The 118,085-nt window shown below is 39.2% G+C and overlaps 2 protein-coding genes and 1 long non-coding RNA gene across 5 annotated transcripts; all 3 read right to left on the minus strand.

Moving 5' to 3' along the window:
* Nucleotides 1–9,904: 9,904 nt before the first annotated feature.
* kif2c (kinesin family member 2C) lies at nt 9,905–31,945 on the minus strand. 2 transcript variants are annotated; one of them, XM_010891342.5, is made up of 22 exons: nt 31,757–31,945; nt 28,774–28,868; nt 25,870–25,956; nt 25,705–25,753; nt 25,550–25,582; nt 20,759–20,887; nt 20,385–20,498; nt 19,639–19,736; nt 18,650–18,745; nt 17,200–17,254; nt 16,946–17,108; nt 15,733–15,823; nt 15,580–15,643; nt 15,239–15,330; nt 14,455–14,597; nt 13,907–14,111; nt 13,493–13,603; nt 13,173–13,240; nt 12,506–12,599; nt 11,855–11,938; nt 10,265–10,358; nt 9,905–10,136 (listed from the first exon to the last, which is right to left on the minus strand). In XM_010891342.5, the coding sequence occupies exons 1-22, from the start codon at nt 31,815–31,817 to the stop codon at nt 10,060–10,062; spliced, it is 2,103 nt and encodes a 700-aa protein (XP_010889644.2). In that variant the 5' UTR covers nt 31,818–31,945; the 3' UTR covers nt 9,905–10,059. The 2 variants fall into 2 exon arrangements, with proteins under 2 accessions (XP_010889644.2, XP_010889645.2); XM_010891343.5 differs by lacking the exon at nt 25,550–25,582.
* An 11,495-nt stretch (nt 31,946–43,440) lies between these two features.
* Nucleotides 43,441–53,928, minus strand: LOC109615078. Its single transcript, XR_002196104.2, has 3 exons — nt 53,755–53,928; nt 44,465–44,514; nt 43,441–43,851 (listed from the first exon to the last, which is right to left on the minus strand). It is a non-coding gene; the product is annotated as an uncharacterized LOC109615078 (long non-coding RNA).
* A 47,047-nt stretch (nt 53,929–100,975) lies between these two features.
* On the minus strand, nt 100,976–109,723 carry kiss1ra (KISS1 receptor a). Of its 2 annotated transcripts, none has more exons than XM_010891344.3 (5): nt 109,241–109,723; nt 108,204–108,328; nt 103,428–103,563; nt 103,074–103,312; nt 100,976–102,831 (listed from the first exon to the last, which is right to left on the minus strand). In XM_010891344.3, exons 1-5 carry the CDS (start codon nt 109,473–109,475, stop codon nt 102,457–102,459), a joined length of 1,110 nt encoding a protein of 369 aa, XP_010889646.2. In that variant the 5' UTR covers nt 109,476–109,723; the 3' UTR covers nt 100,976–102,456. The 2 variants fall into 2 exon arrangements, with proteins under 2 accessions (XP_010889646.2, XP_019897484.1); XM_020041925.2 differs by having other exon boundaries at nt 109,159–109,269.
* Between the last annotated feature and the right edge of the window lie 8,362 nt (nt 109,724–118,085).

The following is a 118,085-nucleotide window of genomic DNA, read 5'->3' on the forward strand; positions in this document are numbered from 1 at the left end:
TGTTTTGGTGTGAAATTAGTGTATTAGGAAGTAGGAATTATGGTTCTGAAGGATCCTCCAGCTCCATACTGTAAATAGAATTAGAAACAAAATCTTGTTGGTAAGCAATTCAAAACATCTCCCATTTGATACAGCATGGAACAGGTTTTCAAAACCAGCATCTATTGATATTTTAAGTCTTATTTTCCTTAACACATAACCCTAACCAAACTCTAACCTTAACCTCAAAAACCTAACTTTTATGAATAACCCTAATCTAGCCCAAATGCCTAGCCCTAACCAGTAATGCCATAACCTATAACTAACACCAGTTCAAACACTATGTCCAATTGTATGTTTTTCATTAAACCTATCCCTTGAGCCAGCAATCTTTTTCATTCAAGTTTTACATTTATTTTATTAATTCATTTTATAAAGCCGTTTTTACATTAGCAGTTATCCAAATCTGCGTATACAGATATCCAGCCTGAAATTATCGATAATAATAAAGTGCCTTATATAGTGCAAAATAAATTATTCTCAAAATCATATGTTATGATTACTGGCAGCCCTAGAAAGGCTCATAACCCACATCTACAGAAGTATCTTCCCATTGATATAAATCAAATTTCACCTGAGTCATTATGAACTCTGTCATTGACATCCATGACCTGTCCCTGGGGTATAAATATGAGGTGACATACTTACCAAAATCCTTTATTTACATGATTTATCTATTAACAATGCAATGCCTTAAAAAATGTGCATTAACATGCCCATCTTCACTATTATAATTATGTAGTTTAGGCAGCTACAGATTATTTATAAGAGGCTAAAACCAAATGGTTCTCAATTACATAATTCGTTAGTGGTTTTGAGTTTGTTGAGCTGTTCCAGCTGGTCAGCATTCAGCATTCAAATCTCTAGCCTAAACGAATATCAGTCCAAACTAGGCAAACCCCAATTTAGCCAAAATGTGCTTGAACCCCAGTCAAAACTAGCCCCAATCCCTGTTCCAGCCCATCCAGCCCTAACCCAGATTCCATGTTTTTTTCAGTGGGCCCCATGGGCCTCACTGATTGGACCATGAGGTCTGGGCCAAAGACCTGTCTACAAAGATACACATATATTTGCTATTAACCATATTTAAGATTCATGAAGGGAATACCCTTTTAAATGGGGCAAGACACATTTTTGCTTCCCTTTTAGGCATGACAACCTAGGACCCAACCTAGAAGACTTATGTAACTCCAAATCCATGGCAGATGACTGGACTTCACATCTCACTTCATTACTGTGAACAGATCTCCAGCAGAAGTGTTTCTATCATTTGTTATGTCTAGGGAAGACATCTTGTGAATTAAGAAGTGGAAGTCAATAATGTGTAAGAGGTTACAATCAGTCCTTGCTGTAGTGACAGGTCAAGGAAATAGTATGTGTTGCACCTGTGTGTCCCAAGCTAGCCATTGACTTCACTAGAAAAGAAACCAACAAACACAGCCAGCTGGGCAAACCCACACTTACATGGGCTGATGTTAAGCAAATGTGGACAGATGTGGGTGTTAGTAATATAACCACTATGTGCTTACAGTGATTTATTTGTCAGGGTGTATACATGAAGGTATGTCTATGCGTTAAAAGATTAAAATCTTCAGGCAAAAGTATACAATTCAACCTAGCCTAAATAGTTTTAGAAGGATCACAGAGTGACTAGTATTAGAATTGAGAATATTATTTCTTAGCAGTGCCTCTATTTCTTTGCTACTTGCAGTTAGACTGACCTCTGCTGGTACAATGGTAGAATGCATTATGAAACCCAGCTCTCATTATTTTCAGAGGCAATGTACCCAGCCAAGAAATTATAATAAGAGAATGTAGCTCAGATTTGTTTTTTCTTTAACTAAAGCTATCAAAAGGACGAATCTTGTGTGCAAATTGGGCTTTGCATTTTAAACATGTAAAACACAGGAATTAAAACTATGCTTTCAGTCTCCCGGTTAGCTGGTGTAGCCATATCTGGGTCCGTTAAAGGATCAGCTTGGTGTGTTTAGCACTACAGACAGACAGGACCAATGGTGATAGACAAATACTGTCTCTCGCTCTGATAACGAACACCGTAGAGATTCACCCAGCAGTCTTGAGAAAAGATAAGGAGACAGCGGGGAGATGGGGCGGAGGGCAGGAAGAAAAGAAAAACAGTGTATTCCGGCTCTCCTTGGATGGACTGACTTGCTGTGTGGTTTCCCTTGTTTATTTAGTCTGCAGAGGTGATGGGAACAGAGCAGTGGCCACGGCCAATGTTCTTTGCTCAGGAACATTTTTAACGTCGACAGATGGAATTCAAAGGAATCCAAAGTTAAAATGCACACCCAAATGACCTCCCTACTCCCTTTGTAGTGCCCTACTTTTGACCAGGGCATAGGGCACTCAAGGGAGTGGAGTTCTACTGAGAATCGATCCAGTCTCAGGTACAACACATAGCATTAGAAACATAGCAGCGCATTAAAATCCCAGAAACCTCCAGATGCACCCCCCTGGAATATCAGGATTTGAGGAGACATAAGGGGATTAGGAAAAGCACAGGTCAATTTGGAAGTAGATATTAACGGTGTTATGAAGAATGAGATGGGGTGAATTAGTATGACCACAGTTTCTAAATGATCTGATGATGTATTATAACTGCCAGTCTCATGACTGTGTGAAGTAATTATGCAGTATGTTAAGGTTGTGAATCCATTGAGTAATACTGTACCTTTGGAAAACACAATACACTGAACATCACTACTGAGATCAAACACTGTTGGTGAGTTGTTCCTTGTATCTCTGATGTATAGCACAAAAGGGAATTGGGCAAATGGCAAGCAGCTGAAAAGCAGATGACAGTGGTCAAAGAAGGTCTTGAAACATCCCAAAATAATTATTTTAGGTACACCAAACACTACATAGATGTCAATAACAAGCCCTAGAAATGTGAACAACTTAAATGTGGTTGCATGTTCCGTGCAACAAATGGTTATCTAGCCCCTCAGAAAACCAACTTTACAAAAGCATGTGTACAAACAAGGAAAGTGTTTCTAGCCCCTCAGAAAACCAACTTTACAAAAGCATGTCTACAAACAAGGAAAGTGTTTGTGTTAAACGTCATTAACGTGTCGAGTTCAAAGAAAAGCAGAAATCTGCGGTATACGAGGCCACTGAAAAGTGTTTTGCATAGCGCCTGTCTGTGAGAATGGGCAGACTGACTCCTGGCTGGGGGAGGTCTGGTCGAGGAGAAGGGAGGAGAATACCACCCAGTGAGTTGGGGGCTGGTGCTGGGCTCATAGGAAACAGTTGTGGTGCTGCCTTCCAGCCCTCACACCACGCTATGGGGCCACCCAGTTGCCTGTAGAATTTGTTTATTTTTATCCTTTGGGGAAAATTGTTCAGTCTGAGCTGTTTATTAGGGCTTTGATTTGTCATGTGTCAGCTTTTGCTTGCAGGGTAAGTGTATACACTAGTTGGACTTGTATATAATAGAGTTTTGGAGTCAGGAAGGAGAAAGGAAGCGGGAAAAAAAAGGAGGCGGACCAGAAAAAAAGCCCCCCACACAGATCGCAAGGCAAAGGTGCATGGGTCATCCTCCAGCTGTGTCTGTTGATGTCATGGGGCTAGCATTTAGCTCTGCGGTAGGCCATGTGTTCAGTCACATTAAAACTACATTTAAACTAATTAACGTTCAAAACACTAGAATCAGGCAAATGGTTGTTTTGCTTGACAACCACAACTGAATAGCGTACAGATAAGGATGACATCATAAGTCACACGATGCATGAGCATTTATTGTATCCAGAATATGTTAAAAGGCTCAACATTAGGTACACTTCAAAAACATGAACAGTTGTTTTATGGACATTATGGTGTAGTAAGGCCTTGCATGTTAGAGGTTGACACTGTATTCACTATTCCAATTAGCAGAATTGAGCGTATGCCCGATTGAACTCTTGCGCATTAGTTACTGCATTCATATCACCCTGAATCCTACGGCTGGTTTGTCTCTAAAAAGCCAAACAAGGTAGGGGGCAATCTTCCCTTTGGTCTCAATAGAAAAATCCCAATACCTCAGGGGAATGAAGGGGATCATGCTCAGCATAGTGTGTCAGATTGCAGATGTTAAACGGGTGTTGAATCTCCGTGGTCACTGAAGAGTCTGTGGAACTGATCGTAAGAGTAGGGTTATTAACACTGGTGTCATGGCCATGAGGCTATTAAATATTATGTGTTCTCAGTCCACTTACCTGGTATAAGAATGATGTGTACATAAATAAAATAATCATAATTTAATGAAATTATTGGAGCCATATTTTCAAGGGAACATGTGATTATCAGTCACTCTTACCAAAACGCTGGTTTGGGTGACATACTTACTTGGCGCTCTCCATCAGTGGCAGATTGTGTCTGTGAAAAAGAGCAGACCAAGGCCACAAAATCAGAAAAGCTAAAGGCAGAACCTTTTAAATTTGCGATTTAAGTTTGCACAGAATTTCCCCAAAGTTATTGGGGAAATTCATGCTTCGCTGGTGGATTAGTCACTCAATCCAGACGGCTACTTTCGCAATCTTAGAATAGCTAAAGTTTAACTTGGGGACATTTCAGAAATTAAAATACGCCAAAAGTGACATCACTGCCTTTCCTCTAGTGCATGACTTGAGAAGCCTCTGACTGCAGTGTGTAATTTGGGGCAGGGCTCAATGTGGAGTCAAACATCTGACCTCGCCCACGTTTATTTATTTTTTTGATCTGAGGTTTGACAGTCACACACTGAATACAAACAATGTTTGTGCAAGGCTTCCATTAAATACAAACGTATTTCATTTTTGAAGATTGTGAAATAAAGTGGTACCAGCACATGTTTAACACTTCGCTTCATGCTATATTTGAGACAACCTACTGATATTGTTGCAGTGAACAACAGATGGTGTGTTTGACTCCACCCACATTCATCCCCACCCCGAACTGCACACTGCAGTCAGGGTGTAAAGTCTTGGATGTATTTGCACACTACTTGCTGAAGATTTTAGCACGGCCTACCCAGACTTGTGATTTGTTGTGTGAGTTGTTTGTTTGAAGAGAACACTCAAACCAAAAACCATTTCCGAATGTGCAAAAAAAGGTAGCATTGTTACCTTGTGTTCATACCCAGAGGGGAGCACTTTGTTGGGTAGTTCAGCGCTGCACTATCAGCATAGGTGTTTGCTGTTGTGTTGCCCATGTGCACAAAAACCTCCCTGATACTTCTCTACTCATTACAACAAATTAAATGTAACTCCACACTTAACTGTACAACAGTATAGGCTACTGCAAACACATTCAGATTTTCTCACAAAGAGGATGTCATTTTGACAGTATATGGAAAACATTATCATATTAGTTTTAAGGGAAATAGACATTTTAAGGGAAAAGGATACAGCCCATGATGTGGAAATATGTTTACTTGCCTATTACACTGTATAATATAATTATAGAAAAAACGAATAACACAGACACATGAGTGTAAACCATGTTAAGGCATGACAGTTCGCATTTAAAGAGACATGGTGTAATGAATGATTTAAATTTTGTATGTTTTAATTGGTTGACTGCATATATGAGTCTTTTCTAATAACATTTAGAATTATGGCTATTCATGCGTCAGCTTCGGCCTGTTGGCTGGGTCGTGTGAAAATGTGAATTCTGTTTGGACAAAAGTGCCTAAGCATTTAAGAATAACTGTAACACAAACTAAGGTGTTGCAATTGCTACATATATCCAAGAGATGGCAGCCAAACCTAAGAATACCAGAGCCATGGGAAATAAATTGTGTCATCTGTCTTAAGTAGCTAGGTGGAAAAACTGCAAAATACAGTGAAGTACATTATACTAAATTAATTAGTTGTTGGCAAAAGTCCGTGGTGGAAATAAGACAATAGAAATAATAAATATAGCAATTACTAGTTGACAAAGTAATTTTAGGGACTAACATGCATTATTTCATGACAATAATGTCTGTTTAATAAATACAACCAGTAGCATTATAAAATGTTATTTGCTAATGGGTCTTTGCAGGTGTTGAATGCTAGATGAAACACCATAGATTTAAAACAAATTCTGATACCAAAAAGGATTACTAAGAATATTGGAAACATAATTTCTGGTTATTTTTACAGGCTTGGTTCTTTTGCCTCAAAGATGTGTGTGTATCCCTCTGTATCCCTGCCTGGTGTCAGCGTGACATTAACCGGAAAACAATCTTTTGAACGTAATTTGGTTATTATCATTAGTGATCTGTTTCCATTCATTAATAACAAGTGAATAATACATGGGTTTTTGATTAATATACAGTATATATTCATGAACATTTTTTTGTTTATTTCCATAATGGTATTAAACCAGCGTGGAGGGAAGTGGTATAACCGACATTTGTCAGTCCAGGAAGTATATCAATTTTTATCACCTTTTCTGTACCCCATAATGACAAAGGTAGAACGGTCCATTTCCTAAAGCCATTTTGAATGGTTTGAGGAAGGATAGGTCCATTTATACCAAATATTTTATTAACAGGTGACTTTCTATCCCGAGGAATTTCGGGTCTGGTGGTTTCCAAATAAATGGAACCGTACCCAGTTGAATTTAAAATGGAGGTAGATTTAGATGATACTGTACTTACTCCAATTCACCTTCCAGCATTCACCATCCAAACAATTTACTGATTAGCTGTACCATACAAATTATTGAACTGCTGGGAAAACAGAAAAGCTGAAAGGGATCTGATATTATGCCCAGTTGGATTTCTGTCCATTCTCCGCAGCAATGTATTCATCTTCATGATACACACACACACGCACGCACGCACACACGAAAACAAATAGATGTATACATGGCTCTCAAAAGTAGTCACCCCCTAGGACCCATTAAAATGGATTAAGTACATAAAAGACATGCATAATATCAAAGTGAAAATATAATCTACAAATAAGAACAGAGAAAAATACTTAAAACAACAGTTATTTTTTAAAACACCATCGTTGATCATGCCAATGTGATGTTCTGTGCCTGTCTGTAGTAACTACAAGCAAACACAGAAAGGTTTTGGCATTCAGTTTTGCCTGGTGCCAGTAATGCACCAATAAGTAACTACCACAGATCTCACTGGTAACAAGCCTTAGTTTGAATATAAACTCACCTAAAGGATTATTAGGAACACCATACTAATACTGTGTTTGACCCCCTTTTGCCTTCAGAACTGCCTTAATTCTACGTGGCATTGATTCAACAAGGTGCTCAAAGCATTCTTTAGAAATGTTGGCCCATATTGATAGGATAGCATCTTGCAGTTAATGGAGATTTGTGGAATGCACATCCAGGGCATGAAGCTCCCGTTCCACCACATCCCAAAGATGCTCTATTGGGTTGAGATCTGGTGACTGTGGGGGCCATTTCAATACAGTGAAATCATTGTCATGTTCAAGAAACCAATTTGAAATGATTCGAGCTTTGTGACATGGTGCATTATCCTGCTGGAAGTAGACATCAGAGTATGGGTAAATGGTGGTCATAAAGGGATGGACATGGTCAGAAACAATGCTCAGGTAGGCCGTGGCATTTAAACGATGCCCAATTGGCACTAAGGGTCCTAAAGTGTTTTGGTAGAGTCAGCCAAATTCTGACTCTACCATCTGAATGTCTCAACAGAAATCGAGACTCATCAGACCAGGCAACATTCTTCCAGCCTTCAACTGTCCAATTTTGGTGAGCTTGTGCAAATTGTAGCCTATTTTTCCTATTTGTAGTGGAGATGAGTGGTACCCGGTGGGGTCTTCTGCTGTTGTAGCCCATCCGCCTCAAGGTTGTGCGTGTTGTGGCTTCACAAATGCTTTGCTGCATACCTCGGTTGTAACGAGTGGTTATTTCAGTCAAATTTGCTCTTCTATCAGCTTGAATCAGTCGGCCCATTCTCCTCTGACCTCTAGCATCAACAAGGCATTTTCACCCACAGGACTGCCGCATACTGGATGTTTTTCCCTTTTCACACCATTCTTTGTAAACCCTAGAAATGGTTGTGTGTGAAAATCCCAGTAACTGAGCAGATTGTGAAATACTCAGACCGGCCCATCTGGCACCAACAACCATGCCACGCTCAAAATTGCTTAAATCACCTTTCTTTCCCATTCTGATATTCAGTTTGGAGTTCAGGATATTGTCTTGACCAGGACCACACCCCTAAATGCATTGAAGCAACTGCCATGTGATTAGATAATTGCATTAATGAGAAATTGAACAGGTGTTCCTAATAATCCTTTAGGTGAGTGTACTTCACTTATACAGCCCTGGAAAAATTTAAGAGACCACTGCACCTTTTTCTTTCCTTTCCAAAGAAGAGTTCAATATGCAGTGGTCTCTTAATTTTAACCCTTATGAATAAATTAGTTGGATTCTGCTGCAGTTGGGAAAATCAGAAAATAGAACTCTTCAGTAGACAGCTAAGAATTCATTCTTTATGTTTTCACTAAATGTGGTTGTTCTATTAAGGACGCCATAATTTGTTGTATTAAATGTTCAGACAGTAGCTTGAATAAGAGCATTCGGGTTTGCTTATACATTATACAGTAGAATACTGGCCATAGCATCTCAATAGGTAATTTCCACCAGCATGGTTTTCAATAAGTGAGTAGACAAAATAACAGAAATACCTAATAATACATTAATATTAAAGACTGAATAAGTAGGGTCATCCATTGCCTTTAGAAAACCTCCAATCGTTCTTGCAAAGCTGTCATACAAGTCCTGACGTGTGCAGTGGGATATTGCGCCATGCTTTTAAGGAGGCGGATATCCACAGTGCACTCTGTACTCCAGAGCTTCCCATAAAGGTTCAATGACAGTTCAATCTGGTGATTGGGGTGGCCATGAAAGGCATTTGACGTCAACCTGGGGTTCCTAAAACCACAACGTTGAATTTGTTTGTGAGTGGGCCTGGAGGTATTATCATCCTGGGATATTGCAACATCAAGAGGGAAGTGTTAGCACCATAGCAGGGACACATGCATGCAGGTATTATCATCCTGGGATATTGGAACATCAAGAGGGAAGTATTAGCACCAAAGCAGTGACATGCATGCAGCGCAATCGTTAGACCCAATGACCCTCGCACTGAGATGGCTGTCCATACCATTAGAGACACACCACTATTTTTAAGACATTGTGGGCTGAAGGCATCGTTGGGCTTTCTTCAAACATATACCCACCTAATGTTGGAAATCTTCTGAAAGACTGACCATTTGTTCCCCGACCATATTAAATGTATGCCCGGAGGTATTCTTATGACTCCAATGATAGCTCCTTGCCTCTGCCAGTCACCTACCATTTTGAAGAACAGTTATGGCAGTGAAGACGTCAAGCAATGGAGTAAAGAATGTTCAAAAGACATTTGGAAGAAACATTTTGTGCCACGGTGCTCAATAAACCTAACAGGAAAGGTTAGGGTGACCCACTTTGACCTGGTGTTGTGTAGACGGGTTCAATGTCATTATGCGAGCAGCCAAAAAACAAATATATATACACGTTTTATTCAAATAATTGTTGCCAATAGCTCCAAAGTGTCAAGAAATTGTAACATTTGTTAAAACCACTCAATGTGTTAGGGCAGTAGAAATAGTAGAGACATTTTAATAAAAAAGTGATGGCCTGATTATATAAGCAGAAAATAAACTATTGAAAAATAGTAGTGAATGAGTCCTGTTCAAATGGTCTGTTTGGTAAGCGCAACCAAATAGCACACATGGAAGTGGCATTATTAGTCATATTTCATAAACCTTTATTATATTCAGTTATTTAATTGCTGGACTTATTTTATAGGCATACATTAAAGAATTATTAATTTCTTTTAAGGACTTGATGGCATGTAGTGTGGTTTTACATGTTGAAGGTCACATTTTATTCACAATTAAAATTAGCAGAACTGAATGCCCACTTACACAATAGTTACTGCATGATAACAAAAAATATATAATGAAATGTAAATATTAGGAAAAAAGATTCAAGTGGACATATGAGTATTGGTCATTCTTAGCGATACGCTGGATTGGGCAAAATCCTTGCTAGGCACTCTCCATCGATGGCAGATTGCAATGCCATGACCGTGTCTGTGAAAAAGAGTAGACAAAGGCCACAAAATCAGCAAAGCAAAAGGGCGCACTTTGGACAAACACCAGCTAGGTCTCAGGTTAGACAAATGTTACTAGACGACTAGTTACTGAACACATGTACATACCCAGTAAATTTCTTGCGTAATCCACAATTACAGTCACCCCTTCCTCAATGTCATATGATGGTTTCTCCATTGGCTTTAGAATTTCAACAGCTCTCTGTATGAGAAGAGCAAACAAAGCACACTGATCTTAGTCATCTGACATGCCATTGGAGAATGGCATGTTCATGTTCCTTCCCACTACCCAATACAACTCGTCCTACAGGATTCTGTGTTAGCAGAATTGGTTATCCTAGCAGGAGTCCAGGGGCAACTTGGTTTGTAGAACAGCTGTCAGAAGGTTGTTTCAGGTGACTTAACGCAGGCAAGATCGCTTAGCAATTTAGCCAAGTATTTTAAAATCTTTGCTGTACATTGTGTAATTTCATGCGAACAAAATGACATAACGGTCAATGGAAACAAAATCCCCAACCAATTGAGGGCTGGATTCAAACTCACACCGAATATCTAAGTAAACAATTGAAATCACAGGCTGTTCCAACTTTGGTGAACATCTTCACGGCAACTCATAATGTGACTCAGTAGTGTGTATCACCAAGTGCCTGTATGCCCTCCTGACAACATCTGGGCATGCTTCTGATGAGAAGGCGTATGGTGTCCTTGGGGATCTCCTCCCAGACCTGGGCATCAGTGAGCTCCTGGACAGTCTGTGGCGTTACTTGGCGGCATCGGATGCTCCGATAAATAACGTCCCATAGGTTCTAAATTGGATTCAGTTCTGGGGAACGTGAGGGCCAATCAGTGGCATCAACGCCTTCATCATCCAGGAACTGCCTACACACTCTGGCCACATGAGGCCGGGCATGGTCCTGCACCAGGAGGAACCCAGGGCCCACTGCACCAGTGAAAGGTCTGATGATGGGTCTGAGGATTGGCAGTTTGGTCAGAAACATGCACAACAGTAGCCTGCTGGAGGTCATTTTGTAGGGCTCTGGCAGTGCTCCTCCTGTTCCTCCTTGCACAAAGGAGCAGATACCGGTCCTGCTGCTGGGTTGATGCCCTTCTACAGCCCTGTCCAGCTCTCCTCGTGTAACAGCCCTTCTCCTGGTATCTCCTCATTGCTCTTGAGACTGTACTGGGAGACTCAGCAAACCTTCTTGTGACGGTATGTATGGATGTGTCATCCTAGAGGAGTTGGACTGCCTGTCCAACCTGAATGGTAGGTACCGCCTCATGCTACCAGTAGTGACAAAAACACCAGCAAAAAAAAAATAAACTAGAGAAGAACCAGTCAGGAAGGATGGGGAGAGAGCAATCGTCTGTGGCTACTACCTACAAAATAACAACCTTTTTGGGGGTTGTCTTGCTGTTGCCTCTCCAGTGCACCTGCTGTCACTTTCATTTGCACCAAAACAGGTGACACTGACTCACAATCTCTTATGCTTCCTAACTGGACAGGTTGATATCCCTGAAGTTTAATTGACTTGGTGTTATACTGTGATGATTGTGTTCCCTTAATTTATTTATTTTGGTGTAAATATATAGCTGCGCAGAAAACAATCCAGGTTATTTTGTTTCAAGTTGTACTAACTGAAGTTAAATTGCAGTTAATATGTTCAGAATGTGTAAGACAAGAAAGGAATATAGTAATACCGTCAACTCCTCATGCACTTTCTCCTCTAGCTCAGACACCTGGGATATGGCCACATACACATCAGGCATTGGCACAATGGAGTCCTGCAAATAAGAAGCAGTTAACATTCTGGAATGCAATGTCAACTGTCCACTGGCTGGATACGAGATCAAACTGACCATCAGGAGGTGTCCAACTACTAGTCTCTTGGAAACACCATTAGTACTGTCAGTCACCTAAGGACCAATCAGTGACAAAACTACATCGCATAGAGCCCCCTGCTTTCCTATACAATGCATCAATACTTTATCATAGCCAGCATCTTCAGATCTATCATAGCCAGCATCTTCAGATCTCACCTCCTATACAATGCATCAATACTTTATCATAACCAGTTTCTTTAGATCTCACCTCCTATAGAATGCATCAATACTTTATCATAGCCAGTTTCTTTAGATCTCACCTCCTATAGAATGCATCAATACTTTATCATAGCCAGTTTCTTTAGATCTCACCTCCTATAGAATGCATCAATACTTTATCATAGCCAGTTTCTTTAGATCTCACCTCCTATAGAATGCATCAATACTTTATCATAACCAGTTTCTTTAGATCTCACCTCCTATAGAATGCATCAATACTTTATCATAGCAAGTTTCTTTAGATCTCACCTCCTCTGATGAAGAGTTAGCTACTTCCATCTCATCCAGCTTCTTCGGAAGATCAACATCGTACACCTTGCCTGTCCCGTTCAGCTCCTTCACTCTATGACGAGGACCCAACACACAAATATTACACAATATCAAAATGCATATAGATTCCAAAATATTTTATCGAAGATTTCAGAACACACAGAGGATCTGATAATTGTTAGCAGACCCACAGCATGCAGGGCGAAACAGAGGTGTCACTAGCCCTACAGAATTAACACACAATGTTTGCTGTCCAAACATTTGGAAAGGGGTTGAAACTAAGCAACGAGCAGGGTCCCATTGACCTCCATAAAAAAAAAAAAAAAAAGTATCTCACTGCCATTACAGTATAAAACCATGCATTCTGTAATGTAAGCATTTCATTTACAAGAAAAGTAGTTATATTTGAACTATTTTTACTGTATTCCACCAAATTCAACCATTTTCCCACTGTAGGCCAATGGATGAAATTCTTGTGTTTTTTGGCAGTTATATTATGGAGCCATGTGACTACCAAGGGGCCCCAAGAGTTTTTGTGTGCACATGTGTGCGTGCACACAAAATTAAATGAATATGTTCAGTGACAAAACCCAGCATTGAAATCTGTTCTGAATACTTGATAGGCTAGGTATCGGTTTGACTGTACCTGTCTGCGTAGCGTAGTGTGTTTAGTGTATAATCACACGAGGCCATTCCAGGGGACACCATAGCAATCTGCAGCATCAGAAAAACATTCAACATTAAAAAGACACCCAGCATTGTGGAGTAGAAACAACCACCACTTGGCCTGTTCCCAAATGCTGTGCTTTTTCAACTCCATTTGTGTCAAAACCAAACATACAATCTGTAGCTGATATAATGGAACACAGACTGGTACTGAACACCTACAGGCTATATCAGTTTATAATAAAGCAGATTGCCTGGACAGCTGAAGGCTAAAGGTTAAAAAAAGGATTTAGTCCTTACCATGCACGTCCTGGAGTTCTCTCCAATGAAAGAGTCCCGTAGCACCTGTGTCAGCTTGCTCATCCTGAAGGGGATATGGTGGCTGTCCATTCCCAAGGAGCGAATGCATTCCTACAGGTAGAGGAGGGAGCCGACAGGGATCAGAGTGACTGAAGACCTTCCACCTTTCCATTCATTCTAATAAATTGGGTCAATTATTTTCGTATCTGGGCCTCTAACGCTTGGTACACTTATACAACAGACATTTCAAAAATGTTTCTGAAGCGTTTTGCTGCATGTTCAGTTGGTTAAAAATGGTTTATGAAATAGGTTGCAAAGCGTTTTGCTATGGTGTATGTACTAATCAACAGATCCCAGGTATAGGATGCCTAAAGAGTGAAGATGGGTTGACAGTAGGCTAACGGCTGTATCCACCTTGAGTGCCAGCAGGCTGCGGTTGATCTCGGCTGTCTCCACGAGGGTCTGGCGGTCATTGCTGCTGACGTCCGTGCCCCTCTCATTTCCTGCCAGGTCCACCAGGGAGAACTTCCCATGAAGCTTGTTCTTCCGTCGCAGGACGACCTGCAGGATGGCGTGGGAGCGAGACGAGTTGGCATTGGCTGACGTCTGGCCAGATGTCCTGAGAAAGAGGTATCAGATGGTAAACCTCCCTTAAGTTGGATACACCTTCACATGACATTATAGACCCAGTTTAATCCTTGGAGGACTCTAAAGGGCTTTAGTATGCACTATACAGTTAGTTGAGAGTGGCGCGTTTTTCAGAAATCAAAACCGTCACATAAGACAACACATGGGAGGGAAAACCAGGGTTCTGTTGGAGAAGGCGGTTTATATAGAAATGTACAGTGCAACAGATATAGTTATGATTCAAGTGGAATGGTGTCACCTCTATTCATTATACTTTAAACATCTGAATGTTTCACGTCAATGAATACAGCCCAATCGGGGTCCTAACAACGGACCTGCATGCGCTGCCCATTTCAATCATCTTGATGACGTCCTCAGCACACGACACATACATCTCTTGCAGCCCGACTACCTGGACCTGCTGTTTCTCATCCTCCAACACCCGCAACTTGGCCTTCTTGTTCAGCAGATCAAACACCTGGGGGGGGGGGGCAATCTGTTACTACCACTCTGTTTCAAACAACCAAGTCCACCTTTAAAGGAATAAGTAAAACAGTTTAATAGTATGACTCTCCGTAAGTCGGGTTAATTGTGTCAGCTATACAGTAAGTCAGTCGGGTTAATTGTGTCAGCTATACAGTAAGTCAGTCGGGTTAATTGTGTCAGCTATACAGTAAGTCAGTCGGGTTAATTGTGTCAGCTATACAGTAAGTCAGTCGGGTTAATTGTGTCAGCTATACAGTAAGTCAGTCGGGTTAATTGTGTCAGCTATACAGTAAGTCAGTCGGGTTAATTGTGTCAGCTATACAGTAAGTCAGTCGGGTTAATTGTGTCAGCTATACAGTAAGTCAGTCTGGTTAATTGTGTCAGCTATACAGTAAGTCAGTCTGGTTAATTGTGTCAGCTATACAGTAAGTCAGTCTGGTTAATTGTGTCAGCTATACAGTAAGTCAGTCTGGTTAATTGTGTCAGCTATACAGTAAGTCAGTCTGGTTAATTGTGTCAGCTATACAGTAAGTCAGTCTGGTTAATTGTGTCAGCTATACAGTAAGTCAGTCTGGATAATAGTGTGAATTAGACTAAAATGTATATGGGGTATTACTAGTTCTTCAGTCTCACCTTGCTGTTGTAGATCTCAAAGAATGTCACATAGGGGCATAGGTCCAGACTGGCATATCTCTTCTGCTTCAACAGGGTGAACACATCTTGAGCTGAACAACAGATACGAGGAACAACAAGTTAAAACAAATTCAAATACATCAGAGGTATTGCCTTCATTACACAACAACAGCTAGTTACTTGTCCCCAAGGACTCTGGATACAGTTTACCATAAATTATGGTTTAAAACAGAGGTTATATAAAACCATTTCTATGTATTGATCTCACAAACTTTATGCTCATCTTTTCTAAAAAGGATCAATAAGATAATATTGTTGACAATAATAGCAAGTGGGCTTACCTGCCAATGCATAGATCCCTTTGGAACTGTTCTGGCTCCTCCCGGTAAAGTCTCCTCCCATTGTCTGGAAAGGGTAAAAGATTAAAAAAATGACAATGTGAGATATGCAAATACAGTTAGAACTTCAATTTTAAGGTAAAGGGAAGAGCTTACATGAGTTTTGCCACTTCCTGTTTGGCCGTATGCAAAACAAGTTGCCATGCCTCCATCAAAGACTGTCTGGACAAGAGGCTTGGCAGTGAACCTACCAGACAAAATACAAATATATGACCACTTTGTGGAAAAAAGTATAGAACCTGGAGCAAATCAACTTAACAGACCAGAATATACAAATTGTTTGAAAAGTTATAAAGCTGAACAAAAATATAAAATGCAACATGCACTTACAATATTTTATCACATTGGTAAAGGGTTTCATAAGCAATAAGGAACCTCTGCATTATGTTTAAGAGTCTTAGTCATAGAAATGTATCACATATCACACCCCCTTGTACCTCATTGGTACTATTTAAATGGTAATAAGTATACTTTAGTGTGCTAAAAAAGAACCACTTATTGTCCACTTTAATATACTTATAATACATTGGAAAAGGCATTTTAATACACTTAATATATTCCTAATTTATTTCACATGTAATTGTATTAAAATGCTATTTCCAATCATGTAAAGTGTGACTTGAGTACATTAAAGTAATGAGTTTGGCAGGCATTGACTGGTTTTATAAAAAACAACCTCAAATTCTCCATCAACTTCTCCAAATTCTCCATCAACCAGCAAAAAGTCTAGCTCAAGGCGAATGTTGATAAATGTTTTTGTTTGTCTATGAGATCCTACAGAAATGTAATTGGCCCCACCAGGGTATTACAGTATAACTACCGTATAACTAACTCATTAAAACCATCTGGTTGTGTGTCTAAAGACCACTGAGATTTAAAACCCTCAAGTACTCAAATGATAATGAGGTTTGCTTAACTGTACATAATAAAGTGTTAGTAAAAACTATATTTTATTAAATTTTATTCATGTACAGATGAAGTCATTTGAAGAAAACTGACAGTTGTGTTAAAAGCCAAGGCATAACCTTCCATTGGGAATAATAGGGGGGAACCCTACACACAAACTTAGCAAAATTACACTTTAAACCACATTTTATTAAATTAAGAAGTCTGTCTATTGTAGACAGTTATTTTATAGTTTGCAACCACTACGCAGGGCCGTCTCCAAACTTGGCTTTTCTGTCAGCAATTATACATTTGGGGCATAAAAATAGCCCATAGTATATTGGCCATATACCACAGCTTTAAGCCAGGTCAGCACCCAGGACCTGAACTGACCAGTTTACAATTGACTAAGACATGGGAATACCTGTATACTAAGTCATTGGTGGATGACTCGTCAAAGGAATAGTCAAAATGAAAGACTTGGTTGTCCAGGTACTTGGTCAGGTCCACTTTCTGCTTGGGCTCATGAACCAACAGGGTTCCATTCCCAGTGACAGACACCACATCAATCTCTTTCTTATTTAACTCTGAGAAAATCAAACAGAAACCCAAATTTAAAAAGAAACAGCCATGTACTTGATAAACGTAGTAGCTAAAAATATGAACTTAGTCAAATACCTTTGCTGTTGAGCGGACGCTTGCGAACACACACACAAATTCTCTGAGCTTCAATCTGTTGACCCAAAAGAATAATTCACAATAAATCTCATATAGGGCTGCATGATTCATCAAAACCATATTGAAATAGGGATTTGAACAAAATACTGAGATTTTGGCTTTTTATTTTATTTATACACCCAATCAAAATTATTTTTACAGGAGTGCCATCTTTGTATACAACATATTAGGAGTTGATTTCAGAATCTGTTTGTCTACTTCTAATTCACATTATTAATATAAAAGGTTGGAGTCTGGCACGCGAACGTGTCAGTCAACACATACACAAGCACTCTTTCATCACATCTTCCCCTACCTTTTGCTATTTTAAGACAAATGTTTACAATTCAAATGTCCAGCTGTATGTCTCGAACCAGTCAATCAAATTATACAACACATTGTTCTGATCATGCCTCTCATTTGTCCCAATTTATTAAAAGTGAGTTGAAGTGAGTGTTCTTAAAATATTCCAATTCCGTGATGGCTTTATAACTGAAAGGTAATAGCCACAACCAAATAAAGTAACACACGTGGGTCGAGGAGACTATATTTGCTGTGCAGGCGCTCTAAACAGCAAATTCTAACCAATCAGAAACATCGAAGATGTGGCATAGAGCGTACTGCGAAAGACTAATGTAGGGCTCGCTGTTAGAGAGGAAGAGGACTGATTAAGAAAATGAACCCAGAGGAAAATGTGATGGAGACTAGGAATGATTTGGTGCTGAACAATAATTAAACTTCTGTCACAAATGAATGTGATATGCAAAACCTGCAAGATGGTAGTTAGAACAAAATGTAGCATCACAAGAAACTTATTTCAACACAAGACAGCGCCATAGGGACTTGTGTGGCAAAACACTCTTGATAAAACCAAAAATACATCACAAACCCAGCTCAGCCCAACAATCATCAATAATCAGGGGCGGTGGAAATGTTTTATGATGGAAGTGGGGGGTTCCCCATTTTATTTTAAATAAAGACGCAATTTAACTCAATATGCACAATCATGCCGATATATGATGAATTGATCAACAAAAGATAATATTTTTTAATAATAAGTTTAAAGCAAAAGTGGAAGAATAGCAATAAGAACACAGAGGAATATGGCCTATCAAAATTATTCATTATGTTTTAGAAAAACAAAAACGGATCATCCCTCTTGAAAAAGCAGGTTGGAGAGACTTGCAAATGACTATTATAATTATGAAAACATAATTATAATAGCCTTTATGCTATACTATAAAATATATAGGCCTAAGGCATATACAGTGTGGACAAAATAGCCATAGAACACTTAAGAATGTCCTAACAAATTTGTCCTAACAAAAAAAATTTTTTTTGTCCATATCGTGCAGCCCTAATCTGATGTCATTCCTTATGAATTACATTTTAATACTGTCCTCCATCTTACCGTATCAGACACCGATAATGGCAACACTTCCATGGTCTCTCTGAACTCTTCAATCATCTGGTAAAACTGCTTGTTGGGTCGGTTTGTGTCTCCAAACTACAGGACGCAGACAGACATGTAACAGACACGTGATAAATGGGTTGGTCTGTAGTGTTGAACAAACCTTTCGGTCTTAGGATCCCACGGTACCTTGACGGAGCCCAGGCAGTGCACTCCGCTACATTTTGAAAATATTTAATCATTTTACTTGCTTTTTTGTTCATTTAATCTGTGGTTTTCAATAGCTAAATTAACATAGCTCTTTCCATCCTGTGAATTCATCTCTTCTAACCACGTTAGCAAACAATGCGAGCTACTGTAGTTTGATTTGAATCAACCACCCATTTTTTTGCTGTTTTCTCGTCTTCTAACCCATTTGTGGGACTGACGACAAGTAGGTAGAAACTAATCACTCACTATAAAGACTCCTGTAAGTGTGATGTTGGCTGTGTGGGAGCTAACAACTTAATCTTGTGCAAGAACTAGTCAGCATTCCAATAAAGGCATGCCACCAGTGAGATGCAGTGAAACTAAATGTTAGCAGCCTAGACCTAAGCTACCCTTGTAGCTGCATTTTTTGCTTGTTCTTCTATTATATGCCAATGTATTTTTATTTTCAAGTGCTCTGAGATTTATTCAGTAGAGAGAAGCACTATAGAAACTGAACACATTATAATTAATGCATGGGACGGCACTACAGAATGTATAGGCCTGCGACAGGTTTGAGTAGGGTTTAATATTTGTGGTCCAAAGCACTCCAGCCTACTCATCAAAAACATGTTGAAATAATGAACCTATACATTGTAATAACCACATGTGGTGGCCTCAAAATGATTTTGACCAAGAAATCGAACAAACATGCAGTGCTCCATTGAACCTCAAAATCCCGATGTGGCTCTAGCTCAATTTAACCTGATGTAAACCATGGTAACGTGTACACACACACACACCTTTCCCTTTTTGGGCATCGTGTCAGAGCTCTTGACTGAAAGAGACGTTCTTTTGTTCACTGGTTTGGTGTCTTGTGGAAGCACCGATCTCCGTCTGCCTGGAAGAGTGAAGATGTCAAATGTGATCAATGATGCAAAGGTCTACGATCAGGTCCCCATGTCCATTTTCTCTTATTAGGGCAAAAGAAACATTGACTGGCCAGTAATGGATCCCTGTCTTTATTGAATTAATGAATACAGACACAGCTCAAACACTAACGTGAACACAGTCACTAATGTCGCTTTTCCACCGCTTGGTACCAGCTCGACTCGGCTCTACATGCCTCGCTCGGCTCTTTTCCCATAGTGACATCACAGGAAAACTGTGCGTCTTTGTCTCTCACCGGGATTACAAGTTGATTTCAACACCAAAATACGAATGCTTAAATTACGAATCTGGTCCTACGCTCTGGCACTGAAATTAACCCCTTTCAATGCAATGACTCCTGGGAGAGACCCAAAGGACTCGCTGTTCTAGTCTCATAAAACCATTATCTGACGCTGGACGGCTAATAGCAGAACAGCTTGTCAGAAGTATTCTGTGTTTTCACGTCACCTTTTGGTATCGCTTCAGCTCGCTTGGAACCTCAACGGAGCAGGTACTTATCTGAATTATCTGGTACCAGGTACTATTCCAACTTTTGCCAAATAGAAAAGCAGAAAAGGCGAGCCGGTACCATGCAATGGAAAAGCACCATAAAGCACACCTGAAGTGAACACAGAGAGGCTCTTGGCTTCATTCTCCTTCAGCGCCTCAGGGACTTGAGGCAGGGCAGTGGTGTGTCTTTGATCGTTCCTCTTCCCCTCTCGGTTGGGCACCCCTAGAAAATTGAGCATGACAAGGACAGATGATGGTCAAGAGGTCTCAGTGGATATTTCTTGGGTAGAGACATATATAAATGATATAGCCTGTGTACCAGTATATCCCATAACGCCAACTCCTTGGCACTTGTTTTCATGGCAAACCAAAGTGAGCACAAATGGAGCTGGAAGCGGGGCGGCCTTCATTCCACCAATTCAGAATGGGCAGAATTAATTCAGGCCTGTCTATAGGGGAAATACTAAGAAGTAGCCCACACACCTGAAGCCTTGAGGACAGTTGGTGGATAGTCTGGAGGAGAATCATGCTTGGACTTAGCAGCAGGTTCTGTGACAGGAGCAGGGGGCCGGAACACACAAGTCTGCCGTGTCGACTTTCGGGGAAGTGGAACTGAGAGGGAAAAGACGACATTTAGCACATACAGTTGAATAAAGCAGATTTTGATGAAATTAGTAACTATTAAATCGCCATCCCAGTGATCGCAATACAAAAAAAGAACACTGTAAATATTGCCCCATTGAACAGCGGATTTACATCACCACTAATCAATGTGCGTTCTGTTTAAGCTGGAGAATCAGGCATGCTGTAATCAATGGCTTTCGCAGCACATGCAAACTGTACAACAGAAAAGAGGAGGAAACAATCCTATTAAAAAGGAAAAGCAAACAGCATCTTTGGGAACCATTTTGATGCCTATTACAAGAGGTTGTTTCAGGTTTGTGTAAACTGCCAAAACACATGCCAGTTTTTCTGCCATGAAGCCTCTTGAAGGCAAATCACAAAAAATAATTACGGCCCACCAAATGAAGAAAATTCCATTAAAGCCTGGCTTTACAAATAAAATCAGAAATTAGGTTAAGATATTTCATAGATTTCGGTAATCTCCACATCAGAAAGCCCATGCTGAAACACCTATTAACAAGAATAAAATTAGCCAATGAGTTCTTAAAAACATTGTCCCTGGGAGTTTGGGTAGGATGGTCTAGTGATACTAGTTAGCAGTGATGGGCATCCAGCTAGCCAGAAAAAATAAGTGCACCCTGGCTACAATAGCTGGTGTTGCTCTTTCTGGCTGAACTTAATGTAGTTGTTTCTTGTAACTGTCCATCAATCTTTTACATTAACTGCGATTGATTTATGCCCAATCTTTCATACACTACACAAACCATAATGCCCCTAAATCCATGCATTTAGGTTGGCATGACATGTTTGGTTTTCCCCAAATATGGCATGTGGCATGGTGGACAAACACCTCCACTTTGACTCATCTGTCCAGAGCAAATGGTCTTGATATTCTTAGCTTTTTTCCAACCCCCATGTACACCAAGTTGGTTCAGTCGCTTTCTGACAATGGATTAATGCACTTTTTAAGAAGACCTATGTACAGTGGATATAAAAAGTCTACACACCCCTTTCAAAATGCCAGGTTTTTGTGATGTAAAAGAATGAGACAAAGATAAATCATGACTGAACTTTTTCCACTTTTAATGTGACCTATAATGTGAACAATCCAATTGAAAAACAAACTGAAATCTTCAAGCGGGAAAAATGAAAAATAAAAACCTTACAATAACCTGGTTGCAAATATATGTTTATTCCATTTCATGTCCAACGCTTAATTACCAATAAAAATGTTCTTAGCATATGCCCAAGTGTAATCTCTATAGTAGAGGAATGTTTGTCAACTCTCAAACAGGGCCAATCACAAGGAAAGCCTTCAAGTATTAGCTTTTTAGACATTTCCTAATCAACACAAAAAGCAAAATCATTTTGAAACCATAACAACAGAAACAAATGATCGATTGAAGATTGACACAGACCACAGGAGAAACAAAGCTTAAGTAGGTTACCACAAAGGGAATCCAAACGCTGTTTGCAAGAAGAGTACAGGTGCCTATTGGATTTCCTGGCAGCGCATATCATTAGAGATTTTTTTTAATTGATAAAATCTCAAATCAAGTGCAAAGGCATTTCAGAAGCATTGCTTAATACCAGATTTTTTTATTATAGTTTTGTAATGCTTTTTGTGACGTGGATCATTATTACAGTTACAATCAGGTTGTGTGACCTGTTTCTCTTTGTACCATGTAGAGTTCAGATCAACTATATTTTAACTGCACTAAGCAGCATTCTCAACAATCAACCTCCTAATGACGGCCCTCTAATACATATAACCAAGCAAGGGCTAGTCAAACAAAAACTCACCATGGCAGACATAGTATGACTGTATGTATGCATACGTCTGTATTATAATTGCACTCAGCAGCTTTCTAAACCACCAGTGTCTCATTCATGACAGCGACCAAAACATTTAAAACTATTTTTAGAGGCAGTTCAAATTAATTTCAGTTGAATGTTCTCAAACAATATTAATCCTGAAACAAAATACAAATCTTGGGGGAAAGTATTTTTAGAAAAGCATAATCCTAGCATAATCTGACTAGAGCACTTTTTCAACATGTATTCAAAGCAAATACACTTTGTTTTCTATATCTATGATCGAACCGCCTAGTGTTATATCTTCACAAAAGAAAGCAAATGAAATCACACAGACTCTGAGATAGTTTGAAACGTTACACTTCTTCCTCCATTAGCACACTCCTCAAGGTAATTATGTCATAACCATACATGACACAGAGTTGAACAGTGCATCAAACCATGGTGTCCCCAAACTGACCAAATGGCGAACATGAGTGGGCGTATCTTTATATTCAGGAAACCCCATTAAGGAATGCCCCCAACTTGCTCTCTGCAAATATACCATATTGGGCAGGTCTGCATTCACCTGCTCCGGAGGACCTCGGACTGGGACAAAATGTTCACTTTGTAACAGGACCACAACCCTAAGCAGGCAGCCTAGACAATGCATGGGTGCCCCAGCCAGAGCCTGGACTTGAACCCTATCAAACCCAATCAAACAAATCTCAGGCAAGCCCTGAAAATGGCTGCACAGCAACATTTCCCATCCAACCACACAGACCACACAATGGATCAGCAGAAAAGAATGGGAAAAAACTACCCCAAGATACGTGCGTGTCATCATACTCAAGAAGACACTAGGCTTTAATCGCTCCCAAATGTGCTTCAACAACTTCTGCATACTGATGTATAGAAATGCGACATTTCTCCGTTTCTGCTTGGTCGTTTTATGCAGTATTGTGTGTAGATTGAAAAATTTATTTAATATATCTAACAAAAAGACACACAGAAAAATCTTGAAAAAGTGAAGGGGTCTGAATACTGTTCCAATGCACTGTATGTATCAACAAGTTACACTGGATAAAGGTGTCTGATAAACAGGGTTGGGTAGGTTACTTTTTAAATGTAATCCGTTAAAGTTACAAGTTACCTGTCCATATTTGTAATCAGTAATGTAACCTTTTGATTACTCAAACTCAGTAACTTAATCTGATTACTTTTAGATTACTTTCATATTAAGAGGCATTGGAAAACAAATAGAAATAGCCTATAACCAACTGAACACCTTTTGCGGGATCAAATCAATGTTAGAGTTCACATACCTGGCCAAAGAAAATTCTAAACCATTGCTTTTTACTTCAATATGATTGGGCTACATTTCTACTTTACACGCTAAAGCTCTGTCAGATATTCAGTCATTACAATTAATCCAATAAACATCGATCTTCCAGAATCTGATATTTATCTGAACATAACCCAAAATCTAATGATGCTAAAGCCTGTTCTGTTATTTGTGTTTTATTTATGTTTTTAATTGCTTCAAAACATTGTTGAAAAATAAGTGTAAATTACTCAAAAAGGGTATTGACATCGTTGTATATAAAAATTAAGATAACCATAGCTTTTTGCGCATAAACTAAATCTGCAGTAGTCTGGTGATTTGCTCCACAACCAACACTGTAAAAATGTTGCAGTAACCCCCAGGACGCGAATGCACGTTTACAATCATGAACACCCGCATAGAAATAAGATTTACCCGCGCGAACGTAACCTGCGATTATTATGGCTACCAGTGATGGATTTTCAAATCGCAAATTAAAGAAATAAACCGTGATTATAAATCAGCACTCTTAGCTTAAAGTACATGACATCAGCACTCAATGATAACCAATGAACACAATTTTCAGAGATGCAAAGCAAGCAGAATTTCATGGCCTACCATTATGGACGGAGTTGATGTGGCCGCTTCAAATCCTTTGGCAGAGTGCTTCCCAACACACCTTTTCTCTTCAAATGTCGTGGTAAATTCCACACAATGTTTTATATTGAAGGCGTCGCCATGTTACAGCTATCTATTAAACAATTCCTGTAAAAGTTATGTCGGTGCAACTCGTCCTGACTGTGTTGTTCAGTGCATTAGACAAATAAACCTTGAAACTTGAAAAAGATATAACACCAGGTAGGCCTATTGCCTATCATTGTTCTGAGAATCATGCGTCGAGTAGATAACAAAATAACATTTTGTATGACTCTGCTAATATTATCGAAGGTATACTCTGCTTTTACCAGCCAACCAACACCGGTTAAATTTAAAATAGCGCTTCTTCCGTCACTAAACTGGTTATGTGTGCCCACCTTGGCGCGCCTGATGAGAACACACACACTGACCATGACCTCCAACAAACCCCATTTTAATTAAGAAACCCCTCAGGATATAGGAGTTAATAGGTCGCGTTGTGAATAGGCTGCTTTTTCCAAGAGTGGATCAGGCAAATGACCAATTGGCAAACATTTTCATTAAAACAAAAATATCAGATTGGGTATGGCTGTCTTAAAGGTTAAATACCATCACATATGGAGCAAATATATTCCATATACAAAGAATATGATACTCCTCTTCAAAATATGACTAGTAATAATCAGGCAAAAAGATAATCAAAATGCCTACTGTCTCATTTTCAAACCACCCCACCAGTGATTGTGTGCACTAGTGATTATAGAGTATTGGCCATTGTAATGTTAAATTCAAACCCAGCTAAGTGTGCAGGCAAACAGGCCTAAGGATGTGACTTCTTCTTAAATAGTGATTTAGCATTTGATTTGACTAAAGAAGATCATGGACAGCATGCAAACCTGTCTCCTCAGGAGGCACTTCTGGAAAAGAAGCTTATGGAAGAAACATCCATGATAAACCATTACATAGGCACACAGTCATCAACAGTCTGCTACATTAATGAAGAACAAACATCTAAAATATACAAGTAATATTTTCAGGACATTACACTTACGAGCAGAAGGAGCTGGGATCCTGGATGAACGAAGACGGCTTTCATATTTCTGCAAAAAATAAAAGCATATATCTTACAAATATTGCTTGTGATATATACACTAAATTTCAAGAATGCACTTTGATCCTTGCTATCTTAGGCCCAACTGTTAAAATGAATGCTTACCTTCTCTGATGCTGGAGCTGATGCAGATGCTAACTTCATGTGCTCAAAAAGCTCTTTGTTCAGGGACAATATCTCACTCAATTCAAGCTATAGTGAAAGGCAGAATCAGCATTAGCCATGTCATCAAGCATTAAACTGCAGCAGATGGCACAGCTAGCAATTTTATTACTTCAAAAAAGCTTGGTATTTCAGCAATTTGTCATTGTTGCTTGTGCCTAAAATATGTATCAGCACTAAATAACACAAAATTACATGCGTTTTTTACTGACCCCACTGAACTCATTCTTATTTGATCTCAAGTTGAGTTGTGATTAATGTTAGCCAATTATTAAAAAAAGATTTAATACAACCACTAACCTATTTTTAATTTTATAAATAGTCTTATTTTACACAGTACATCAAGGCCCCTTCCTTTAAAAATAAAAATAGAGCATCTGTCATTTGTTTTGAAAATTATGTTTTGGCACAGAATGCTCAGTATATCTTCCCTGACAACTATGAACGTTGAAAACTTGTTCTACAGCATCGTTTTTTTTTATATAGTTTTTGTGTTTTCTTTCAACTTAATATCTTGGTATTATTTATAGACTGTAAATTCATATTTTAGGATAAAGTTGTCTGAATGCAGGAAGCCAAGCATGGGTGCATGCTGCTCAACATTAGATTGACACTTTTGGTTAACTAGTGATGGACATCCCACATCCATCACTAGGCAATTCTTCACAGATGGAAGAAGAGATGGTTTCCAGTCAACATTTAGAAAGCTTTCACATCCTCTTACAGACAAATATGCTGTACTTTCATGGTGCCACATTTCATATGCATGAAAGTGGTTTTCAGAAAAAAGTCAGTAGAAATTCAGGAGACACATCAAACGGTACAATCTACTTACTAAATAGACATTTGTGTTCTTAAAAGTTGTTGCCTCAATATCATTATTAGAAAATGCTGAAGAACAGTTCAGGATAAAAAATAAAACACCGATCAGCTATACCATTATGACCACTGACAGGTGAAGTGAATAACACTGATCATCTCGTTATCATGGCACCTGTCAGTGGGTGGGATATATTAGGCAGAAAGTCAACATTCTGTCCCCAAAGTTTGTGTTAGAAGCAGAAAAAAAAACCCAGACAAGCTGAAGGATCTGAACGACTTTGACAAGGGCCAAATTGTGATGGCTAGATGACTGGGTCGGAGCATCTCCAAAACTGTAGCCCTTGTGGGGTATTCTGCAGTGGTCAGTATCTATCAAAAGTGATCCAAGGAACAAAAAGCGGTGAACTCGCGACAGGGTCATGGCTCATTGATGCGCGTGGGGAGCGAAGACTGGCCCGTGTGGTCCGATCCAACAGATGAGGTACTGTAACTCAAACTGATGAAAAAGTTAATGCAGGTACTGACAGAAAGGTATCAGAACAAACAGTGCTTCGCAGTTTGTTGCATATGGGGTTGCGTAGCCACAGACCAGTCAGACCTGTCCACTGCCGAAAGCACCTACAATGGGCACGTGAGCAGCAGAACTGGACCACAGATCAATGGAAGAAGGTGGCTTGGTGTGAAGAATCACGTTTTCTTTTACATCACATGGATGGCCAGGTGCGTGTGCGTCGCTTACCAGGAGAACACATGACACCAGGATGCACCATGGGAAAAAGGAAAGCCGGGAGAGGCAGTGTGATGTTTTGGGCAATGTTCTGCTAGGAAACCTGGGTCCTGCCATTCATGTGTATGTTACTTTGAAACATACCACCTACCTGAGCATTGTTAGAAACAATGTGCAATCTTACATGGCAACAGTATTTCCCTGATGGCATTGGCCTCTTTCAGCAAGAAAATACAACCTGCCACAAAGCAAAAATGGTTCTGAAAAAGGTTTGAGGAGCACAACGATTTGCCTTGGCCGCCAAATTTCCTAGATCTCAATCCACTCGAGCATCTGTGGGACGTGCTGGAAAAACAAGTCCGATCCATGGAGGCCCCACCTCGCAACTTACAGGATCTGCTGCTAACGTCTTGGTGCCAGATACCACAGCACACCTTCAGAGGTCTAGAGGACTCCATGCCTTGACGGATCAGGGCTGTTTTGGTGGTAAAAGGGGGACCTACATAATATTAGGCAGGTGGTCATAATGTTATGGCTGATCAGGGTATTTCCTTAGTTCTGAAGGTTCTGTAATTTTCCCCCAGAAACAGAGCATGGTATCACAAAAGTGAGGTTCAGGGATCATGACAAGAGAATATTGAAAATATTCAACAATATTAGTCTTCAGTAGGAACTTTTAAGTTGTGTTTCCACAATTTTGAAATAATTTACCTCTTTTCAGTTCACATTCAACACAATTATTGACCGTGCATGTAGGAAACTGATCAGAGAGACTACCTAGAAACCAATGGCAATTTTGAGAAAGTCAAATGCAGCTACATTTTTGCATTTGCATCCAATTTTGCTAAACTTATCTCCCACTGTGGCAGTGATATTTGCAAAAATATTCTAGTATCTTAGCAACATTCTGGCCCCAGTGAAACTGAATGCATTATATGTACAGCCAGGTGCCTATTTAGAGTCAAGTCATCTGGTGGGTCTGCATATATTTCAATAGGAAATAAATACATCCGTATACCAGTTGCTCCCAAACGCATGAAAACATCACTATGCTTTGAGGGTCTACGGTCTGCTGAAAAGAGAAAGCTGATCCAAGTTCAGCTGAACAATAGAACAGGGAAAATGTTGGAAGTTTTTTTAAAAAGTATAAATTTAAGAAACCTTGGTGACACAAGTGTTGTTGATTGCTAATCTAAGTACATGATCCCTACTCAACTTAAGATCAAAGAAGAACTCAGCAATAATAATTTAAATATTAAACATAACTACAGTACCAGGTATCTTGTTGGAGCACTTACCTCCTTTCCCCTGCATACAGATTTCTCAAACCATTCGACCATCACAGAAGATTTTGTGGAATCAACAGATTTGACGTTTGCGGGATGTACTCGCCCTGTAAACACAGACATCAGTCAAGTAGCACAACTGTTTAGCTAATGTTATGTCACATCAATGCCCTGGACTACAATTAGCCATTTAATATGAATTAGCTATTTCATCTACAAAAGGGCACAGCGAAAAATGTCCTCTGATGGAAAAATAATGACAATTTCCTCTATCTAGCGGTTTTCTAGCATTACGTTGGTCTGTGTTATAATAACTCAAGTTAGCAAACTTATACGGAGTGTACACAGCTAGCAAAAAACATTATTTTAAATGTTGGTTTACTTTCAATAAATTCAAATAATTTAGTTCAATAACCCCCTACGAGCAAACTTGAACTCATGATTCTACAAGCCTCCCGTTCACACCTAGTTCAACATAGGCAGCATATTGCTGTTGTTTGTGACAAAGTTATACATCTGCTATGCATTCAAGTAAAGAGTATTTCTTGGTAACTAACAATGTTCTAATAAAGTCCCATCCAGATTATGGTGAACGATTGACCCCTGCAATGGTGAGGAGCACATTGTTGAAGGATTTCCACAAACAATTCCCAAGTTTATTGAGTAGAGGCTCATTGTATTTTTTGGTTCTACAATTAACAGGTGTGTCTACGGACATTAAGGAATACATTGATTCCTGTACCACATTTGAGATTTATATCTTAATCATTATGTGATGCTTATCACTTATATACAAATTAACTGCATACAAGGAGTACTTTATAATTATTTCATTTTAGTTACAGGTAAAGGGAAGGGGATAAATGAATCACGATGATTAGGACAAGATTGGCAATGCAGCTTGACCTGGACAAAGCCTTCCAAATAATTCCAAGACATATTTGAGTCCCTGAATTATTTTGTTGTGCAAACATGCAGATATCGATAGCTTGAGACGCCACCTTCCGAGGTAGCTTCTGCCACATTTTTGAAAGAGCTCCCCAGTGTTTTGCAAGTGTGAAGTCAATTGTGTGAGAACTGTATTAATCTTCTGTTGCATGGGGCACATATTGCACAAATATTTCCACAATTGATGGCCACAATTCTGCATGGTACATCTTGAACATGTCAATGTAAATTCAAAACTAAGCCCTTTGATTCTTTGAATTATAAGCCATTTGATTCTGTTTATTACCACGTTCTAATCAATAGACTCAGCAGTCTGAGGTACTCAGAGAACTGCCTTGCCTGGTTCAAAAAACGAATCTGAGGGCCGGCTGTCTATGCCTCTGGCTGGTTCAGTGGGTGTTCCTCAGGTTTTGATGGCTAAGGCAACCATATTCTCTGCACACAAAAAATATTACACCTGCTGCTGGTGACGTCATTCACCTTTACACATCTGGCATCAGTTAAACACCATGCTGACTACCCTTCAACATACTAACCACTGTCGTTGATCTCAAACTACCCAGTAAAAATACTCAAGCTCTGAGTCAGAGTATGCCGATATATACAAGTATCTCTGTATCTGTGCAGACCGTGCCCTATTCCCAGAACTACATTAGCCACTTCTAATATAAAATCTAATCTAGAATTGGTTGCCTGTTTCACAAAAGCCTTCATCACCCATGCTGAAAAGCACTTAAAAAAACATCCAGTCAGTTTTAGACGTTGGTAATGTAATTGACAGGGTTGCTGCGGTCACCAATAAATTACATTCATTTTATCACAACTCTTGTCACCAGAGTGCCTTTTAATACCCACCACTGATCTTTACGCTTTGGTAAACTGGCCCCTTGCTGCATACACAAAACCAAACTCACTGGTACCAAATGATCTACAAGTCTCTCCTAGGCAAATGCTCACTTTGCCCCTGGCCACACATCTCGGCCTAGTCAATCAAACTATGCATGCTAGCAGGTATCTCACTCCAGTCATTTCCAAAGTAAACGCTTCCTTTGGCTTTCATTCTTTTCAATTCCCTGCTACCAATTATTGGAAGGAATTACAGCAGACCCTCAAACATGACAGTTTTTTCACCCCTTTAAAACCAAACTGTCTGAGCTCCTACCTATTCACTGCACCTGCTTGCGCCTTATCCATACATATGTATTATTTCCATTACATATGGTGAGGAACAATGCACTTTCAGTCTGTATCATTTGTATAACTCATTGGGTAAATTCATTGATCTCTTGCATACTCGATTTTACCTTGTGTTCCTGATTGCAACTAATATTTGATTCAACTTAGTCATTGAACAAGTACAGTACCACAAAATGCAGCTAGCATCTAACCAGATGTGCAAATAGAAGCACCAGACGAAGAGAAATTTTAAATCAAAATCTAGGCCATCGGGATTTTAATACCACAGAAAAGAGATGAAGAAGAAAGAAAAGGGTGGTATTATACAACACCTCTTCTATTAGCAATCCGTTATTTCCATAAATTTTTATGCTGCTCAAGCAGCTTGGTTAATTTTTCTCTGTGCAGTACGCATGTGGCCTTTCATATAACTGAGCCAGGATGGCATACAAATCCTGACAACTTCCTGGCTGTAGAACTTAATGCAGTCAGCTATCAAAAAGTACCATGACACTCGAAAGAGTGGTTCAAAAAGAATGAGTCGTTCAGAATATGTACGTCATCACTTCAATGAAGGCTAGTTACGTCCAAGGCCGTTCAAGTAAGTAATGTGGTTCAGTTGTAATATTGTAGACTGTCAAACGTTCAAGCGAATAGAACAGACCTCACGTGACATTACAGTAGCTAACTACAGCAGAAACAAAACACTAGTAAAGTTTCGACCCACCAGGACCCGAGTTAAACATTTATGTTAGGTACTACCATACAGTACTGTGATGTAGCTTTTAAAATATTTGAGAAACAATTATAGCTAGTTAGGTCATAGTTCGTTAACATTGATCAGCGTCAGCTAGCTTGATACAATGCTTACCATCGCTTCTTTGGATGTTGACAGAAAGCCCAACAAGAATGTTCGTTATAGCTGAATCCATTTTAAATTATTTAAAAGTTAACTAGTTGGCTAGCTATCGTAGCTGGTTGAAAAAAGAGACACAAAACAAATCCCAGCCAACCGCCAAATGTTTGAAAGTGTTCTCGTCAACGGAAGAATTGAAAAGGGCTATGCTGATTGGTGCGGCAAGGCTGCCAATCTACACCACGCAAGATTCTTCTTCTTGTAATTTGTTGCAGAGCGCATCAAATTGAAGGATGCATATACTGCCACCTACTGTCCCGAAATGTGAGGCCGGTCACAGCCTACCTACATCATATCCACTTGCTAAAACCTCCCTGAGAAATTGAGACAGAGCCTTTGCCACCACCCCACCCAGCCCCCAAAAACCCATCTACGTCCCTCTTCCTACACTTCTCTCTAACTTGATTAGACAGCATGATTATTGCACAGGTGTGCCTTAGGCTGGCCACAATAAAAGGCCACTGTAGAATGTGCAGTTTCACTGTATTGGGGGGGGTCCGGGGGGTCCAAAAACCTGTCAGCTTAAGGAACACCTGTGCAATAATCATGCTGTCTAATCAACATCTTGATATGCCACACCTGTGAGGTGGATGGATTATCTCTGCAAAGCAGAAGTGCTCACTAACACAGATTTAGACAGATTTGTGAAAAATAATTGATAGAAATAGGCCTTTTGTGTACTTAGATCTTTGAGTTCATCTCATGATAAATGGGGGCAAGAAAAAGTGTTGTGTTTATAATTTTGTTCAGTGTATGTATCTATAATACGCAATACTTCTACCATACTGTTCATACTCCCAATCCTACTCTTTCAAAAACTGATACTAGTTTACATTTTTGATTTATATTACTGCCATACTTGCCATATCTATAACACTCAATACTACTACCAATATTGCTGCTAGTTTACATTACTCTTGGTAGACTGCTGCTATGTACAGTGTTATACAGTATATAATATAGTTTTTTCTTCTTGATACATTTTTGCTGTGTATACATTTTTCTCCTTAAATTCTCACTATGTAGTTGTAGTGTGCCATGCCACCATTCATAAGCATATTATACTCATATGTATCTATAATATTCAATAATTGTTGCTAGTTTACACTGATATTCATATTATTGCCATACTTGCCATGTATAAATATTCAATAATACTACCCTGATTGCTGTTAGTTTACAGTACTCTTTTCTGCTGCTAGTATGCATTGTCATGTCTTTTTTTGCTTTATTTATTATTAAAAAGAAATTCTGGCTATATTTTGGCTTATATATATATATATATATATATATATATATATATATATATATATATATATATATATATGTATTATTCTCCTTAACTCTCACTATGTAGGTTTTGGGTGTCATGTCATAAGAATTTAATTCAGGATGACGCTGTGTTGTTCGGTGCATTTTACAAATAAACCTTGAAACTAAAGCCAAAAAATAATAATCAGTTGCACGCTGGACTTGTAAAGTCAGATAGTGATTTATAATTAGTCTCGGTTCACTAGAGCCGGCTCATTAGCTCCTGAACACTTTTGCTTTTTCAAAACCCTTAAAAATAATACCAGAACAATAAAGATTTACAAATCTATTATGTATAGCCAAAGTAGCAGGCTACTGTTACTTTAGACCGTTTACATTCAAATAGGCTGCATGACCTAATTATTAGATGCTTTTTCTTAACCTGACTACACTGAAATTGCAATTTTCAATGCAAAATGGAGATGAAACACAAAGTTGTGGGCTCCCCACTAGTGATTGTTTCAACAGCGTGGATGCGCAATCTTTAGTGAATAATTGTGAAACTCATCTGTAAATAATCGTTCTTTAAGCAAATAATGTAAGCAAATCGTGAAGGCAAATTAACGACTCTTTTCACCAATCTGATTCGGTCCATACGTTGGAAGGCTGATATGTATGGATAAGTTCAAGAAGAGCCGTTAGAAAAGAGACATTTGTTCTCATTACAGTCAAATGTAGTTAGGCTCAGTGTATCTTGTAGTATTCATGAGAAGAGGTATGTGGCCACTGGAGGTAGTATATTTTGTAACTTTAACTTAACTTTAACTTACGTTGTTTTTGACGTTTTGTAAGCTATTTCTTGCAAGTCACAATTTTAATGTTGCAATGCGTGTGTGATTTAATATCACCACAGCGTGGCAGTAGCCACCAATTTGAAAACTCTGGCTAGCTGCATTTGAAAACCTCTGAAATGTGATTCTCACAAAAAATCTGTTTGTTACAGTGACTCATTGTTAGTTAATATAATGTAGGCTTTTGATAATTCATTTTGTAATTCAATACAGTCTACATATAGTTGGATGATCTCAGGGGAAATAATAATAAATTGCAGAGACCCCATACAATAAGAGCACAAGATACAGAGTTAATAAGTTTAAATGAAGACATCTTTCAGGGAGACAAATCTATTGACAATACCTCAAGTGGTGTTGATATTACATTGTATTGTATTACTGCCTTTTTTCCCACAAATTTCTCTTTATCTGTTGTTATTGTTTGTCTCTAAGGTTGTATGAGCAGTACCTCTGTCCGACTCCTTCTTGAATGAGTTACATTGATAGAGTAGGAAATTACTATTTTACTGAGGTCATGAGCAGTGATGATATTGAAAAAAGACAATGAGTAAATGTGTTTAATAAAACATTGCGTGCAACCTCAAAATGTTATAATGCTTTGCCTTTATTGTCAGAAACCCCAGAAGTCCATGTATACAGCTGCACCCAGAAAGCATGCAATGCTCACATAACAATAACTTCATGCAGTGTAAGTATTTATGGCTACTGCCCAACATATTGAATACCAGCAAGAAGCTCAAACACTCAGATCATCAAAGCCTATGCTCTCTCATGAAAGCCAAATAAATAACATGAGAGTGTTTGATCTCATTATTAAAGTGAGTCATTATTTACTCCTAGCCATTCATAAAATGAAAGATAAATTCTGTAAATTATATGTACAGTATGTTAACATAAATTAGTGTTTAGATTATCTTTGAGGTGTAGTTGTGTGTTGTATCTGTAACCTAGTCACAAACATGTTTCCACACCCAGTTTTAAATTACAACCTTGTTTCCAAAAAGGTGTGTAAAATATAAATAAAAACTGAATGCAATTATGTGCAAATAATTTCAACCCTATATTCAATAGAAACTTGTAGAAACTAAGACATTTTATATACATAAAATGTCTTAGTTTCTACAAGTTGGAGGTAGTATATATATATATATATATATATACTACCTCCATTGGCTGGGGAGGGAAAATGGCTAATTGGGCCCAATTTGACTTCACTTGATTTCACTTAGGGGTGTACTCACTTTTGTTGCCAGCGGTTTAGACATTAACTGCTGTGTGTTGTGTTTTTTTGAGGGGACAGCAAATTTACGCTGTTATACAAGCTGTTCACTCACTGCTTTGCATTGTAGCAAAATGTCATTTCTTTAGTGTTTTGACATGAAAAGATATACTCAAATATTTACAAAAATGTGAGGGGTGTACTCACTGTTGTGAGATAATGTATATGTGTAGGAACTGGGTGTATTCTTAGTTATTACATACAGGAACAAGGAATATTAGTTCAATATATATGCATGATTTAACTGTCGCTATTTCTTGGGGCTTGGCATAAGCAAGATTCAGAACCGCCACTGCTTTCTCTGGGCTCGGGCCCATTAAGATGGACTGAGGCAGAGTGCATAATTTGCTTTGGTTTGACGAATCAAAATTCGAAATTATTTTTGGGAATCATGGATGGGAATCCGGACTATAGAGGAGAGGGACCAACCAGCTTGTTATCAACACACAGTTCAAAAGCCAGCATCCGTGATGGTACGGTGGTGCATGAATGCAGATGTCATGGGTGACTTGCACATCTGTGTAGGCACCATTAAAGATGAACAATATATAGGTTTTGGTCCAACATATGCTGCCATCCACAACGTCTTTTACAGCGAAGGTCTTAATTATTTCATGAAGACAGTGCCAAACCACATTCTACACATTTCAACAGCATGGCTCCGTAGCAAAAGAGTCTAAAGGTGCTAAACTGGCCTGTCTACAGTACAGACCTGTCAACCACTGAAAACATTTGGCACATTATGAAATGGAAAATATGACAATGGAGACCCCGAGCTGTTGAGCCGCTGACATCTTATATCTAGCAAGAGTAGGAAAACATTTCACTTTCTAAGCTACAGCAATTGGTCTCCTCAGTTCCCAAACACTTACAGAGTGTTGTTAGAAGATGTGATGCAACACAGTGGTAAACATGACCCTGTCCCAACTTTTTTTAAACGTGATGCTGATCTAATTCAAAATGTGCTTGAATCTTTCCAAGAACAATAACATTTTACAGTTTCAACATTTGATATATTATCTTTGTACTATTTTCTGTTAAATATATGGATACATTATTTGCACATCTTTGCATTCTGTTTTTAATTGCATTTTATGCAGCCTGTTTTGGAAACAGGGTTGTATATAATAGAAAAGGACTATGATTAGGATTGACATTGCATTTCTAAAGTAACAAACTCTACATAGAATCCCACCTTGGCCACCACTTTTGCAGTGTTTGCTCGATGATAGTGTCATTTATGACATCAGCGTTTCAATACAGTTCAGGGCTCTCAATCTCGCCTACTCTAACACACACACAGTGACATCACAGTCAGAAACAGTCAGTCTAGGTATAAAATATATTGTTTTCATAGCACTTCAATTATGGTTGTGGGTTGCGTATGTGTGTGTTTGTGTGTGTGTGTGTGTGTGTGAGAGAGTCTAAAAGGCTGTGCCAGGACTTCAGTGAAGTATGGAACCAAAGCCCCTGTAGTGCTGTGTGGTCACGCAGGGTCTGTTGTTCCCATCATGCCATGCGGATTAGGCGTCTACACTGGCCTTGGCGGGGTGTTGTGTGTATATGTGTGTGTGACTCAGTCTCTTGTTGAGTCAGGCTTAAAGTCCAGGAATGGATAACAGACAGTAAAAAGTAATACATAAAAAACAGGTCTAATTTGGAAGGCTGATGATGATTCACTCTGATGCCTGATGAGGTGTGCATAAAGCACACAAAAAAGACCTGTGAACAAAACCAGCGTGTGTCTTCTGGGCTCACTGGTGTGTCTTCTAATGAAACCAAAGTTCGATGACAAAGGGATGGTATGTCTGTTCACATAACGCAGTAGGGTTTCTGGTTAGGGTCCTTTCACTGACTTAAGTAGACACGAGGTGGAGCCTTTCTGATTGCCCAAGCATGCAGTTCCAGAGCTAGTGATGTCACAAATCTTAATCTAATTTCAGTGCACTTTTGTCTCCATGAAGGACAACAGTTGTGCTTTCATTACAGTTCTCTCTAATGTAGGACTGTGGAGGGAGCAGGATTTATACAATGCTTTCGGTAAGTGTTCAGTCAGACCCCTTCACTTTCTCCAAATTTTGTTGTATTATGGACTTAATTTATGCTTGATGAATTATATTTTTCGCCATCAAATCTGCGGACAATTCCACATTACAAATAGAAAACACGTTTTGTGGGAACATAACGATGGCAGCCCAAGCACATCCTACTAAAGTTCATGATACACCTACCAAAGCCACGCACCCTCCATTTTTTTCAAATCGATATGTAGCTTCAACAAGAGATTTGTGCAGCAGAAGGCTGAGCTGCGCGATTCAGGTTTGGGAAGCAGTTTACAACTTCATTATTTCCCTCGCCTATAACCAATTACCGGGGTTGCTGTTATGTTTTTGTCGAATCTCTTGCCTTTTGCACAACCAAAGTTAGATCCCAAGTATTTCCCTCTGTTGGACAACCAACGTTAATCGCAAATTAACATCTAAATACACGCTTTGTTTCTAAATGCGATTATTCTGAATCATTTCAAAATAGATTTTTGTAATTATTTACTTCTGAATAAAGACATGAAATATTATTGGACTATGTACATTATTGCAAAGAGATTTCAAATTGCAATGTGTGTAACGTTTCCTTTTTTGAGAAGGAATGTTCATGAGTGTACAAGGACACAGCTGTTTTGTTCTTCATTGTTCACTGCAATAGATCTATCTAGTATTGACGTCTGTACATTTAGGCTGTTGAATAAGCCTGGCCTGAAAATGTGGAGGCACTTGCAATACAAAATAATTTATTTAGGAACTAAATGCACATATTGTTTCTCACTACGGTATATGATTATTTCAGATAATAGGATTGGTAGCTCTTGCTGTATGATATGATGATAATGTAATATGCTGGTTACTGACACTGATTATGCAATACCTGACTATGTAATTATACAATTTTGCATTAGTTGGGAACCACTGCTCTAAACAACACAATATCATCCTGCACAATGAAATTCTTATGACATGACACTTAACAAAACATAGTGAGAGTTAAGGAGAATAATATATAAGCAAAAATATAGCTACCAAACACTGTACATAGCAGCAGTTTAAAAATAGTCCTGTAAACTTGGAGCAATATTGGTAGTAGTATTGAATATTATATGTATGGCAAGTATGGCTGTAATATATATCAAAATGTAAACTAGCATACCTGTACATTTTTGAAAGGGTAGGAGGGGAGTATGAACAGTATGATATAGGTATTGAGTATTATAGATACATGTTTGGTACATGCAAGGGAATATTCTAATGCCCATTAAAAGTATCTGAAAGAGCATCTGGAAAGTTTTGTGTGATCAGTGTGATCATGGATCAGTGTTGGTTGAGGAGTCTTATGGCCTCAGGGAAAAGAAACAGTTTTTGAGTCTGGAAGTATGTTTTCCCCCGGTGTAGCGTCTACCAGACGGCAACAGTGTGAACAGACCATAGTCTGGGTGGCCTGGATGTTCTGTGCTTTCCTCAGGCATCGTGTATGGTGGATGCCTTGCACAGAGGGGAGATAACAGCTGATGTGTATGGGTGGATGAGCCCTCCTCTACAGCTTCCTGAAGTCCATGATAATCTTTTTAGTCTTGCAGACGTTGAGAGAGAGGTTGTTGTCCTGGCACCATGAAGCCAGGTTCTTTACCGCCTCTCTGTAAGCGGTCTCACCTTAGTTGGAGATGACACCCAGGATGGTTGTGTCGTCTGCAAATTTGAGGATGTAGAGTGGCTAGACAGAAGCCACTTTTGAGTAAAAGGCATATGACATGCCGTCGGAAGGACTGAGACCATGACGAAAATGATGGTCTGATCTGATTAGACCAAAATCTGAATGCTAAGCTTCACATAGTGCAGATAAGTAAAAGAACAAGGTACCTTCATCACCTGACTAATACCATCCCTATTGTGAAGCATGGTGGTGGGTTCATCATGCTATGGGGATGCTTCTCAGCAGCAAAATACAGAAAGGTCCTTGAAGAAAACCTGATCCAACATGCACAGAACCTCAAACTGGGGGGAAGGTTCATATTTCAGCATGTATATCAATGACCTGTAGCAAGACAATGCTGGAGTGGCTTTTGGACAAATCTGTAAATGTCCCCAGACTTGAACCCCATTGAACATCTTTGTAGAAACCTGACGATTGCAGTTCACCGATGCTCCCCATCTTATCTGACAAAGCTTCAAAGGATCTACAAGGAAAATGGGAAAAACTGCCCAAATACTAGTGTGTAAATCCATTGGAGGCATATCCCTGAAAATTCCAAACAGTGATCACCTACCAAAGGCACTTCTACAAAATGCACCGTTCTGTTTTACTAAGCCTTTAAGGCTGCCTACAATTTTATGTGAAAAAGGGAGCCAACTCACGAAAACCCGTACTGGAAAAGTGGGAATTCCTTATTGACTTCATTAAATAATATATTGGTCTACTGATTTTGGAAGTATGGAATCGGTATAAGCATTTGTTGAGAATATAAACAAAACAAGCAATATTCTTGAGGATAAAGACATGATTCAAGTCACGGAATGGACAGTTGTTGAAAAGCAACAGGTGGTGAACACCAGATTCAAGGTTTGAACCTTAACTGTGCCATTAGCAGGATTTTTTGATCTTATCATGCTCTAGCGACTCTTGCAATGCTAACAGCCAGTCAGGTTAGTGAGAATGCCCTCATACGTTGACCCATATGACTTCCTGGTTTGAATAGCAATGTAGAAAAGAAAGAATGGCTTGGCAAATGGCCTCCAGAATTTTTGAAGCGTTGTTGCAATGAGACAGGTCTGTAGATACAATTGCATATGACAACATTTTAGAATGAAAAAATATATATTAATAAATTGTATCCCCATACATTCTGCATTTTTCATTTAAATAAACGAAGGGTAAATGTTCGCATAAAATTAACATTGGATTATGCCCTTTTCAGGTTTTCAGCAAAACAATAGTACTAGAGGCAATAAAAATCCCATCTGTCAAGTACTAGTATCATATTCATGTACAGATCTGTTTTCAAAAGACTGGAGAGACTACGTTTTCCCAACCACCATCTTTTGTACTCACACCGTGCACACATGTCTCTCTGACTCATGGACTCCATACACTATAAAAATACAAAGACTCACCCTGATTGTGTAATGAAAAGGTCTGGGGTTTGGATGGTGTTTGAATGTGAACCCAATGTTACTGTTTTGATACACAGAACCTGTTTTAAAAAAAGAATAGACATACCTGAAAAACTATTTTAATTTATGTTTTTAAGAGTGTTCTGAAACACGTTTTGGGTTTTCAGTGCCTGCAAAAAGGTTTGGTTAAGGTCTCTTTACCAATCATTTTGTTATGAATGTAAATGGTTTACAGCAAAAATATTAATTGATGATAGGTGCCAATAGAGTATTGTAATGTGCGTAAAGTGGAGGTAAAAAGCTCCAAGTGCAGGATATGTCACAAAACCAGACTGTCTATATGATATGAAGAAGAACAAGCACACTACGTGGCGTTAACAAGAAATACACAGCACAATAACCCACGAGGGCTTAGGGGTGTTGCTGCCATCGTTCCCATGCCAGTGGTTGATACACCAGTGAGGAGAGGTTGGCACTGCCACACCCCAGGAGGCTGGTGTGACAGGAATTTTATTTTGTGTTTATTTTTGTGTGAACGTATTTATTTTTTAATTTATTATTCATTGTAATGTTTTTCATGCACACAAGCTTTGATTACTTCTATTTATTTTAGCTAGTGGCAAAACTTAGTTGAAGTTTGTAATGGCTGTTTAAAGAATTCTGGATTCAGATTCTTTCTGCCCTGAGACTTCTTTCAGGGAGAGGAGTATATGGGAATTAGATGATCCAGTCATACTCAACGCAAAAGCCACAGAACTGCCATTGCATGACTGTAGAGGCTAGGCAGCTTTGATATATCCAAACCCTCTGTAAAACAAAGTCTATTCATGTGTTAACATTCCCACAGATTATGAAACAGACAGCGCTGCACTCCATCCTTTAGCATGCTGTTCTTAAAAAGAGCTCAGTCATCAAACACATCTTAAAAAAAGACTGCACATGATTGCCATAAATATTCAGTGTCATTCTTTTCTTTCTTTTTTTTACATTGTGTTGTATTACAAAGTGTAATTGATATGGATTTATGATTTTATCTAATTGATCTACAAAAAATATCCCATGATGTCAAAATGAAAATATAAATCTACAAATATATACTGAATATTACAAATGAATAAGCACAACACAAGTGTTGCATAGGTATTCACTCTCAATGTAGGTAAGGCTTAATTAGTTTAGGAGTAAAATCTGTCTTAAAATGTCAGTAATTTATGTGGAAATAATAGGGGTTGACATGAAGTTTGATTAACTAACCATCTGTCTCACATACTTAGTAACAAGGTAAGGTCTGTCATTCTAGCATTTGATTTCACATTCAACTTAAATTTGACAAATTTATTTTGGTAGACCTAAGTATCTGGATTTCTTTTCAGAGTTAACACAAAATAGATAAATTCTGCTCAATTCAAATGGTATAAAGTAATCATTTTGTATTTCCTCTGTTGCTTAATGGCCCAATAAAACAGAAATATTTGTCCCTGTGAGCTGACCTAGAAGACAGGTGCAAGACTTGCAACTCAAAACATCTCTTCATAAATGTCTCCTGGGGAGCTAATGTGGATACAATTAAACTGAATGCAGTTAAACACAAGCAAAAACCAATGGAGGAAAAGGTTTTTAATTAATCATTGACATTAAGCGGGGCATGGGGTTGGTGTCATGACAAAGGACTATTTCTTTTAAAACTGTACAATAATAAAAGAAAATGTGCACATCTTGGTAGTCGTATAGAATTTGAGACAGAAAACTAGTCATTCTGTGAGAAAATACATCTGGAAAAACTCTGCTCCTGTAATCTATTTAGAGGACAAATGACAGGAGCAGTATTCCCCCATTCCATGGGCTTGAGTCATCTATAGGGCATGACTGGGGTGAACAGGAACCTTCTGTCTTGCCTTGATTGCTGATTGCTTTCAGTTTGTCGATTGCCAAGATTATCTTAAGCCTTACGTCGATTTTTTCAGTTTTTCAATAGTCTATAGATGGCATAACTCCGGTTCCTGCTGAACTGAGCCAGTGTTCACTATGTCAAACTGTTATCAGCTCAGTAGGCACTGGAGGTGGAGCCCCGTGACTCGCAATGCTCTGTTTTCACCACAGGGGGGCACAACCACATGATAGAACTGTCCCTTTGTCCTGATATAGATCTGGCTTAATGATTCCAGAAAGAACAGCAGTCGTCATGATCATAATACTTAATCTACAGATCTACAGTTTCCACAACATGTAGAAAGCTTGAGACTAGAAGGTTCAGTATGTATAGATAATTGGATTTAAAGTTCTGATTTAGTTTTGAGAAACCTCATTGGTTTGAATGGTGTAAACAATTTTTATCTTGTGTTCTTTTGAAAATCATTGAACCCTTTTGAACAATATGAATAGGGGTATTTAGAGTAGTGTAGAGCTTGACAAGATGTGCTGCTAATAATGATTACGCTGAATGGACATAACTACATAAAATAATAACGTAATGATACTTCATATTTAATTTCCTTACAAATTACAAACACATTGCACATAAACAGGCTGGACTGAAAAACAAACAGTAGAAAAACACTCTCGGGAGAGGCATTTCACAAAGCCTGTGCCCCTCGACTTGACCACCCTGATTGAAAATGGGAGCATGGTTCACAATTAGATTGTTACTAGTTTCCCCAATGGGACATTTCCTGTATTTCCTTCCTGTATGAGACCCTGGCCTGCCCCCTCCTCTTCCAAACGATAGTGTTTGTTCACCCCTCCATCATGTTCAGAGTCTCACTCCACTGCTGATGAGAGAGGACCTCTGAGGAGCGGAACTTAGCCACTGTGAACATGGGCTTTCACAGATCTGTTCACAAAGCAAGCTAAGTCCTGCACCTCACGAAACTCTGACCCCCGTAACACTAGATCCAGATGTCGTCCATCCCTCATCTTGTACATCCACATATTTTGGTTACATTTTTCTTCTTCAGTCCAGAAAGTACAAGCTTTAGAGATATAGATCCGCATTAGGTTACCATTGCTGGTGGAGATTTTTAAGGATGGCTTAGAGATAATATCCTGGATGGTTTATCCCTGCTATTATATTGACCAGTTTAGAGCGGGTTGTTGAGACTGAAGTTGGAAAAACAACCCAAGTATATGTTATAGAGCATATAACATTTGTATTAGAACAGGCTGTTTGCTATATCCTGACTATAAAAGAGCCTTTGGCCTGAGGAAAAATTCTTCCTGGTAAGCTGATGACAGAATATGAAGCATGGAGATGGTGGATACATATAGAGGGGTGAAACGGGCTGCCTTTGGATTGGGTGGTACGGTGATGATGTTTGAAGTGTCGTGGCAAGCAGCTGGTTGGAAATCCCTGGCAATGTGATTTTATGATACCGTACCAAATCACTCTGCCAGGAATCCCACTGGCTGCCCCATTTAGGGTGGAGGGAGAGAGAGGCAAAGGGGGTAGGAGAGGGAGAGAGGGGGAGAGAGAGGGCAGGTGTCCGTGCGGTATAATGGCCTGAGTCCACCCTGCAGACAAGAAGCAGTCGTTAGAGTCTCTCCGGAATGTCAGGAGGTTGTTTCACCATCCTGTGTACGTTGCCCCGTTGACTGGGCAGGCTCTCATCACCCTGTAATTACAGTTAACACAACCCCTTCCTGAGTTCACAGTTCCCCCTCTCGGCCCTCTCTTTAACAGCGAGAACAGCCCTGTAAGAAGGGGGGCTGACATTCACTGATGCACCTGAGCAAACACACGAAATGTATACGCTGGATGTGGTTATAGTGTCCTCGTGCGTCTGACACGTGCTTCAAAATAACCGCGTGAGCAGTGCAGCTAATTTACGTGTTTTGATTTTAATCATTGTCACACAAACAAGGGACACATTATATCAACAATTAGCTTATATATATATATATATATATATTAGCAGTATATATATACTGCATGCTTTTGAATTAGCATGGTATGCAATAGCTATGTAGTGTTAGGCAACCAAAGTGTAGTCTTTTATATATTACGTGGCATCTCATTATGGCGCGAGCCTTAGAAATCCTGTTAGTATTTCATACATGATTCTTTGGTCATCAACACTTAAAAGAGAAAGTGTTGATCACTCCATGTTGAAACATACATACTCACCTTTACAATGGTACCTGTGTTGAAGTCTTCTGAATATCTTGAGAACCATACTGTGAACGCAGCGAAAAGGAATACTTAATCCAGAGATCAAAAGAATAACTTAAAGGTATAACTAAGTAAAGGGAATGATTAATCATGCCTTGACCATTAGACATTTGGCCAATATTAGATTAAGTAAATAAAATAAATGATCAAACTGCGAAAAACAGCCTTTTCATATTTCACTTCTCTAGGTGAAAAGATGGTTCTGGAAATTTGTTGAATAACAACAAACCAACTGTACCCTGATTTACAGGGCTACCTCCGGCGAGTACTTATGCTTTGCATGGACAACCTTTCTATTTCTACATACAAAACACAGACCCATTAGAAGATCATGATCACAGCTATACCTTCTCACAACCAACCATTTAACTCCTCACTTGGTCACAGGACATGTACCTTTGGCTTTTGAAAGATTATAAAACAAGCAGTTTTGGAGCCTCTACGAACAGGCTCCAGCCTGCTTGGACCACTGCACAGAGAGCAGCAGTGACATTTCCTGATGGACTGGGACTTAAGGTTTGCCCTACTTCTCACACATCTTGGAAGTTAAGGACCACTCCTCATGCGCATTGGAAAATCAGGCCAAATACAGAACCACGGGGCAAAACATGGCCTCTCAAAATATTTATTCCATTGCAGTGGTTTTGTGAACAGGAAATACGAGGGTCCAGTCCAGAATAAACACAAATCTTCCTGTATCATTTACAGTGGTTAACTCTTTCCACTGCACTTGACTGTGCTGTTGTTATTCTCGTCGTCTCCCAATTCTATGCACTGATGTGCATTTTCTGGTTCATAGACTTAATTGAGGCAACTAGTCACTGACCGTCTAAAAGTTGCGGGGAGAAAAATTGCCAGATAATGAATATGGCTCATTCATGACAGGCTATCGTCTGTTTTCAATTGCATCGTTTGTCAATCATGCCTCGTTTAATCATGCTCTCAGTTACTAAGCCTGAGACCATGGCAGACATTTGCAGACTAGCACTAAGGTTATGCAGATGGCAAAAGTCTTGTGGTTTGAACATTGGACACCCTCCCGAATATGACAGCTAAATTAATGTTAATTAAACTGCTCTAGTTTCAGGAGACAGACCACTGAATTAAAGCCCATCTTAACAGACGGAAGTTAAATTACTTGTGGCCTTTGCTCACTGCCTACTTTTGACTGAATGAAAGGAAAATTGAAGGGAGCTTATAAATGAAGGATGGAGCTCCACTAAATGATATATACTGATGCTAGAAAGATGAAATAACGTTGTTTCTTCTTTTTCTTACCCTTTTTTTTTACCAGGTAAGTAGACCAAGAACACATTCTTATTTGCAGCAACTACCTGGGATCAATCAGAGTAAACTGCATTAATCAGATTTTTCTGATAATTTCTTTACCTTGCCAGCTCTGGGAGTCAGTCTAGCAACAGTTTGTTACTGGTATACTGCTCTAAAAGAGGCGAAGTACATGATATATGCATGCTAGATACATTCATACATTTTCAAGAACAAAGAAGTGTTATACAGAGAGTCTACCCTATTCATTATTTCAATGAAATTAGAACTGATATCAGCTTCTTTAATTGAACTGTCAAAAGATGTTTGAGATTTTCCATTTGACATCATAAGCCAGTCCACAGAATTGAAGAGTATTGCTGGACTTGGTCTATGCACATACCACACAGCCCTGTTATGTTGGCCCTGATGGGAACTTCCTCCTCTCCAAAGGAGAGCTGTGCACAGCTTGTAATACATATACTACACACTGTGTCGCTTCTAGTACATACAGTACCTCACCAAAGTGAGTACACCCCTAACATTTTTGCAAATATTCGATTATATATTTGCCTGTGACAACCCTGAAGAAATGTCACTTTGCTACTATGGAATGTAGTGAGTGTACAGCTTGTATAACAGTGTACATTTGCTGTCCCCTCAAAATAACTCAACACACAGCCATTAATGTCTAAACCGCTGGCAACAAAAGTGAGTACATCCCTAAGTGAAAATGTCCAAATTGGGACCATTTAGCCATTTTCCCTCCCTGGTGTCATGTGACTTGTTAGTGTTACAAGGTCTCAGGTGTGAATGGTGAGCATTTGTGTTAAATTTGGTGTTATCACTCTCACACTCCCTCACACTGGTCACTGGAAGTTCAAAATGAATTGTTGCTCTACATAAAGATGGCCTAGGCTATAAGAAAATTGGCAAGACCCTGAAACTGAGCTGCGGCACGGTGGCCAAGACCATACAACGGTTTAACAGGACAGGTTCCACTCAGAACAGGCCTCGCCGTGGTCGACCAAAGAAGTTGAGTGCACGTGCTCAGCGTCATATCCAGAGGTTGTCTTTGGGAAATAGATGTATGAGGGCTGCCAGCATTGCTGCAGAGGTTGAAGGGGTTGGGGGTCAGTCTGTCAGTGCTCAGACCATGCGCCGCACACTGCATCAAATTGGTCTGCATGGCTGTTGTCCCAGAAGGAAGCCTCTTCTAAAGATGATGCACAAGAAAGCCCTCAAACAGTTTGCTGAAGACAAGCAGACTAAGGACATGGATTACTGGAACCATGTCCTGTGGTCTGATGAGACCAAGATAAACTTATTTGTTTCAGATGGTGTCAAGCGTGTATGGCGGCAACCAGGTGAGGAGTACAAAGACAAGTGTGTCTTGCCTACAGTCAAGCATGGTGGTGGGAGTGTCAAGGTCTGGGGCTGCATGAGTGCTGCCGGCCCTGGGAAGCTACAGTTCATTGAGGGAACCATGAATGCCAACATGTACTGTGACATACTGAAGCAGAGCATGATCCCCTCCCTTCGGAGACTGGGCCGCAGGGCAGTATTCCAACATGATAACGACCCCAAACACACCTCCAAGACGACCACTGCCTTGCTAAAGAAACTGAGGGTAAAGGTGATGGACTGGCCAAGCATGTCTCCAGACCTAAACCCTATTGAGCATCTGTGGGGCATCCTCAAATGGAAGGTGGAGGAGTGCAAGGTCCCTAACATCCACCAGCTCCATGATGTTGTTGCCAGCGGTTTAGACATTAATGGCTGTGTGTTGAATTATTTTGAGGGGACAGCAAATTTACACTGTTAAACCAGCTGTACACTCACTACTTTCCATTGTAGCAAAGTGTCATTTCTTCAGTGTTGTCACATGAAAAGATATAATCAAATATCTGCAAAAATGTGGGGGGTGTACTCACTTTTGTGAGATATTGTATGGTATACACAGTGTAGCTTCCAAAACATATGGTATACACAGTGTAGCTTCTAATACATATGCTATACACAATTCTTTCCCATACAAGCTAACAAATCCACTTTACATTACTAGCGAACCCCACCTATGGGAACTTCTGAAATCATGCTCTTACTGTATGTTGGATGATAGTCTTTACTTGGCCAGTCTTATGAAATCTCATACAAATAGATGCTATTTACATCAAAGTGAAATCTGTCTGCTGCCCCATCTCTCTGGGAGAAAAAAAATGCTATCAGATTCCTATAAAATAACAGTTCAAAATTTAGAGGAAAAATTGGCTTTTCATGTACCCTGCTAATAGCTTTTGCTTTCTCTACGGTAAATCACTGCCATTTATGACCGGCGTTAGCTGACCTCACTTTTCAGACTTATAATCCAGCACTTAACACTGAGATTGGCTGACGCGTTACAGCCCAACCACCACAGGCTGATAAACAATCATGGATTTTGTCTCTAGTCTTTAAGTTGTGCCAGACCCCTTCTCCTTGATTACCCAGGATTTTCTTTTTTTACAGTCTCAGTTTTTTGTGGCTAGACGACTACTCTCCTCAGGGGGCCAGCCCAAGGACACAACAGCACATGATTGGGCTGGCCCTAAGTCAGAGGCCATTTCATGTCCTTGCCGAGGAGGAAATACAGCAGTGGACAAAGGAGGCATTGCATATCTGGAAACTGGGTGGGTTTCCCAGGCTGATGCTGCTGATAAAGTTGACTTTGTGCCCAGACGGGACACAGGGATTGGGCAGAGCATGAGGGGTGGGTGGGGGTCACTCGCAGAAGCCATGACGCAGGCGGGCAGGGAGGCAGAAGCCCACTGATAACTTCAGACAAGAGAACAGTGAGGCTAAAGCAACCACAATGCCTCCGGCTCTGCTACGCAGTTTAGAGACCTGTCTCCACAAGGCAGCTGAATTCCAACCACCCAGCTAAACGTACACACAAAGCCTGTCCATCTCTAGAGATACAATATACTGACTGGCAATAAATTCCCCCTTTTTTTTTTACTGCAATCGACATGATAGCAATAACTGAAATTGTTTAAAAGAAAGGGGAAAAAAAACTTCAGGGTGAACAGAGTTATGCATGGTTACAGTCAATGGAATGGAGATAAACTATTTATAGAATTCAGCTAAAATTAATTAACCGAGACAGAAGGGCACCACAGGAAACAATATTGCTATTCATCAACTGTCTGTTCATGCATATCCCAGGTGTTGATGCATTAAGCTATGCTAAATCATCTGAAACTTCAGAATCTCTTAATAGCAAACTCATTTTTGTCCTATATGATAAAATCAGGGAGGGATCTACAGATCAGTGTCTGCCTGGCTGATCATCCTGACGTTCAGTACATACCTATGTCACATGCAATATATTCCGACATCACTTGCCTGACTGTTTAAAAAACTAAAATAATAAGACCTTGGATCTCAACCCTTTAGACCTACAATTATGAAATGAGGTACACTTAAGAAAAAAAAAAATCAGAATAGAACCTAAAACAAAATGAACCTGTAATGATTTATGTTGGCATGGTAAGGCGCATAAATGCATATAAATTAGCCAAGGATATTAGTATTGTAACAACATTTGGAACACCATATTGCAAACAGTGTCAGGACTCAACATATGCAAGAAATCCTGTCCTCTTGATCTGTGAGACTGAGTTTTGAAATGTGGTTATGACAAAACATGGGTTAATGATGCATTTTGGTCATTTAGAGAATAACACTGTTTGCCCCAGATGAGACCCTTCCATTGGTGTGAAAAATACACTAATCATGTATAGCTCACACCCCTGCCTACACAGTGTAATGATACCATTGACATTTCAGTAATTTAGCAGATGTTTTTTTCAGAACAACTGACAGAAACAATTAAGGTTAAGTGCCTTGCTCAAGGACACATGCAGTTGTTACCTTGTCGACTTAGACTTAGATTAGAATCAACAACCTTTCTGTAACTGTCACTAACCACCCGGCTATCTGCCACCCAATCATCAAAAAAATTTATAAAAACAAGCCCAACTGTATTTATTTCAAACTCTCTAGAACGGTTTACATTTGTGTGTGGAAGAAGTAAACGAAAAATAATTATGTTGAGGTTAGCAGCATTTGCCAAATTACATCCACAGAAACCTCTTCAGTCACTAAATATCTTACAGGCCTTTAGCCCCAGGAATCTGGAAGCAAAATAACCCTTAACTTTATTTACTTCACAACGTGGAACCAGTGAGTATGTTCAGATCAAGGAATGCATTTTGACGACAAAAAACAATGAATCAATCCAGGCCCTGACCAAATTAATGCTTTGGCTGCTTGAAACTAAACAGAGCCATTAACTACCTAGCCAAAGAAGGCTGTCAATATGTAGTGAAAAAGCTTTGTGAATTAAGAAATTACTATAGTAATTCTAACCATTAGATAGCCATAAAAGATGTGAGTGAGTACATGCTTTTCCAATTGGTTGTTGAATGACTTGAGTGTGCTTTCATCACCGCCCAAACAAAAAAGTTAACTAAAGTCTTACTGAAATTACAAATTTTACATCTACTTAAAATATCAAACGGCAGTGATCATGTGCAATTAACCTGTAATGGGCACCTACATATCACTTTCCGATTGGATGTAGTAGCAACATCAACGCTGTTTTCCCACACGTAAATGAAGGTAGCAAGAGTTTAGGGACTTTATGAGCCTTGGAAAAATGCAATAAAATGTCTTTCTTGTGAATGCACCCATCTGTTGGACTTTAGAGGACTTCCTGTAAACAAGCTTGGGAGAACAAAACCTCTAACACCAGATCCTTGCCTAGAATTGTCCCTCCATCTTTATTTTCTGTTTTCCTTGGGGCTGACTACTCTCTTTTTCTCTAACTCACTTATCTATCTTGTTTCATTTTCTGTTTTCTCCTTTTGTCTTTCCTTCCTAAAAAATATTGTTTACTTGTTCTTATGTGCACCTAGTGTATGAGTTTAATTAAGTCAATATATGATTGTATTTTTCTGCAGTTTAATCATCAGTATTTAAATCTAAGGGAAAATGGAGCTAACCCTGTATCACAAAAAGACTAGATGTGCCACCACATCACTTAGGCACAGTGGTTAGTTTCTACATCTATATTCCAGCTCTACATTACATGTGGTTACAATTCCATTTGCATAAATGCACTAAGGACATCTACTGTCCCCCCCCACCCAAACAGTATTTCATGGGATATGTAGAATAACATTTAATACAAAAAGTCTTCTGAATGAAAGCAACCAGAATATATATATATATATATATATATATATATTATTATTATTATTATATAGTATTATTATTATATTCTATATTGGACTAAGTAAGTCAGTAGTTTCTATAAAGATATGATAGAGAAATGGTTCCTAATCTGTGGGTCGAGACCCACTTGTGGGTCACGGTAGTAGTCTAGGTAGGTCGTAAGATTTTTTTCAGGATGGAAAAAACACATTCACCACAAATGACTAATATCAAAAATAAAATATCAAAAATATTTTGGACCTATACATTACAGTGTATAGTATTTACAATAACAAAATAAAAGCCAAACACTGCCTCCATTGATTTTGTTAGAGATTTTGCATAATAATTGGTAATAGTAATGTCATTAAAATATATAAAATTCTAGGAAATGAGCTTAAAAAATTGGCAACATTTCTCTTGACTGTATGGCAAAATTTAAAGAATTTCAGATTGTTAGTTTTTTTAACTGCAGCATTTTATGATTTCACCTCTTAACCCTTATGGTTGGTTATGAATCAGAAGACACCTTAACTGGCTGGTCATGAACCCAAAAGAAATTGGAACCCCATGACATATTTAGAAATGTATTAATTCCATTAAATAAGTTGTTTTATACCCATATTTATTCAAAATAATTTAATGTTGTATGATTAATTTTAATATATTCCAATAAATTCAAAAATCCAGATTATTGTCATGAAATGTATAAAGACCTTTCAAGGGTTTCCATCATAACACCTCATCAGAAATAAAACCAATAACCTTATTTTTTTTGGTGCAGTCTGTCTTCCTTTGAAATAATATCAACAAACCTATTGTTTTGGTACAGTCTGTCTTCCTTTGAAATAAAACCAACAACTTTATTGTTTTGGTACAGTCTGTCTTCCTTTGAAATAAAACCTTGACCTTATTGTTTTGGTACAGTCTGTCTTCCTTTGAAATAAAACCAACAACCTTATTGTTTTGGTACAGTCTGTCTTCCTTTTGTGTGTTAAAAATATCTCAGGCTAAATAGTATGTAATAATATGTTTTTTTCAGTATATATTTAAATTTACTACAAATACTTTAATCCATACAATTAAATATACATAATTAATATTATTTATTTTGTCATGAAGAAGAAAAAATAAATTATCCCTCATTTAAACCACAAATCATAATTTTGACATTAAGGTTTGTGGCAATTATTTGTGTCAAGAAATACTTATTCTCTCGTCTGAACAGTCTCTTTGAGATATCTTTACAGTAAGAGTATGTACATTATTCTTTCTGTATTTTCCTCCAGTGAAATACTGTTGCTGGAGAATCCCAAAAAATATGTAAATGCTAGCTGAATAACCCAGGGACTGTGGCCAGCCAATATCTGCACGGGGAACCACAGAGTTGTTCTAATCATTCAGTGATGTCAGGTGGAAAAGACGGCTTCCTTCCTTCGTGCCAACACTCAGTTTAGTGGATGGAAACAGAGAAAGAGCGGGAAGGCAAGGCACATGGTCAGGCACTTATATACTTATTACTCTACTTTTTACCTCTGAAGACTGAATAACATTTGTTGAATTCTCACACCTTTCTCCTTTCATAAATTTTTTCCTTTTTTGTATTCATACAAGCAATGAAGCAGAAATTCATATTCAAATAAACACATTTGATCGATCTTGCCAATATTGTTAGATGTAGCTTCATAAGCAAAAATGTCTAATTTAAAACAATATGGCTGTGTTATAACTCAAATCAGTTGTTTGTGGTCTCTATACTGCAGTCAATACAAAAAGGATTGTGATCCTCTGAAAAAGGTCAACTATATGTTGATACCTTCTACGTTTCAGTTATCACACTGCATAATAAATGGTAGTTCTTGTGGATTCCATTTCAAATACATCTGCAAAGCATGCACACACACACACACACACACACACACACACACACATACACACTCACACACACACACACACACACACACAAACACACACACACACACACACACATAAAAGTGCCCCCAGAATGTTCTGGCCATTGTTAGAACTAAACTAAAGTGCACACAGTCCAAACAAAACAGTGAATCAACCGCCCTTTGTTGAATACTGAGATAAATAATTAAAAGGATGTGGTAAAGGATAGATATAAAGTATATATTTTGCAAATATATTGGTTATTGATAACTGAAGTATCATGGAGTAAAAAATCTGATGTGTACTCAATTGTTGGATACCAAGTCATACAGCTAAAGGCTTTAAATTAAATTCTATTAATCTACAAATGTGTATATTTGCATGCTTTCTAAGTTGAAACTAAAATGCTGAATTGCAAATAATATATCGCCAATTCCCCCAGATTATGTATTCTGTGGAATGTTTTTTAGGCAATGCGATACAAATTCCTGATTTCGAGAAGGTTAATCTGAAAGGTTATTTTAAGAATCATAAAAATAGTACAAAGTTGAGTGAAAACGTATAACTATCCATTCATTCACTGTACTGGTATACAGAGCGCAATTACAGGTGTGAACCAAACGCATACCGCTCAGTAGGATCAAATGTACTCCAAGTTTGTACTTGAAAGTCATATAATATTTGCGTTTGATATTATACATTCAAAGTTTAAATTTACAATATACATCTTATACGTTATTATATGTAGTTAGACATTGCTCAAATATTCTTAGTAATTTCACACAAAGAAAACATTTCAACAAGTTGAGGAAAAGCACACTCTTACTCACACCAAAGTACTGTCGGCTTTCATTCAGGATTGATTTAAAGCCCACTGTTCTTTACAAGCCCTTTATGAGAAGATCCTATAGCCAATGCTTAAAGACAGAATACCCAGGATCCTACATATTTGCTCCTTAGCTCCAATGCAACTCCAACTGTGCTCCAACTAGTACTCTCCTCCTTCTCCCTTTAGGGTTAGGTGACTGAGTCAAAGGCATACACATAATTCAAAGAAGTTAGAAAACCACACCCAGAACTGCATGGAGAGGAGGGGAAACACTGAGCTTTCCTTAAATATCACCAGGAGAAGGGAGGAAACTCCTGTTTTCTGCTCAGTCGAACCCTCAAATAGCCATGTAGTAGGTTATGTTTTGAAAAGAAGATTATGACTCTGTGGTTATTTTCAGGATGGGCCCATGCTTTAAACACCAGAGATTATAAAGATATATGGTCACTCTCAGGTCATAGTGTGTAGTGTAGTAACTGAATATACATACTTTGTACTAAAGTTGTTAATGCAAAATCTGACTGCATATGTGTGTGTGTGTGGTTGATTTCTTCATCCTGTCATTTATGGCAACCAGTTGCACCTCTTTATGAGGAAGAAGCACCCTACTTCTATAGCTCAACTTGAAATGGCTAGTGCCTGGTTTGTGCCTAATTTAATGGTTTGTGCCTAATTTAAATACATATTTGTGAATATTCAGCGTATTGTCATGAAAGGTATATCCTTTCAACCTTTATCTTTTTTTTGAGTCTAATCATTTACAAATAACAGCCCGAAACTGAAGGGGCTGTCTTCTGAGGGGTACCAGTGTTTGTCCAGTAGTTTCTATTTACAGCACAATGTTATGTTGCTAGGTAACTCTGATGCATTATCAAATCAATCAAATTAGAACTAATTGTTCTCCTGTAATCTGAAATTGCATATTGAAATACACATCCTTTAAAGTACAACAGCGTAGCTATTACAAAGCTTAACGTAACCTATAATTTGAAGAGTTAGGTGTACTTTTAATGAAAACCTTACTTCTCCAACTTAATCTATGAGAAATGACATTTTGAATAGGCATTTCTTTGAATAAGTCGATTTAAATAGACTAAACAACGGAGGACCCTTTAAAAAAGCAATTTATAAGCAGGCTGTCAAAGGAGGGGTCTAGAACCAAACTATAAAACATTGTATTTGGTCTGGCAGGTTGCCCAGACAGCAAGTGAAAACAAAGGCTGCCTACACACTCCCTATCTATGACCTGAGACAGACGGCCAGACACAGACTCACACTTTTAACACTTTCACCTGTATTTCACTGTGTAGGAAACCCAGTGCTACAAAAGTGTTGTGTGTGTGTGTGTGTGTGTGTTTCTTTGGCAGTATGACTCATAGGCCTGAACAGACCCCACCCTGCGTAGGCGGGAGATTTGGCGACTGTCAGTTAGTGTAGCCCATCCTAGGGAAGGACTGATGCAGAGACAACTGCACTCTTTGTTCAAATGTCACTCTGAAAAAGCAAAAAAAAGAGGGATAAACAATTTTGCTGTGGCCATGATGTGATCTGTCTCACAAGGCTGTAGGATACGTGTATATGTTCCGAAATAACACATGCTAAACGCTCTGAAAACACACACTCATTTTAAAGAATTTTGTTTTTATCTGTCTTTCCTTGTTTAACTTGTTGAAACCCTGTGCAAATGCGTTATTCACTATGTTCAGGGGACTTTGTCATACATCTCCCTGAAACCTATTATGGCTTATGTTATTAGGTGGATTGTTAGTAGGGCTGCTTTTAGTAACAGCTTGACAGCGTGATATGTTACATTAGTCAACTAGACGGGGGGTTGTGTTGCCACAGTGCTTCTGGGACAGTTGCAGCACTGATTCTAAGTGGGGCTGTGGCAACGAGGGCCCGAGCTCCCAGCAGCATCTGGGTTTTGCAAAACAGATTTCCAATGTGTCATTTTGAGGCACTACTGCTTGTGAATTGAAGTCCTGGTAACAGTGAAGCAGTGTTCGGAGCTGTTATGGGACTTTGCTCAGTCCTAATCGATCCTGTTCCCAATTAGACATTAATCTTCGCTTATGCGCCGACATCTCTTTGAAGTTTCAAACCAAGCATGTATCTTAAGACCGGAGTAGCAGCTCGGAGATCAAGTGAGTGCGGTCACGTAGGGCCTCCTAATTTCACTTTAATGGGTAACTTTAGGTCGCTCTGAAGTAGCTTGCCAATGGGCGGCTGGCTGCCTGCACCAACATCAGATATTCCATTTCCAAGTGGCTTGAATCAATCCAAGTAAAGCATCCATTCCTCCACTATTCTGATGATTCCAACCTGCGGTCCACATCTGCATCCCTCTGTGTCTCATTTGGAGCCACTAATTAAGAGTTCATTGGCATAAAACTTGGCTTTGCAATTTCTAAATGAATGAACGGATATACAAATGGATACACGCTGCTGCTGTTTATCAGAATCCCAACCTCCTTTTATTCTAAGATGTACTCAATAAACAAGTTTACTGACTGTAAACAAAGTGAGACAGCTTGAGTTTACTTGCCCTGAGTGAATGCACATACGGCCCAGTAGGCCTTCCAATATATAACGTTATGCGAATTGTAAGGCAAAGGTCAAATGTAAAATTTAACTTCAAGGCAGGCTGGCAATATGGAAACACTTATACAGAGGCTTGTGTGCTTCAGTACAAACACAATCCACAAGGCACGCTAAGTTATTTTGAGATTCAATATTCTTTGTCGTCAAAATATATTATTTTGAAGTTGCTGCATCTGGCTTTTTGAAAAGATAGCTAAGAATTTTCAGTTAACCTTGCACAAACAAACATTCTATAAAAACCTTTTTGGGGGATTAGTTTAATAGAATGTGTACTGACACTGCAGTGGTTTTCAGACAAACCTAGTGTATAAAATTAATAATTGAATACATTTTTAATCTTTGTGTGTGTACAGTACACACCTTTTTATTTGCTTAACTATCAGCTATATGATAAACATTCTTTGTTGGCAATCTACACAAAGGACATATTTCGCCTTTCTAGAGAAGCCAGGAATTAGCTTTTCAACTGTGCGAACAAGTTTCAACAATATGTTGATGATTACAATAAATATGGTGTAATTTGTTTTAGCCACGCCCTTCGGACGCTATCCTGAATGAACTGTTTTACTTAAGGACGAGTTATAGTCTTAAAGAAGAATGTTGGGAAAATGCAAGCACCATTATTCACACAAGGACACATGTCAAGCTGAAAAGACCAGGCTGAACAAGCAATGGCATGGGTCAACGACATTCAACCTGGGACCCATTTACCCTTGACTCACTGGCTGATAGAATACTACCTCCATTGTAATGCAAGATTTGTTTCTGACTCACATGTTGACATCCGATATAGTTCAGAATTGGTGGAAGAAAGTATTAGTTTGATAATGTAATAGCTTACTAATTGAGCGTTACTTCAACTTGAGTCAAAAAGATAGCAGTCTCCTGTGTTTTATCATTTTTAAATGGTTGATTTGTTGTAAATCAAAACTGCATATTGATTTATAACTATATTGCAAATTTCAGCTCTAATACATCCTCTGCACATTTCCGTGCAAAAAACATATGAATGACCTACCATACTTGACTCCACATACAGAGTATGTCAACAAGAACATCTTTGTACCCAGAGCCATAGGCCTATATTTAGAGATTTGGGCTACCTTTTGGTATGGATGCTATGTGATTTTCAGGACTAATTACATGTAGCATTGTTTAAAATTCTGAACATTTGGTGGACTGTACAGTCAGTAATAAGGCACACAAGGCAATGTTTTATCATAAATACAGTCACAGTATATGATGTTGTTTGGCAGCTAGCTTAATTTATAGAGCTACCAACACATGAATATAACATTGAATTAAAACTATAAGTAAAACTATATTTGTGGGAGCTCAGTGGCCAGCTAGAGGAAGCGAGAACAACAAGAACCTCTCTAGGTAGGTGACAATAAAGATACTCTCAATTAACCACAACTGGGTTTGCTTACTGTTGGTGTGTCTCTCTAATATTGGTTAGAAACCACCTGGCAGTGGTCTCTTAAAAGCAGCAACAGGAAGAGAACGTCAATTCACTGTGGGGAAGGGGAACGTGCCCCTCACTTGACTGGACCTTCATTGAGACTGTCTTTTAGGTTTGTCTCAACAATAAGTGGTCTGGCGTGTTATTGTTCTCTCCAGAGAGGGGGAACATGTACACTAAGAAAACTCTAAGAAAATACATCAACAGGCCCTGGAATACTCCAAGCCCACCCGCCGGCATCACACACAGGGGATAGTAATGTCGTGAAAGGGAGAGGAGGCCCACGAGACACTAAGGGGAGATGGGAACGTCTCTACCCTCAGACGAGTGGGGTTGGGGTAACCAGGATGGGCGGATTAGACAGAAATGGACCGGGAACACAGAATGGACTGGAAACAGGAACGGACTGGGAACAAGAACGGACCGGGAACAGGAACAGACCTGGAACAGGAACCGATCGGGAACAGGAACAGACTGGGAACAGGAACGGACCGGGAACAGGAACAGACCGGGAACAGGAACGGAATGGACCGGGAACAGGAACGGAATGCACCGGGAACAGCTCAAAGGAAGTATTTGAGAGCATGAGTCCAGGACCTTTTGGGATGAGTAGTTCAGTTGTTCCAAAAAATAATTATTGAGGGAGAGTACATAGAAAGGTTTTGATACAGAGTGTTTAGACACAGATGAAGTTTGCACACACTCCTTGACCTAATACATGGGAATTCACCCTCTTCGAAGAATAGTTGGGCCAGTTCAGGACAGTCCAACATGAGACCCTGAAATTTAACACACACAAGGATGTAGGTCAAGGTCATCGACGGTTCGGAAAGCGAGTTGGTTCGGAAGGGGAGTTAAAATATTCACATTTTACTATTAAACAGGGTCACTTGTTCTGGGTGGCTAGGATAAAGAAATAGGTGAAAGAGTTACAGGAACATACAGGAACACGGTACTACGGCTCGGACACACCCACATTCCAGCTGGACACCTCATAATGCAACAACAGACCATCCACTGGGTAGGTTCTCCAGGCCAGTATTTGCCCAGGATGTTGCCAAATATTGCAAGTCATGTGTTTTATGCCAATGTTCCACACAAAAACAACCCTAGCATAATCCTCTAATATCTCTGGCGGGACATCTGCCTCACTCAGCTCGCGGTCATGAATACATCCTGGTGGTGGTGGATTATGCATCCAAATTCCCCAAGGTCATCCCTTTGAGAACTATGGCCACAATGACCGTTGCTAAGTAGCTTCTCTAACGTTCTCCAGGGTGGGCCTCCCGACCAACGTGGTACATATTACTTCCCCTCCTCATGTTGGTGCTCTGAGAGATCCCCCTGGCTTCCACTGGCTTTTCACCTTTCCAACTGTGGTACTGCCGCCCCTGTTGTGGCAGCCATAATTTTACCCACAAGGCCTGGGTGAATCAGCCCTACACATATCCCACCCTCACAGAAAACATCACCTTCATGAGAGATTGGGTGGCCGCCGTCTGGCTTCTAGTGAGGGAACACAAGGTGGAAGTGCAGGAAGCGTAGGCCCAGTCCTCTGACACAACCACCCAGCCGCAAGTGTTTCGGCTAGAGGGAGAAGGTGCTCTTTCCTTGTAGCTATGCTGGGACACAAGCTGCTAGCTCAGTGGCAGGCCTCCTCTGAGGTGATGGAGAAGGTTGTGTTTGTCAACTGTTGGGTCAGCCAACTGGGAAGGCGATCTAAGGCATGTTTGAAACGGGAAGCAGATGTGATGATGGGAACACTGGATGGAGTCATGGAACGAATCCAAGTGAAGGCCTATTACATATCCACTCTTGACCTAACCAAGGGGAGGTACACAGAGCACATCCATATTTCAGAGGTTGGGCGAGGGCTGAGGAGGAGTTCCATCGTCGGTGTTGAGAGCAACAGACTTTCAACTACCTTTCACAATCCAGACGGATGCCTCCGATGCTGGCCTCAGAGCAGTTTCGACCCAAGCAGATGGGGAGGAGCACCCAATACTGTTCATGCTGTATATAACAGAAGACTCTGAGAGAGCTAAAAGAGAATACACAACCACTGAGAGGGCGGCATGGGCAATAAACGGGGTCCTGGAGTACCAAAGATATTGGGGAGGAGGTTCCAGCTGAAATCTGATCATGCTCACCTCACGTACTATAGTTGAGACAATAACAGAATTATCACCCACTGTTTAGAAAGGTCAGAAAGCACTTGCGGCGATCTCTTACGAGCAGGAACAGGGAGAGGAGACCAGCTCACTCTGGGGAAGAAAGACGTGCCCCTCGCTTGAGACTAGACCTTCATTAAGGCCGTCTCCTAAGTTTGTCTTATCAATTTGTTGTCTGCCTCGTTTTTGATGTCTGCCTTAATATAATATCCTTAGAAATATTGTTGTTTTTACCGGTACAATCTTGAAAATTGTTCTGGATAATTATTTTTAAAACCACAAGGAAAAAGGTGAAAATAAAAGAAACCCATTGAATTTATACAACTTGAACCTGGCCTCTAGTCTGCTAATTTCAACCATACCGCCTGTGTTCAGTGAAGGTATACCAGTAAACCTGTCACATATTGAACACTAAATCATACAATTATTCTACAAGAAATATTTCGGACAGACCAACATATCTTGTTATTTATTCATATTTTTACATTGTTGTTAACCATTCGTTTCCAGATTTTTATTAATATTATTTGTTTTTGCATTCTTGCTATCTATAGGTATTGTAACCCATTTTATAAATAGTACTTGCAATGCAAGCTAGCCCATACATGCTATACTACCTAGCTAGCCAGCTCAAGGTAAATTCTTCACATCAAACAGCACCTGTAATGATTAGTTGTATTTCTTTCCGTATCCTTTTATTAAACAGACAGAAAGACAAAAACAGTGCTTTCGCCACAGAGCCAGAATATCTGCATTTTGTCTGTTTTAGTTTTCTATTGTCATTTACATGGGCTGGACAAAATAATGGAAACCCCACACAGAAAAGGACTGTTACTTTAAAGTAAACAAAGCACTATCACATGCACATGCAGATGTCACATTAGCTTGATTGCCAATTAGCGGCACATATGTGTCAGCTATAAGACAATTAGCACTCAGATATTTGACGCAAAATGTATGCAAAATTGTAAAATACAGTTTCAACAACAAACATTCTTTGTGAGCTTCACAAAGCTGGAATGTATTGCATGGCTGCCATTTGAAAAGTGCTTGTATTTAGGGCCAATGCACAAAGACGCACAACTCAGTGCAAGCACCACAAAACGGGACCCTGAGCAATGGACAAAAAAAGGTCTGATGAGCCATCTTTCACATTTGGTGTATGCCAAATCAAGCCTTGAGGCCACAATGTCTGCTGCCAACTTAACAAGGTGGGTGTCCGTAATGGTATGGGCAGCCATCTCGAGGGGGTTCATCGGGTTCAACAATTGCTCTGCGTGGTTGCATGTTGGCCACAGCACCTGATTACATTTTGTCAAATGAACATCTGCCTATGCTAAAATGATCATATGAACTACATGTTTCAGTTAGTCTCAAGTTGTCCTCTCACATTATGATAAAGGTTTTGAATAAAATCTACACTTTGCAACCACTGGTGTTTCACAAGTGACAGCAGTTTGCATTCTATTGTTTGTGATATCAAACCTGCAAATGAGCAAAGTTGTTCATTTTTATCCTAAAACTAAACCAAGGACCATGAGGGCACAATATAGGATTAATATCAAATTGAATCAGGTTTGACTGGGATGCTTGAAAAAAAAGTGTTTAAGGGTGAAAGAAACTGTGATTGGACTGAAACTCATGTTTTTATCCATTTACAACAAATTTACTTTTGGACCTTAGGCTGGTGGTAAATGCAAATAAAACTAAGTATATGCTATTTTCAAGATCCCAAAATCTAAACCTGGATGATCTCAAAATGATTACCCTACATGGTTTTGTTATAGAACGTGCCCCTACAGTACCTACACATACCTAAGGATTTGGTTAGATGATAATCTCTCTTTTAAAAGATAAATTGCTGAGTTCAACTTTTTTTGTAGAAACATATCTAGTCTGTCATCTCAGCAAAAAAACTAAATTGTAACGGCCACTGTTGTATCATTGCTGGATTATAGTGATACGAGCCAAAATATTATGACCACTCACAGGTGAAGCAAATAATGTCAATCATCTCCTAACAAGGGCACCTGTCAAGGTCTGGGTATATTAGATGGTATGCGAACAATCATTTCTTGTAGTGAACTTTTTGGATGCAGGTGAAATGGACAGGAGTAAAGACCTGAGCAACTTTGACAAGGAACAAATTGTTATGGACAGATGACTGGGTCAGAACATCTCTGAAACAACAAGTCTTGTAGTGGTCTAGTGAGCGATAAACCACAAACCGGCGACAGGGTGTTGGGTGCCCAAGGCTCATCAATTCGCGGGGGCAACGAAGGCTATCCGTCTTGTCTGAACCAACAGAGGGTCTAATGTGGCACAAGTCACAGAACATTTAAAGATGGTTGTGGGAGGAATGTGTCACAACACACAATGCATCACACCCATTGCGTATGGGGCTGTGTAGCCGCTGACCGGTCTGAGTGCCCATGATGACCCCTGTTCACCCCTGAGCATCAGAACTGGACCTTGGAGCAGTGGAAGAAGGGCATCTGGTCCGATGAATCTTGTTTTCCCATGTGTAGTCCATGTATAGTCCATGCCTTTGTCCACACGCAGAGAAACAAAGCACCAACAGCATATTAAGCAGATGTATATGCATGCATCAGCCTCATGATGGAATCCCATGGATGCAGTCCTTCATGCAGTGTTGTGTTTCATTGCTGGTGCAAACCATTGCACACATCATTGGCTGGGACTCCCTGACTTCCAGAAGGGCCAGACATTGGTTCATGTCTGTATATAAGGATGCAGTCCAGGAATATTCATTTTATTTTAGCTCAAACGTAAACTGGAAAACCTGCTGTTATCAAATACGTTCTCAAAACTGTCTAGTCCTAGAGATACCTCAGGCTTACTCAGGCTTACTTATTCCTGCAGTCTTTAGACACACAGGCAAATGGTTTTTATCGTTTCTAATACTGTATTGATTTATTTTTGAAATACAATTAACATTTTCAAATGGTAACAGCAGATATACAGTACCAGTCCAAAGTTTGGACATCTGCTCATTCAAGAGTTATCATTTTAGAATAACAGTGAAGACATAATGAAACACTATCAAATAATGTATATGAAATAATTTAGTAACCAAAAAAGGGTTAAACAAATAAATACATTTTGATATATTTTAGATTCTTTAAAGTAGCCCCCCTTTGCGTTGATGATAGTTTTGCACACTTTGCATTTTCTAAACTAGCTTCATGAGGTAGTAGAAGCCAATCAGTGGCAGAGTTTCTGCTATTACCACTAATGAATACAACCATACCATGCTGTTGGATTCAGACCATCAGGCAAATAGCAGCAAAACAATGACCAAGGCTAATAAGAAAGAGCATGGAGTAAGGTTTTTGCTAATCACGTTACAGTTCTCTTACTATTGTTATAGAAATGAATTTTTCAATACAACAATTCATGAGGAAAGGCCAGCTGCCAATGTTTGCCCTGCGGATTGTATGATAGCTGGATTTTCATTGTGACTCAGACACCACCATGCCAGGTACGGTGTGTATTCTTCTCATGCAGCTGATTTGTTTTGTAGAGTGTTTGTGATCTTATGTGAAGCAGTCTTATTTATGTTAAATCCACTCTTTTTCTGGATGGTAGAAATTGTGTGGAATTGTCTAAATACGTTTGAAAGTTGTTTTCTACTAAATGTTTGCCTACTTCATTAATTTAATCGTTTTCTCATAACAGTAATCATTCCCCGTTTAACTTTTGACCATCATCATGGCTGCAGGATGTGACTGAGTGAGGGAAGTGCAATGAATTAATTCTGTATAATCACTGCAGTGTAAGTGTCTGTGACTTGACGGGGTAATGTGCCGGAGCAAATCATTAAATCTTCCAACCAACATCTGAAAATATTGAAAGGTGGATGAAGGGGGCAAATATGAGGAAGAGGGAGAACACACCAGAAAGGGATACCTACGTTCCCAATTCTTTTTTGTGGGGGTGTGAATTGTGTCTGTACACGATAGGAGGATACAAATGACATCAATCCAAGTTACTTAAATGTGGTGTCAAATTGAAGAAGGATATGTGCTCTTTAAAACAATGTAGACTTGTATGATTGTGATATGTAATATGTGCTGTTGGTTTGTTTGAAATGTGTGATAAAATATGATTTATTTAGAGGACTCAGTAAAGTACAGAAGAATGTATTATTTTAGGTTCAGAAGGGTGAAGGGGACCAACTCATTTCTGGTGGAGATCCTGACAGGCCAAACAAAATCTAGTTTCATCTTGAGCTAGACTGGTTTCTTATGAAATGTGGATGGATAACACTTCATAAAACCGTAAGACCAGCCTGTCTGCCAATCACCTTCCTTCATTGTTTTAAAAAAAGATATATATTCCTATCCTCTCCACCAGGTCAAAGGCACGTTTTCAGATATTCCATGATGGGTTCTTTCAATATTTTGGGAGTGACTCACCATGTCACATTTGAAGGAGTCAGTGAAGACTGGTTATCCACCCAGATGACTGTGGCCTGGGGTTTTGACCAACTTGTCAGTGGCGTGTCAAGGTTTTGGTTGGCAAATTACAAGCATGAGCAGCCGTCTTAATTCCCTGCCCATTTTCAGTAGCATTCGGGGCACAATGAAGTTCCTCTTTGCCTTAGCCACCACAATCTGTCATTTATTTGTAAATTCTCATCTGAAAGAAATGTTCAGTAATAGTGGAGACCCTAACTCCTATTCTGACCTTAACCCTGGACCCTATTCCTAACCTTGCATTAACCCTAACACTGCCTGTGAGTTTGATCAACCAGTGAAGGTGGTGCGGGGTGGTATTGTCCCCAAATTACTAACCTATTAAAGTTACTAAAAAACTGTCAACATTTTTCTTTCTCCCAACAAGTGGATGATTTGTCTTAAGGCTTCCTTAAATATAAATGTGTGTGTATATATATATATATTATATATAACTGTTCAAAAGTTTGGGGTCACTTAGAAATGTCCTTCTTTTCCACGGAAACATACATGAAATGAACAATGTACAATGGAATCCAGAGAAATTACAGACTGGACACATGCTGGATGGAGGAACTTAAAATAGGAACACTGGTGAGGGCAATAATGACAATGAACAGGGAGAGAGGGTGTTGGGTTTTACTGGCACGGCAGGCCTTCTTACCCCAGGGGGTGTCTTACCCCATGTTACCCTACTTATTAAAGCTAATGTTGTTGCAGATGTATCAAAATGCTTGTTATTTGGCTCGTAAAATAATACAGTTCATATAAACGTATACAATAGAAAATATGTACAATAGAAAAATTACAGAGAGTTGCCCGAGTTCACAATGTACATGAGAATGGGAGTGTGTTTAAGTGTGCAGAATGTGGACTCTGAGGTCCAGATCAGAGTGCAGGGCAGATATGCAGATTGTGTTGGGGAAATAAATCCCTTTTTCAGACTGCCAAAAAGCTGAAACAATTCAGGGGTTTGTGAGTCCAAAAATAGATTTTAATGGAGATCATACAGCCGAGTTGGTCCTCAGACAACAACCAGCCTCGGACACACATTCTTATACAGTAGCATCTTGCATAACGTTACCTAGCCTTCCCTTTATGCTAATCCCTGGGCGTTTCTTTCCACGGTCTACCACCATTGATTCACACACTTCTGGAATCTGTTCTTTATTAAATATTCATGGCTCAAGTTCCAGAAATATCTATAAATATAATAGAGCATTCAAAGCTCTTGATTTTAATGCATTTGCTTGTACCTTGATCAATATATTCACTGTAACTTGATTAATCAAATATTAGGCCTATGCATTGTTTAATAATGATTACATTGTTCAACATACTTATTGTGTGTATTTGATTAACATACTGATTACATTATCTAAATTATGTTAAGTGTGAGAGTTCAGAAACTTTCCTGCAAAAAAACCTCTATAGTAGTATGTTGGTCTGGAGATGTTTGGTTATAATTCTCCAAAATTGTATCAGCCTGCTAGCTGGTAGTAGTGCAATCAGTTGATGGCTCAGGTGGCTGAGGTCCATGATGATCTTAGTGGCCTTTCAACAGCACCGTTTAGACAAAATGTCCTGTAGGGCAGACAGCGTGTCCCAGGTTGTCTACGGGAGCTGACCTTACCACCAACCGAAGGGCCATACAATCGCAGGTGGCACAGTTGATGCACCAGGCAATGAAGCCTGAGGACATACTCTCTATGCTTCATCTGTAAAATTTGTGAGGTTCATCTGGGACGTATTGCATTTTACTCAGGTGCCTGAGGTGGAGTACGGTGGTGAAGACAATGTCTACACTTACTGGCTGCCGCTAGTTGATCTGTGCGTGTTTTTATACTGGTAATCATCTAACTCTGAGCTATACACGTTCCCTGATTATGTCAACCACAGGAATAGAAATTGCTGATAGGCTAAGTCAGTACAATTACAAAGATGAATCACTTAGTTTCTTATAATAAATTACATAAGACTAAACCAGACATGGCAGCTGTGGTCCGTGATTCATCGCTTATATCTCCTAGGGTTACTTTCCATTTTTAATAGATTCTGCTGGGAAGTAATAAGGTTTGATGACAAATTGTATTATATGTACACTACCATTCAAAAGTTTGTGGTCGCTTAGAAATGTACTTGTTTTCCATGAAAACATAACTGAAATGTATTTGAATAGAAAATACAACAACATGAATAGGAAATACAGTCACTGACAAGGTTAGAAATAATGAGAATTTGAATTGAAATGATAATTGTGTCCTTCAAACTTTGTTTTGACAAGGAATACTCGCAGCAATTACAGCCATGCAGACCTTTGGCCTTCTGGTTTCCAATTTGTTTAGGTAAACTTAAGAGATTTCACCCCATGCTTCCTGAAGCACCTCCCACAAGTTGGATTGGCTTGATGGTCACTCCTTATGTACCATACAGTCAAGCTGCTCCCATAACAACTCAATGGGTTTGAGATCCGGTGACTGTGCAGGCCACTCCATTATAGACTTCCCTAAATAGTTCTTGCATATTTTGGAGTTGTGCTTTGGGTCATTGTCCTGTTGCAGAAGGAAATTGGCTCCAATGAAACACTGTTCATAGGGTATGGCATGGTGTTGCAAAATGGAGTGATAGCATTTCTTCTTCAAGATCCCTTTTACCCAGTACAAATCTCCCACTTTAACACCCCCAAACCATCACGTTGCCTCCAACATGCTTGAAATGTGGCGTCAAGCAGTCCTCCAGCAGCTTTTCATTTGGTCTTTGTCTCAGAAATATTCTTCTTTGTGATCCGAACACCTCAAACCTATCAAACAGATTTGTCTGTCCATAAAGAAATGTCTAATCTTCCTCTATCTAGGGTCATTGTTCTTTTGCCCATCTTAATATTTTCTTCTTATTGGCCAGTCTGAGATATATATTTTTCCTTTTCCTTTGCCATCATCTCAGAGTTGCCTCTGAATTAAATTTGCCAGTTGTTGCCAGAAGTTGCCAGTTGAGGACCTGTGAAGCATCTGTTTCTCAGGCTAAACACTCTAATGTATTTGTCCTCTGACACAGTTGTGCACCAGGGCCTCCCACTCCTCTTTCTATTCTGGTTAGAGCCTGTTTGCCTGTTTGTCTGAATGGAGTAGTATACTCCATTAGTGTTGTACAAGAGCTTCTGTTTTTTGACATTTCTTACATGGAAAAGCCTTCATTTCTCACAACAAGAATAGACACGTTTCAGAAGAAAGTTCTTTGTTACGGCCATATTGAGCCTGGAATCAAACCCACTATTGCTGATGCTCCAGATACTCAACTAGTCCAAAGGTGGCCAGTTTTACTGAATCTATAATCAGCACAACAGTTTTCAGCTGTGCTAACATAATTGTAAAAGGGTTTTTGAATGATCAATAAGCCTTTTAAAATCATTATTAGCAAACACAACATGCAGTTGGGACACAGAAATGATGGTTGCTGATAATGGGCCTCTGTATGCCTATGTAGATATTTAATTTAAAATAATCAGTTTCCAGCTACAATAGTCATTTAAAACATGAACAATGTCTATACTGTATTTCTGATCAACGTTATGTTACTTTAATGGACAGAAAATAGCTTTTCTTTTGAAAACATGGACATTACTAAGTAACCCCAAACTTTTGAATGATAATGTATGTAGTAAATGTTATATACCATTGCACTTAATTTGTTTTGTCCTTCATTCTTGCTTCCCCCATTTTATTATTTTTATGGAAGCTCTCAAATCTAATCTACATGTACTACAGTCACTAATGGATAACATTTTCAGGTCAAGGACAGCCACCTCTGCCTCAAGTCTGCAGTGCAAATATTTGTTTTTACACAGGCTAGTCTTCACCTATTCATCAGTTTCAGATCAAATCCATGGACATGTTGATTTTCTGCTCAGAATTTATCCTGTTCATTAGGTGTTGCATTCTGCTGTGACAAATCAATGCAATCTCATTCTCTTTTAAGAAAAAGCTGTTGCTGTGCAAAAGGCTTTGTTCTAACCATTTACTGAACAGTATCTCTGGTGTTATGCATCTGGAATCCACTACACATGTTTAGATTACATTTCAGCATGTGCTTATTGTCGATACTATCTTTACATAACCAGGTGCTGCTCACCCTCACCTTCTTTCACGTTTCTTACATATCTCCCACTGAACCTCTCCATCCTGTTTTCTCTTTACTCAACATTTGATCAAGATAATATAGTCCACATCTCTACCCTACATTTCAGCCTATTTCAAGGAAGCTTCCAAACAGGTTTTGTAGGTTAATTTAGAATGTGAGCAACACCATTTTCTGTTTTAACTTAGGACACTGGTATAGAACCAACTGAAGCAGGCTTTGGGGCAATACACGTTGCTTTTAAACACCCAGTGTGCATTAGTGGTTATGTAATCTTTATGGTTACTGTGCTGAACAACAATAAAATGCACTCTGGTAAGGGCAAAGGGGGCAAAGCATGTTTCATGTGTAATAAGTCGTGGTGTGACTATTATAACGTAAAGGAATTCAGAATATTTTGCCTTTTTACATGGACTACCTTATAATGAAGTGTAGACTTTATACAATTCTGTGGCAAATCCCATCAATCATTCTTTCTGTTTTGTATTTCTCTTCCCAACGCTAATACCAACCTGGCATCTGAAAAATTGCACAGAGCTCTGAACAAATGAGAAACTGTGACCCCTGACCCTGCCTTTTTTGCTGCCCAAACAAATCTAAGAAATTTGAGGCAGATGTTCCCCTTAATTCCACCAAAACATTTTTTGTGACACTTATTCATTGCTATACACCCATTCAAAATTGTAACACATCCTTCCCCCCAACCCCATTCAGCCAGTCATACTCCAGGCATAATCCGGAATACTCCATTATGTCTATGCCTGACAGGCAAAAAATAAAACAGGAAGCCCCAGTGGTGACTGGCAGGCTCTCCTCTATCCATTAGGTTACTCAGTCCTTGACCCGATCATAGGGGCTGACTCACTGGTTTACTCACGCTCTCCAATGCTGTCCTTAAGAGGGTTCATCACAACTTGCCAGGCTTTTCACCACATGAGTGGTTAAGTCATTGGCGAGATATTCCTGTCCAGTTTTGCACCACCTAACACGTGCGGTCGGAGAGAACATTGTGGTCTATACTTAGCCTTGTCTCAGGGTAGTTAGTGGTATGTTGATATTATTTTGGTGGTTTGGGGTAGTGTCACCTCACATGTGTAACCTCACTCTCCAGTCTATGTCAGTCTGTCCTGTCAGGTACAATTTCTTATTCGGTGTCCTTTTGGCTCTCTCTAATTACTCTGTCTCTCTTTCTGTCTCTGTATACAGTGGGGAGAACAAGTATTTGATACACTGTCGATTTTGCAGGTTTTGCTACTTACAAAGCATGTAGAGGTCTGTAATTCTTATCAACTGTAAAAAAAGAAAATCCAGAAAATCACATTGTATGATTTTTAAATAATTCATTTTATATTATTTTAAATATCTAATCATTTCTCTCTTTTTTCCACCCTTTGCACAGTTTGCAGATTCCAGTTTCAAAGTAAAGAAATACCTTGAAAATCAGACATTGTATGATTTTGGTCCTATAAAAGATTTAATTTCTGATTACCGTATTTTCCGCACTATAAGGCGCACCGGATTATAACGCGCACCTTCAATGAATGGCCTACTTTAGAACTGTTTCCATATATGGGGCGCATCGGATTATAAGGCGCATAGAATAGAAGATACTGCAGAATTTCGAGACCGCCTCGAAATTCATCGATGTTCATGTCCCGTGCTAGCGCTGTTGCCTTCATTCGAATAGTGACTGTAGAGACGCTTCTACTTGCTGCTCTCTGTTCAACAACCCACTGTTCGAGTTTGTCCTCTAACTGTGGCCATCTCGCTTTGTTCCCTCAGAAACTCTGTTTATTCTTCTTTACTTGGCGCAGGTCATCTTCTTGCTTCCTCCACTTCCGTACCATTGATTCATTCATGTTGAATTCGCTAGCTGCTGCTCTATTCCCATATTCTACTTTGTGACCGACAGCCTTGAGCTTGAACTCTGCGTCGTAAGCGTGTCTCTTGAAAGGTGCCATTTTGGGGTCTTTATACACACACAAGTGGTATGGGACTGTGAGTAAGCACAGTACCGGTGTTTACTGACCACGGTAGCCGTAATGCTGCAAGCGGTGCGGCTTTGTAGTTTACCAGTCGTACTGAAACATTTTATTATTATTAAATTGTTTTAATTGTTTTTTCATACTGAAACATTTTGACAGAGCGCCTTGAGCGCCGTGTACAGTATGGATCAACCAATTAACCAATTGATCCATATATAAGGCGCTCCGGATTATAAGGCGCACTGTCGTTTTTTGAGAAAATTAAAGGCTTTTAAGAAAATACGGTAGTTTTCATGAGAGATGTTGATCATTTTTTGTGTCTCGTCTTGACTACCGAAGTGGATTCTAAAACTTACCCCCAAAATGAAGCTGGTGTGGCCTGGTGTGGTCTAACATTCTAAGAGGCGGACTCCGAAACACAATCTTGTTCATGGATTTGAATCCAGACCAGCGTTTGAGGATGCTGCTCCACAACCTTTCTCCCTCTTCTCTCTAAATATTTTCAAATATGTGATCCTTACTTAATTTGACACCGTGAATACATAATCACAGATGAGAATTGTTCTGAACATTTTATTTTTTATAAATTACCAATCATCACATCTTACTATACATGTGATGACTGGTAAATGTTTCCTTAGGAAAACCATGGGAATATTATTGAACAATGGATGACTCACTGAATCTCAGGCAATTGTCTCAAGCAAGCCTGTTTCCAAGTCAATTCCTACCAAATTATAAAAGTAATGTAATGGGTTTAATGCATTGTTTTATGCATCATAGGGAGACCTGTCCAAAACATTTACAAATTTGCTTTGGACCTAATTTGTGCAAGAATGAATAAATGTACAGGCCATATTTTGAGCCTTTTTGTGCATTTTAGGGAGATCAGATCTCTGTAAAAATGTAGTTGATGCAATACAATGCTATGGTACAGTATGCTTAGTTCAGCTTCTTGGGGCAATAGCATGTAGCTTCAAAAAGGTTTTGCTAGGGAGTCATGGCCGGGGACGATGGCTGGTGATAAACAATACCAACTGAGACCCCAGTGCTTGCGAGTTTGACTCAAAAGAGAGGCATGATATTTTTGTTTTCTAACCTGTTCCATAACCTGGAGTGTTACGTTAACCCTTTTTTATGTCTACCCTTACCATTAATGGCCGTTCCATAGTTAGTGTAAGTAGATGAGTATGCTAAATACGCTGGGCCAGAGACTTCAGGTTTTAAGCAGCGGAATCTGAGCGGCTCTGAACAGAAGGTTTTTAACAACAGCGCTGATGCGTTACAACCAGATGCGATCTGTTGATACCGTCATAATGTCGGTCATTAGGCATCACAAAATACGTTGAAGTCCAATATTGGGATTGTCATCATACAGAGTTTCCCAACTGCATTGTGAGAAACAAACCTTCATACATGAAATCACCAAATCAGTTAATTTAGGAAAATCGTAAGGAATGTAGTTAGTTTTCAATCAAGTGTCCTGTAGTTCTTATCTTCAGTTTTCTCTGTCTAGTGACAGTGATGTAAAGTTCCAATATGAGTTATTGCAGTCAGTGTGATGTGGACCCAGCAAATTGCCTGGTTGTCCTAACAAGTCAGTTTAGGTGTATAATGGAACAGTGAGTTTCCAACACTTCACTAATTCAAGATTAACACCACAACAGTGTCTTCCACTGTGTTGGGACCATGTGACCTTTCCAGTCAACTGGCCTGTGGTACTCTGATATGTGGAGTCCTTCAGGACTCAGGTGGATTCTCCTCTCATCTTGTTGTTGATGATTCATCTAGAAATGGAGTGTGAAACCAAGTGATCTGACCATTGTTCTGCCATGTGAGTGGTTGGAACAGATTTGATTAGTGTGGTTGTAAAAATCCTTTTTGAACATGTTGCTGGTACTCTCAGTTGTCTCTGTCCAGTCGGTAATGTGATGTATCATCAGAAAAGGGGTTGTGTTGATTTATTGAACATATAACTGCAAAACAATGATTAGTGTACTTCAACAGTCCATCTGACTTCCATTCACTGGGTATTGTTCCGTCAACTCCCAACAATGAAGACAATAGAGCCTGAAAACTAGTGGATCTCAGATGTTACATCATTAGAGTGAAGCTTACACCCTATTAAGATAAGTTTCCATAATAGTCTATGTCAAATTTCATTTCCATCCCGAACTGGCTTGGTTGATATTTGATTGCATGTGCTACATTTATGCCCGATAGCAACTAGCAGTGGAATAAGATTTCATCAGACTTAACTTTGCTTAGTCAAATCAAAAATGGTTAGATCTATTCTATTCAACCATTAAAATGTCCATCAAACAAAACAATTCCAAATAAACAAATTAAAAACAAATCCTGTAAATGGAAGATGTGAAACACAACAGATGCCATAGCTTCATTACCACAGGAGGCACCATCCTGAACCCAGACCGGCCATCATTACAGGACGGACATGTAAAATAGAGAATTGGTTATAGGAATGGGTCTAGAATCCATTTGATATGGAGTTGCATACTGTATATTCATCAAAATATTAAAAACACAAACATTCACAAACACAATCAAAGACATAAAATGTGCAACATGGTCACTTGCATGAAGGAATTATAAACCATATAACCTATTGACAAATTCATCTTACATAGCTAAACAGCTCTCAATTTTGACTTTACCTCAGTACCTTCCCACAGGTCTGTGAAATTGATTATAATGCACATATAATTTCCTGTAGTTTTTTGGCACATGCCTAACTAAATAATCAGTTTGCCCACTAGGGGATAAGCTGCTCAGCTAAATTGTATGAGAGAAAAGCTCCAGTCTATGTTCCAGTGGTTTACCTGCTGCAACCACCAGGTCAATTGTAATAGCATATCAACAGCATTTTCACATTTCAAACTACCGCATGACAAACACAAACATAATGTCTTGATTAACCTCCTAAACTTTAGGGAAATTCTCCAGTTTTGATTGATTTCAATTTTATTGTAATTCAAAATAGTGGTGGTCAGCCATACCCAAAATCTCAACTTCTATGTATATCTTGATTTCAGTATATTTTAAATTTCAATGTTAAAGCTATTGAGAGGTAAAACATTTAGCATTCACTTAATGTTTCATTATCCCAAAACTTAATATTTTCATGTAGGGGTCATTACCACAGGTGAGACAAGTTTGAACTCTCAAATGTATCCTTTAGCAACAGGCTACCCTGATTAAATGGGAAACATTGGTTTGGGTCACCCCAGGGGGTCTGACCCCTTTCCTGGAACCCATGCTTTACCCACTTATGTTAGGTCATGAATAAAGGCCAAAAGCTTTGTTTAATCTATATGAGATTTAAGTTTCCACACATACAAAATATAACATGGTCCTCAGACTGTCTATCCATGTAATATTTTTGGGGTTTGTAAAAATGTGCTTGTCATATCTACACAGCAACTCAACATCAGGGTGCAAATTAAGAAAACTCGTAAGAATGGTAATGTAGACAGAAAACAGATGTATGACATCACTAAAATCAAGGAACAACAATGAGTAATTCAGTTTAAACACTTATGTCTATCTACCCTATTTGTTCATTAGTCAATCTACCATTTTGGAATTTAAACTCCATCAATGAATATCAGGGGTTGGTTTTTAAAATACATATAATCTCAGTTATCATTGGCAAACATTATTATTTAACCAAATTCAATTAATCTAAAATAGGTGATCTAATTTTATTGTGGAGAATAAACTTGCTTTGGCTGTTTTCCCCTCTTTATAGGCTATGCCTATATTGGATTCATATTCAGTCCTCATGGGACAGCACCTGTCTTTCTTAACGTTAAAAACTATCACCATCTGGATTTTTCGTTCTACCACTTATCCTTTTTTAAGAAAATGAGAGAGAAAACACAATATCTTAAACTTTTGTAAAATAATCCATGAGATTTTATTTTACCAGATTAGAAAATCATCATTGTACAAATTTCTAATTCAGCACTCGGTTTCAGATTTCCCCACATGTACTAGCTAACAGCTCAGCATGCACCAGAAAATTACCATGGGGAGGGCCTGGTAAAGGCGTAACCACATTGTCATGAGAACCCCCCCAGTAGTGGAGGCCTCATGGAATGAAACATTATCAACGCAGTAAATGCGTTCGGCTCAAAATTACATCAAACATGTTGAAGCACACCAAAACAGGCCATTTCTTGAATGCCTATGAAAACATGTTCAAGCATGACAAAAATTAAATTCCTTAATTAAAACATGCTATTGACCATCAAGGTACAGTTCAAAGTAATATTCAATTAGGTAAGCATGGTCATTAATGAGGAAAGTGATCATGTTTCCTTGATAAGTTCCAGCTTTCTTGAATGTTTAGGTACAATACATTTTTGGAAATAAACATTTAATAACTCTGAATCAATGATTATGAAATCTCAAGTCAGTTCATTGTATTGTCCATGATTCATGTTGCGACTGCTGTCGTTTGGCCTGGTGTCCATCTCGCACCATCATACATCCAATATTGATCATGGTCTAGTCAGGGAGTAACTAGTGGAGCTTTTCCACTGCATGGTACTGGCTCGCCTCGATTTGCCTCGCCTCGCTTCGCCTCAACTATACCCGCTTCGACTTTTTTGCTTTTCCAATGGCCAAAAGTTGGGATAGTACCTGGTACCAGATACTTTTTTTAGTACATGCTTTGTCGAGGTTCCAAGCGAGCTGAGACGATACCAAAAGTGACGTGGAAACACAGAAGACTTCTGATTGGACAAGAGTGACTCAAAGTGTGCAGCAAAGCAAAACAAGCTGTTCTGATGTTAGCCGTCCAGTGTCAGATACGAGAACGGCGCGTCTTTGCGGGTCTGTCCCAGGAGTACTTGCATTGAAATGGCCAGTGCATAGGACCAGATTTGTAATTTGAGCCATCATATTCCCCCAAAACTCCTCTTGCTTTGGACCTATATACTGGCATTGAAATCAACTCGTTATCCCCGGGAGAGACTCACAAATATGCGCTGTTTGTAGCCTACAAAAGAACCTCATCTTTTTCCTCCAGGGTTTTTCTATAGGCTATCTGGCATACATTGCACTGGTCAAAATAGTAATGTCAAGCCAAGTCAGAAGCAGCCTACCAATCTCTGCAATGTATTAAGACCAAAGTTACTGCTCACGCGTGCTTCCTCGCTACTACTGGTATAAACCCTGCCTTGTGTACAGTAGACTACTACCGGTATAAACCCTGCCTTGTGTACAGTAGACTACTACCGGTATAAACCCTGCCTTGTGTACAGTAGACTACTACCGGTATAAACCCTGCCTTGTGTACAGTAGGCTACTACCGGTATAAACCCTGCTTTGTGTACAGTAGGCTACTACCGGTATAAACCCTGCCTTGTGTACAGTAGACTACTACCGGTATAAACCCTGCCTTGTGTACAGTAGACTACTACCGGTATAAACCCTGCCTTGTGTACAGTAGACTACTACCGGTATAAACCCTGCCTTGTGTACAGTAGACTACTGTACTCAGATGTACGATGTCTCCACTAATATTCCCATGTGTGTCGCTTTGGAGGAGGCGCTATGGCAGTTTTCCAGTGATGGACGGGTACAGGGTACTATCTGCAGGGCAAAATCCAACCTAGGCGAGCCGTATAGAGCCGATTCGAGCTGGTACCATGCAGTGGAAAAGCACCCAAAGTGGGTAGAGTCGAGGCGAGGCGAGTAGAGTCGAGGCGAGTAGAGTCGAGCGCGTACCATGCAGTGATAAAAAAGCCATAGGTCTTCTCTCAAATGTATTCACCCCTAGAGATTTGCATGATTTTATTTGTGGCCTATCGGGGAGTTACTAGGTCTTGTTCGACTACCAAATGCTCTTGCAATCTTGACGTTGGTTCTTTATATGGCATAATCTTTGCGACTCACAGTCCATCTGTATACAATACCAAGAACTCCTTCGGTTAGCCAGTTAGCAGTTAGCTCAGAAGTCCCAGAACCAGAAGATCTTCATTAGAATCGATAAGATTATCTATCATGTCGCCCCAACATGCTGTTAGAAATCAGCTGTTTCTATAGTGGTGAAATAATGATCACGTACCCGGTCGTCAAGGGAGAGCGTAATTCAATAATTTATTGCAGCATTAGATAGTCTATTGTTCATGATGTTACAGACTCAATCTTACTCGGTTTTACAAACTCAGTCTTACAAACTCAATCTCAAAGAAACTTCCGGTCATCCTCTACTTCATAGACATCGCATTCCAGAATACACAACAGAGTACTGTAAGCCCATTCGCTGATTACTGTTGCGCTTTGACTGAACGTCACTTCCTGTGTGTGCATAAACAGATGTTCTTTTGTAATCTTATCATAACAAGCATAGTCTACATTCATACGCTTCTACAGAGGGGAGCACATTACAAGCAAAGTCAATTGTATGATTTTACTTTGCCCATTAGAATGAAAAGAACAGGCAAATGTCAACAGGGTTTGACTTTTGCCATAGAAACAGAGTAGGGCTTTGTATTTATGGAAACACCTTTACAAAGGAGAAAACCACTCATCTGTAGCTCAAACAGCTGAAAACCTAGGACCTGTTTTGTTTTTTTACCAGGTTATTCTTATATTCAGTAATAACCTGGGAGTTAACTGTCTTGCACAGGGACCGAATGGCAGGCCTTTTCACCATGTCAGCTTGGCGATTAATAAAAAAATGATTGTCCCAAATGCTCTTGACCACCCCGAAGCTACCTTGCCTTCCCCGATCAAGAAATAAAGATTACTAATTAGCATGAGGATATATGCAAACTATGAAGCAGTGTTGAAATAAATGCCATTTAATCTAAAGGTTTATTCACACATTCACACACTCACGGTCAGCGTACACACACAAATGTGCGCATGTATACACACACACACAAGCCCACACACATCAACACACACCACCATATATATATATATATATATATATATATATATATATATATGCATGCACTTATATACACCTTAGAAATATTTAAATATGCAACCCAACCTAAGCCTTATGTATACATCTGAACAAACAAGCAATTTTAATATATTGAAAAATATTGTGTTAAATATCCATATTCCTGTCAAGATTGTGTTCATTTTGAAAGGAATATGTATTTAATGAATATAATAAAAAGTTGGGACGCTGCATAAAATGCAAATAAAAATATAATTCAATAATGTTCAAATCATTTATCCCTGTATTTAATTGAAAATAGTACAAAGATAACATATTACATTTTGAAACTGAGAAATGTTATTGTTTTTGGAAAAATACATGCCCATTTTGAATTTGATGCCAGCAACACGTTTCAAAAACGTTGGGACAGGAGCATGTTTACCACTGTGTTGCACCACTTCTTCATTTAATAATACTCTGTAAGTGTTTGAAAGTGAAATGTATTCCCAATCTTGCTTGATATAGGATTTCAGCTGCTCCTTTGTCATATTTTTTGTTTCATAATGCGCCAAATGTTTTCAGTGGGGTGACAGGTCTGGACTGCAGACAGGCCAGTTTAGCACCCAGGCTCTTTTACTATGGAGCCATGCTGTTGTATTATGTGCAGAATGTGGAAACAGGGTTGTAGTTTTATTCAAGTATATTTGGCTGCATTAGTATATTTTTTTATTGCACTTCATATGTTTTAATGTCAGACTACTTTATTTGAAGTGGGCATAAAAGAATGTACAGAACAGGATCAGCACATGTGAAGATTCTTTTGAATCTATACTGCCAGGGATACTTTTAAGTAAAAGCCTGGATCCCATGCCACTCTGTTAACAATAGCATGCATTAAAAGAGCAACATTGTGTCGCGGTGTTAGTCTTTACAAAGACAGTGTCGAAATGAATTTTGTGTTCTATGCACAAAATTGTGAGCAAGAAGAGGATTATGACAATTTCTTAAAACTAAGTCTGTAGCCAGTATGACAATAGAAATGAAAATGTTCTGTTCTGTCTGGCAGAAAACAGCCATTGTGGCTAGACAGAACCTCATTTTTTCTTCTGTTATCCGGCCAGCATTGAGAATCTCTATCACATCAATCAATCAATCGACATGCGTAAAAACAAATCACTACTGGGAATGTTACTGCAGTTACTGTCACCAAATAAATGTGAATTTATTCCAGATCACTTCATGTGCAACCGTGCTGGATTGGTGGCGTTTCAAAGTGAACGAGCCTTGTTTGATTTATTTTTGGAATGCATTAAGTAAATCCACCAAGCCAAGAAGGCATACCAACCCTCTCTGGTGGACATTTGGGTTGCACCTGAGTTCATTGTCTGTGGGGCATATTGCTCTGTCTAGTGTGTCGTGTGAGCAGGCCGCCATGTGTTTATGAATATCTGTCGGCATCTGGATCTGATTTCCTTTCGCCATGTCACAGGCAGAAAGGCTTAAACCGTGAGTCATAGCCCTGGGGCAAGCAGGCTCTTCACGACAGGCCGGGCTACGTTGTAAGCAGGCTGTTGTTACAGTATGGCATGCAGATAGCAGAGCGGAGCACGGCTGGGCTGCAAAGACCATGTCGATTTCCCACAGTCAGTCCCGGACACTAACCTCCTCGGGTCTGCTCTTGTCTGGGGCCCGCATGGCAGGCAGCTGGTCCACGTTGTCAGCTCCCAGTGATAATGTCCAGATGGTATGTGGAGATGTGCATCCTCTGTTAGTTAGTCATAAGCCCTACCTCACTTGACCCTCCAGACGATGCCTTAATTGAATAAAGGGCACAGAGACTGACTTCAGAGTGGGATACCCCGGCTGTAGTTGTTCATTAGAAGGTTCCAGAATGTCGATTTGTTGAAAGTCTGTATGTTTGTACAAGCAGTATCACCTTTTCGTCAGAATGATCTATCTTTTGCCGTTTTGTCATGCGCCTTGTTTTACCTTTGTTTGGGCAGCTGAAATGCAGACTGGTCGCTGCAGCTGAATGACATCTCAACGTCTACTTGGCGAGGTGAACAAAGCGATGTTGTGTACATTAGTTATTTGGCATTTGTTGTAAACGAGAGCCTAATGCGACTCCAATCACGCCGTCTTTCTTTCCATTGTGCTTCTGGTGACTTTGGTTAAACGGGAACAAAGCCCAGTGTTGAAGGAGAACCATCTGGAAAGCCGGCTCGTTCCAACTGTTTCTCTCCTCTCCACTTATGTACTTGGCTTTGGACATTACCCAATTACGCCTAGCTTCCCATCTTTATGATGAATCATTAACACATTGATTAAGAGAGTGTGAGCAAGGCTTTAGGTTTACAGCTAACATGCAGTAGCCTCTGTTGTCTTTGGAAAATGGTGGGAAAAGAATTATACAGAAGAGCTGAAATGTAACACATTCTTACAGATAATAATGGGCAATTCAGACTGAATGAGAACAAATATAAATTCATGACTACCAATAATTAATTCTCTGATTGGGTTATGTACACAACTTTTCAAAAGTTTGGGGTCACACGTTTTTGCCAATTAAAATAACATCAAAGATTGATCCAAAATACAGTGTAGACACTGTTAATGTTGGAAATTACTATTGTGTCTGGAAACTTTGATTTTTAATGGATTATGTACATAGGCATCCTGGGGCCCATTATCAGCAACCAACAGTCCTGTGTTCCAATGGCATTATGTGTTTCAGTCCGGGTTTAAGGCTAATTGATCATTAGAAAACAGAACAGTGCAAACGGTCTCTAAAAAGAGTAGAAAGAGGAGTGGGAGACCACGGTGCACAACTGTGCAAGAGGACAAGTACATTAGAGAGTCTAGTTTGAGAAACAGACGCCTCACAGGTCCTCAACTGGCAGCTTCATTAAATAGTACCCGCAGAACACCTGTAATGAATGGTGGTGTCGCGAGAGAAAGGAACCAGGTGCAGGCAGGAGTAGTCGGTGTAGAGTCTTTTTAATCAAACAAAAGTAACACCGAGCACAAACAAAACACTATGAAAGAAAATGGCTGACTAAAGCAGCAAAACGACGGCACACAAAGCTCTAAAGAAACTTACATTCAACAGCAACACACATAACAACATCCAGTGACAACAACAATGATCCACACTGTGGGGAGCAGAGGGGAAACATTTAAACACATACAAATTAGCAAACAGAGACCTGGTGTGAACGATGATCGACGACGTGACACAACAAGTCCGGGATGCGTTCGTGTGGTGATGGAAACAGAATGTACAGGATGGTGGCGCTGCTGCTCACCGTACCATGACAACACCAGTGAAGAGGTGACTCCGAGATGCTGGCCTTCTAGGTAGAGTTGCAAAGAAAAAGCCATATCTCAGACTGGCTAATAAAAAGAAAAGATTAAGATGGGCAAAAGAACACAGGCAATGGACAGAGGAAGATTCGAAAAAAGTGTGAGGTGTTCGCATCTTAAAGAAGAACTTTCGTGAGACACAGACCAAATGGAAAGATGCTGGAGGAGTGCTTGATGGTCTGGGGGTGCTTTGGTGGTGGTTAATTGGAAGATTTGCACATAGTAAAAGAGATCTTTAAGATGGAAGGCTATCACTCCATTTTGCAATGTCATGCCATACTCTGTGGACAGCATTTGATTGGAGACAATTTCCTCCTACAACAGCATCAAACTATGCAAGAACTATTTAGGGAAGAAGCAGTCAGCTGGTATTCTGTCTATAATGAAGTGGCCAGCACAGTCACCGGATCTCAGCTATATGGAGCTGTTGTGGGAGCAGCTTGACCGTATGGTAGGTAAGAAACGCCCATCAAGCCAATCCAACTTGTGGGAGGTGCTTCAGGAAGTTTGCCATGAAATCTCTTCAGATTACCTCAACAAATTGCCAACTAGACCAATGGTCTGCCAGGATGTAATTGCTGCAAATGGAGTATTCCTTGATGAAAGCAAAGTTTGAAGAACAATTGAAAATCATTATTTCTAGCCTTGTCAATTAATATATTTCCTATTCATTTTGTTATATCTCTTATTAAAACACATTTCATGTATGTTTTCATGGAAAACAAGGACATTTCTAAGTGACCCCAAACGTTTAAACGGTAATGTAGATACTCTTGTATTCAAACAATGGGATGTTATGAATTACACTGACGTTTTCATGAAAGTGTCAAATATGAAACCAACACAGGCCCCTGAAAAGACATCCCTCTAAATATCTAATGAATATAATATAGTACATGCATTTTTGATTCCAAGTAATTGTGAATGAGAATAGTGTACACCCCATCAATATTTATCATCGTACAATACCCTCACAGGATCCTGGAAGATCTACCAAAAACCTGAGCTGAATTCAAATTAGAATTTTTTCGGACCACCATGTTCATTTGACGGCTCCAGTTTGTTGTTCCAGACTCCTTGCTGAACTGTGCCTCCAGTAATCCAGCTAGTTCTCTCTCTGATTCTCAGCCCCAAATTGTTCCCCTGACTGAATGTCGGTTTCTGTCCTCCGCACTCCGCTCACTCATTTCCCTCCATGACTCATCGTGTGGTTTGGACCGGGGATCAAGCGACGACTGACTGAGACTTCCAGAACAGACATGAATTAAAATGTGGGTTAAGATGTACATTTTGGAGAAGGCGCAGGGGAGGTCGTGGGAGATGATAGTGATGGAGAATATATAACATCTCAACACTCTTCAACACATTGACTTTGAGGTGCTTTCAGATGACATGTTTAGATGTTTTTCTTCACAGGGAGAGACCTAATGACAAAGATGGTCTCTCTGATCTGAAACAATTCAGGATTCCCCCCTCTAGAGCCGTACTGTTTTTCTCAACCTCAAAATAGCACCATATTCCTTATACAGTGTACTACTTTTGACTGTGAATCAATGGGGCTTCGGTAAAATGTAGAACACTGTAATATAGTAGATGCAGAACTGGGAGAACTGTATGCTGAGATTTGCACTGTAATGACTTGAAAGGTATTGATTTTTGACAACAGTCACCACAAAATCATCTTTCTCTCGCTGTTAGGTTCTACTGTGGAATTTTTCTGGGTTCAGGTTGTCATTATGCAAAGAACACAAACGTTTTTTTTCAGGTAGTCATACCTGTTACATTCTGGTTACAGTGACATCCGTGACCTACAAGGTGGCAGATATTGGTTATGTTAACAATCTTTACTGAGGTAGATTAGCACTTCCTAGTGTGTTAGTGGGGGACAGGAGAAAATAACATAAAGAACAATCTGGATTTCATTAGCACTGCTCAGCTTTATTGTGAACACATGGATCCATGTTATGTTCAGTGAATAGCAGGCAGTCAGAGTGAATGCTTGTTGTCCACTTGTCACTTTGAGATTTCCTATGAAACTTGTCCATTTTCAGATTGTATCCCTGGCCAGCTGTTCCATGGCTGGTGTCCCCGGCGCACATTCAGCCTAGTCATGTACTTAAAATCATGTTTAATGAAGAACCATCATTTAAATAGCTTTTTAGTGCAGGATTAGGTTTAATCAGTGTCTGGGAAAGTAGCCCATGATGTCTAGGACAAATTGCCATTATCGCCGTTACTGTGCAACAGCTGCAGTGCACAAGTCATGTCCATTTTGCATTGCCATGAGAGTGCCATCCCTGCTCAGGAAGTTAACCGTTTCATCTTTATTGTTGATGCATAATGAATGACATAAAGTTCCTAGGAATAACGTAAGCCAGAGCTCAGTATTCTTCCTCAAGTCAGCACTCATTACAGCGAGGTAGAGGAGATACTCCCCAGACACCAGCCAAAGTGTATTCCTGGTGCCTGCACACCCTTGATGGTTGTTCTGACAACAACACTGTGACCATTAGGAGCACAGAAAGGTGTTTCTGTTATTCTCAGAATCAATAAAAGAACCGGGTAGGATTGGATACGCTGACTTCATCTATCATGATTCTAATAAAAATACATCAGACAAATGTTTAAGGCCCGTAATGTAAATGAAACACTCAACCATTGCAGGCTCTTTTGTGCAACAGGTACCAGCCATGTGCTGCATAGAGATGACACAAGGGGGGAACTCACATATCTGAGAGTGCTGACTCCTCATCTTAACTCAGCCCCACAGAAATTCTGTCATGTGTTGAAAATGACTTATAATCGTCCCGGAATCATTAAGGAGCACCGTGTCACAGATTGCTACTAAGCAAAGGAAAGTTCTAGTCAGGCCTCACATTTGGGAGGGTCTTTGGCACAGAGAAACATTGCTTCTATGGAATAAATGATGTGTTGTTTTAAAGTGAGTGGGTTACCCAGGCTTTATGATTCACAAGCATGTGATCCCTAAATTTAAAAATATCACAAAGGACCACATTGTTTCTATTTGTAGGGGAAATGTTTTTAAATATAAAAAAATCCTTTTGGAAAATCAACGCTAACAGGAGTAAAATGTAATCATGCATTACTGTTTGTACACCTATCAAAATGCTGCATTCCGTTTAAATGTATTACATCTGGTAAATGGGTTTTACAAAAGTCTAGCAAATGTCTACTGATTACTAGAAAATAACTGTCATTATGTGTCACTTTATTGTCAGTGAAACTAAAAAGTTAATAAATTAATAGGAGCAACATAAAAACACATTTAACGCACATTGTTCACACACCTAATCAATTCATTATTTATGTTTTCATCCTTATTCCTTGAGGTCTGTAAAATGGAAAAGAAGGGATGCCAGTCTCTAACTGGAATAGCCACAGCCATCATGTGAGAAACTTGGTTTGTGTCTTGTGAGCCTAGTGCTGTATTGCTCCCCAGGGAATATTAAAGTAAAGACATGTTGGACTTTCCAAGTCAAATAGAGCCTGCCCCAATCACAACCATTTAAAATCATTGTTTAATATACAGCCGTTTAGTGGCCTCAAAGTATATGACAGTGAGCATGGACAGTGGGTAGCACTGTAATGGATACCTGTCTGCATCTTGACAGGAACATCCAGAAAGTAATTTTGTGTATTCTCGCTAAGTGCTTAATATATTTCTTATAATTTTTTCCAAACTGTGCACTCACCTTTAAAGCTGAATGTTCCAATGAGCAAACACTGTTGTTTGCTCTGTTTCTTTCTCCTCAGATGAAAATGGTCTTTCAAGTCTGATATGTTTCTCCCACATTGGAATCAGATTGAGAGTGGGTAATAAATGCTGGTGTTGAGATGCTCTGAGCAGCTCAGAAGCAACAATAGGGGCATGGCTGTTGCCTGTGGAATGAAATTGTTAACCCAAACAACATCAATTTGTAATTTCTATTGAAACCCTGACATTTTCTCTGTATAGAGGCCTAGTGGCAGGTGTACATGCATAATGGATTTGGTGATTATGCATGTCATCCTGAAACCTGTTTTGCATTTGCATTGGACACGTGCAGTAAGGGTGGGGTCTGAATTAAGCCAGCTTTCTATTTTCCTTGGAATACCCTAAAATATACTCAATACAATATTGAACGATACAGTAGCTCACGATTCCGCGGAAAGCCACGTATTTTCTAGTGACATGCTGGAATAGAGTAAATATTATATATTTGAATTAACTCAAGAGTATGCTCAGAATACAATATTGAACTATTCGGTTGCTTGAGATTGCCAGAGTCGTTTGGAGTAGGGTATCTTGGGCGTGTGAGCCTGTTATAGTATATCCGTCTGTTAGGAAGAGAGAACGGGTTGAGTGACTGGGCTGTGGCTGTGTTGGCGGGGTGTAGCCCGCAGTGACTCAGTGCTTAGCTATGTTCTTGTTCAAGGTAAATGAGTCACAGCGCAGTCTGCTGGGATATTCAGTACCAACGGATATGATAATGCTTCTCCCCTCTGCCTCTACCATCCCCACTCCGCCGCCGTCATTAAACCCACCCGTAGAAGAAAAACACAATTGAAACGGATCCAGGGACAGGGAGGTCAAGTCGCCGCGGGCGTTTGGTGAAACATTCGGAAAAACGTGCAGCTCTGTTCCGACTGAGAGAGAAGCCCCTCCCCTGGCACCGTCTCCCCTGCGAGTAGTAGAAAAAAAAGTCCATTTCAAGCAGGACATACATGTCAACATGCAGCTGGTAATGAGCCACTTGTTGAGCGTGCCACAATGCTGCCGTGAGTCACACAGGAAGATGGAAACAAAGGGGAACGGTTTGACCACCCCTGATATTCCAGGAGACTTGTTTGGCAATGAGCAATAAATAACATCTGAATTGAAGAGCGAAAAAGGGCGGAGAGGGAGAGAGCAAGATAAATAATCGTGTTCCTTCGGTGCTTCTGAAACCAGAGATATTTCATATCATGCAATTGGCCACATATTGCGTTTCCAGGGCTACAGGTCAGAATCTGTGTGCAGTTAGATGCAAAGCGGGGGGGGGGGGGGGGGGGGTCGTCTTTCCAACAGAAATAAACCACTCTCAGATTGGTACTGTCCTTTGCATGAGAACCACTGTGCGATTCAAGTCATAAAATGTAATCTATTTCAGCACCTTCAAAAAAGAACTTGAATCTCTAACAATAATTATAAATAAGGGGGCTGTATGAATAAACAAGCTTTTTGCTCATGTGTTCAAGCGGCTGGCTTGTCTCTGTTCGGTAATTAAGTTATCTTCATGACACAAACTGGGTGCTGAGCATGTAATCCACACTTCTAAATTATAGGACTGATTGCACGGAAAGGCCCTCTTTTAATGAGAATTTATTTCCCCTCATGCATTAAAGAAGATAACAATATCCATTACATCACAATGATACCACCCCCGCATAATACTGATCCAAGTAACTTTTTGCCTAGTGGGTATACAAACCAACAACCTGGAAGTAGAATTTTGTGTATGTTTATGGTTTGGATCAAATAGACTATGGACAATGTCCATTTAATTATTTAGTTGTCTTTATTCAGTACTGTCACCTTTCACCTCACAATGACTTTTAACTCATTACTGAGCTAATTAACTCACATGTTCTCTCACATTGCACCGTCGAGTGCACTTTAACATACACATTTATTTTGTTCCATTCGTTTACATTAGCAGGAATTATTTTGACAGGTAAAGCCATTTTTAGCTTGGCTGAGTCTGAATGGATTTGAATTGATTTCCCAGTTAAGGACCAGGGCTGTGCTGAAACATGGCAGTAGCTTGTTTAATTACGTTATGTTCTGTGTAATGACTTCATAACACACTATAGTAGCGGGTCAACAGAACCCGACCCTCTGAATGTCGGACAGCTATGAGAATATTGCTGTAGATGGAAAGCCTGCCTACTGTTTTAGACAAAATGCCTCCCAGTAATCATAATTTATTAAATACAAGCATTGCAAATTTGGTAATTCTTCAAAAAGAGTTAAATAAATAATGGATTTGAGTTTTGTTTTTAATATCTTAACAAAATTAGTATTATCATTTTTTTACATTTTATTATTTAATTTAATTAGCTTTGCTTGTAAATTAAAGGAAACTACATGCTTTATAAAACCAAAAAGTAATGAATTAACAACATTATAGAAAAAAAATGTGTGAGTAATGTTTTGCGGTATTGTGAAATTTAAGCAAGAAATATATTTTATGACAAAATACACACACATATTTATATGTACTTCATTTCGAGTTTTGAAATATAGTAATAAATACTTGGATTGGGATGTTAAACACTAAAAATGCTATAAAAATGTCATTATAGATTCTATAAAAGTATATTGATGTAAATTGATGTGTTATATTGAACATACCTACACACATTTATATATTTTGTATTTACTTCATGAAGTACTGTAATATAGTATTACTTTGATCGAAGTGTTGTACATATGGTATTATATTTCAATTATGACTTTTGAACATTAATTTGAATGGAATATTAAATTACCAATCCAATCTCTCTTGTACATTAACTATGAATACAACAGAAGTGGACAAATGAATAAACAGTTAAATGATTCAGGAGGGACATTACAGTATCACATATATTAAGGTAGGGTGTACAAAAGGCATTGTACAAATTGACATGACAAAGAAACATTTATAAACCTCATATGTTCTTAATATTATGGCTCACCATCAAATATAACATTTCTAAACTTCCTCTACAACGGCATTCTTTCCTGTTTTAGTTCAATGTTTAACGTTTTATTACTGAAATGCAGCAGGATGTCAAAGACTGCTTCCCAAATGATACCTTATGCTCAATAAATTGCACTATAAAGGGATTCAAGTACCATTTGGAAATCAACCAAAAGCTTATTAAATTAGAAAAATATCAATCACTGGAGGATGAAAATGTTGTCATCCATCTGAGTGAAAGGTGTAACCCTATGGGCGCTTTGTAGTCAGTTTGTTTAAACAAGGGTCTGGGTCATTTCAGAGTTACACTCTAGAGACCTCCTGGTACTCTGTACCAGCCACCTAATTAACATATCAAAATACCCATCAAGCTTAAAAATCTCTGTGCATTTTCCTCAGTGGGCACTGCAGTGCGGCTTGTTTTTTCAAAGTACAAGGTGTTCAACATTTGGATCGTAAGTGAAAGCAATGCATCCACTTGATACTGTTATATTCTGACACCTCCCAGTTAAATTGAGTGTGAAAGTTTATTTAGTCTCTTAACCTGTAACATGAAAGAACAAGTGGAGAGTGAATGGATGGGGATAGTGTGAGGGGAGAAGCTTCCAGATTTTCACAAACGCGGGGTACTACGATATCTCTTCTGTTGTCGGTTACTCCGCTGCCCAACCGGCTAGGCTGCCAGTGTGTGTGTCAGGCAGTTGTCCCTGTGTGATCTCCACCCAGACAGGCGTGTTTGTGCTAGACTGAGCGGCTGCACTGTAAGTGTCTCTTGGCACCCACATTAGTAATACCTCCTCCAGGTGGCTTGGCAACCCAACTCCAGGTTGAAAACACACATCGAGAGCCCCACACATAGGGGCCGGGCCAAAGTCCCACTGGGCGAAACGCACTGGGTCAGTGATTGGTATGATACAACCGGCCCAATTCATATTTCACACTTCCGCCCAGCCGGTTCAATGGCATATGTTCACAACCACTAGTAATAACACAGATGTTGGCTCTAATCCGACCAGAAAGGCTCAAACCCACATTTTTAATAAGCCTGTGCCCTGGCGGCGTGTGTAATAGCCAACGGATGATGACCCAATGGGGCACCGTTGATATTTCTTTGAGGGGCGCAATATAAATTACAGCCCAAATAAACCGGAGAAACAAAAAAAAAACAAATGTCTTGCCATTTTACATTTTTCTGTTTATGTCCTCATGGTGGGGTGAGTTTATTTTTAGACAACCTCACTATAGAGTTTCATTAAGTCTGCTGCAGCCAGCAGCCAGTCAGAGGGCCCCAGACAGCCCTCCCTGCCCTCCACCGACTGGCCCGTGCACTGCCAGAGGCACACTGGTTTCCTGCCTGTGTTCTGACTGACGCGGGGCGGAGGGGCACCCGCATCGTCAGAATGGCCTCTTTGTGCTGCAGCGCTGCCTCTCCTCTCTGTAGCACTGAGACCGACAATGTTTTTCCTCTCCATGAAATGACGCTTTTGCAAGCTGGGGCTCTTCGAATTGCTCCCTGGCTTTCTTCTTTAAGAGCGGTTGAAAAAAAAAGAGAAAAAAAAGGCAAAGCCCAAATGTTTGAGTGTCCCTGTGGTAAATCTTTAGGAACAGTTGGAGTGTGATGCTTCTTATTCTCTGTCTACAACTTCACACAGGGCCCCTGATCCGTCTGGGGAACGACGTCAGTCTGATGTGGGTTTTTTGGAGCCAACACAGCAGCAGTGAGCAATACCAACACAGGTCCTCTTTCTCTATCTTCCACTTAAAGCCGTTCCCCAGGATGAGTAAAGTATCTTTAAAAAAAGACCAAAGAAAATATGAACACAAGTTTTTTTCTGTCTTGATTCAAAGAACATACTTTTGCAAGAAAAGAAATCAATGGTGGATTAGCCTCCTCAGCAGGTCCTTTTCGGCCTATTATTTTTAAGTGATTTAAGGCTGTTCAACCATGGTTTATGTCCCCCAGGTACTTTGGCTCTCTGGCTCCCTCCTCAGGAAACCCCTGGAAAAGAAGACAATGGATATATTTTCCCCCAAGTTCATGGTCCATCTGTCACACCAAATAAGAATATCTCCCAGATGAAGATATAGTTCAGAGGTCTTAAAAATATCAATACAGCCTCTGCCATACGTGTGATGTGTACGCAAAATGCATCCTTTTTGGCCAATATTTGGACTGTAATCATCTGCAAAGGCTTCTGGGTAATTACATAATACCAGTGTTTAATGGGTTGATACATGATTTACAGTCAATCTCAGGTGTGTCTGCTAAAATTTCTTCAGCACTGTGGATGACATTGGTATTTAGTTCTGGGGATTTGTCTTGACTTAGAGCCTATTCACATTAACAAGTTAGTTATTGTGTTTTTGTTTAAACACTATCTCAATCCACTTTTCTATTGGACCCGACAGAGCTTGGTGATAACAAGTAGCACCTGGATCTTTACAAGCAGCACCTGGATCTCATCAAAAGCTGATCTCCAGTAAAGGGATTAATGGAGCTTCACCAAAACAAAATGCATTTCATGTAAGGAAATATATAGGGGAAAGATTGTTATTGTTGAGGGTCTTTCGCATTATGTCAAGCTAAAAATCAGAATATTATGCTTTCACCTCAAGTTTATGTCATATTTACCAATCCTTTCTTTTACAACAACCGCCCATTTCTATATGCTAGCTTTGATAGATCATTATCTCTGAGTCTTCAGAGGACCAGATCAGCAAACACTTTTTAACCATTATCAAGCATTTAGATTTTGATGAGGAAGTCAAATTGTACCATTTAACATATTGCTGAGGCGTTTGTGCTGAAACATTTGAAACAAAAAGGGAAGCGAGTTTTAGTGAGTCTTTCGTGAGTCTTTCGTGAATTCTCACAAAGCAGCTGATTCCCAATATAACTAGCTAATCTCAGCTAAACTAACTAACAAACATAGCAGTACCAGCCAGTCAAACTACACATTAATAAAAAAATAAAATAGGGACACATAACCAGTGCAGCACACAGAATAGAATATGTTCCATACCCAGTGGGGATTCCTTTAAGACTGCAAGGGAAGCTCGGCTTCCCCTACAATGTCAACAAAAACAATTGGTCAAATATGTACTATTGTGTAAACATTTTATTGACTAAAGATGCATTAGAACACGTTCATCTCTAAAACTAGTAAGTTCAGAATCACCTACAGGTCGGCTGACTAGATTTTCTTCTCATACAATCCTGCAGCGTCACAGTGCATTTCCCTGTTGAAGCCGAGCATCCATTGACTTCAATAGGCTCTGTGCACAAGCGTATGGACGAACTTCCGCTTTAGCCAGATGTCGGCATATCATTTTCCGGTTTACTTAAGGCGATCACCCGCGTCGCCCAAAATTTCAGTTTTTAGTAGATGTCCAATTCTACGTATCGAGTTATCTGCACAACTACGAGGGTAAGTAGTTTACTGTGGTGTGCCGGCCGGCTATCGGCTACGCTAGTTAGCGACGTGTTCCTTTTTTGTGTAGTATTAGGCAGGACAATAGAAAGCATAAAAATTCACCCTAGCCTCAAAAACGGCAAAAGAACGCTGGCTGAGCTGGAACATTCTCCTGATTAAAATGATGCCCCACTTGTACCTTGAAACTTAAATGAGTAACGTACATTATATATATATTTTTTCTCCATACAACAACTTACAACAGCATCACTCATCTTGTTGTGAGTTTAGGTGTTTACTAATGCGCATGAGTATTAGTAAGTAAACCGGAAACTGCAATACCGACTTCTAGACAAAAGCGGAACTTCTTCACTATGCTGGTGCACAGAGTCTATGGGGCTGATTAGAACAGTTTTTTTCAGTGCTCCGAAAGTAGACGGTGATTGGATAAATGCTGCGATTATGTCCAGCCCAAAGACGCTCAGCGCCTCTGGGGGTGAATGAGGAGTGGGCTGGCCCGGACTCCGGGCTTCCGCGTGATGATTGGAGGATCTGACGATCTGTCAAACTGCATCTCCTTTTGACTGACAGCGGTCTGTACTATAAGAAGTCACTGAAGCTATTTCGCGCTCAGTCCCATCGTGGATTTCTCAAGTGTATTCAAAAGACAAACTGCTGCAATATTTCTTGATATTTGTTTGGCGAAATTGCTTGCCGATTTGCATCATACATTTCACACAATTATAGGCTACACCACAATCCTTGTTTCAGTTTTACAAAGTAATTTTTTTTTTTTGGAGATAGTTCATTCATTCATTCATTCATATACAATATATAATAGTATAATAGTAGGTTAGACTAGCGATGTACGTGGGTGAAACTGCGTACGATGGCAGAGAGGGCTAATATTGTCGACCTGATTTTAGCGAAGCCATTTGGAAGTGTTCCTTACGAGGAAAATGTTTTAATTAAACAGCAGGGCAGATCAACACCTATGATTGATTTAGTGCAAAAGATAGGGAAAAATAACAGGTATTTTCAGCTCTCCTGGTATGACAAAGTTAGCTGGCTGACTGGAAGTGCTGTGACAAATAAAATGTACTGCTGGCCATGCCTCTTGATGAAACCATCTCACGGATGTGTTGTTTGGTCAAAGGTGGGGTTTGGAGATCTGTCTAACTTTGACAGAGCATATAAAAGACATGAAAAGAGCAATGAACATGTGAGTGCATCTGCAAGATTAAGTTGCATGGGCAGGATGAGCTTCCCCTCTTTGAAAGACCAGCAGCCGCCACTGTCCATACCATAAGCTAGCTAAAGACTGTTGCTGAGTAACATAAAATGTTTATACAAAGCAGCTTCATCTTGCCTGATTTCCAATATAACAGGCAGCATATTTACAAGTTAATAAAATAAAAAAACTATTTATTGTGACTAAAAAGTTTTAGTTTGTTAGTCAACTTATGCAAGAAACATCATTAGCTTTTCTGGTGAATGTCTATCTTGTCTTTTTATCAAGCCAGAAACATCCTTCAACTTCTGAACTTAGACCACATCAACGGTAACACACACACACATGCACACACACACACACACACACACACACACACACACACACACACACACACACATACATACATACATATATATATATATATATATATATATATAAATAAATGTACAACACAAATGTTAGTCATTACACAGACCAGAACGATTTACAATACATCAGAGTTCAAACAAAAAGTACATGTGAATTGCAGTTAAATATTTGAAATGTGTGTGTTCACAAATTTTTCACAAATAAACCTCAGATGTGCTGTTTCACATCAGAAAACTCAACTTCTAAAAACCTCACTTTCATATGTTGAATTGTAAATTGACATGTTAAAAACAGTCATATAAAAATCACAATATACAGTCATAATATAATACAAATGGTACATTTTAAATAAAAGAATATGAAATATAAAATATTTTTGACAGAATGAAAAGCTAGTCAGATTTCTTGTTTACATGAGCATAAGCAAACTACAGCAATATTACACTGCAGATACATTTTCCTTTTACTTACTATTATTATACATTATTTTTTTTTTATAAATGTTTTCATTATTTGTAATCCAAAATATAAACATAATAATAGATGTGAACTATCACACTGGTCTTCTTTTTATGAAGAAGGTTTTTTTGTTGTACATTTGAAATCCCAGTTTTTTGTATATATAATAAAAGAATGGGGGAAAGATATTTTCACATTATCTGTTAAAATGTGTGTTTAAACATTATTCTGGTAACCTCATGTTTCTATCACATAAATTGCTTTCCCCTACACTTTTTTATTCATTGGAAGTGCATTGCCCTAATATGGGTTGACTTTTGTTCCGGTAAATGCTGTGTGTATGTTTTTCCATCCAAAAAATGCATTTAAAAAATTCCTTTGTACCCATAGCAACAACATCAATATTTTCAATGCAGAGTTAAATGTTTTTCTTTTGAATATTACACTCACCAAGTATTATCTTCTCACATGCTTTACTCTGTCAATGTTTACTTAATATGACTCAAGTGTCTCTGTTTTTACATCGCTGCAGAACAAAGACAGCGTGTCTAGGATGTTGCGGGTTTAAAGTACAGCATAGTCCTGTCTATCTACCCCTGCTATCAGTAGCAGCAAGTAGAATACCTGTTGAAGTGTAACATCAAGCAATCTAACTTAGGCTATTGAATAGCTGTCAGACCTCTTCTCTCCCTAGGTGCTGTAAGTGATCCTCTCCAGTAGACAACAAGGCCTACCCTTCATGAATTTCCACTATACCTGTCAGTTGAGGAGATAGAAGATAGAAAACACAAGCAAAATGTTTGGGGTCTTGTAATCCTCCGGTATAATAGGTTAGAACTGTAGGGTGGAAAGTGGGAAAGTATTTTAAACGTAATAAATTCAATGAAGGGATTATTTTAAATAAATAAATAAATGCATATTAGACATAATGAAAAACATGTATTTTCTATTATAATATGTAAACTGGTCATACAAAAAGTTTGTATTTCCCAAGCGACTACTTAAATGTCTCAGATCCCATCTTAAAAACGTTGTACTGAGTTGAAGCAGTTCTGCTGCCTCTGTCACTTCGCTACCACACTGGGACAAGCCCTCAGACCCAGCATGCTGCCCCATCATCCAGATATGGTAGCACCATCGAAGGTGACACTTGTGTTCAAATCTTCTATCTGGCCATCGCTTGTATGGCCAACAGTGTATGCCCTAAGAGTGTGCACGACATGTACCGACACAAGGTGGCTGGTGCTCTGGACGGCTTCCAAATTCAACTGTTTTACTGGTTCAGTCAACTGAGAATCCCTTCTTATTCACTTGGGGTTAACTGTCCAGCTCGGAGACAAAACAGACAGATATTTTTTCCCTTCACGTGTTGTCCTAGATTCAGCAAGTTCACCATATTCCTTTCAATGTGGAGCTGGGTTTCAGTTTGTGATATCTGACACCTCATTTGCATAGGGAGCGCCTGTTTAAATTTCCTGGTCTATCAGTAAAAATAATCAATGCAGTCTGGCTCAGATCTACAAAGATTTTTGTGTCAATTAAGTTTTCCTCTTGTTGTGGTGATACAAGTGAGATTTATAGCTCTGAAAATTAACAAATGCTAAATAATTTCATTTCATTCTGGTTAGTAATTCTAGTATATTGGTTATAGTTTGATTTTATTGTAGCATTCCAGAAGTTAAACCCTTTTCCCAAACCTTTGTTGAGTAGGTAAAGGTATGATACAGTATTTACCTTTAGTCGATAAAGAACCATTTCTCATTTTGAAAGACAACCAGGCTAAAGGTTGATCATGTAAAACATTACTATAAATGAACCAAATAAACTACACAAAGCAACAAACATGCAAATCACAGTTAAATAACCATTAAAAAATGTTTGACAACAACCCAAAGCACACAGCCGAGAAAATGCTGGAGTGGCGTCAGGACAAGTCTGTGAATTTCCTTGAGTGAGCCAGTCAAAGCCCAGACCTCATTTCAATTGAGAGTTTGTGGAAAGAGTTCAAAATTGTAGTTCTCTAAAGATCCTGATCTGACAGTGCTTCAGCAAAACTTGTTGTGTCCATATGTGCAAAGCTGGTAGGGACAAAATACAAATAGACTCATGGCTGTAATTGCTACCAAAAGCATTTCTACAAAACAATGACTTTCGGGTGAATACTTGGGATGAATACTAACTCAATCAATTAATTTGCAAGCCATTTTAAAAAAGGATAATGTTTTTCACTTTGACGTTATGGACTTTCTGTGTTGACCACTGTAAAAAAAGTCCTAATTAAATCCATTTTTATTTTATGTTGTAAAATAATAAAATGTGAAAAGATCCAATGGGGGTTACTACTTTTGAGAGCCGTTGTATGTTGGAACCAGTGAGCCTGGCACTGTGCATGGGGAGGGACAAATAAGCAGGTTAGTTAGACATTACTGAGGTCTGGGTTTCATTTAGGCTTATGCAGCCTCAGCATTTTGATACTCATGTAAATCTTGTCAGGACAAGTTAACGTCTGTCTTCAACATAGGTCACATTTGTCTTCAACATATTTGCATCAATTCATTATACAAAAATGTGTTGGCAACATCAAATAGAGATCTTATTTGAATTGGATGTAAAAAATAATAATAATAATGTGGAAGAAATGAATGGTGAAATGACGCAGAGATTCACCAGTGTTTTTGCTGCCAGGTTTTATGGGGATTATCATGCCACAAATACTTCAGTCTATACTTAGCAAGCATGAATGAATCAAAACAATAATATCTCATCAACTTTACAAATCCATTCATCAAAAAACACAAATACATTTAAAAAAATGGGCACAAACATTTATATTTTTCATGTCCAAGCATAAAAAACAGAACACAATTTAGAATGGCCTGTACAGTGTATCAACATGTTTTACTTATTAAATCATGATGACAAAATATGTTCATACAACAAACAAAAGGTGCAGGATTATGAGAAATTATTCAAGACTACAACTCTGTTTCTTTCACACAATACAGAGGCTGGTCACATGTAGGTTTACATTTTTTCCATCATTGAGAAGAAACATAATGCCCAATAGAAACAAGGCAACAGTAAACATGTTGTGCCCCACAACTGAAGCCGCCTCCTTGGGCCAATTAGTGTAATTTTGGTAAATGCCAGATTACAATGAAAAGACTGTTATTCACAGACTGTTAGTCAAGACTGTTCCAATGGTGTCTGAGGTATTGCGTGAGTTAATGAAATTCATCCCTGAGCAAACATGTGCAGAGATGTAAACATGTGCACATGTGGTTGATGTGAAAATTTGCAACACGTAACACATTCTTACAATACAAATATCCTCGGCTGATTTATATATTCATGTGCCAGACAATACCCATTTTAATGTTTTTTGACCATTTGCTTAAAACTACATTTTGTCAGAAGAGTATTGTCCCAAGCAAACATATTACAATATTTATAAATAATTAAAATGATCGTATCTGAAGCAATGTTTTGTATCATTTTAATTTTGAATAGGGGGAAAACAAATGTGTACCTTTTTAACAAACAAGAGGCATGAACAGTAAAGTCAGAATTCTTTAAGTTTTAAATTCATTGTTTCTTGGAAGTGAATTCATTGTCCTCTGTACATTACGAAATCAGTGACTAAAATCAACATAGCTGGTCTTTCAGGTCGCTTAAATAACATTGCTGCTCTCATGGAACCTAATGGCAGAGCCTTGCTTTAGGTAAAACGATAAGGGGTGTACATGTGCACATTCGGCCTATTCATTCATTTGTTATGACACCATCTGACCAATTAGTGTTTGTAAATGATGAATCTTTATGACAAGATGTTTCATTCCCCCAAATGTTTTAAACACTGGACCCGTGTTTGGTATGCCTTCACAGATTTCATCAATAAGGGATATTAAGAAAACCTACATTTAGTGGTGGAGCCCAGCTGATATGCTTCCACACATACAGCTCTGGAAAAAATGAAGAGACCACTGCACCTTTTTCTTTCCTTTCCAAAAAAGTTAAAAAGGAAATTTCTGAGTGAAGCGTTCAATTTGCAGCGGTCTCTTAATTTGAACCCTTCTGTTCCTCACTCAAAACCTAATGGGTGGTCACTACTCAAATAATACACTCTTTTATTACATGTACATTTTCAAATTCATATAATCATTGCATGTGTTGGTAAAATATGAATATTCTAAGAAAACACTTGGAAAATATGAAGTTGTTTTTAACTTTCCTAGTTTTACCTTGAGCGAGCACACAAGGATTTTCTGTTTGGAACCCAGCCCTGCATCAAACAGCTACTGTTGTTTTTTAACCAGTTCTGAGACAGCCCATTAAACCACCATCCGGGTCAGGTGAACATCATTGGAAAGCTTGTTCTGTTGCTAATTCAGCCGTCACCAGGTTAGACTTTTAGTAAAGTCTGGGAGTAGTTGATGCTTTTCTGCATTTTCATTCAATATTATAAATGCTATTTTGATGACAAGCCAAAGTTACAGTACAATTGTAAAGCAAATAAGAAAATATTCAGGATGAGATGCTTACCAGGTGAGATAACGATTCCCAGGCGATTACATTATGGTACTGGCTGAAAGGGGATATACTGGTGGTTATAGAGGGTGTTAGGAATTTATTTGAATTAATATTGCACCAAACACTTATCCCACAGCAACACAAAACCCAATACAAAAGCTGGTCTGCTTTCCATCTGCAAGCAGAAACACAATCCCTGATAGAAACAAGAAACGGTGAATAAAATGGAAACAACTGATATCAATTATATTAAAAAATACCAAAGGCAAGTCCTGTAATGGAAGGTTACAGTGTTAGATAAAATGATTTCTGGGACTTATGACCACTGGTAGTAAAATGGGTCCCTGAAAATTGTGTGCTGTCATTCATGTGCCAATATATGCCACGTGTTCATTAAAATCACTCACATTCAAACTTCAATTTCATGGCCGTGATTCTACTGATGGACTATGCACATCCAGACCAAAGTAGGTGTTTTAAAAAAGTATTTGTTATTCACAATAGATTCTCAGACTCCATCAATATAGAAGTAACCCAACTTCCTTCTCTGCATCTTTACATAACCACAATGTTGATAAGAGTAATAATAAACAGACAGCTGCAGAGAATGTACTTGATATTACCTAATTGAATACCGGTAAAGCCCTTCACATTTTTTAGCAGTGACTTTTAGCTGACTGCAAGAAGAACCCTTCTGAAGAAAGCATGTTGATGTTCTGTGAATAATATACATTTTGTTAATGGGTGATAATTGTACTTAAAGTTTAGCAAAACTGGGTTTAAGATATGCAACCCAAGTACAAAGAACCATCTAAAATGTACATTATTTAACTATTTAACCAATTTTGTTATTCTAATGGTACTTTTAACTGCAGATGAAAAATTATTTTACACAATTGAGAAAAACTGACATAGAGCATTCAGACAAGAAAAAAGGTCAAGTTATGAACTGCTGTCAAAACCCACACAGCACTCAGACGTGCAGACACTGAGCGCTGACATCATGTAGAGCCTGTTACTGTACAGCAAGTACATTCCAATTCAGGCGTTATTTGTGCAAATATCATGAAATGTCATATAAAGGTTGAGTTGTAACATTTCGAAACCTCTTCTACCAAAGATTTTCTGCAAACAAAACACTTCTCATACTGTCATACTGCCATGACAGGATGTGAAAGTACCCCCCTCCAAAAAAATGCCACAGTGGGGGACGAGAAGGTGGGGGGGGGGGGGGGGGTTCAATCGGTGGCAGCCGGCCAATCCCGGAATTCTGCTGAAACCTATGAAGCGGTGGAAGGAGGGCAACATGTAACAGCCGGCCCTTCCGCAGCCTCAAGGCTCTGTTCTGCCGGGCAGTGGTTAACCCCGGTTGGCGCTCCTCTCCTCCAAAAGAGCCGTTACATCCTAAAACTCCCTGTGACCAATGAGCCCAATCGCTGCACCCACCGCCATATACCCACCACGAAAAAAGGTTTGGTGGGGAGCTATCCACCAGACAGTCCTCGCTCCCGTCCACCGTTCTGCTGCTTTTGCTGTTGTGGGTCCTTCTGCAACATTGCTTGTAGGAGGCAGAACACGGATGCAGAATAACAGCAGGGCTTCCGTGCCAGGACATGACAACTATGTTGTTTTTCCTTATGTAATGTTCATTTTTGAAATTATGGATATGCATTGAACGACATATGAAGCTGTTTCCTTTTTTGGTGAAATACCTGTGTAACACTTACCTACATTCTGACAAATCTAGAAATGTGCTTATGCTTTTAGAACTACATACATATAAGTTTACATAAACACATGAAGGTGTGGTTAAATCCAAACACATACCGGGTTAGTTACAGATAAATGTTTCCACTGGTTAATTTAAGGTATTAAGAAAAATACAACACAAATACATTGTAGTCATTTTAATATGTTCAGTACACTTACCATCAATAAACGTGCGTAATACAGATGGTGCAAAACTGTAAGTCTATGATAATGGCATTTCTAAAACAAAGTTTGCTGAAATGCCTGGAGACAATACACAATACCTATCTACAGTACTGTACTGTATATAAAACAGAAAACCTGTAGCTTCAGAATTTAATGTAAGGGCATATTTCAGTCAGTACTGTGGAAGTTGATACATTTTAGTTGTTTAGCAGACAGTATTAAGCTGGATGAGAAGAGCAATTCAAGTTAACATCATTTTCTGTACCTTTTCAGCTCAGGGACTGCAACCTGCACGTTTCCGGTTCCCGACCCTATGCTCTTCACAACTCTATGTTGCACAAAGAGGGCATCGATACAATGCCATTTAAATGTACTGTATAGTGAATGCTGTCATGTTAACAGAGACAGTGTTCATGGCAAACACAACATTTAGGCTCAATCCCAAATTACATTTACATTTTATGAAACAAACTGTAACTGTTTAGCAATATTCACTACCGTTTAAAAGTTTGGGGTCACTTAGAAATGTCCTTGTTTTTGAAGGAAAAGCAAATTATTTGTCTATTAAAATAACATCCAAGTTGCTGGCATTCTAGAGTTCTTCCTCTGTCCAGTGTCTGTGTTATTTTGACCATCTTAATCTTTTATTTGTATTGGCCAGTCTGAGATAGGGCTTTTTCTTTGCAACTCTGCCCACAAGGCCAGCATCCCGGAGTTGTCTCTTCACTGGTGGCATTTAGACTGGTGTTCTGTGGGTACTATTTAATGAAGCTGCCAGTTGAGGACCTGTGAGGCGTCAGTTTTCTAATGTATTTGTCCTCTTGCACAGTTGTGCACTGGGGCCTCCCACTCCTCTTTCTATTCTGGTTAGAGCCAGTTTGCACTGTTCTGTGAAGGGAGAACAGCACATCATTGTATGAGATCTTCAGTTTCTTGGCAATTTCTTGCATGGAATAGACTTCATTTCTCGGAACAAGAATAGACTGATGAGTTTCAGAAGAAAGTGATTTGTTTCTGGCCATATTGAGCCTACTGAACACGCAAACACTGATGCTGAAGATACTGAACTAGTCTAAGGGCAGTTTTAATCAGCATAACCGTTTTCAGCCATGCTAACAAAATGGCAACACAATGATAACACAATGTTTCATTGGAACACAGGACCGATGGTTGCTGATAATGGGCCTCTGTACGCCTGCATACAGAGAACAAGTATTTGATACACTGCTGCAGTGTGTGCAATATGAAGTTCTGCTTTTCTGATGTATCAAATACTTATGTCATGCAATAAAATGCAAATGAATTATTTAAAAATCATACAATGTGATTTTCTGGATTTTTGTTTTAGATTCCGTCTCTCACAGTTGAAGTGTACATATGATAAAACATTACAGACCTCTACATGCTTTGTAAGTAGGAAAACCTGCAAAATCGGCAGTGAATCAAATACTTGTTCTCCCCACTGTAGATATTCCATAAAAATCTGTAATTTCCAGCTACAATAGACATTTACAACACTGACAATATCTACATTGTATCTGTGATCAATTTAATGTTATTTTAATGGACAGAAATGTGCTTTTCTTTCAAAAACAAGGACATTTCTAAGTGACCCCAAACTTGAACAGTAGTGTATATCAAATAGTACCCAAAAGTCTGTTTGTTCCTACAAGCTAGCTTTACTGCTGTTCACCTTCAGACCTTTCATATTATTTTTCAGGCTCATGAATGAACTCACTACCACAATGGTCACAACATGGACATCTCCAGTGGTAATGTATCGCTCTGCAATTTGAACATGGACAAAAAGTAAAAGCTTATTTAGGGAGGTCACTGTTTGTTCAGGTGAGTCACGGATTAGTTTTCTTCTTAGAGCCTCACTGTCAGAGGAAGAGGGAACGTCTGGGTGACTTAATAAGTAACATTAGGTAGTGCTGTGTGAATGTGAGGGCTTTATGCTTGGACAGTCAAGGTGAGGTAGGGCTTAGTCCGTGACACCTAGGGCTGTGTGTAGAAGGTGTGGGTATGTCTAAAGCCTCATTTACTATGCCCTTACTTCAGCAGGTTCCTACAAATCATTGTTGGCTGTTTACCCATTCAACTGACAAGAAAAATACCATTTTGACATTCATGGATGTGTGGATTTCTTATGTACCAGCAGACATTTCATATAAAATGCTTTGAGATGGTTACTGATAACGACTTGTCAAAAGATGTTTACAACTGATAACAAACAGACCGTAAAGGGGAGGTCACATGTTACTGCTCATAATGCACATGCCTAGTGTCAACTACTATTTCGTCGGACTTTCATTTTGTGTTTTTTTTTCGGTTTTCATTTTACTTACGAAAAAATGGAACAGAGCAAATATACAGCTGGGTGTTCCACTTCCACATTCTACTAGGTGATGCAGCCTTTCTTTTGACCCTACAGTGCTGTCCTTTAGAATTCACAGTTAACAACCTAATAAATAATGTTTGGGATTTATTTCCCTGTGTTAGTGTTAAATGTTTAATTGCAATGTTGCTCTTCATTTGCTTTGTAATTTTTGGTGTATTTCATGTTCTTTTCATATTTCTTCCTATATGCCTTGGATGTCTGATATCACATGTGCAACCTACGTGTCATTCGCACTTTGCTAGTCAGTGTTTACACAATAACGGCTGAAGAAACTCCCCAAGGATAATATTGAAACGTTGCTTCCACCAGGGGGTGTTTTCCTTTGCAGGGCTCTATGTTGAGCAGTCTGCATTCAATCATAGTTGTCTATGTTGAGCAGTGTGCTTTCAATCATAGTTGTCTATGTTGAGCAGTGTGCTTTCAATCACAGCAGTCCATCATGTTTCTGTTCTGCTTGTGTGTCATGGAGAAGCGAATCCTCTGCAGCCCCCAGACACTCACTCTGCCAATGGCTCATTTTATTTCCCCTCATTTTTGTTTTCCTCTGCAGCCACTAACTTGATATCTGCATTCGCCGTGCGTGACGTGACACTGCTGTCTCTCACTTTGTGTTTGAACAGAAAAGGGAAAGTCTTCTTGAAAGACTTCCGGAAACTGGCTCCCATGAAACCGTAAACGATTGGGTTAATGGAGGAGTTAACGTAAGACATGCAGTTAGCCCAGGTCTTGATCTTATAGGTGGTGTAGTTTACCCTGTAGTTAGGGTAGAAGGATTGGAACAGGGCAAACAATTGGATCGGCCCCCAGCAAATTGTGAATAGGAGGACAATCACAACCACCATCTTGGAGATCTTGCTCCTCAGAGTGACGGTCCTCTCAGACAACAGATGGACCTGTGGAGAAATGTTTGTAGTTACCTCAAAACAACTGTGGCAAGCTTGTAAAGAGCTAGGCTTTTCAAAACACCTCCACAGTCTAAAGGTCTTTACTGATCTACTGTGGTCTACCTTGGAATGGGATGGGATCAATATATGAGCGTGTGCTTCGACTGCGCAAACATGACAGGTGAGCACACATACTGATGTCGTAAAGGAAGTAACAAAGGAACGCCCTTCACGAAAAGGCCTGGCCATACCTGGTAATTATTGTCTACTGGCTGCACGGCCGGTTGGCCCACCCTCTTTAGCATTACTGTGTAACAGGAGGAGATGGTGATGACCGGTAGCAGGTAGGCTGCTGCGAACTGGTACACAATAAAAGCCCTCTCCTGGGTCTTTGAGGGAAACCTCTCCACGCAGTAGTGTCTCGGTCCATACCAGTATCCCTCCTCAATCCTCTGGTACATTAAGATCGGGGTGGATAAAATGAAAGAACCTTAACGAGATGAAAACGGGTCATTCGTTTTGACCCTTACAACGTGAGAACGGTTCATCCGTACTTTTTAATTTTTTTTAAATCCCTGTTTGATCAGTTTTCGGTGGGCACTCACCAATCCATATGCAAATACTGACGATCATGGCGACTCCTGGAGTGCGATGGCGTAGGGACTTCAGAGGATATACCGTGACATAGCAACGGTCTCCACTCATGACAGTGAGTGTGATGCAGGTGGCCTGAACAGTTACCTGAGGGATGAGAAAAACTAAAGATTATTTATTTATTTTTTCTGACTTGTAAAAACAGTTGGAAATGAGGCAGTAAACTCTTGAATGAATGGCAACTGTCTGACCTCACACTAGGAACTAATGAAAATGATGAGCGCGCAAATGTAAATTCAGAAAGCTTTATTAGCCTAACTCATCCCCCTGGGTCATTAGACGGGCCATGTCCATCACTGTATTCATTTCTAAGATAAAAGTACTACTATGGAAGTTTATTTTTCACAGAATGTATTTAAATGTTAAACGTTTGGTGTTTTCCCCTTCAATTACTAAAGGTTACAGGAAGCCCCTGCCAGCTGGTTTAAAAAAATGCCTAGTGTTGTTGATCATCACTCTGATAGTGGGAGTTATGACACAGTTCTGTATCACCACAGTACTTGAGATCTAGCCAGAGCTCGTGTCGCTCATTGAAGTGCAAAAGAGAGCCTAACCGGGGAGACATCATTGATCTCCAGGTAAGTGCTCTAGTCTTGTTATAATGCAGGGACAGAATTCACAAGTCTCAGAGAAGCACTGTGGGGGTTGAAAGAGGAGAATATGAACACAAAAAAGCTAAAACATTTCAACTGAGTTTGAATGAGTTCAACAACGTTTCACTGAATGAATCCTCCCACTGACACTGTACAGCAGCAGGAATGTACAGTGTGTGGGGGAGTCAGTTATTAATTATTATTCAGCCAAAAGCATACTTCAAGGAGAATCGGTCTTTTAATGACCACAAAAAACAGAAGACAGTCCCGGGGATGTTTAGTAGAGCACCAATGATTTTCTATCATTAACATACACTGTTCGATGAAGTATGACAAAACACCAAAACTACTGACAACGGAGTGGCCACCAGCTTAAAAGATACTAAACCATAACTTTTCTTGAGTATTGAAAAGTGGAGTCCTGCCAATTGCGCATTGGAGCCTACGGTCCACTAGTGAGCAGTAATGTTTTTTTAGAAAAATACTATGTATTACCTTGAAGTGCCATTTCAACGTGGGGGGCCCTCAGGTCGTTTCTATCATATTTGAGAGATGTCTAGGTAAGGGCGATTTTTCACACATAACTGTCCAGAAGGAGCAGGGTAATGGGATTTGCATGCTAAATAAGACGCTCCATTATGTCAGAACATATATTGAAGAACTAATGAAATCTGAAAGAATAATGCAGTCATGTTTCCTTTCATTTTGCAAAGCTTCTGTGTTATACCAATCACGCTACCAGTCTATTTTTGTGTAAACGCTTTTGTTCTTGATTGGTAGGGTTATTGGATGTTTTTTAGTGATGTTCCAGCAGATACAGACATGTGACAAATTCAATGAAAAACCTGAATAAATAAATGAAGGAACATAATGAATGCATATGCTTCCATACAGATGTACTGCATGATACAATTCAGCATGTATATAAATGCTGAGCAGGCCCAAATGATTTTGAGCCAGCTCCCCCTCCTCCCGTCGGCAGGTTAACCAATCATCACCCCAGTAGACTTACTGATTAGCTAGCTAGCTAGCTAACTAACTTTCCATTACACAACACAATGGCTTGTCACCATGATTTGAAGGATGCTGTCATGTGAGCTCCAACACCCTCTCTCCCTCCTTTGGATCACGGACACTTGTTTTATTGGTTATCACCCTCAACTGTTTCCCTAATCACTGTTCCTATTTAAGTTCCTCCTTTCCCAGTGTATCTGGTCAGTCTTTGTTTGGCGTATGCCTTCTGTTTCGGTTGTTCTGTTCTGTCCTGTGTAGTGTTTCTTCGGTTATAATTCAAGTTATTTTATTAAAAGGCTTGGGTCCATGCCTCATCACTTAGGAAGGGATCGTAAATGGGAATGTTTGAACCAGAAAAATATAAAATATGGATTGAAGAATGAATGTTTACTAACCACATTTGGACCACAAGTGCTTTATCAGTACCCAGACAGGAAATAGGTTAGTTCTATGGACTTGCCTAGCTTCTTTGCTAAACCAACTGTGGCACCGGGTATTGACATACTGCTTATTTTGGGTTCTGTAGCTTTAAAGACTACTGTAACTATTGAGATCTGCGGCTAGCAATCATAATATAAAACACACACTTTAGCTTCTTCTTTAGATATGTCTATCTGTAAAACTGCAAGTTAGCTATAACATTGGAGCATAACTGGGTTTGATAGGGATTTGTCTGTCTGAATAGATTAAATTACAATAAGAACAACATTATTAAGTTAATATAGCTAGTTAATGTACATTTAGTCAAACAAATTGTGGCATCTTTCATAGAACTAACAACAAGATTTAGTGGAAAGTTGAGAAAGCATGAATTTGCTTGTCATCTTTGTCTGCCCGGACTAAATAACTCTGAAGTTATTCTGGCTAGTTAGTGAACATTTAGTAGGACAAAAGGTGGTGCTGTTCATAGATCTAATGACCAGATTTAGTGGAACATTTTCGAAAACAAAATTATAATTGGAAAGGTTTCTTCTTACTTGTAAACGTGTGTTTTTGCTGTATAGTGTAGCTGTATAACTTTGAAGGTAAAGTCTACTCAAAATGTACAAGAGTTGTGCAGTTACCTATGTGTAATCCAAGAAAGAGCATTGTGATTGTCAAATGGACATTTTCATTAGAAAAGCTGAGATGTTTTTAAACATGTTATAACACCAATAAACCAAGGACTGGGAGCACTCCTAGATACATATACAATGCTGTGGTTTGAGTTCTCATTAGTGCAGAAATTATTTTAGAGTATTTTAACATTGATTATGTATCTGATCTTTTTTCCAGTTTTACCCACAAAACCTGTAGGTTTTGTTGAGCACATTGATTAATCAACCAGCAGTAATTAACTGCTCCACTGCAGGCATTACAGAGTATAGTCTTGTGGGAATAGTTTTTCCTAATTTTGTCGGATGTTTTTTTGTATCCATTCATCATCATCCATTGTGCCCAATAGCACAAGAAACTGCTTAATGCTAAAATATTAAAATGTTAATGTAATGAATTGGATGGGAGACTGCTGGTTTCAAGCACAGACAGGACTGGCTCCAGAATGAAATTACCAGGGAGGCATTTTTTATCAATGGGGGGCATATCTTATTGATATACATTTGCTGTGTTTAAGGGGCAATAAAACTGTGGGGGCACAGATTCTTGGGGGGCAATGCCCCTCTTTGCCCCCCCGTGGAGCTGGGCCAGAGCACAGGGCACAGCAGCTGTTTATTTTGTACCAAAGCAGGAGGCTGGTAACTTAATCAAAGGGCAAGTAGAATATCATACACAGGGAATCCACAAAGGTCAGGCAAAGGTAAAGGAGGGTCAGGCTAGAGCTGTTGCCAGAAAACAGGCAGAATAATCAAAACTAGAGTCAAAGGCTACAGTACAGATAAGGATTCAGGATAGGAATCTGAGTCTAAGTTGAACTGGAAGGAACAGGTCAATACACTAAGGTTGAAATATATAAAATACTTTAAAAAAAAGCTTTGTTTATTCGTGTCAGAACAAACCATTCCCCACAAAGAAAAAAAGAACAAAGACCAAACTAAAGAGGCAAGTGATGATGGGAACAGGAAGTGCAGAAAACAAGTGAACCGAATGCAGTTGATGAGGGGGCGTGGTTAAACAAAAGAACCAAGCATAGACACACAAAACTAGATCTAGTCATAGAACAATGAAAGCTTGAATCAGTAACCAAAAAAATAATAGAAATAACAGACACTAAACAGACTAGGGAAACAACAAAATCAAAAAACACAATTTACATTAAATAAACTTTTAGTTGGATTTACAGTTTTCATAGTAATTTTTGGTCAAATGAAATCATAAATCAATGAAACCACCTGCATTCATTTTTAATAGTTAGTGTTGGTTATGTATGATTCAACTGTAATTCACACAATAATAATGTGTTCCAGTGTGCCTGTGTGTGTACATTTCTGATTAATGTACAAAAATAGTGTAGCTTACTGGCTCAAAAGTCAGCTTACTGGCCCTAAAGTCAGCTTACTGGCCCTAAAGTCAGCTTACTGGCCCTAAAGTCAGCTTACTGGCCCTAAAGTCAGGGGATTTGTTTCTGCTTTCACTTGTCCCACATTTGGTAGAGACACAATATTGATACAGGCTTGGGTTTGTGTCAACCTATGCTTAGGGCCACACAGCCAATCCAACTAGTTTGTTTTGATAATGTGCTTCAAGCTTAATAGAAAGAAGTCTGATGGACTGATTGTTTCATTTCTTTTCAAAAGGATAAAGCACAGGTAGAGATTTATAATTTTATTGTCTATTTATCCTTCATTAATCAGAACCAATCAATCAAAGCTTTTTCAATTTCTGTCTTCAAATGTATTAGAGGCAGGGATAAATTCTAACCATAAATCAATGGTTGCTCATATTGAGGACCTGCAACTTCAGGGTAACATTGTTATATTGTACATCAAATTGGGTACTGCCTGGCACCAGACACGGTACATTGATTTATTCAGTCAAACAGAACAAATACCTCCAGGATGCAGTTGAAGACAAAACTACCCACATTCATTTGTAGGGAAGAACATTTTGTTTGTATGCATGCAGTGTAATAGTCATGTCATAATCTAGTGACCAGAGGCAATAAGTGTAATTCAAATGATTTACCTGTTGTAGAAAGGCTACAAATTTACACATGAAGTCTCCAAATATCCATCCAGGGAGAGGGTAGAGAGTGGCTGTGAATGGGACACAACACACCAGGAAGATGATATCCGTTGCAGCCAGGTTCACTGTGGAAATAAGCTCAGTAAGGATGGGCCGTTATTCAATCTGATGAACACACTTTTCCAAAGTCAAATACCCTTTTGAACATGTGAGTTTCAAAGCTATACATTTGAATAAATTACTCCCAGTGTAAAAGGGAAAGGCATTTCACCAAGTCAATGTATTTTGGTGTGGGCTTCAAGGGGAAATTTCATTCACAAAATTCTTAAAAGCTAAATACACATTAGTGAGAAAAAAAAGAACAATGAAGAGATCTTTTGAGATACTGCGATATTCCTTTCTAGTGGGACATCATTTTTTCACCGCCGTGGAAAAGCGGCCTTTTAACGGCACGGTATCGGATTTGGATCAAATCTGCCCGTTGTTGAATAGTGAGCCAGTGCAGCCAACCCAAGGAAACATCAGTGAGTCATATCAAACAAACATCAATCCGGGTGTCACATGCACACACATGCACACACATGCACACACATGCACACACATGCACACTGATATAATCACTGTCATTCGCAAAACATTCTGTAGAGATTGGGGTGTTTTGCGGCTCATATGCCTATACATGATTTCTTTTTTTTTTTTTTCTCCACTCCACACGTGCATTTACAAACCAGATTTTTTCTATTTCACAGTTGTGGTCTATGTATGAAATGTCATGTATAGTTTGTGGGTATACTACAGTGTATCTTACCAGTGTATCATACTGGACCGAAAGGGCATTCAGCAGAGTCAGTCAAGGTCACACAGTCCATGATATGAGCGTACAGATGTCGACATGAGAAGACAGTAAGACAAAAGAGCACGTTTCTCCACAGATTTTTTCTCCACAAACACCCACCGGCACAATGAGGGTCGAGTGACTGCATTGTAAGCAGAAAACCAGTTGTGACGGCGTGAGGTGTCCTTTGGTTCCTGCTCACCTATGTAGAAGTTGGTGGCCGTCCTCATCTGCCTGTGTTTGGAGATGACATAAATGACCAGAGAGTTCCCCATGAGACCCACCAACATGATGAGAGCGAAGAAGAGAGGCACCAGCCAGGCGTCTGTCAGAAATGGGTGCTCCGCCTCCTCCTGAGGATCCTCCAGAGAAGTGTTCAGCTCTGAAGCGTTGAACCACATCAGCTCAGTAGAATTCCTCCCGTCCGGAGAGAACATCTTGATGTGAATAGATAAATATGTATAAACACGTGAGAGATAACGCGCGTGTATTTCTTTTTAATGACTGGGAATGGAAAGTGATATCTGTCCAGATAACGCAGAGGAGTCATATGATCGAGCACATAAAGCATCAACTGCTGGTATGTGATGGTCCTCAGATTTGTCTATGGTTCAATATGGTCCGGCTGTTCTATAAAGGTCTGTTGAGGACCCACTCACAGTGGTGTTTCCAAGCTCTTGGTAAAAGCTGCATCCCAAACTGTTTCTACTCAAGGATGAGATTCCATTGGCTTTATACTGAGCAGGGACACACGTGGGCTACTGCTGATTGTAGAATAAATAGCTGATGTCAGGTTTCCTAGCAACATTTTCTCTTTCTGGATTTCGGTAGCTCATACACTGGGCTTGCACTCGGAGACAGCTGATGCCTTATTGTATGCTATTGCTAATTTTCAGGGCATAGCTGTGTTTATACTCACGGTAGTGACTGTACTAGCTACTGGCTACTGTTTACTATTGCTATGTAAGCATTATTGTAGATTCAAACAGCCCACATTCATGCAATATAAAGATTATTATGACCCTTTGACTTTTAATGATAATTCAAATATGCCAACAGGATTCACATGTAAATCAGATCACTAATCACATAAATGCGCAAGTACAATCATGGATAAGCTGCACTAACTGTTAAATTGGAAGAGAGTACAAGACTGTAATGCATGTTCATTTTTGTTTAAACATTTATTTTTTATTTCTGCTGAACAACTGGCTAAAAATCGATGGAAGAAATCATTTGAGCTTGCAAAACTTCTCCAAATCACTGTAAATCCGCTCAATATCTGGTTTGATGTTACTTTAAAAACATTACAAACATGATTAAATGCACTGATTAATTCCAAATATTTTTAGCTAGTAGTGGCTAAAGTCAGCTGAAATTTGTATTGGCACTGAACCATGGATTACGGTTTCTTTAAAAACTACTTTTACAGGGATGAACAATTTAACATAAATGGAAGCTCTTTCGGTTAAAGTAGTTCTACTTTTAGCTACTTTCAGCAACAATGTGGCTTTACATCCTCAAGAGTTGACCCCTAGTTTGTCTGTCATAGCACTTCGATGCTAAACAGTTCTGAAGGTCATCAGAAGCTGTAACACACATTTGTATTCAAGATCAGGCAATGCTCTCTGGCGATTTGCCCTGATGCTTCTTGACATTTCAAATGCAGTTGGTGGCTGAACTTTAAGATACAGCCTTGGTGTTAACAAGGCTATCTAGGGTTCACAACCCTCATGGAGCTGAAATAGAAACACACCCACACTAATAATGTACAGCAAGAACACTTATTTGTCGGGGGATGCAGAGAGCGCTAAAACAATATAATTGATTTAACGGAAGTTGGTGTAAAGGGCTATTTTAACACATTTATTAAAAAGCAAACTGGAGCATTTAAATAATAGTATGATAAAGCCTGAGATTTTCTATACACTCTCTGTGATTCACTATTCAGTATTAGTCTCAGTGATAGAGGCCAAACTGCTATCTATATATGAATGACCAAAAGCAAACAGCTGTTTCAGCCTTGTTCTGACTGACTACATGTAATATATACGCACTGTAACCAGGGGCTTTAGAACCCAGACAAATATGCATACTAACAAAAAATACATAATTTAATTTTACAGTTATGATCAAGCTATGATTTATTTTATCCAGGTATCCAATGTACCCCAGCAAAATGTTTTTTTTTTTATTCATGTGCTTGTTTTCCCTTCATCACATAGACATGCATTACAATTTTATTTTCAAGACAAGAAAGGCTTCAAGTACAACACATAACTGTGTCCTGAGAGCTAGATTAAGTATTATAGGTACTATGTCCTGGGAGCAAGATACATTACCATAGACGATATAGGAGGTAGATACATTATAGACAATATAGGAGGTAGCTAAAGTAATACAGACATTGTCAGAGCTAGATAGGATTTAAGTGCTGTGTCCTAGGATTTAAGTGCTGTGTTATAAACATGTTGTCCTGGGATTTCCTATAAATAAATTCTTGAATAATCTCTCTGTAGCAAAACAGAGAGATTATTCAGGTACCTGCAAAGAAAACCGAGGGGGTTGGTCAAAGAAGCGTGTCCTTCCATGTTGATTCTGCCAACTTCTTGGTTGAGCGAGCAGCGTATAAGAAATAGATAGGCTGGGTGCATGTTTTGATCATCGACATCCAAGCATGTTGGAAGTTGTTTATGATCAGATCCTAACCAAAACGTATAGTACAGAACAATAATGGACAGATTATTATTTTTTTATTTAAGAAATAATATGGAAAAAAAAATTTTTTTGAAAGACAAGGGAATCCAACATGATATGATAGTCACATGAACATCAGCATGAAAGAATTGCAAAATGTGCTTCATGCTGGTTATGAAAGATGTGAGATTGTCAAGTCAAGGGAGGTGTATTTTTCCCCATCGTTACACTTGAAATTGCTTCAACTCTAATAATCATCACTCATCATGTTCTTCTATAATGAAGTCTGATGAAACACGTTGTGAAATTCCATTTGTCTCCAGCAACATTTAGTTTTTTGAGTATAAAACTATAGGTTGAAGCATAGCTTCATATCACTTTTTAATGCAGTAATAACTGTTATACTACTATTATAGCACATATATAGTTGTCAGAACACTGTAATATCACATATATACAAACACATTTTCACATATTATTTTATAGTTGGTTATGGTCCCTACATAAGACTGTCAAAACCCACAAAACCTACCATTCAAGGTATTCAATTACACCAGAAGGCAAACTAGTCCATTACATCACATTTGTGAAAAAGGATGATTATACTTTGAATCCCATTTTGGTTTGCTTGTTGTTGTGCACACATTGATGTCAGACCGTATTGTTTTGTTACTTAGGACTGAGATCAATGCAATGGCACATTTCAGCGCCACAAACAGACACCCTCTTCGGAAGTGATTACTGATAATTATATCCATGTTTGGTATCCATGTTTCCATGTTTCCTGACAGTGTCATAAGGAGTATTTTCCTATTCAAGGTAAAGCAACACAGGGGGTCATTGTCATAAAGAGTATTTTCCTATTCAAGGTAAAGCAACACAGGGGGTAATTGTCATAAAGAGTATTTTCCTATTCAAGGTAAAGCAACACAGGGGGGTCATTGTCATAAAGAGTATTTTCCTATTCAAGGTAAAGCAACACAGGGGGGTCATTGTCATAAAGAGTATTTTCCTATTCAAGGTAAAGCAACACAGGGGGTTATTGTCATAAAGAGTATTTTCCTATTCAAGGTAAAGCAACACAGGGGGGTCATTGTCATAAAGAGTATTTTCCTATTCAAGGTAAAGCAACACAGGAGAGTCATAATGCGCCTTGACTGTGTCCTCGAGGGTTTTACATAATTCCAAGTAAAGTGAAACAGAATGGTCATAAAAGATCAATTTCTAAACTAACATCACTTTTTTATTTACATCACTATCCATAATGTTAAAAATATTAACAGAAAACTGGTGTTAAGTTTAGAGCACTGGAAGATAATCTGATCAAGAGAAACACACGAGAACCAGGTTTTGGTTTGCATCACAATGTGGAATGAGCTCAATGAAATAACAACATAAAAATAGCAATTCATTTACTCTGTTCAAAAATTGTATTTTCCGCATGTGTTATTAGGAGAATGAAATAAAACAACCAAAAAACATTGTTGCATTAATGAATATATGAAACCCACCCACTCATAAAACAGTGTATCTGAAAGGGAGAATGAAAACCTGTGGCATTATTGCATAATAAATCACGTTTAAAAGACCTGTTGCACCACTGGGTGAAGGATGGATTCTCACATGCACCCGTTTGGCACATTGATCAAGGTCTTCCTGGATCATACTGTTTACAAAAACGAGTTACATTTACGAAGGCGAGGCTACTAGATCATTAAAACCTAGCAGTGTCACATCATTTGTGTTGGTAGTGCCAATCTGTTAACCAAGGTGAGTAGTGAAACTTCAATGTCAATGCGATTATGAAAATAATTGTCTCTCGCCTGTAACACAGCAAACAAAGAAATACAATGGCAAAATGTAAGGGAATGCACATTCCAGAGATAGTGAGCAGAAGGAGAAAGAGAGATAGAGTGAAAGGGACCAGGGGGGAGCGATAAGAAGAGAGAGAAGAGAGTGTGAAGGACATAAAGAGAAAAGAGAGAAAGTGAAGAGGGACTAGGGAGATAAATGATAAGATAAATAAGCGTAGAATACAGTAGAAGCTTAATGAAAGCGATGCCTGGTAGACTTTGATATGGCTCGCCAGAATTTTACTGAACTACATTTACTCAAGGGAACCAACTCAACCAAAGTGCAACCATTTCAAATAATGTGTTTTTGCTTTGACATTTTAGGGTATTATGGCAAAAGGTGGAATTAGTGCATGTGCAAAAATAAGTATAGTCAAGAAGGTAAGAATCAGGTGGTTAAATAATTTGGTACCAAATTAACCAATCAAAGGAGGGATATTTAGGAAAGAGTTTGGGCGGGACTCTGATAAATAGAGACAATAGACCAGGTCAGTTTGGTGTTACCCATACAGGTGAATGCAAAACATCATGCCGAGAGGAAAGGAGATCTTAGGGGACATCAGGAAGAGAGTAGTGAGTCTGGGGAAGGCTGGGGAAGGCAATACAAGCATCTCATAAAGATTTGAGCCCCATCAATCTACTGTGAGTCAAATAATTTACAAATAGAAAGCATTAAACATTGTAGCAAGTCAGCCTAGAAGTGAACACCCCTCCAAGACAAATGATGAATCAGGTAAACTCGAAGATGACATCTGGAAATGTTCAGCCCTCGATTGTTGCATCTCAGATTACTGTGCATGCTTCAACAATATGAAGAACACTGAATCAAAATGGCATTTATGGGAACGTTGCTGGGATGAAGCCTCTGCTGTCAAAACCAACCTGCCTGTCTAAACTTTGCCAGAGACCACCAGGGCAAACCGGAAGGTTTCAGGAAGTCTCTCTGAACAGATACAGTGGGGAGAACAAGTATTTGATACACTGCCGAATTTGCAGGTTTTCCCACTTACAAAGCATGTAGAAGTCTGTCATTTTTATCATAGGTACTCTTCAACTGTAAGTGACGGAATCTAAAACAAAAATCCAGAAAATCACATTGTATGATTTTTAAGTAATTAATCTGCATTTTATTGCATGATATAAGTATTTGATACATCAGAAAAGCAGAACTTCAGAAAAGCAGAACTTGGTACAGAAACCTTTGTTTGCAATTACAGAGATCATACGTTTCCTGTAGTTCTTGACCAGGTTTGCACACACTGCAGCAGGGATTTTGGCCCACTCCTCCATACAGACCTTCTCCAGATCCTTCAGGTTTCGGGGCTGTCGCTGGGCAATACGGACTTTTAGCTCCCTCCAAAGATTTTCTATTGGGCTAGGCCACTCCAGGACCTTGAGATGCTTCTTATGGAGCCACTCCTTAGTTGCCCTGGCTGTGTGTTTCGGGTCGTTGTCATGCTGGAAGACCCAGCCACGACCCATCTTCAATGCTCTTACTGAGGGAAGGAGGTTGTTGGCCAAGATCTCCACCTCCATGCTTCATGGTTGGGATGGTGTTCTTGGGGTTGTACTCATCCTTCTTCTTCCTCCAAACACGGCGAGTGGAGTTTAGACCAAAAACCTCTATTTTTGTCTAAATATTATCCTCAGGTCTACAATTTTACTGATGTCCTTACACAGCTCTCTGGTCTTGGCCATTGTGGAAAGGTTGGAGTCTGTTTGATTGAGTGTGTGTATAGGTGTCTTTTATACAGGCAACAAGTTCAAACAGATGCAGTTAATACAGGTAAAGAGTGGAGAAAAGGAGGGCTTCTTAGAGAAAAAATAACAGGTCCGTGAGAGTCGGAATTCTTACTGGTTGGTAGGTGATCAAATACTTATGTTTAAAAATCATACAATGTGATTTTCTGGATTTTTGTTTTAGATTCTGTCTCTCACAGTTGATAAAAATTACAGACCTCTACATGCTTTGTAAGTAGGAAAACCTGCAGTATCAAATACTTGTTCTCCCCACTATAAGTCCAAAATTCGCCTTTATGGTCACAATCAAAACCGCTATGTTTGTGGAAAATTCTAAACTGCCAACCACCAAAAGTACCTTAGCTCAACAGTCAAGCATGGTGGTGGGAATTTTAAGATCTGGATAATGTTCACTCCAAATTATCCAAATTATTGCACACATGAAATCAATAGTTTTTGTTATATAAACCACTTTCATTAAATTATCAATGAAAATATACTATGTTTTGTTCGTGCCCTTTACTTGAAATGTCTGTATTACCAAAAATTATAAAATAAGTCTATATGAATATTTTAAACAGAAATAATGACCATCCCTGTAGGGTTCTCACACTTTCAAGCAGCACTGTATGTGATAGCCTTCATGTCATTGTTAAATAAAGGAAACACTTATTCTATTCAAGGTTCTTCTGCCCTTGGTGATCCTACAACTACCAGCATTCCACAGCCCTGATGAATTTCTGACCACTGCTTAGGGACGGAGGATCCTGGTACGTGGCCTTGAAGTTCTCCCATTGAAAGCACTGAGCATTGTGACGTCCAGAGTGGCTCCCCACAACTATCTTTGTACCTGAGTGGAGACAGGTTTGTACAAGGGGACAATAGCTGGCACATTGTCTCTTCCTCAGGGTGGTAACTCGTTGCCATATCGTTGCACAGTTTACAATAAAGAATTTACAATGAATTATTTCATCATGTGTTGATTTTAATCATTTGATCTGATAGATGGAGGAGTATCTCCAAGTAACTCAGTATAATAGTTGACATTGAGCTGATGTGGCAAGACGGTACCCTAATAAACAGCTCATCTACAAAAGCCAACAAGTTTACTGTGTGACAGATTCAGAACATTAATTCACTCACTGACCACTTTACTGGGTTAACCCGTTTGTTAACGCCAACAGTGAATCATGCGGCTACGACTCATTTAAAGCATGCAGACATAGTCATGAGGTTTAGTTTGTTTAGCTTTTGTTCCATTAGACATCAGAATGGGGAAGATGTGTGATCTAAGCCACTGTGACTCTGATATAGCTGTTTGAGTCAAGCTGACAGGCCACAAGTACTTAAATAACCACTCTGGAAAAATTGTTGTGCAGGAGCGCATCTCCAAATGGACGACAGGTCCAACATTGAAGTGGATGGAGGTAAAAGGGGGTCCTATCCCATACTAAATAGGTGTACCTAATTAAGTGGACAGTGAGTGTATGTTCTGTGCAAGTAAAAAATTACAAAGAAATCGCATTTATTGAAGATATAAGAAATAATACAATGTGCATTGATCAGTGTTGTGTTCTGTGTTTAAAGGAGCCCCAGCATTCTACTTGGGGGAGCTGGGGAGTAAGTAGAGGTGCTTGCGGGTGAGGGGGTGCTCCACCGAGCATTGGTGAGACAGGACTGGACGTTGGAGAGGGCCATGTGTGTTGGGAGACAGGTCAGGAGGTGATGTGTATCATATTTTCTTGGAAGAGATGAGGCCTTCCCTCTGAAAGTGAACATTATTTAAACATGTCCCGGTAACATGAGGTAATTACATCTGATTTGTAATATGACCTGGAAATGATATCAATGTGAAGAAAACGTTAACCTGTTTTTCTTTGATGAATTTGCTTCACCTTGCATGACAGCTGTGGGCATGTTTTATTACATACCACTTGATCTGTGATTAAAAGATCAGTGTTGTGTTCTGTTTTTGTTCTGTTTGGTTTTTGCCTTTCTTCTTGAATGTACTGTAGCTTGTTCTGTTTGTTTTTTCCCCTTTGTTCTTGTACGCAGCCTTTCATTATCACTTTCACCAGTGTCTTGTTTGCCCCCTCATTATGTCCCTATTTAAATTCCTCCTACCCTAGTGTGTTTTGTCAGTCTTTGTTGGATGTTATGTTTGTCATGTTGCGTCAAAGTTTTTTTTGGAACTAAATACGTGTTTGTTCCACCACTTCTGTGCCTGTGTCCTTCAACCTCCTTGGATTGTGACAGTCAGTGCTAGGAAACAATCCTGGGTCTGTCAAGCTTGTAGATGTGTTCGTCTAGGCACTTTGAGCAAAGGTTTGTCTGAAAGGGAGAAAATCACAAACCACATTCATAAATTGCAGTTGCTATTTCTTGAGTTCCTGGGAGCAGTACAGGAGAAGCATATCCTACATCCTTATCAGACGCTTACACTGCAAAAATACTGCAAGCATATTGATGGAATTTTGTCTCGATAACACTAGTGGCTTAAAAACACACTTCAATTACTAAACTTGGCAAATATTTAGTAGAAAATAGTTTCGCCACTTAAAATCATGTCATAAAAAATTTGGAAATATCTACCATCCAGAAAATTGCGGCTTTCACATATGTTGGTGTCTCTGACGATGTTTCATTAGAAACAAATCCAATCCAGCTGTGGTACAATCAACTTGGGCCCACACAACAGCAGTTGCCTCATGAATTGTACAACCACAGAATATTGTTGTTTTAAGAAGCGCTCACATA

This window comes from Esox lucius, chromosome 3 (genome assembly GCF_011004845.1).
Source record: "Esox lucius isolate fEsoLuc1 chromosome 3, fEsoLuc1.pri, whole genome shotgun sequence".
Lineage (NCBI taxonomy): Eukaryota > Metazoa > Chordata > Actinopteri > Esociformes > Esocidae > Esox > Esox lucius.

Coding starts and splice junctions, on each gene's coding strand:
- kiss1ra (XM_010891344.3), bottom strand. CDS start 109,475: ATGTTCTCTCCGGACGGGAGGAATTCTACTGAGCTGATGTGGTTCAAC. Junction 108,329..109,240: donor GGCCACCAACTTCTACATAG/GTGAGCAGGAAC, acceptor TTATTTCCACAG/TGAACCTGGCTGCAACGGAT. Junction 103,313..103,427: donor CAGTATTTGCATATGGATTG/GTGAGTGCCCAC, acceptor CATCTCGTTAAG/GTTCTTTCATTTTATCCACC.
- kif2c (XM_010891342.5), bottom strand. CDS start 31,817: ATGGATTCAGCTATAACGAACATTCTTGTTGGGCTTTCTGTCAACATC. Junction 15,824..16,945: donor ACCAATGACTTAGTATACAG/GTATTCCCATGT, acceptor TTTGTCTGGTAG/GTTCACTGCCAAGCCTCTTG. Junction 15,644..15,732: donor CAGGAAGTGGCAAAACTCAT/GTAAGCTCTTCC, acceptor TACCCTTTCCAG/ACAATGGGAGGAGACTTTAC.